The sequence below is a fragment of the Acomys russatus genome, chromosome 3, assembly GCF_903995435.1.
Source record: "Acomys russatus chromosome 3, mAcoRus1.1, whole genome shotgun sequence".
Taxonomy (NCBI): Eukaryota; Metazoa; Chordata; class Mammalia; order Rodentia; family Muridae; genus Acomys; species Acomys russatus.
This window is the reverse complement of record NC_067139.1, coordinates 4,089,617-4,233,795: the sequence shown is the minus strand read 5'-3', so window position 1 is coordinate 4,233,795 and position 144,179 is coordinate 4,089,617. Positions and strand designations below refer to the sequence as shown.

The following is a 144,179-nucleotide window of genomic DNA, read 5'->3' as shown; positions in this document are numbered from 1 at the left end:
AAGGCGTGTGCCATCATACTCAGCCCTGAGGGCCACTTCTATAATGAGACTCTATCTCAAAAATAAAAAAGAGAGGGTTAGAGAGTGAGAAGGAAAAAATAAGGGGAGATGAAGAGGAAAGGGAAGGGAAAGAAAAAGAAGTGAAAAGAGGGGAGAAAAGTTAAAAAAAAAAAAAAGCCCTTCTGTCCTTCTGTGATGGTGTACAGGCTTCATGTCTGTTCTGTTACTACTCAGATGTGGCTATTGGTCACTTGAAATGTGTTTGATGGGGCAGAGCAAATGAATTTTAATTAGATTTAACTTTAATTCCCTGAGTTGAAATAGATGCCATTGCCACTGAATCACATAGTCTCTCCGGCAGGCGAGAGTGGTTGAACATGGAGGAGGCTGCCACACAACATTGATAACCTCACCCACCTAGACCTCTGTACCGCTGGCACTGTACTGCCTAACTGCCTTGACCCTGTTCTGAGGGAAGGAACCCACCCCTCCCACCCCTCTGACCTCCTTCAAAGGCCTGTTCTGACCCAGTAGGGACCTGAGAGGCTGCCACTGGCCACAATCTTTCCTTTCTTCCCTTCTGCAGGAATGTGAGAAAGAAAGGAAGGAAGGAAGGAAGGCAGAAAGGGAAGACAAAAAAAAATCTTCCTCTGGAGGTGAGAGAGTTTGTCCTGGTGTGAAACAGAAAAGTAGGACCCTATGAGAGGGACAAACACTCCTTCCATGAGACCATCGAGCAGAGGGGCGAGCAGAGTTCTGGCCATGCTAGGGTCTGAAGTCCTGCTCACTCTCTCCCTCAGATGTTCTCAGAACTTCCTGGTCTATGTTCCCCTTCGAGAAGAGGGCTTGTTCCATATTCACGTTGATTCCTGGAAGCCCCTCTAAAGGAGCAAAGAACCTTGGGGATAGCATGTCTGAAGGCTAAAGCTGCGAATGGTGCCCTCTCCCTCTGTAGGAAATATGCCGACATTTTTGTGCTTACCTTTCTCATGTATTACTCCTCTGTGGGGTAGAAATGGAGATGGGGTCCTTCCTCCAGAGTAGGTCATATGAGGGTGGAAGTAGTGTCTTAGAAGGAAAAGAAATTCAACAACAAGGTTTAAAGAGAAAGAGGAAGAGGCAGGCAGACAGACAGACGAGACTACTACAAATACTGCAGTGAGGATCAGGGAGGCTAGGCCTTCACAAGATGTTAAGAAACCATATTTATGCCCTGAGCATGAAGGCCAAGATCTAGAGTCTGGTACATGGCGAACGGCCTTGAAAAAAATCAGCTACATGTCTCAAGCCTTAGTCCCCTTTCTGTACATTGGGTCATAATACTTGTAATCCTTTGTTTGTTTGTTTGTTTTAAGACAGGGTTTCTCTGAATAGCTGTGGCTATCTTGGGCTCACCTTGTAGACCACGCTGGCCTCGAACTCACAGCAATCCGCCTGTCTCTGACTCCAGAGTGTTGGGATTAAAGGCCTACGCCACCATGTCTGGCTTATAATCCATTTGAGAGTGGCCATATATACTGTCTTAATTATCATGAGAACATTGTACAGATACGTGAAGCACCAATCACCTTTGAGGCTGCATTTAAAGGAATATTAGAAAAGGCAAGATCAGAGCCCATCCCAGGGAGTCTCCCTCCCTCCCTCCCTCCCTCTCTCTCTCTCTCTCTCTCTCTCTCTCTCTCTCTCTGTCTCTCTCTCTCATTTTTTAATTTTATTTTTTATTTACTTTGTAGACAGGTTGGCCTCGAACTCACAGCGATCTGCCTGCCTCTGCCTCCCAAGTACTAGGATTAATGGTGTGTGTCACCACACCCAGCTCCCCGGGAGCCTCTCACTCCTACCTCCCACACTTCCTTTAACATTTCATCAGAAGGCCGAATTTCAAAATTCAAGAGAAGAAAGCCTTTAGAAAACAGTTAAAACTTACAAATGGATTTAAATATGTAGTATAACTTTATAAAGTTAGCTTTGAGAGCAGTTTGTTAATTTTAGAAGTACTTTAAAACATTCTGTTTTGAATTAATTTATTTGTGTTGAGTCACAATGATCTGTCAGACTATAAAACCAAAGAGCCATTCTTCCCAGGGCTCATCTCCCAGAGAAGATAGCAAAGCTGTCTCTTAAAGTCACATGTGCTCTGATTTGCAAAGTGTCCCTCTGTGCTTTCCTCTTGTCAAGTAATGAGCCTGGCTACCTGCACCTCTAATCCAATAATCCAGTTGAAAGTGGCCTCTCAAACTGTTGGAGTATAAGCCGAAGACCATGAGGGTTGTGTTCTTTTCCTAGATATTGTGATTAGAACAATAAACATGGCAGGGCAAACATCTGCAGAGTGGTGCGGTGACTCTTTGGGGCGTATGTCAAGGAGTGGTATAGTTGGAACATGTGGTAGATTTTTTAGTTTTCTGAGAATTCTCTACATGATTCCCAGAGTTGTTGCATCGGTTTGTTTTCCCAGCAATAGTGATGAGGATTCCCGTGTCCCCATGTCCCGCCAACAGTCGCTGTTTTCTTGTCTTAGCTATTCTGACTGCGGTGAGATGAAGTCCCAAAGTTCTTTTAATTAGGATTTCTGTCATTGCAAAGTATTATTAACAGTTTTTGAGATATTTAGTAACCGTTTTACCTTATTCATTTGAGAACTCTCTGTTCTGTTTCATAGCCTGTACTTTTGAAAAATGAGTCAGATGGTTTTTGTTTGGTTGTTTGGTTGGTTTGGTCTGGGTTTTTAGGGTTTTTGAGACAGAATTTCTCTGTGTAACAGTCCTGGCTATCCTAGACTTGCTTTTGGAGACCAGGCTGGCCTAAAACTCACAGTAATTCTCCTGCCTCTGCCTCCCAAGTGCTGGGCTTATGCATGTGTACCACCACACCTAGCTTGGGTCAGTTGTTTTCTTGACTCTTTGTTATTTTTAGTCACACACACGCACGCACGCACGCACGCACGCACGCACGAATAATCAAATAACTGTCCTGGTAAGAACTGCCTCCTCCCTCTGTAAAACTGCCTCTTCAGGAGCTTCCCTTTCCTCTCTTCTCATGAGAGTTGAGAGTATCCTATTGTGTCAAGTCTTCTCTGATTCATCACCTTTTCTGCCACTTAATTAGACATCACTTTCAAACATGGGTGCTTCCTTCTACAAACTAATTTTACCTTCATTGTTTGGAATTAAAGGCTTGTCCCACTACACGTGGACCTCAGCCTTTCTTTCCCTGATACTTGGTCTATCCCAGGCTGGCTTTGAACTCAGATATGTTTGCCTCAGTCTCCTGGATTAACGGTGTGTTTGTATCCCACCCGGATCACACAGACCTGCATCTTTGGATGTGATCTCTTGCCAGACAGCCACGTTCTGAGTTAACATTCCTCTACACTGAACCATGAGCTAGAAACCATACCTGGAGAGCTAAGAGTGGTACTGAATCTGTGGCTGGTATGCAACAAAAGAAGACAGTAAAGTGAGAGGCTGCCTCCAGCACAGGAGCAAATCTTCACCATCTGTACCTCTGCCAAAGGATCAATATCTAAAACACATAAGTGATTAAATAAAAGAAAATAAACAATCAAATCCAAAAATTAAAGGAGGAAGGTGCTACAGACTCAAACAGAAGAATCTCAAAAGAGGAAGGAAACATGAATGGCTAATAAACACTTTTTAAAGTGCTTATCATGAGGGCTAGAGAGATGCCTCAGATGTTAAGAGCACTGGCTACACTTCCAGAGGACTAAGGTTTGATCCCAGCACACACATGGCAGCTTACATCCATTCATAACTCCACTTCCAGGGCATGTGACACCCTCTTCTGGCCTCCGAGAGCACCATGTGCACATATAGTGCACATGCATACAAGCAAGCAAAGCTCTCATAAATATAAAATGAACAAATCATACTTTAATACATGCTCATCAACATTAGCTGCTAGGAAAATAAAAATTGTAACTACTTCGAGATTCCATCTAACCCATGCCAGAAGGGTTATCATCAATAAATCAAATGACAGCGAATGCTGGTAAAGGTTTCAGACAAAGAATTGTTGATGGTAGTACAAACTTGTGTCTGTGTTGAGATTTCTCAGAAGTCTATGAATAAAACTACCATATAGCCTGCCTACTCCACTCCTGGTCATCTACCCAATGAATGTTATAGCCTACTTCTGAGATAACATGTTCATTCACGTTTGTCTCTGATCTTCACAACAGCTAGGAAATAGAGTCAGCCTCGATGTCTAGCAACCAATGACAGGACAATGAAATGTACATATTGAAATTGTATTCAGATGTAAAGAAAAGTGAAATTATGAGGTCTACAGGTAAATGGATGGAACTGGGGGAAATCATACTAAGTGAAGTACCCCAGGCATAGAAAAACCAAGACCACATGGCTGCTTCCCTGAGCTCAGAAAATTAAAGGCTTTCATTTTACGCCTCTGCATCTGAAGTGAGTTTTTTCAGCTTCCACCCTGAACCCAACAGACTAGCATTAACCTCCTTCTAAATATATGTATTTATAACCACTGTATTGATTTTTTCTTGCTGTAATTAAACACCTTAAAACCCATATGACAAAAATGTAACACCAGGCATGGTGGTACATGAAGTCCCAGCTCCTCTAGAGTCTGAGGCAGGAGCATCACTTGAGCCTAGAAGCTCAATACTAAGCCAGCTGTGGTGGCACACGACTTTTATCCCAGCATTCAGGAGGCAGAGGCAAGCGTATTGCTGTGAATTCGAGGCCAGCCTGATCTACAAAGCGAGTCCAGGACAGCCAAGGCTAACACAGAAAGATCCTGTCACAAACAAAACAAAACAAAGCAAAGCAAATGAAAAAAACAAAAACAAAACAAAACAAAAAAAACAGAAGTTCAATATTAGCCTGAGGAACAACTGAGAACCCAAGTGAAAAACATCCAGCATGGAGCTGTGAGCCAAGTCAGAGGACTCGCGTTAAGTCTCTGAGCCCATACAGTAGAACATATGAACCAATTCTCAAAAGCTGTCCTCCCACTTCTACATGTGTGTGCCCCACTGTAAAGAAATAAACATGAAAAAAGGATTCAGCTTTTAAAATTATAATCTGCTTAAAAGCCTTTTGGAAGGCAAAGACCTGAAAACATTTTTTAAATGCCAAAGAAAACACATAGATGGTAAACTAATCAAAAAATGCTCTGGACATTTGTCATGAGGGAACTTCAGATGAAAATAATAAGATACTACTCCAAGTTGGCTCAAATTACTAGCATTTAAAATTATTAGTGATGATGCGACAGGAACCTCTCTCATTGCTGGTCAGAATAAAAGATGATGCAGCTTATTGGAAGACAGTTTGGAGGATTTCTTTAAGTTACCAAATAGTCTAAATGGTCACAGCAGATGAGCTAGCAATTGTGCTCCTATTTACTCATCTGATTTGAAAATTGTGTGGAAACAGAAACTTATACTCAGATAATTATAGCAATGACTCATAATTGTCCCAAACTGAAAGCAAACAAGATGCCCTTTAACTAGTGAATAGATGGACATTCATAAATGGATCTTATTCAGAGGTGAAAACGAAATGCATTAGATGTGGTAGTGGAGGCCTGTTGTTCCAGCTAACGAAAAGGCTAAGACAGGAAGATTATGAAAAAGAGATATGCCTGAGATCTTGATGAGACCCTGTTTCAAAATAAGAGAAAAACAAAAAGTTTTGGATATAGCTCAGTGGCAGAATGCTTTCCCAGCATCTGTGAGGCCCTGGGTTGAATTCTCAGTAATTTCCCGAATACACACGAGTAGAGGACTTTTAATCCAGCAACATGGCTGCTCGGCAAAAGATCGCATCCCAATACCTTCTAGATTACGTCATACAGACACGCCCTGAATACGCATCTCTGATGCAGCGTGGCGAGAGTGCCTGCGAGCTTCAGAACCGCTTCCACGGAGCAAGTCCTGAGCCTGGCACCGAGACCGGTGTTATAAGAGACTGACTGTGAACTTGAATTCTGATATTTACCATTGTGCAGCAAAGAGCAGCCCTGACTCTCTGGACAGTGCTAGATGCCATTTGCCAGATGTGGCTGCCAGTGGCAAGGACCTGGTGTCTCAGTGAGCAGGACTGTAGCGGTCTGACAGGATTTGATAAAGCAGAAACCACTGGCAAGCATGGCGCAGCACTGGTAATGATCTGGGTGCTTCTGTGACACCCTACCACCTCCTATGAAGCCCAAGCCCCCTTTCCTTAGCATCAGGAAGGAAGCAGTAAGGATGCTATTGCCAGAGCTTGGCCTTTCTAGAATGAAGGAAATCAAAGAAGTAAGGGGTCCCTGATTCTTTGGCGTCACCATTCCTGTGAAGAGTCTCTCTGAAGACCCTCTAAACCTGACAACTGGTATTGTTATTGTGTATAGACTGGGCAAAAACTTCAAGTCCATCAAGCCCATGCAGCTCCTAGGGATGAAAAGACTGATGAAGCCACAGATGCTGTGATGCCCAGGGCAAAGCCAGAGAGTCAAGGAACACCTGTTCCTGTCTCCTTATGCTTCTTCTCCCTAGCTTCTGCCACATGTGTAGAGCATGTAGAAGCTTAAGCAAAGCTGCTGATAGGGGCATGCTATTAGCGTGTTTCTTTAGCGTTTGTAAAATCTATTCTGAATCAACCTCTGGGGAGCAGGTTTTTAGCTCAAACCCAGGGAGGGTGCTCTCATTCAGGAGTGGAGAGGCGATACTTCCAGCTTTTCCTAGTGCTTTGTTACTAAAAACCCCACTTCTGAAGGGGCCAGGGAGGAACCTTGCTGAGGCACAACCAGTGAGGGTGTCTTAGTTTGGGTTTTGTTGCTGTAAGGAGACGCCATGGCCACAGCAACTCTTATAAAGGAAAACAATTAATTAGGAATGGCTTACAGCTCAGAAACTCAGTCCGTTATCATCATGGAAGCAAGCAGGGTAGCATGCAGGCAGACGTGGTGCTGGCGAGGTTGCTGAGAGTTCCACCGCTGGATCTGCACACAGCAGGTCTTGCCATCACTGTAATTCAACCTAGCACAGAACATTGAGCTTCTGAGACCTCAAAGCCCACCCCCTAGTGACACAGTTCCTCCAACAAAGCCACAAGTACTCCAGCAAGGCCAAACCTCCTAATAAATCCACCTCCCACAGACCTATGGAGGACATTTTTTTTCAAAGATTTATTATGTATACAGTGTTCTGCCTGCATGTGTGACTGCATGCCAGAAGAGGGCACCAGATCTCATTGTAGATGGTTGTGAGCCACCATGTGGTTGTTGGGAATAGAACTCAAGACCTTTGGAAGAGGAGCCAGTGCTCTTAAACTTTGAGCCATCTTTCCAGCCCATTCAAACCACCACAGAGGATAGCCACAGGCCATTTAATTTCCAGAGCCTGTCCTGTGCTCAACTCAGGTCACTGGAACTGTAGTCATTCCAGGGGAAGAGGACTGTAACCTGCATAAAGAAAAATAAAAAATAAAAAAAAAAAAAAAAAAAAAAAAGAAAATAAAAAATAAAAAAAAAAGAAAAGAAAAAGAAAGAAATTCCTCTCTTACCCCAAAGGAGCTGGCTCCAGAAGGTGGGGACCAATCCTGAATTAAATTAACATGCCACATTTATTTTTGAATATATATACATATACACATATATGTACATATGTATATATGTGTGTGTATAATATATACTATGTATTTATAACATATATACATTTACTTTGGAATATATGTATATGTGTGTATATTATATACACATATATTATACTATACAAACACCCTTCTGAGATTTCTAGTTGCAGTTGAAATCGTCCCATGTGAAGTCAACAGAAAATAAGCCACTCATACCAAAATTGGATTAAGCTTTTTGGCCTCAAAAGGGACTGAAGTTCCTCAAATCCACTCTCTAGTAATGGGAGTTAAAATGTTTAAGTACATTACATATGTGTATGAAGTTGGCAAAGAATAAAAAGAAAGAAAGAAAGAAAGAAAGAAAGAAAGAATCTTTCCTCTCCTTGTGTTATGGCAGTCAAAAGCCCCCTGATCATTTCTGAGTATGTCTCTCACTGGTCTAATTTAGGAATTGGGTTCCAGGTGTTTGGTCCTACCACATGGACCCAGAACTCAACTTGAAAATATTTTCCATATTAGTATAATAAGGGAGTAATATACAATAAAAAACAAACAGAAGGAAAAGCCAATAATATGCTGAGCAAAAGAAGCTAATACCACACTCTCTAGATTCAGTTCATAAGAAATTCTAAGCCGGGTGTGGTGGTGCACGCCTTTAATCCCAGCTCTTTGGAGGCAGAGGCAGATGGATCTCTGTGAGTTCAAGGCCAGCCTGGTCCTACAGAGCAAGTCTAGGACAGAGAAGCCCTGTCTCAAAAAACCTAAAAAAAAAAGAAAAAAGAAAAAAAAAAAAAAAAAAAAAAGAAAGAAAGAAAGAAAGAAAGAAAGAAAGAAAGAAGAAGAAGAAAGAAAAGAAAAGAAAAGAAAAAAGAAAAGAAAGAAAGAAAGAAAGAAAGAAAGAAAGAAAGAAAGAAAGAAGAAAAAATTCTAAAACATTAAAAATTTCTGTAGCTGCCTTGGGGAGAATCGTAGTGGTTGGGACACTGACTGCAGAGAATAGAAAACCTTATGAATGAAATCACTTTGTCATGATTAAATATGTCATTTGCCACCTATATTATGTGTAAGTTATGTATACTTTTTTTTTTTTAAATGAAGAAGTTCTACAAATCCAGAGTTCTCACTTTGTTGCTTGGGTGTCTTGATGTGCATCTGCTAATTTAATGCCAGTTCAAGGATAGTGTTTTACACATCTATTGCTATATAGCAAATACCACAAAATTGGGGTTTAAGAGCAATAATAAAAAGATGAAGATCATTTTAGGATAACTACTCCCTACGTTTCTAGGTCTGTTTATGTCACTATTCCACAGAAAACTTTTCACTTGCCACTTTTGGAAAAATATCAAATTTTAAAAATTAGTATAAAATGCTGCATCACTCAGAGATGCAGAGGCAGGTGGACTTCTGTGAGTTCGAGGCCAGCCTAGTCTACAGATTGAGTGTAGGACAGCCAAGGCTACACAGAGAAACCCTGTCTCAAAAAATAAAACAAATTAGTATGATAGATACTATGAAATAACTGAAAGTCTTACGGTAATTTGAAATTACATTTGTGTATACTTTACTTCTAGTTAACAATTAAATTATGCTTAGCACATTTATTTGATAGAATAGACAACATAAGTAGGAAGTATATGTGCCTGCTGACCTCTTTTCCTCACAGCCCCTTCTCAGATTAGTATCTTGCATCAGTGTGTTACGCTTGTTAAAACCGATGAGGCAACATTAACACATCATCAATATTAGTCAAAACCCATAAAGTACATTAAGATTTAGTGCTTAGTTACACTGTGCATTCTGTGGGTTTTGACAAATGCATGACACGGAACAATTTTACACCCTTAAACAAACCTTACTCCTAGTCTTCCTCCTCTCTCCCCTCCCCCCGCCCCCACACCCTAGCAGCCACAGATCTTTTATTGTCACCACAGTTTTATGTTATTCAGAATGTCATAGAGCTGGAGCCATACAGTGAAACATATTCAAATAGCTTTATTTCACCTAGCAGTGTGGACTTCCCTTTCCTCCATGGCTTCTTACGGTTCAACTCATTCCTTTAATTCCTGTAATTCTGAATAACTTTCCATTGGATATATTATGATGGGATGTTTTATTATTCATTTATTGAAAGACATCTTAGATGGTTTCAGATTTGGACCCATAAATAAAGTCATTTAGCCATCAATGTTTGGTTTTTATTTTTGTTGGCTAAGGATCTAATCCAGAGCCTTGTTCACACTAGATAAAATATTCCACCACTGAGCTGGGCCCTCTTCCCGCCGTGTGCAAGTTTTTATGTGAGTACTTTCTTCATCTTGCTTCTGCACATTTACGTTGTTGGAATTCTCCATGTTTCTGTGCTTTTTTTTTTTTTTTTTACCCCCAATATGGTTCATTTTTTTCTCTTCCATCTCTTAGAAAAAAAATTTTGATCTTGATTTTTGCCAGCCTGGATTCCTATTACATCATCATAAAGTATTGGTTTCAATAAAGTTTCCTCAAAATTGATAGGTTTTTAAATTTTGTTGTGTGATTTTTAAAATCTCTTAAACTTCTAGGATCAAGGTCATTTACACAGAAAGGTAGAGTACGTGCTCTGACTCTGGAGCATGAAAGAAGTTTTCCATAGCACAACCAAAATTATCTTTAGTTCTTTTTATTTGGTGTTTTAAATGTGCATTTTGCAATCTTTCCCTTTACTCTTAGCTGAACACTTTGTAAAGTAAACCTTCTACCATAAGCATGTCTGACTTTCTGCACAGTCCTTTGAGAACAGAAGAAAAATTATGATTCCTTAGGGGCAACTCTACAAATGTCATAGTCAATCCTTGTCTTTTGTGCCATTCTGGAGGCCCTAAATGTACATGCAGGAACAAAGCAAGCTGCTCTGCATGGGAACACACATCTGCTTTTGTTCTGGACAGCCAGAACGGACAGCTGTACCACGCTGGGTAGCAACTGTGCCTGAGCCCCTCTCTTTGCTGGAGGGAATTCCCCACCACTTTGGTGAGAGTTACCTCTTCCTCCCCACTCTAGAAGCACCAGGGGCCAGTTTCTGGTTCCTTGCAGCTTGTACATTCTGGGTATAGGCACATGACTGTAGGCAGCCAGTGATCACTTTTCTAGAACTTCTCTAGCAAATGGCACAAAGGCAAAGAATTGATTTTTTTTCTTTTTGGTTTTCTGAGATAGGGGTTCTCTGTGTAGGCCTGGTTGTCCTGGAACTTATTTTGTAGAGCAGGCCTCAAACTCAAGAGATCTGCCCGCCTCTACCTCCCAAGTGCTGGGATTAAAGGAGTGCACCACCACCTCCCAGCCAAAGCACTGATTTTCAACTCACAACTGTGGGAAATTGTTTTCAATGGCAGTGAGGTGCAGTCTCCAAAAGGCATTAGCAGTGTCCTTCAGCAATGGTGGCTATGTCTGTCTAGAGCAGCAATTCTCAACCTGTGGGCCTTTTGGGGTCATATATCAGATATCCTGCATTGTGAAATGCCATGTGGGTGCTGAGAACTGAAAGCAGGTCCTCTGAAAAAATAGCAAGAGCTCTTAATCACTGACTCATGTCTCCAGCCAGCCCCCTGATGAAGGAAATTTAAACAGGAATTCTAACAGAACATAAGCAGGAATTTAAGATTTCTCTAAGATTTCTCACAAGTGTATAGTTCCTGCTACTCCATCATAGTTATATATATATATAAAAAATTTTTTTTTAGACAGAGTTTCTCTGGACTTGGCTGTCTTGGACTCACCTAGTAGCCCAGGCTGGCCTTGAATTCACAGAGATCTGCCTGCCTCTGCCTCCCAAGTGCTAAGATTAGAGGTGAGCGCCACTAACCCTCTGGTGACTTTTTAGATTTTAAATAAACCATAAATACTAGTTGTTGAGATTTCTTTATAGAATATTTTTCTTTTGATATAGGGCTTCTCTGTGTAGCACTGGTTGTCCTAGAACCTACTCTGTAGACCAGGCTGGCCTCAAACTCAGAGATCCACCTCCCTCTATCTCCCAAGTGCTGGGATTAAAGGCATGTGTCACCACCACCCAGCTGTAAAATAGATCTTTTGCTGAAAGTAATTTTTCCTTGCCCATGGCTCCCTTTCATGGCAATTCCCCTCCCTTGCTCCCACACAAGTATTTAGACATAAACAGTTATGAGGCTAGAGAGAGTGCTCAGTGTTAAAGGCTTGTATTGCAGCCGGCCCCAGTGGCACACACCTGTAATCCCAGCACTCAGGGAAGCAGAGGCAAGCAGATTTCTGGGTGTTCAAGCCCAGCCTGGTCTACACAGTGAATCCAGGACAGTCAGGGCTATACAGAGAAGCCCTGTCTTGAAAGAAAAAGTGTTACTCTTCCAGAGTATACAAGTTCAGTCCTCAGCACCTATGTTAGGCAGCTTCAAATCAACTCCAGCTCTAGGTAATTCTTGGCTCTCAGGGTAGGGCATCAGCACACACATGGCTTCCACACAGAGACACACATGCAATCATAGAAAATAATAATGATCTCTGAAAAGTTTAGAAGTTTAGCTCGGATTATATGACAGAGCATACACAGCATGTTTGTTTTCTTAAGCCCGAGTTACCCCATTTAATATCATATTTTCTAGTTCCATCCACTTTTGCTGAAATTTTGCATAATTATATTTTTCTGAATATAATTCCATCCCACACATATATCACATTTTGTTATCTATTCCTACATTGGTGGACGTCTAGACTGATTTCATTTCCTTGCTACTATGACTAGAGCAGCAGAAAACATAGATGAGCAAGCATCTCTGTGGTAAGATGTAGAGTCCTTTAGGTCGATGTCTAAGAGTGGTTTAGCTGGTCATATGTTACTACTATTTTTAGCTTTTAGAGAAACCTCCACATTTAGCTCCATAATGGTTTAAACTCTCACAAACAGTGAATAAGTGTTTCTTCTCCATACTGTCATGAACATTTGTTGATAGTTTTCTTTATGACAGCCATTTTTACTTCATTTAGACAAAATCCCAGAGAAGTTTTAATGTGCATTTCTCTGATGGTCAACACTAAAAATATTTATTGAGTGTTTGTATTTTCTCTTTTGACAATTTTCTGTTCAGGTCCTGAAGTAGTTTGAATGAAGTAGTAGGGTTCCCAAAAGTCCACATGCTCCGTCCTCAGTTGGTGGAACTGTTTGGGAAGGATTCGGAGGTGTGGCCTTGTTGGAGGAGGTGTGTCACTGGGGGTGGACTTTGAGGTTTCAAGTGACTGCTGCCCTCTATTTCTTTCTGCTTCTTACTTGTAGATCCAAGTGTAAGATGCCAACAGTTCTTTCTGCCAAGCCTGTGTTCTGCAATCATGGACTCTAACCCTCTGAAACCATAAAACCAAAATTAAATACAATCTTTTATAAATTTCCTTGTCATATGGTGTCTTATCACCACAATACAAAAACAACTGTGACAGTTCCTCCGCCCTTTAAAAATTATATTTTAATTTATCTGAGACAGTGTTTCACTGTTTAGCCCTGGCTATCCTGAAAATATCTTTGTATACCGGGCTGGCCTTGAACTCAGAGAGATCTGCTTTCCTCTGACTCCTGAGTACTGGGACAAATGATGCATGCCCCCACACCCAATACTCATACATCAGTTATTAATCCTTTATTAGATTATAGTTGGCAAAGATCTCCTCCTGTTTTACAGGGCAGCGCTTCTCAACCTGGGGGTTGTGACCTCGTTGGGGGCTGAGCGACTCTTTCACAGGGGCTGCATATCAGGTATCCTGTGTATCAGATATTTACATTGTGATGCATAACATTAGGAAAATTACAGTTATGAAGTAACAATGAAAATAATGTTATGGTTGGGGTCACCACAACATGAGAAACTGTATTAAAGAGTTGCAGCGTTAGGAAGGTTGAGAACCTTTCTCTAGTGTGTCTCTGCTCAATTAACAGTGTGATTTATTTCCAGGTATGAGGTACATTCTTGTCATCTCAGCACCGGACAAAAGACTAGGAGTTGAAGGTGATCCTCGCTACCTAGTGAGTGGAAACCAGCCTGAGTTACAGATTCTCCTTCAAAACAAGAAGTGAGGGACTGAAGAGATGTCTCAGCAATTAACAGCACTGTTGCTCCTGTGGAGGACCCAGGTTCAGTTCCTGGCACCCACTAGGTAGTTCACAGCACTGTAACTCCTCTCCCCAAGGACCCAATGCTTTCTTCTGACCTTTGTGAGTACCAGACATATGTGTAGTACACAATACATGTGGGCAAAACTCATATACATAATCTTTAAAATCTAAAAGTAATAAAAAATTTAAAAATTAAAACTGATCTGCTCCTGATAGTGAAAAAAAATTGACTTAAAAATAAAGAGTTTTTATTTTAGCAAGATAATTATGTTTTATGTTTAGCTACTTAGAAAAGTAAAATTAATTTGAAAATTCCAAACTTTAGATAAATTTGAAATTACTACCTATTCTTCAAGATAGGTATAGGTAACTTTCTTGATGTTCAACTTCCATGCTTATCAGTGAAAAACCAATTCCGATAAAGGGGCTAAAGGTACAGCCAATACTGTGCCCTCTGACTAAGGTCAGTCAAGTGCCAGGAATTATGGGACACCTCTTAAAGGTACCTTACAACTCTTTTGAGTTACTTACCTGTCCTTGATCAGAGAGGCCATGGAGAGCCCAGAAATTAGACTTTAACCAATGGACATTCTACAAAGAGAAGAGTTATTGCTGATGGTAATGTTATCAATGCTTCTAGAGGAAGCTACACCCCATTCTTAAACAAACCCAGAACAGACATATAACAGAAAAGTAAAGAGTTGATAATAGTACCAGGCGAGTTTCTGCCAGCCTCTGTTGGTGCTCTCTTTCTGCCTTGATCATCCAGGGGACCCAGTATCCCTAAAGACTTGTAGAGGTAGCCACCCAGGGAACCAGATTTAGCTAATTTCAAAAGGGCCATGCCATACCTAGTCATAGTAAATACCGAAAACGCTGTCAAACTTGGCTTTCCAGAAAGTGCTCAAGATAAAATACAATGATGGAGAACTTATAATTTCTCTTCAGTCGGACTCCCGAACCCACTGTCAGATAAGAAAGTCATACAACAGCTCCTGATTTCAGAATTACCCAAGTAGAAGATATCACAATCTTGCTTATAGCCACCCTTATCTGTTTCCGAATCAGACAAATCTCTTCTTGACTACTGCAAGGATACTTTTAAGATGGTTTTGTTTTTCTGGCAAAACTGATTTGTTTGGCTCTGAGAAAATAAAAGTCCAATTCTCCTTTGTAATTCACTATAAACCAAATAAACCCTTTCCTCCCCACGTTATTTTGGTCGTGGTGTTTCTATCACAGGAATAGTAACCCTAACTAGGAAAAAGTGTGAGGATGGGGAATCAAGGAAAGAAAAGTGCTCGGGGGTAGATGAAGCAAAACTAAGGTTTTAGTGGCAGGGGGGAGGGAGTATGGAAACCCATCAATTTGTAAACTTTAACTTAAGATGTAGTTTTTCAGGAGTTTTAATGGAGGTTTCACATGGATGGACAGTGATTCTTCCAAAAGACATGGATTACTAAAGGAACATGTCATTGTCAGTCATAGTGTACCTCCCTCCCAAGATTTAGTGGTTCGGAGGCCATAGACGCCAGGAATGGTACTTGTGTTGGCTAATTTTATGTTAACTTAATGCAAACTAGAGTCATCTAAAAGGAAGGAACCTTAATTGAGAAAAAAACGCCTCCATGAGACCCAGCTGTAAGGCATTTTCTTAATTAATGATCAATGGGGGAGGGTCCACGCCATTGTGGGTGGTCCCATCCCTGGGCTGGTGGTCCTGGGTTCTATAAGAAAGCAGCTAGCAAGCCATGCTGAACAAGCCAGTGAGCAGCACCCCTCCACCATTGCTTAGTCGGCTCTCACCTCCTGGTTCCTTCCTTGCTTGGATTTTTGCCCTCACCAGTTTTGATGATGAAATTGTGAGTGAACTAAACCTTTTTAACCCTAACTCGATTTTGGTCATGGTGTTTAATCACAGCAGTGGTAACCGTAACTAAGACATTTCATTGAGCTGGAAGCTCAGAATTCCCACTGGCTACTTTGATGGAGTTTGTTGTGTCTCCCAGCAGGTTATATATATATGTATCGCTTACAGGTCTAGCTAATCCAACAATGGCAGTCTTTCAACAGAAGGTCCAAAAATCCAATAGTTGTTCCATCCTTCAGGCTTGATGTCCCAGTTAGACTCAGGTTCACACCAGAATCCTGAAGAAGAAAGCTATGCCAGTGAAGGATGCTCACTCGGTTTGCTCCTCTACAGAACACTAATATAAATGGCAAGAGGGTGAGTGTTTTAGTTTCCTTTCTGTTGTTGTGACAAACACCATGAACAAACACAACTCATGGGGAAGAAAGAGTTTATTTCAGCTTTCAAGTTATAGCCCATCACTGAGGAACTTGAAACAGAAACCATGTTGGCATGGACACTGCTTGCTGGCTTGCTCAAAGCCTCGTGCTTAGCTAGCTTCCTTACATAGCCTAGGACCACCTACCTTGGGGATGCTGCCTCCTGCATTAGTTACTAATCAAGATGACACCCCGCCCTACTCCAAGACATGCTCACAGGCCAACCTCCCCTTACTCCAAGAGGGAATTCATGCCACGTACTGTACCTCTGTTTAAAACAAAACATAATTACCATGGCTTGGGAGGGACGTCATAGGGCCTAGGGGCGAACCTAACACTGTTGTTCTGCTAAATGACCATGTTGTCAAACTATTTTCTCAACATTGATTAACAGCTATTAACCATGGTCAAAGCATAATGAAGAAAGTCATAACTGGTTAAAGCTGAGCATAAGTGGCTATTGAAAGCTCAGCACTAAATGAAATACCCACAGTCCCTCATGCCATCTAAAACTCAGGGAAAGTTATGGAAGAGGAAGAAAGACATACGAACCACAGTGGACAGAAGAATGCTTCTGGACAGGACATGTTGGCTGTACTCGTGAACTGGAAGTAGCTATGGTTACCTGCATAAGACTTACACAAGATCAAGCTGGTCACCATTCCAGTGTGGGCAAGGGAAGAAATCCCAACTCCCCTCCCCACCCCCAAGCTCAGGAGCTACTCCCGTTGAGTTGGGAGTAGGGTTTGTGATTTCTGGTACACCTCTGTGCTCTAGTGGATGGTCCAATACCCTTGCAAATTTGGGCAGCACTAATTGAAATGCATCAATTATGAGAGAGAGAGAGAGAGAGAGAGAGAGAGAGAGAGAGAGAGAGAGAGAGAGAGAGAGAGAGAGACAGAACATGAAGGTGGGATGGGTTTATATTGGAGAAGACTGGAAGAGATGGAAATTGAATGGATTTGATGAAGGTACATTATACATGTGTGTAGTTGTGAAAGAATAACTTAAAAATACTAAAGAACAAAAGATTTCAGTTTCACATTATTGTTTATGTGGCTATCAACAACTCCATTTCTTTGTGTTTTCTTTTTTTGGCTGTTAAACAGGAGTAGTAACAGTTACCTTGTTCCTTGGGTAATGACTAATAGGCTCACCCCCCAACACCCACAGGCATAGTGTTTTTGAGGCTCATCTATTCTGCATGTAACAAAAATATTTCCTTTTTATTGCTGAACATTCTACTCTGAATATGCCATATCTCATATTTGTCCATGAACTGATGGGCATTTGGGTTGTTTCCACTTTTTGCCCACACTGAATTGTGCTGCTGTAAGCACTTGTGTGCATATTTTATGGACATGTGTGCAGTGGGCTTGTAGCCCTAACAGTGGAATTGCTGAGACATATGTTAGCTCGATGGTTTGTGTTTTTGGAAACTACCAAACTGCTTTCCAAAGTGGCTGCACCATTCTATCTTCCCATTATCAGTGTATAAAGATTCCTATTTCTCTGTCTCTACCACAGAACTTGTGTATTGTCTGTAAGCAACAATATTTGAAATAGTATCTTATTGTTGGTTTGATTAGAATTTTACCAATGGGTAATGTTGCTATTCTTCCCATATGCTTTTTGACCAGTGGTAAATCATTGGAGAAATATCTATTCATACTCTTTAAATGTTTTTGTTCTTGTTGTTGTTTTTTATACTAACATTTGATTCTCTTTTTATTTCTTTGTTTGTTTTGTTTTTTCGAGACAGGATTTCTCTGTGTAGCGTTGGCTGTCCTGGATTTGCTTTGTAGACCAGACTGGCCTCAAACTCACAGCAGACTGCCTGCCTCTGCCTCCCTGAGTGCTGGGATCAAAGGTGTGCACCACCTTACCCTGTTGGCTCTGTTTCTTAACAAGTAGACTTTATTATACAATCCAACAATCCTATACAAGAAGAAAAAAGTAAACCTTCCGGTATCTGTTCCATGGGACGGATCCCCAGGTGTCTCTGGCCTGCATGCTGGTCTGGCTTATAAGCTGGTCTCTCCCCAAATCCACATGCGATCCTGCCCAAAAGATGCAGCCTTCTCCTCTCTCCTCTGCCTGTGTCTCTCTGGCGTGTAATGACCAGTCTGCGTCAGGATCCCTGCGGCCATCGATGTTCAATTAGAAACACAGTAGCCTGGCTGGAGTCCCCCATCCACACCCTGAATATTGGACCCAGGATGGCTCCGGTCAGTCTATCCGCGGTGTCTCCAAGCCCACCAAGATTGCTTTCACCTGGGACAAGGCTTATAATCCTTCCCACACATCCCCCCCCTTTTCTTTAAAAAAATAATTAGGAACTATATACACAAATATACATATATACAGAATCATCAAGTATCAAATACATAACCCAATCTCTTTATATTTGTTAACCTTTGAGAAAGTATTCTACTATCCTATCAAAGAAAGTCCTTTCCTATTGTCTAAAGTTTTTTAAAGTCTCTTTATTAGAAATTGCAATTATCAATCTATAAGGTGTTTTTAATGTTTAAACTAAAGCTTCTAGTAACGCTGTGGCTATCTAGTCTTCAATCCCATCAGAGACCTAAGAAGGAAATTCTATCTAATGGAAAGAAAGTGCTGGCAGGCAACTTCCATGTGTGGATAGGACAGAGAGAGCTGATCGCTTGGACAGTCACCAGATTCTCTCCATCGTTGGGGCAATCAGTCTTCAGCTTTATTGGCCCAAAACATCCAACAAACTGCTTTGTGAATCAGGAGTTCCTATGGTGTAGTCCACCTAGTCTCTGCAAAGCTGGACAGTCAACTTCCCAGCATCATTGTTGATCATAGTGGACAGTCAGCCTGTCATCAGCAGTAGAGATAAGAGCAGTTCCTCAGTCCAGTGACCAATTTGTCTCTTGATGCCCTCATCTTCAATGATGTATGTGGAGATGCAGCCAGGAGCGGATGTCTCTCTCTGTCAGGAAAGCCCTCTATCATTAAATGCCATATTCTGTGGCTCTCTGAAGAGTTTGAAGACCAACTCTCTATCCTTACAGTTATCAATCTATTGCTTTGAAGACATATACAAGAAACTAAACAAACATGTTCTATGACCAATAAATTAATATCTAGTAAGATTTATAGGTAACTAAATACCAACATTTTATCTCTAATCTTCCTGAGCAGGTTATTAATAGTTTTCATAAGACATTAGCTTTTTGAATGAGTGGCACATGAATAATACATTAAATAAATATTGAACAAAATGATCTTAAGTTTCTACTAATGTACAATATATAATAGTTTATCAACATATAGCATGCAATACATAAGGCAAAAAATGAATAACAATATACAATTTAAGTTTTTATCAATGTGAAGCAAGTTGAATAAAATAGTCTTAAATTTCCATCAATAAAAATAGTCTTAATTTTTCATCAATCTACAATACCAATGTAAGATTTTTTTGAAGCTAGTAGATTCAATAATCTACCTTTTATTTTATAAACCTATATCCTCCCTTCCTTTTCTTCTCTTTTTAATATTAGATGGGATAGAAAGATAAGAGAGAAAGATAGAAGAAAGAAATCTTTAAACGAATTTTTATTTATAATTAACTCCCTTAAGCAAAAATGAGCATTGGTAGCCCACCAGAAACACCCACCCCACCTACTGGGAATGGGGGAGTTGTTTTCTTAAAATTACTTTATATTGTTTTGGAAAAACACATTTTTTGGGTACCTTAGAAAAATAATATATTGGCCAAGCATGGGAAAAGCTACTTGTATCTGTTTTTGTCCAGTATTTTTGGGATCAATCCTTTGGCTAGCCCTTTTATTGTTAATATGTATGTAGTTGTTTGAGGAAACAGTAGCGTCAGAGGCAGAGGTTCGGTCTTTATCATTGTCCTGTTTTTTGTTCTGAAAGTAAGCAAACTTTTGGAATAATTAGTATAGGTATGTTAGTACACATATAATTTTAAAGGAAACAACAGTGGAGGCACTTTGCTCGTGGTGTCAAGGCATTCTTTTGGGGTTAAATCACCCAGGCTGTCTGTTTTGTCTTTATTGTCCTGGTTTTTTTTTTTTTTTTTTTTTTTTTTTGTAAATAATACATGGCTCTGCCTGCATGTATACCAACAGGCCAGAAGAGGGCATTAGTTTTCTAAGCTTTATGAAAAAAAACGTCAAGTTGTAAGAACCAGGTAGCTCCTAAGATTCACTTGTTATATGGTCAGATCTAGTCTTTATAAGTTTGGTTGGTAGCCATATTTTTTCATTCCTTGTGGAAACGTACGCATACCCCATGACTCCACCTTAAAACTACTGTAGATTTCCATATTGTACTTGATAAATCTCTGTAGAATATTAGTTGTCCCAGCTCCTCGTTTGTTTGTTTGTTTTTTTAATCATCTAATGTCTCCTTGTAGCTGATGTCCCTTTATCATTAACATTAAGAAAATTTAGAGTCAACAAAGCATTATTTATTTGGTCCCTGGGGGTCTTTACCCTTCCCTTTTGTTTAATAAGCATTTTTTTTAAAGGTACGATTAGCTCTTTCTGCAACTGTTTGTCCCGTGGGGTTGTGAGGTATACCAGTAACATGTTTTATATTATAATACATAAAGAAGTTTTTTTTTATCTTAAGGGAGGCATATGTAGGGGCATTGTTAGTCTTAATTTGTGCAAGTATTTCCACAATTGCCATTATTTCCAGTAAATGAGTAATCACACAGTCAGCCCTTTCAGAACTTAAGGCAGTTGCCCATTGAAAACCTGAATATGTATCGATGGTATGATGCACGTACCTCATCTTTTTAAATTTTGTAAAATGAAACACATCTATCTGTCAAATTCTATTCCTTTTGGTACCTCTAGGGTTAGTTTCAGCAGGTAACGGGATTTGATTATATAAGGAACATGTAGGACACTTATTATTTCTCTGGCTTGTTGTCAAGTGATAAGGAATTTCTTTTTCAACCCCTTACCATTAACATGATGTTTTTTATGAAATTTTGAGGCTTCGAATACATTATCTATCAGTAATTTGTTGATCTCTTTATTTCTTTGTCAATGGACTTGCTAAACCCATATGGGATCAAATATGAGCAATATACAAGAGATAGTTTCTGTTTCTGATGACCTGTTGTAGTTCTATAAATAATGTAGTTAATTTTGAGTTATCAGGAGTAAATTTGGCAGTTTTTATATGTAAAACAATTCTTTCAGCATATTGAGAATCAGTAATTATATTAAGAGATTCAGGAAGCTCTAGCAATACCATATGGATTGTATACAACTTTGATTTTTGAACTTACGTAAATGGGCTTTTAGTACCTTAGTCATTTTATCAGACTTATAACCAGCCATATACAGATACATATTATGTATACAGTGTTTTGCCTACATGTGCATCTGCATGCCAGAAGAGGGCACCAGATCTCATTATAGATAGTTATGAGCAACAATGCAGTTTCTGGGAACTGAACTCAGGACATCGAGAAGAGCAGTCAGCGCTGTTAACTTCTCAGCCATCTCTCCCACCCCCTTTTCACTTCTTTTTGTTTTTTATTTATTTATTTTTTAATTAATTTATTCATATTACATCTAAATTGTTAGCCCTTCCCTTGTATCCTCCTATTCCTCCCTCCCTCCTGCTTCCCCCTTCTCCCCTCCCTATGCCCTTTTCACTTCTTAATGGTGCTCTTTCAAACAAAAAATTATTTTTAATTTTCTCAAAATCACGTATTTATTTTTACAGCTGTTATATATGCTTTTTCTCACTTGAGAAGTTTAGTTTTGTTTTATATTAACTCAAGGTTGCAAAAGATTCCTTTGTTTACTTCTCTAGACTATGGTTTCAGCTCTTAAATTTAGGTCTCTGGTGTGTTTTAAAGTCTGTATAGGGTTGGAATCCAAGTCTATCCTTGGCATGTGTTTGTGCAAGTACCATTTGTTAAAAAGGCAAGTGTTCTGCAGTGAACTGTCTTGACATCCTTCCTGAGAAGCTTCTAATAAAAAATGAGAAATTGAATTAATTTTAAAATGCCAATCCTAATACTTCTTTCTATTGTAATGTTTCATAAGGCAAGATTTATATTGCTTGTTAAAAATTTCAACAGAGATTAATTTTCTGTGACCTATATTACTAGTGCTGTATGTTATGGTGCCAATGATTCTACCTATAAAACATTTTAGTAAAACAAAGGCATATTATTATATTGCTGCTTTAGTTAAATACACCCATTGATATGGTTATTTAAAATATTTTCTGTAGTAGAAATTCCAAACATTCCTAAAAATCTGTCTCCTAATAGAGTTCCTTCTTCTGAAATTAAAGATCAAGAGAATATTTACTTCACTAAAATGTTCTAAAAATTACACACTTCAGTGTATGGATTTATCTCTATAATTAATGCATATCTAGTGCAATGTAATTGTAAAACACAAACAGTAGTTGTTTTTTTTTTTTTTTTAATAGAATATATGTCCTGTTTCTGGCCAACAAATTTGCCAAAATAATTACAAAAATTATTTCAAAAAATCAAAAACTAATAATTTTTAGCAATGTTTTATTATATTTCTTTTTAAAATATACATTATATTATTACACATATATAAAAAACACATACAGCAAGAAGAACCACAAAACAATCAGTAATTATATAAATGTTACACTCATAGTGTTTTGGCTATTTGTATTTCACAACCTTGAAGAAAACAGCTTTCCTATCTTGGTGAGTCTAAAATTCTGAATGTAAATCAATATCTATCATATCTTATTTATGTCAACTTAAAACATCTATCTAGATCTAAAAACATCTTAACCCCTAAACAACTAAGCTTAATTGCAAGATGAAACCATCTGGTCTTCAACCCCATCAGAGACTTGAGAAGGAATAAAACCTGAGTAAATGGAAAGTGAAGGTTACCAGCTTCCAAAATGAAAAATTGAGACAGTTTGCTGCCTGAACAGTCACCCAAAACTCTCTGTAACGGTGGAGCATCGTCCTCAGCCTTCTGGCCCAACATATGACTGACATACACAAAACTAATCTTAAACTCTACCATTAATTAATGATATTCATTCTGGGAGTAGGATGGGGATTAGGAGCTAGGACAAAATATTTAGGAATTTCATTTGGCTTTAACAAAATCAGGGAAAAGTGGTGCTTAAACAAATGAACAGTTTTGTACTTTTTTTATTGTTTGTCTTTTAGAGCAGGGTTGGTCTTATGAATCCACATGATTGAGAATAAGCTATGCTCTTCTGTGTTCTCTTTACCCAAGCATCCCTAGGTTATACTTGCTCCTTTCTAATCATATGATAGTTGGATTTGAGTTTTAGAAAGTCAGGGTGGGGGCTGAAGAGATGGCTCAGAGGTTAAGAGCACTATCTGTTCTCCCAAAGGTCCTGAGTTCAATTCCCAGCAACCACATGGTGGCTCACAACCAACTATAATGAGATCTGGTGCCTCTTCTGGCCTGCAGGTGTACATGGGGGCCATAATAAATAAATAATCTTAATAATAATAAGTATTATAATTATTATAATAATAAATATAATCTTTAAAAAACAAATAAAAAATAAAAAATAAATTCCATTAAAAAAAAAAAAGAAAGTCAGGGTGAAGGGGAAAGTTACGATCAGCTGATTAGTTTCTTTTCCTCTTGCTGTGATAAAATATTTTGACAAAAGCATTGTAAGAGAGAAAGGGCTTATTTCTGGCTCACAGTTCAAGAGGACACAGTCTGTGATGACAGAGAAATCCAAGCTGCAGGAGCTGAGGCAGCTGTTCACATCTCTTCCATTCCAAGCGAGTAGCGACCAGGTGCCTATACGCTACTCACTTTCTCCGATTTCTATAGGCAGGACCCCAGCCAAATGAACCAGTGAATGATCCCACTCAGGTAACCTAATCAAACAGTTCCACATTTGCACTGAGAAATGATCATCTAGGCCTTATCCCTTAAAGCAATTTTACATTTGTTTAGTTTCCCTTTAGCAATGGAACAACTGCTCTTCATCAGTGTCAGCAGCCACTCTAACATGACATAGTAGTTCAGTTTGTTTCTTTGCTCTTCAGCTCTTCTTTTGTATTTCTCAAAGAGTGCAATTATCTTAGAGATACTGAGACTGCTTTGAAATATTTAGTATTTGCTACAATTAATTTTCTTTATAAACACAAGTATTTCCTGTTCCCTTCAATATATGGTTATTTCATTAATTGGTCAACCAAAGCTTTCACACAGAACCTGATGAAAGCATGCCCCTGATCATCTGCTGCCTGCTCTCATCTTTCTGGCTCTCAGACTTCCCCTTCCAACACTTCAACATACATTTACTGTATATACACAAATATCCTAGTCAGTCAGTCTCGGTGGAAGTGCTGGGAAGCATGAGGGTTTTTTGTTTGCTCTACTGAAAACATTAATTTATCCAGGATGACAGTGAGCCAAGTAGCATTAGCAGCTGATCCTGTGGCCCCATCTTCCACAATGCACTTTTTCTTTTCTTCCTTTCTCTATTTATTTATTACTTTTTTTTTATTTGTATCACATCCTGGGATTTGCAATCTTCCTAGTTCTGCTTTGTGAATGCTGATATTAGAGGTCTTTTCCATCACACCCAGCTACAATTCATTGCATTAACTGAATCCAGAATATTCTAGATCTTTGTCACTAGCGGCCTATAGAAATGTTTAAAAAAACAAACAGTGATGCTGTACTTTGTAGTTTATTGTTGTGATATTGGAGGTGCCATGTCTACCTTTTTAAAGATGCATTTGGTGTGGGAGTTCATGAAGTTCTTTAAACTACTGCTATAGGAAATTCTCAGGCATGTTGGCAAATGTGCTATATCTATAAATGTTACTTTTCTTTTTAAAGTATACATAAATATTCCACAAATGCACAATGCTCACTTTTCAAATTTAGTCTATTGTATTTTGTGTTTCTATAAGTATTTCACACTTTGCTTTTCGTAATGTAACCAGTGTAACTTTTTTTTTCTTTTTGGCTTTTCAAGACAAGGTCTCTCTGTGTTAGCCTTGGCTGTCCTGGATTTGTTTTGTAGACCAGGCTAGCCTCGAACTCACAGTGATCTGACTGCCTCTGCCTCCCAAATGCTGGGATTAAAGGTGTGCATCACCACACCCGGCAACCATTTTAACTTGAAAAGTCATTACACTAATTAAATAGTTTAGTGATGCCACGAATTTAATTTCATAATTCTTGAGCTTTTAATTAAGAAAAGCTGTTGTAGGAGCTTAACTTTTCCTTTAGAAAGGTGTCTCAGAGGTCTCTCTCCTAGGTGGCCCTAGATTTTCTTCCCTTTTAAGAAAGATATCCAAACCTTATATTCCACAACTTTCACACTCTCAGGAACCAATAGCTTCCTTCACATGAAAAAAAAAAAAATGCTGGGTGCTGTAGCTTTTACCTAAGCATATTTATATTCTCAACAAAATTCTATATATTGTTTTGGGGGTTCTATTTGATTTGCATTTTGGGGAGGATAGTTTGTCATACAGCCTACTTTGGTTTCCAACATGCCTCCACATCTCAAGTGCTCTCATTACAGGCATATAAGGGTGACTGTGCCTGGCCTAAATCAGGATGTTATTATTTACAATCTCTCATGTGTAAACTATTGGTAATCTTTACAGGAATACTGACATGCTAGTTTATATCCAGGAGGGAAAACTTATGATTGAGAGGGAAGTCTATTAACTTGAACAAGCAATTTAAAGCAGGACCACTCCTGGAAAACCCTAGGACATGGCCATCTTACTTATAAGTGCTGCTGTATTAAATGAGAGAAGACTCAGCATAGAATGTGGAGCATAGTATGTGTTCAGCTAATACCAATAGGCCTTTATTTATTCAAAAGTCCCCTCAGCCTAACTTAAATAGCAATATGCTGATGTCTTTTTTCTGTGATGGAGAATAAGAAGGCTGAGAGTTTAAAGTTTTTTTCAAGACTAAGAAAAACTGTAAGGTGAGCTGGGAGTGGTGGCACATGCCTATAATCTCAGCATTTGGGAGGCAGAGACAGGCAGATCTCTGTGAGTTCTAAGCCAGCCTGGTTTACAGAATGAGCCCTGGACTGCCAAGGCTACATAGAGAAAAACCCTGTCTTTAAAAACTAAAAAACCACCCCCCCAAAAAAAACCCAAAACCCAAAAGACTGTAATCCAACCAGCCTCCGTAAAGGGGAATCAATATTGATACTGTAGAAATTCCCACGTAGAGGGGCATGGAGTGAAGTGTGTAGCCTACTTGTGAACTGTGTACCTACCATTTATAAGCTTGAAGGCAGTGATCAAGTTTTTATATCTGTGATTTTGTGTAGCATTTATACTCTTAAAAATTGGTGAAAACTGCAAAGAACTTTAGAAACAATGTTATCTACTTGTATTTCTTGCTATATTAGAAATGACATTTGAGGGAAAAAAAAAAAAAACAACAAAAACAACAGGCATTTGCCTCTAAATCTAGAACTTATGAGGCAGAAGTGGGAGGATTCTGAGTTTGTGGGCCAGCCTGGACTTGAAATAGATAAATAAAACGAAGGAAAAGAAAAAAAAACCCTCATTTATTTAAAGCAATTCTTTTGCTGGGCATATAACTTTAACCCCTGCACCTGACAGGCAGAAGCAGGTGGATCTCTGTAAGGCCAGCCTGGTCTACTAGGACAGCCAAGACTACATAGAGAACCCTGTCTCACAAAAATAAAAAGTAACTGTTACAAAATAAAAGCATTTAGAGATTTATTTTCTGCAGTGTCGCCCCCACATAAGACAAGGCCTCTTGTGTCTCAGCTGGGCTGGAGTTTGTTATGGAGCCGAGGCTGACGCTGAACTTGTGATCTTCCTGCCTTTATTTTACAAGTGCTGGAACTGGGTTTTCAAACCTCTTTACTGCACATCAGTAGTTGGATTTTGATTCATTGGGAGAGAGCACTGGGTTCCTGGGAGCTGCTGACTGCTGGGCACTACTGCATGGGGTCTGGGGTCTGACCCAGGTCTTCCCAAAGAGAAGCAAATGCTTTCCAACTGCTGAATCATCTCTCCGGTGCCAAATGCCTTTTTATGCAATTTGTTTAATATCTTGTTTGGGCAAAATATGTAAATTAGAGCTATTACTGGAAGGGGGTATTTTAATAGCCTTTCTAGATGAACTGTGGATAATCTTCACCACCACACTACAGTAAAGCTGCACAGCAGTTTCCTGCTTATGCTGCAGGTGCCCACTACCATGTTCTGCAGTAGACGAACTCTCTAATAGCAGAGACCCCACCCTCAGCCCCAAACTATAAACAACAGTTTGTGTCATATAATGACCTGTCAGATAAACAAAGAAAAAAATGTGTACTATCACGAGTCAATAAAGATACACACAAGGATACGAAAATCACACTAACTATAAACTGCAATCTGCTGTTTTAAGTGGCAGCTTAGAATCCTTTTCTATGCAAGTAGCAGGCATTTTATTTTTTATAGAAACTGCTAATTTAACGATCATTTCCATTGTTTTGGATTCTATCAAAAGCATTTCCAAGCAAGCGGGCAAATACCTCTGGGGAACTTCAAATGCTCTATTTACCCTTTTTCCAAAGACAGAATTCTTTTCATTAAGTTTTCTACTTGTAGCCTGGACTATTTACTATAATACATTTGCTATGGATCAAGTTTTCTTTGTAGAGGCAACAGATGATTTGTAAGCGGAGTAGCTTATGCTAGAGGAACTAGTATACAAACGTCATCTTGCCTCCTCTGTTCCATTCCAGACTTGTGTGTGTGTTATTATGTAGACACTGACCATTATCCTTGTCCTGTCTCAGCCTCTTTTGTATTGGGAACAGAGACATCCCACTGCACTTTGGGACCGGTTGATCTTATTTTTCTAAAAAAGCCATCCTCTCAGTAGTCTTTACCGAGCTACAGAAGAAGTGCGAATTAATACTGTCAGTTAGAAATTGCTTTAGGCAACATACTTCTACAATTTTTACAGTTTCCCAGTAATTTTGCTCCCCCTCTGCTGTGTAGAAGGCCCCACTGGGTGATGCACTCAGGCCTGTCATTGTCAGAACAGCTCCATTTGAAACCTATTCCTTTATCTTCTGTAAACTGTGAGTCTGAGCTACCATCAGTTTGCAATACCCTGACGTCAACCTGATTAAATTACTAAGTGTGTAAGAACTATGAACCAGCTGATGATCTTAATTTAAGGAACAACTGCACTGCACGTAACCACTGAGCAGTCTTGTTAGCCTCTTTCAAGTTCTAAAAGCCAATAAGCCATTCAGATTTTAATCTAATTACCTTGAATGCCTAGGCGCTAACTGAAGGGCAACCTTAAGGCAAGAGATGCCGCGTGAGGGCATTAAGTAGCTGACAGCCAGCCACAGAGGTTTAGAAATAAAGACGAAAGTACAAAGAGGGCAGCCCCCATCACTACAAGATGTTTTCAAGGTCCCTGGGATTTTCAGTATTCCTCCTTGACATTTGGTTATTTTTTTCCAGGTTGACTTAAAAGAGAACGTTTAAAAAGGGAACTTCAGTGTCGCGGAACCGCGAAGCCATGATCACCAAATGTATATTTAGGTAACGGTGGGTCCTTGAACTTGGGCGTATGTTGAGTCCAGTCTGGCTAACGTCATCGTCGCCCTCTGCGGGGAGTCTCCTCGCCTCTCCTCTCCCAGCCGTTCCAATGCCGAGGCTGCGCTAAAGTTAGTCTTCAAGGTTCCCCCGGGTCCTGCCCTGACCTTTCACTGGAAGCGAGCAACAAGCTCCAAGACAGGCGCCGCAGGGAGCGCCTCCAGCGACAACACAGTGCGACCCACGCCTCCTCTCTTTTCTTTAACCCCGCTCCTCCTCGGTTCCACCCCTGCCGGAAACGGAGCGGCTCGCCTTACGTCACTTCCGGCGACGGCCAGCGTCCTGGCGGGAGCGAGCACGCCGCTGCGCAGCTCCCACGTCCCCACCTCCCTCGACGGCGCCGCCACTCCCCGTCTGCGTTCCCGAACGTGACGAGCGTGCGCGCCGCCGGGCCAGCGTCGGGCTTCGGGGGGGGAAAAAGGCCCGGGGAGCGCGGCGAGTGGGTGGTGCGGGTGACGGCCCCGCCAGCCAGTCGCGTCGCCCTCCCGCGGGGGAGAACGCGGAGCGAAGGGAGGGGCGAGCGGCGCGCGCGCGCGCGCGGGGGGCCCGCGTGGAGGGGCGGAGGACAAGCGGGCCGCGCCCCCGCTCCGGAAGCTGCGCGCAGTGCCCTCGGGGCGCGAGGCCCAGGCCCGTCCGAGCGCCGCGGGGTGTCGCCGCCGCCGCCGCCGCCAGGACGACGTGGACGCGCAGCGGCGGGCGACGGAGGCGTGCTGCGGTCGCGCCCACTGCCCTCCCGCGAGCTCGCCTCCGACGTCAGGACGATGGAGTGAAGCGCGGCCCGCGGTGGCACTTCCGCGTTGCGCCGCCGGAGCCCGAGGCCGCCGCCGCCACCACCGCCGCCGCCGCCTGGCGCGGCCGGCGTCCCGCCGAGGACAGGATCCTCCCGCGCCAGGCCCGGAGGCCGCTGCGCACACACCGCGACTGGACCCGGGGACGCGCGTCCCGACCCGGATTATCGTGGCGCGGCTCCCGGCCGGCCCTGCTGCTCGCCACCCCTCCGTCGCGGCTGCCGTCCCCCTTCCCGGCGGGGGGACATGGCCAGGGTCTGACCCCGGAGGAGGCCGCACCCGCGCCGCACTCCGCGGCGGGCTCTAGGCGATGCCGAGCAGCTCGGACACGGCGCTGGGGGGAGGCGGGGGCCTGAGCTGGGCCGAGAAGAAGTTGGAGGAGCGCCGCAAACGGAGGCGATTCCTGTCCCCTCAGCAGCCGCCGCTGCTGTTGCCGCTCCTGCAGCCGCAGCTCCTGCAACCGCCGCCGCCCCCGCCGCCTCTGCTCTTCCTGGCTGCCCCCGGCGCGGCCGCCGCCGCAGCCGCCGCCGCCGCGGCCTCCTCCTCTTGCTTCAGCCCGGGACCCCCTCTGGAGGTCAAGCGGCTAGCGAGAGGCAAGAGGCGCCCCGGAGGGCGGCAGAAGCGGCGCCGCGGGCCCCGCGCCGGGCAGGAGGCGGAGAAGCGCCGGGTCTTCTCGCTGCCCCAGCCGCAGCAGGACGGCGGTGGCGGTGCCAGTAGCGGCGGGGGTGTGACCCCGCTGGTGGAGTACGAGGATGTGAGCTCCCAGTCCGAGCAGGGGCTGCTGCTGGGGGGCGCCAGCGCGGCAACGGCGGCGACGGCTGCCGGGGGAACGGGAGGCAACGGCGGGAGTCCGGCCTCCTCCTCCGGCACGCAGCGGCGCGCGGAGGGGTCGGAGCGCAGGCCGCGCCGGGACCGACGCAGCAGCAGCGGCCGCAGCAAGGAGCGCCACCGCGAGCACCGGCGCCGGGACGGGACGCGCAGCGGCAGCGAGGCCTCGAAGGCCCGCAGCCGCCACGGACACAGCGGCGAGGAGCGGACCGAGGCCGCCAAGAGCGGCAGCAGCAGCAGCGGCGGCGGCCGCCGCAAGAGCGCCTCGGCGACGTCCAGCAGCAGCAGCAGCCGCAAGGACCGGGACCTGAAGGCGCACCGCAGCCGGACTAAGTCGTCCAAGGAGCCGCCCTCGGCCTACAAGGAGCCGCCCAAGGCCTACCGGGAGGACAAGAGCGAGCCCAAGGCCTACAGGCGGCGGCAGCGGTCCCTGAGCCCGCTGGGAGGCCGGGACGAAAGCCCGGTGTCCCACAGGGCCTCGCAGAGCCTCCGGAGCCGCAAGTCCCCCAGCCCGGCGGGAGGTGGCAGCAGTCCCTATTCTCGGCGGCTGCCGCGCTCCCCGAGTCCCTACAGCCGGCGCCGCTCGCCCAGCTACAGCCGCCACAGCTCCTACGAGCGGGGCGGCGACGTGTCCCCCAGTCCGTACAGCAGCAGCAGCTGGCGTCGCTCGCGAAGCCCCTACAGCCCAGTGCTCAGGTGAGTCCTGCACCCTTACCACCCCTGGGGGGCAGGGAGGATGGGGTGAGGCGTCTCTGGTCCACTTCCCAGGTCAGAGCCCTGCGCGACAGCAGGGATTTCTAGCTTTGCGCACCTGTGGGGGTCGAAGGGACCAGCTGCAGCAGGGAGGCTTTATGAGTTGAAAGTTTTTAACTTGTTGCCCTAACTGTTAGCAGGTTTCCCTAAACTGCCTTCTTCCAGCATTGCTAGTTTGGATAAACCCTAGCAGCGGCTTGATTTCCCTACTTCTGTTGTCTGTTTATGGAGAAAAGGTTACTTTGTTGGTGATTTATTAATGGACTGCTGCAGTACAGGGACTTAAATTGTAAAGAGCAGTCAGAATTGGGTAGTAAGGTCAGAGTTAGAAAAAGATTGCAGATGTTTCATGTTGTTAATACAGGGATGGGAAAAGTGGCTTTTGGAACGTTTAATACTCGAAATAGTTTAAGTGGACGTTGTTAGTAATAGAGTTTGAAAAGGAGGAAAGAAATTATATTTGAGATACTGTATTGGGTAGCTTTTCATTTGATCTTTCAGAGTCATGGTCTTAAAAAGGAGGAAGAAAATTGACAGTATGTTCAATACTCAGTTGCCAATAATATAAATGGGTACAGTGATACAGTGTAACTGAGTCAGTCAGTGGCCGAGGTCAACCTGAAACTCCTCACGGTAAAGTTAGGTCTTTTAAGTAATAACCATAATCCTAATGAATGTGCGTTCAGAAATTTTTTGCAGAGATAATTAATTTAATCTGGTGAAGTTGGAGTAAAAGATTTTGTATGTCTATGAATAATCTAAAAAATGTGTGCTTATTGATATGTATCTATTATGTAGAATGAATTCAAAGAGACCTCGGAGTAGTTTGTAGGTCTTGTAGTTTCTTATTAGCATGTCTGGCCCTTCTAGGTTTTATGGTGTAGGGTATTGTAAGCCAGCCTTACGATTGATGTTATTTTTCCTGTTTGTCTTAAGTTTTTGATAATGCCAAGTTGTTTGCATCTGTGAAATTTGCCGATCTCTTTTACTGTGAAGTTGTGAGTAGAAAGCCTTTAAACCAAATGATATGTATACATTCCCTTATACAGTGTTCAGTACACATAAAAGGCCGGTTTTAAGAGTTTTGCAACTGACAACTCTTGGAACAAGTTTAACTTACAGTGCTTTTTATATTATGTTACTTTTTACTTGTAATATTTTATCTTTGCTTTCATTTTCTTCAATTGGGTTTGTTGTGCCAACTGACTAGGTTAAGTTTCATAACTGTATAGCAAATTAAATGTGTAATGGCAATTGTAACAATGGGTTTGTGTTTCTAGACATTTTAGTAAGGTTTGTTGCTCCACATTGGTGGTAAGTGTGTGATATATATAAGATTTTGTGAGAGTGTGCGTGCTTAATAGATGTCCAAGAGGACATAATGTGCCAGTGATAGTCTAGGCATTGCAGTGTAGCGGAGAAGACCGACAGTGTTACTGTCCTCCCGGAGCTAGCATTTGGCGCATGGTGTGTGTATTGACCAGCTGTGTTTCCAAAGAGTTGATTTTGGAAGAAGCTTTTCACTAATACTGGCCAGCATATCTGACAGCGGGACATGTGGTTCCTGCCTGGATACATCACTAGGTAGGAACACATACTGTTTGGGCAGTCTTCGTTGGACTTGAGTTCAGACATTTATTTGCCCAGTTTCTTCCTTGTATGATTAAAAAAAAACTTCTTAGCAAAACCATTTTAGACTTAGTTTGCTAAACTATAATACATATTTCTTTTATTATTTCAAGGGATAAATGAAAAATTGTCTTTATAAAGTATACAGTCATAAAGAAATCTAAAATGTTGAATTGTGAATAGTTTGATTTGTCAAATGTCTTCATATGGAAACAGAAATCCACATCCATGTATTTTGTACGTATAATCTTTGGAATAGTATGAAGTAAATTTTTGTACTAGTTCTTTAAAACATGGAAGATAGTTGTCACCTTTCCAAAAGTCTTCTTTTCTGGGCCAAAATTTGTCTTTTTTTTTTTTTTTTAAATATATATAATGAGGTATGGTCTTTATAGTTTTTTTTTCCTTGCTTGCTCTCCTCCCCCCCCCCCCCCCATTGTGTTGCTTGTCAAATGTCCTGCTCAAAATTTGGGGCTCAGAATTGATTGCTAAAATAGTTATTTGTAAAACAAGATTTAGGAAAATAGCAAGTGTACATACAGCTAAGGCACATGCATTCACTTTTCCAGCCTTTAATTCTAGCACTTAGGAGGCCAAGGGGGGCAGATCTCTATGAGTTCGAGGCCAGGGCTCACGTACAGTTATTTCTAGGACAGTCAGGGTTACACAGAGAAACCCTGTCTCGGAAAAAAACAAAAAACAAAAAACAAAACCAAAACAAAAGAATACTTGAGGTTAAAAACAAAATAACTCCTCTTATAAAATGCTTTTGGTTTGATATGTACTTCATAAACAGATTATCAGAAATGTAAGATACTGAGTAAGTGCAGAAACAAGACAGTGGAACTTTGGGTGAACTGTTCAAAGTTTCCAAAAGCGGCCCTTTCTTTCATTCTAAGAAGATGGGTCTGTGTCTTGGTCTTTTCTGAGATCAGTCTTCACTTTACATTTTCATGTGTTTCATCCTCATTAACTTTCTTTCCTCCTAACACTAATATTTATAGTTTTGAATTTTGTTGTTTAGTTCTCCCCTCCCCCACCCTCACCCCCAGACAGTGTTTCTCTTTGTGTATCTCGATTAGTAGAGCAGGCTGGCTTCAAAATCAGAGACCCGCCTGCCATTGCCTCCAGAGTGCTGGGATTAAAGGCATTTTACAGTTTTGCACTCTCGTTTAGGCTGTCGTTATTAATTGGTTAGACTTTGTCTTAGCACCCTCCCTGTATCCCTTTTAAATTTCTTGAAACAGGACCTCACTTAGTAGCTATGTCTGGCCTTGTACCCAGGACCTCACTTAGTAGCTATGTCTGGCCTTGTACCCAGGACCTCACTTAGTAGCTATGTCTGGCCTTGTACCCAGGGCAGTCCTGCCACAGCATCTGGAACATGAGGTGAAAGGAGCCAGCTGCTCTGACCCTGTCTGGTCCATGGCTTACTAGGGAAGTTTTCTTACTATGTAGTTAAGTTAAATAGTGTCTATCTTTTGTAAGATTGGATGTAAACATTTTGATACATTGCCACTTAATGCTTTTAATGATCTGATGCCATTTTTTCAGGACTCTTATATTTCTGTATTTCCCTGCTAACTGCCCTGAGCTTGAAATGGTAGGAGAAACATTGATAGCCTTCCCCCTATTTGCTGTGCAGCTTGCATTCGGAACTCTACCTCAGACCTTAACATGCTGATTGCTCCCTCTTCTGGGTGTTATTTTTTTTTTTTTTTTCTTTCTTCTCTGCTCCTTAGAGCACTTCATTTTATTTTAGCTGTGGAGCTGTTAAAAGTGCTGATATTTTACCCTGGTTAATTGGTTGACTACATTTTCCTACTAGATGGTAAGCTAAAAGGCAAATTTCCAAGATGTATTTGCTGGAAGTTATTAAATTAAATAAGTAAATTCCTTAACTTACCCCCCCCCCCCCTTTTCACAAAGTAAAGCAAACCACTTTGTACAGGTGCCACCTTGAAACTTGCTAGCCATTTTGGTTCACTTATTCTCTAGGATTGTGGAAGGAATTGTAATTTATAGGGAAAGACTTTAATGGGTAAAAATGTTTACTCTACACTGTACAGGGCTTGAATTTGGTTGAAAAGGAACTGATTTTGGAAAATTGTCCTCTGGCCTTTACATGCCATGGTCTGAGTGCTCACACTTAAACACACAAACAATGCCCACAACCTTTTTTTTTTTTTTTTTAAAGACAAGGCTTTAAGAACATCTAGCCAAGTGTGGTGGCATATACCTTTAATCCCAGCTTTGAGAGGCAGAGGCAGGTGGATCTCTTCATTTGAGGCCAGCCAGGGCTGCATAGTGAGATTCTTGCCTTGAAAAGGAAAACCATGGAAAATGCATAGAGTGCTCAATAACTTTAAAGGAAAAACTGAGATCTACAGCTACATTTACTGTGTCTTGTTCTGACCAGGACAAATCATTTATTTATGGTAGGAAGTTTCTGAGGAGACTTTCATATTTTATTTTAAACCTTAAAATACAGTTATTTCTGAAAAATCAATTGAAAGTGAATGTTGCTTAATATTCTTATCTGTATAAGGTAATCCCAACCTCTTTTCCTATTTGGTATGTTTTTCCTCTTTTGGATATCACTTTTTCTTTTTTGGTGGTGGTGATTGTTTTTGTTTTGGGTAGCCTTTAACTCACTTATGGAAATTTATAATCTTTGAAGTGGATTTTGGAAACAAAAGTACCAAGTTGGAATCAGAAATATTACTTCTTTTACAGCAGTGGAATTAAGCCTCTAAATTGTGGGCTGACTCAATAGTCTGGATGTATATTAGAGGACAACATGCTGGTGAAGTAGGGAACTTAAAAGGGCATAGAAAGGAACTGAAAGTTGCAGTTGGGTAGCGCTCCTCCCCATTCTCCTGCTGTGTTTTCATCTACAGGGCACTTTCACTGTGCTGCTTTGACACTTAACGTAGTGTCTAAATGCTTTTACCTCCTTGGGAGTAATTTTCTCTTTGTCTTTTTGGCTTTTCAAGACAGGATTGATTTCTTTCTTTTCTTTTTTTTCTCTTCTTTCTTTCCTTCTTTCTTTCTTTCTTTCTTCTTTTTTTCTGAGAAAAGGTTTCTCTGTGCAGTCTTGGCTGTCCTGGACTCACTTTGTAGATCAGGCTGGTCTCAAACTCATATTGATCCGCTTGCCTCTGCTTCCTAAGTGCTGGGATAAGACAGGGTTTCCTTATAGCATACTTTTCTCTTTCTTTTGATACTGCTCTTTATTTTTTATCCATTTACAAAGACAATAGAAGCTCATAGATTTTTTCAGTTAATATAGAAGAACATATGAGGTCGAAAGTGTTTAAGACTTATTTATTTTTATGTGTATATGTGTCATGCCTGAATGTATAGTATGTGCATCCATGAATACCTGTTACCCAGGGAGCAGAAAAGGGCATTAGATCCCAAGGAACTGGGGTTCTAGATAGTTATGAGCTGCTCCGTGGCTCCTGGGAACCTAACTTCTTACAGAACACCTGGTGCTCTTAACCACTGAGCCATCTCTTCAGCCCTTGTAACTGGTCTTAAATTTGATTACCTTAGGGATAGACACATGACTCCGTACAGTCCTTGCCTACATTTAAAAACATGAATTGTTCACTTTTGACATTTTGATGAATATTTTTTTGTAAATTTATTTTTATTCATTTTCATTGTGTGTATGTGTTTGCATGTGTGTGCATGTATGTGTTCATGTGCCAGTGCATGCTTGCTTGTAGAGTTCAGAGAACAACTTGGATTAGTTGGCTTTTCTAATTCTGCCTAGTGGTTTCAGAGAGTTGGGCTCATGTAATCAGGCTTGTTGGCAAGCACACTTATGTACTGAGCCATTTTACCCCTAGTGGGAGGTGGGTTTTGTTTTTGTTTGTTTGCTTGCTTTTTTTTTTAGACAGAACATTGCTGTATTCACTAGCTGCTTTAGTACTGGCTGTATAGCCTCAGCTAGGCTCCAGCCCATAGCAATTTACCTGCCTTTGCTTTCTGAGTTGTTGGGATTGCAGGGATTATGTACCATTCATTATGCCTGGGTGCATTTTTAATTATTTTTAATCGGTAAGTAGTGATTGTGTATATTTGTGAGATGCAATATTAGCTTTAAGATAATTTAACAATTTATTGCCTCGTGTGTGTGTGTGTGTGTGTGTGTTGAAAACACCCAGTCCTTCATCCTTCCCAGTGCTTTCTCACTTTCTGACCTTTCTGACTCCCTGAGAGTCCATCCAGGTGTATGTCACCATTCCTATAATGAAATATCCTCTTAATAGTTTTGAAATATCTACTCACCATTTTGTGTAATCACTAAACCGTACTTTTCTTAACTAAATGTTGCACACTTAGATCAGTGTTTCTCCTTTTCCTCTAACATCTCTTGAACACCATCCTACTTTGCTTCTATAGATGTTCACTAACATTTGGTAGAGTAATAAAGTCAGGCTTGGCTCTTAGATCACACACTAAAGTCATAGGGCATTGTTTTTCTGTGCACAACACATTTCACTTAATCTTTTCTAGGTTCATCCACTTTATTATACATGACAGCATTTCCTTAGATTTTCCCAAAGATTTTTGTCGGGTCTGTCTGTCTGTCTGTCTGTCTGTCTGTCTGTCTGTCTGTCTGTCTGTCTCTGGACAATGTAGTCTGCTAACCTGTATATTTGGAACTCTCTATTTTGAAAGATATTTCTCTTGATTGTGGAATCCTAAGTCACTAATCTTTCTTTGTCAGTATTTTGACCTGACCATACCTGGTTTCCATGGTTTGACCATTTTTTTGTTTTGCTTTTCTTCAGCCACTTGATTTTATATCCAGTGAGGGTTTTATTTTTTGTTTTTGTTCTTGTTTTTATTAAGTTAATGCTCTTAACAGCTTGCACCGTATGTGACAGTTCTGTGCCCAGCAAGTGATACTGACCTGATTTAGAAAGTGATCAGTGGCAACCACCATTTCCGTAAATAATCTTAGTTAACATGGTCTAACCAGAGAAGCTACTAAAGTAAGCACCTTTATGCAAATTAGACACAGTTCTCTGCCAATGTGGCCGCCTTTTCTTTTTTGCTTTAAAAACATATCTCAGGTCATGGTTCAGTGAAACATGAAGACAGCATTTAATTTAGTCTACTGAGTTTAGGTTTAGTAGACTAGAACTTGTTAAGAGCAGTGTGTAAAATGTAAGTTATGTGTCTCTCTCTCGTTTTTTTAATGTATTTAAGGAACCTTTAAAGGAAAGGAAATACTTTTTAGACTAAGTACAAAATAATTAACTTTGTTATTTTTTTGGTTTTTAAAATAATGTCTTTATTGAGAAGAGATTTACATTCTGTACACTTTAATCATTTATTTATGTTTATTTTCCTTGAACTCTTGAGCTTCAGTTCCCTCCAGCTTTAGCCTTTTTCTGTAGAGGGTGAAGCACAGCTCCTCAGTCTTCACTACATTCTTAGAGTTTTACATCCATCACCATTACATTTTGGGCATTTTAACCACCCCTGAAAGAAACCCCATGATCGTTAGCACTGACATCACTCTATATTTCTACCTCCTCCTGCCTTTACCATCAATATGTTATGCCTATAGATTTACATAATTTGGACATTTCATTTAATTGAAATAATATATTACATTGTCTTTGGGCTGGTTTTCAGGGTTCACTCGTGTTATGCAATATATTAATGCTTTGTTCCATTTTGTTCAGCTAATATTCTGCTATACAGAGAACACTACATTTACTGTTAATTAATGGACAGCTGGGTTATTAACTTACTTACTAAGATTTATGCTTCATGCTGGGTGGTAGTGGTGCATACCTTTAATCCCAGCATTTGGGAGGCAGATGTAGATGGATTTTGAGGCCAGCCTGGTCTACAGAGCCAGTTCCAGAGCAGCCAGGGATACACAGAGAAACCTTGCTTGAAAATCCAGAAAGGAAAAAAAAAATGCTCCTATAAACCTTTATCATATAATGTTTTGAGTGTGTTTTTACTTCTTTCAGGTATATACTTAAGATTTGTTGAGTCATGTAATTTTTTTAACATTTTGAGGAACCACCAAACTATTTTTCATTTTTACCAGCATTGTATAGGGACCTCACTGTTTTCCTACATCAAACTCATGAAGTGTTTGATTATAACCATCTATTACTTGACTGTATCAGTGTGGTTTTGATTTACTTTTTTTTTTTTTTTTTTTTGAGGAATTGTGAAGTTGAGTATAGTTTCAGTATAGTTTGAATTTTTAAAAGAAATGTCTTAAAGCTCTTTTTCTCATTTTAAAGTTTGGAATTTGATTGTAGTTTGTTTTTGAGACTAGATCTCACTGGGTAGCCTAAGCTAGCCTGAGAATCGCCATTCTTCTACCTCAGTCTCCTGAGTTTGGAGTTACAAGCCTGTTCCATGACGCGTGCTTCTCCACTTACTATAGAACCTTTAGTCTTTATATTCACTAGGTACTCTCAGATGTATAACTTAAATAGCTTCTGATTTTTATCACTTCACTTGTTATAATAGTGCCTTTTTGGTTTTGTCTATTTTTTCTTTTTCTTTACGAAAGATCTCACTGTGTAACTCAGACTTGTCTCAAACTTGGCAGTGGTCTTATCTCAGTGCTGGGATTAGAAGAATGATCTGCCACTCCTGGTTTTGATTTTTTTTTTTAAAAAGCACAGTTACAAAATTTAGATGGCCTTTGTTGCTTGTGGTTTTGGCATTATCTTGCGGGACTCATAGTTACAAAGACCTAGTTCTGTATTTTATTCAAAATTTTTTTTTATAGTTTTAGCATTTTAATCCATTTTGATTTAGCTTTTATGTGTGGTGAGTTTTATAAAAGGTCTATTTTTGTTTTACATAAGGCTGCCTGCTTGTTGTAGTACCATTTGTTGAAAAGACTATTTTCCATCGAATTGTCTTGACATTCTTGATGGAAATCAGCTGATCATATATGTGAGAGTTTATTTCATATGTCCATCCATGCTAATACCTCATTCTTACTTAATTAACTTAATTTTGTTTTCTTGATACTTGGCTTATCTTTGCTTCCTCTCCCCATTAACTGGTGTTTGGTGGAGGGAGGGGGAGGAGGGTATCCCTTTAGGGCATTTGTACTTTATATATGTGCAGCTGTGTATGTGAGGGAAAAACGCAGTAAGTGTCCTTCTTTCCGCCCTCTCGTTCTCTCCCTCTCTTTTCACCTCTTCACACACACATTCTCTTCCTTCTGCTTAGACGTCGTTATTTCAATCTAGGTTCTGCATGTGACAGGATAGGAAACATGACTATCTGTAGTTGAGTCTGGTTTCTTTTGCTTGCTGTGGTACTCTGCAGATTTATTCATTTCTACATGCTGGCTTAATTCTTTTGTGTGGCTCTTTGTATGTCCTCCATTTTCCTTACTCGTGTCTGTTCGTGGACGTCTGGGCTGTTTGCATATTTCAGGTCTTTCTGTTAAGAAAAAGCCACTCCATAGTGGGTTCACTAGTTTTTATTCCCACCACTAGTGCAAAAGGGTTCTTCTGCTAGCTCGTCCTCTGTGCTTGCTGTCCTTTGTTGATGATAGCAATGTTGATGGGATGGGATGTGAGATGCAATCTGAAGCTAATTTTAATTTGCTTATATTCACTGGCTAAGGATGTTGAATACTTTAAAATATTTGTCGGAGCCAGGCATGGAGTCGTGTGCCGTTCATCCCAGTGCTGAGGAGGCAGAGGCAGGCAGACCCCTGTTTCAAAAATAGGAGAGGTTGGGGCGGGGCGTGGCAACAAACCAAAATCCCATCTCAAAATTTTTGAATATTTATATTTCTTTTTGTTAGTAAGGATTAAAAAAATTTAAATATACATACATGTTTGCTTAGATCATCTGGAAGAGCAGCAAGTACTCTTTAATCAAGGAGCCATATTTCCAACCCTTGTATTTCTTCTCTTATTGGATTGAATTTTTACAAAGTTTACTTCCATTTATGTGTAAAAGTCACTTTTTTTCTCCTGTTTCAATTGTGTCTTAGAGGCTTATTGTCTCTTTCTGCTAGCTTAGGCCTAGTCCTGGAAGCTTCTAGCCTCCGTGCAATCTAACCTAGACCTAGAATGTTTTCAGCCACCGAGACTTAATTACTTAATAAGCTCACCCTTACTTGTTCTTTCTGAGCTCTGGGCTAGATGGCTCAACTCAGCTGTTCTGGCTCAAACTCCTCTCCCAGCTGACATATTTAATCTGGCCTGGAATTGCTCTGCTTGGCCTCACACTAAGGCAGCAATCTGCTCTAATCTTCTGGCTTCTTCTCATTTTCTCCCTTGTCCCATCTTCACCTAAGCTCTCTCTCTGCATTCCATCTCTATTGCTGTCCTGGTAAAACTGCCTCCTCCCTCTGTAAAACTGCCTCTGAAGTAGCTTCCCTTTCCTCTCTTCTCATGAGAGTTGAGAGTATCCTATTGTGTCAAGTCTTCTCTCATTCGTCACCTTTTCTGCCACTTAATTAGACATCACTTTCAAAAGTGGGTGCTTTCTTCTACAAACAAACTTTACCTTCGTTTAGGATTAAAGGCATGGACCACCATTCCTGGAAGTAAGCTTTTCTTTCCCTGATACTTGCTCTATACCAGGCTGACCTTGAACTCAGATCTGCTTGCCTTTGTCTCCTGGATTAATGGTGTGTTTGTATTCCAGCAGGATCACACAGACCTAGAAGATCTTTGGCTGTGATCTCTTGCCAGAACAGCCAGGTTCTGAGTGAACATTCCTCTACATTTATGTGCATTGGTGGTTTGCCTGCCTCCATGTTTCTGTGAAGGTGTCAGATCTTGGGAGGTAAAGACAGTTGTGAGCTGCCATATGGGTGCTGGGTCCTTTAGAAGAACAATCAGTGCCCTCAATTGCCAAGTCATCTCTCTAGCTCCTGGATTGAATTTTTCCTGTGTAAGTTTTTGAACTTTTTATGAATTCTAGGTAGCAATTCCTTGTGAGGTTTATAGCTGGCAGATTTTCTTGCACCTTCAGGCTGTTTTTTCACTAGAATAATTGTTTTTTTTTTTTTCCTCCTGTGTGAGCCTTTTAATTTCACAAGGTCAGACTTGTCAATTATTGGCGTTGTCTTTCCATCTTCTTTTGTCTTCTTCGATTTCTCTCTTTAGTGTCTTTAAAGTTTTCATTGTAGGATTTTTTTTCCTTCTTTGTTAATTCCCAGACCTTTAATTAGTTTCTATTTGAAGTTACTGTGAATGGGCCATTTTTCCTTATTTATCATAAAGGGATGTTGAACTTTGTCAGAGGCCTTTTTTACTGAGTATATTGAAATGATAAGTGATTTCTGCCTTTGAAAATATTTTTGTGACATCGTATTTATTGAATTATATATGCTGAACTTCTCTTGCATCCTAGGAGTGAGACCAACTTGGTTATTGTATATGATTTTTGCTGTTGTCTTTTGTTTTTGAGACAGGCTTTCTTTGTGTACCTTAGCTGTCCTGGAACTAGCTCTGTAAACCAGGCTGGCTTAGAACTCAACAGAGATTCTTTTTCCTCTGCCTCACCAGTGCTGGGATTCAAGGAGTACACCACCACCACCTGGTGTGTTTGCGATCTTTTAAATGTGTTGTTGAGTTGATTGTGCAGCTATTTTACTGAATATATTTGTGCTTAAGTTTGTCAGCAAAACTAGTTTGTGGTTTTCTTTTGTTGTGTCTAATTTTTTGTTCCCCTCTCGAGACAGGATTTCTCTGTGTAGCCTTGGGTGTTCCAGACCAGGCTGGCCTTCCTGAGTGCTGGGATTACAGATGTGCGCCACCATGATTTCTCTTTTTAATGCTAGTTTCTTATGAACATGGTCTCATATAGTCCAGACTGGCTTTGTACTCACTATATCCCTAAGGATGATCTACCTTCTAAATACTTGGATTAAAGGTGGGCACCCTCCCCTGGCCTTGTTTGTTTCTTTAGTTCTTTATATTATGCTTTAGTCTCCATCTCATTAATTTCTGCCGTGATTTGTATTCATTCTTCTCATCTACTAATTTTAGATTTGGCTTTTTGTTTTTAAAGATTGGAAGATCCATCATTAGGCGATTTGATGTCTATTTTTTTTTTTTTTTAAAGAATGGTCTGGCTGTCCTGGAGTCACTTTGTAGACCAGGCTGGTTTTGAACACACAGAAATCTGCTGCCTCTACCTCCCTAGTATTGGGATTAAAGGTGTGCATCACCTTCCTGGCTAAGGCTGAGTAAGTGTTTGCATTCTTTCTGCCCCTTCATCTGTGATGTTCCCTGAACTTTGGAGGGAGTGATGGAGGTGTTCCACTTATGACTGGGCATTTAATGGTTACTTTTCTATTTGACCATTAGGAGACTGTGTTATCCCTGCTGATCTGAAGTACTTCATTCCATATTTTTAAATTCTACTTACTTTGCTGAAAATTTCATTTTATGACTGAACAAAATTCTACTTGGGGTTGTACCACATTTTTATTATTCCTCTATTGATAGAACCTGAAGTTTTAATTTGCGTTTCTCTGATGGTTAAGACTATTGAGCATTGCCGGGTGTGATGGTACAAGCTGAGCATCTTTTAACATATATGGACAATTTGCATTTTCTTGAATTCTTTACTGTTTATTAGCCTATTTTTTTGATGGTAAGTTTTTTCTCAGATGGCTATTTTCCCCCATTCTGTAGGTGTCTCCTCACTAGATCAGCTGTTTCCTGTAATTTCATGAAGTCTCACTTGTCAGTTGTTGGCCTTAATCCCTTATTAAGTCACCTGAGTCCTATTGAGAAAGTCCCTGCCTGTGACTTTATTTTGAAGTGCTTTCTTTACCTTTCTCACTATAGCAGTTTCAGAGTCGTTTGCTAAGGTCTTTGATTCATTTGGAGTTGATTTTTGTGAAGGGTGAGAGATAAGGACATAGTTTCATTTCCCCCCACATAGATACTCACTTTCCTCAGCACTGTTTGTTGTTGTTGTTTTTTTTTTTGTTTTGTTTAGAAAAGACTGTCTTTTTTTAATGTGCATTTTTGGCTTCTTCTCGATAATTAGGTGGCCATAGATGTGTGGATTTAGATCCACAACCTCAATTCTATTGCGTTTGATCAATGTGTCAGCTTTTGGACCAGTACCATGCTGTTTTTCTTGCTGTAACTCTGTAGGATAACTTAACATTAGGCATGATGATAACACCAGTAGCTTTTGTTTCTTGTTATTCAGGATTATTTTGTCTATTTTGCTTTACATTTGTTTCTTTGTTTTTGGTGTGTGTGTGTGTGTGTCCCTATGTACTATTGAAAATTATTTTCAGTTTCTGAGAAGGATAATATTGGGGTGTGATGTGGCTTGCATTAATGTATAAGCTGCTTTTGAAAGGATGGTCGTTTTTACAGTATTAACTCTACCAGTTCACTTGCACTGGGGAGTCTTTTTTTTTTTTTTTTTTTTTTTTTAAAGACAGGGTTTCTCTGTGTAGCCTTGCCTGTCCAGCACTAACTTTGTAGACCAGGCTGGTCTCGAACTTACAGTGATCCGCCTGTCTCTGCCTCCCGAGTGCTGGGATTAAAGGCGTGCACCACCACCGCCCAGCTTTAATTTAATTTTTAACTTATGTGTGTTTTTACGAGATGCCAGATCTTGGAGTTACAGACAGTTGTGAGCGGCCATGTGGGTGCTGGGAATTGAACCCAGGTCCTTTGGAAGAGCAAGGCGGTGCTCTTAACCAGTGAGCCATCTCTTCAGCTTCGACACTGGGGAATCTTTAAATCTCTTTTTTCCCTCAGTTTCTTTCTTTAATTTCTCAATGTTTTTATTATACGAGTTTTAAATTTCTTTAGTTCTATTTACTTCAAGGTAGTCTTTTTTTCTTTTTACTTTTTTTTGGGGGGGGGTGGAGGTTGGGTCTCTATATTATATACCTACCTGACCTGGAACTTGATGCTTTGTAGACCAGACTGGTCTTCAGCTCTGCTTCCCAAGTGCTGGGATTAGTTTAGTTTAGTTTAGTGTGTGACTGCTAGGATGTTGCCTTTATTATGTTGCAATATGTTCCCTGTGTCCCTATGTTCTTTAGGATTTCTGTCATGAAAAGATGTTGATTTTTGCAGAGGCTTTTTTCCTCCATCTAATGAGATGCTCATGTGATTTCTGACTTATAGTCTACGTAGTGGATCACATTTATTGGTTTATATATGTTCATCCATCTTTGTAACTCTGGGATGAAGCTGTCTAACCTTGATGGAATCTCTGGGATGAAGTGGAGTTGACTGTGATGTTTTATCTTCTGTGTGTTCATGAACTCACAGTGTTTATCAGAAAGATTGTGTATCATTGTAGAGGAATTTTAATTCAGAACATGGCTGTCTGGCAAGGGATCACATCCAAGACCTTGTAGCTCTGTGTGGTCAGGCTGGAATATAAACACACCTTTTAATCCAGAAGACAGAGGCAAACAGATTGAGTTCAAGGTCAGCCTGGTATAGAGGAAGGTTCAGGTAAAGAAAAGCTTAGGTCTAGGTGTGGTGATAGTACAGACCTTTAATCCTAAACGGTGAAGGTGAAGATAGCTTGCAGAAGGAAGCACCAATGTCTAATTGAGTAGCAGAAAAACTTATGACTCAGAAAGATTTGACAGAATAGGATATGCCCAACTCTCGAGACCAGAGAGGCAGTTTTACTGGGACAGTAATAAAGAAACATGCTACAGAGAGAGAGGGAGGGACAGAGAGACAGAGACAGAGAGAGAAAGGCAGAAAGGGAGAGAGAAAGAGAACTCGGGTGAATTGAATAAGCCAGAGGATGAGAAGGAGCCAGGAGATAGAAAAGATGCTGGAGTTAGTTTGAGGTAAGCAGAGCAATTCAGGTGCCAAGAGAGAATCCAGCTTGAATAAGTTAGCTAGGAAGAGACATTTGAGCCAGAACAGCTGAGTTGAACCAGCCAGCTTTGAGCTCAGAAACAACATGAAAGGGTGAGCTTATTAAGCAGTAAGTCTCAGAGGCTGAAAACATTCTAGGCATATGTTAGACTGTGCAGAGGCTAGAACCTTCCAGAGCTAGGTATAGGTTAGCAGACAGGAAATAATCCTTCGAGGCAACAATTGAAATAGGCAAATAAAAGTTCCTGTTACTTATCATTTTCTTTTTTTGTTGGGTCTTTGTCTGGTTTGGTGTCAGGGTAATGCTAGCTTCATAAAATTGATTTGGAACTGTTCCTTCATTTTCTGTTTTGCAGAATAAATTGAGACTGTTGATGTTAGTTCATTGAAGGTCTAGTAGATTTCTGTACTGGATCCCTCAGGTCCTGAGGTGTCTTTTGTTTGTCTTCTTCGTCTTAGTGGTGAGACTATTGCTTCTATCTCACTGGTTGTTAGTGGTCTAAAGCTCAATTCATCTTGATTTACTGTTGGTAGGTCATGGTTATCTTGAAATTTATGTTTCTTTTGGCTTTCTCAGTTTAGTGGAATATAACATTTTATATAATGGCCTTACGATTCTCAGAATTTCCTCAGCATATGCTGAAATGTTTCTCTTTTCATCTCTGCTTTTATTAATTTGTATCCTCTTTCTCTTGGTTAATTTAGCTAAAGAACATCAATCTTGTTAATCTTTTCAAAGAACCAAAGAACTCTTTGAATCTTTGTATCTTATTTTCATTTATTTTATTACTTTTTACCCCTGATTTTTAATTCTCTCTTACCAGCTACTCTTATTTTGTGTTGTTTATTTTTGTTTTACAAGGCCTTCAGGTACAACATTAGTAATTAATATGAAATCTTTCCAGGTTTGTGATATAGACACTTAGTGCTCTAGTATCTCCTCTTAGAGCCATCTTCATTGTGCCCCATGTTTTGGTTTGCATTTTTATCCAATTCCTGATTTCTCCAGTGAAAGAATTTTCATTCAGTGGTGTATTGTTTGTCTTTTCTGTTGTTGGTTATTCAGCTGTATTCCTTTGTCATCATATATAATGTAGCATCTATTTCAATTTTCCTAAATTTGTTTGTGACTGATTTTTGTGTCCTAATATGTGGTCTGATCTGGAGAAGATTCTATGGACTGCTAAGAAGAAGAAAGTATTTTTGTAGTGTTTCAGTGGAATGTTCTATAAATGTCCATTAGCTCCATTTGGTTTATAAGGTCATTTAACTGTAGAACTTTGTTTGGATAACTTTTCTATTTGAGAATGGGGTATTGAAGTCACTCATTGTCACTATGTTGGCGGGGGGGGGGGGGGGGGGTCAATCTGTGATTGATTTTATAGTGCTTTCTTTTATGAAACTGAATGTCCCATGCTTGGTGTATGCATGTTTAGGATTGTAATGGCCTTTTGGTGAAAGTTTCCTTTAATGAGTATCAGATGTCCTTTCCCATCTCTTAACCAGCTTCCGTTTGGAGTCTGTTTTGTCGGATATTAGAGTAGCTGTGCCTACTTGTTGTTTGGTTCCATTTGCTTGGTCACCTTTTCCATCCTCTGCCTTAAGTCCACTGATGGTGAGGCATTTATCTTAGAGACAATAAAAGATCTATCCTGTTTCCTTTTTTTTTTAAGGGTTTAAAAAAATTTTTTTTATTAATTTATTCTTGTTACAATCTCAATGGTTATCCCATCCCTTGTATCCTCCGATTCTTCCCTCCCTCCCATTTTCCCTTTATTCCCCTGCCCTATGACTGTTCCTGAGGGGGATTACCTCCCCCTGTATATGCTCCTAGGGTATCAAGTCTCTTCTTGGTACTGATTTCTTTTTCTTTTTTTTTTTTTTTCATTGATTGAGACATAGCATCTCTTTGTAACAGCCCCGGCTATCTCTGGAAATTGAAACTCTCCCTTTGTAGACCAGGCTAGCCTTAAACTCAAGAGATCTGCCTACTTCTGCCTCCTGACAGCTGGGTTTTGTTTTCTAATCCAGTCTATTTGTCTCTTTTTATTGGGAGATTGAGACCATTAATACTGAGAATTATTATTGAACAATGTTTATTTATTCCTGCAATGTTGTTGTGGTGTTTTCTTCTTACACTTCATTTGGTTCATTGCTATAAGATTATATATTGTGTTCTCTTGGATATAGTTTTTCTTTTCTTTATACCAACATATTCACAGTTCAACTGGCTTGGCTTACATACATTTTTAAAATTTGTTTTTATTATGGGAAGGTTTTCTTACTCCTTTGATTATGAATGGTTATTTTCCCAGGAGTAGTAGTTTGCTTTGGCATATATGGTCTTTTAAAGATTGCAGAAATCAGTTCAGGCCCTTCTGGCTTTCAATCTCTAATTTTTAAAGTTACTCTAATGTACTTGCCTTTATATGTGGCTTGGTTTTTCTCTCTTGCAGCTTTCAATATACATTCTTTGTTTTGTACATTTAATGTGTTGATTATTATGTGACATGGGGGATTTTTTTTTTTTCTGGTCCTATCTATTTGATGATCTGTATGCTTCTTGTACCTTGATGGCATCTCTATCCTTTTTAGGGAGAAAAGTTTCATGTATGATTTTGTTGGAAATATTTTCTTTGCCTCTGAACTGGGTTTCCTTTTTTCTGGTACATGCAATTATGTAGGTTTAATTATTTTGTAGTGTCTCAGATTGTCTGCTGGCTCCAGTCCTGTGTTTTTTTTTTTACATTTAACATTTCCTTTCATGGAGTTACACTCTTCCTCTATTTTGTCTTCAAGATCTGTTCTTCTCTTTTCCACGTGATCCACTACTTAGGTGAGGCTTTCTCTGAGCTTTTTGTTTTACTTGAGCTCTTTTGAGTTTTATTTCATTGAGCTTTTCTTTAGAGAGCCCATCTCTTCATTAGTTTTGGGAAATAGTTGCAAAGTGTATTGTACTCAGAAATGATGTTTGTTCATAGCACCTGGTGCCCTGAATACCAGTCTAACAAAGGAAAAGGACAGCTCAACTCTACCAAAACATTTTACCTCCCGAACATTCCAAATACTTTCAACTGAAAGATGGCAAGAAAGAAATATTAATTTTTGAACTAATTTTATTATTTCATTTAATTGTGTTTTTGCAGTTCTCATTCAGTCAGGAATTTGGACATATCTTCTGAGTTTTTTGAGCATATTTGTAATTACTATTTCTTGGGGAGTATTGTGCTGGTGATGCTAATTTCAGGGGTAATGTTTTTGATGTGGAGGTCTGGTCTCACATTTATTTGCTCAGTGGGTGTTTGAATCTTGGTTTGTTGTTACCCCAACTTGTCAGGTTTGGACCACCTGAATGGTGCTTGTTTTTCATTTTTAGGGCCACTCTGTTGATGTTTATTGAATAGCCTGTCAGGTTTGAATCTTAGCTCAGCTAGGGATAGGGTACCAAGTTCTGAGCCTAAGAGTAAATTACTGTAGATCCTCAGAAGTTTGTGGATGGTACCCTGGATTCTGTAGATAGTCCTTGGGTCCAGGGTCTGTGGTCATAGTGGGAATCAGTGTGACCAGGAAGCAGGACACAGTATGTACATTGTCCTGAGGTAGAGAGGGCCAGTCTGGGAATCTGTATATGAGATTAGGAGCATAGGATGCTATGGTTCCAGGGCATCTTGGTAAATGAGTTTGACTGGTTTGGGAGTCCCTTAAGTGGAATTCTTGGTTCATGTGGTTCCATGTGGTTTCCAGTGGAGTTGTGAGTAGGGTGACTACTACAAGGTTGGGCAGAATGTGTTTGTGGGACTTACATGGATTTCTGAGTTGTACTCCAGGTGGTGTTGTGGTGGGTGGGGTGATTGTTAGGCCATGAACAAGCAGAGTGGAGTTGGACACTTGCCTGTCTGTCTCTTGTGGCTATGCCTTTTTTATGTGTATGGATGCTTTGCCTGCTTATTTGTGCACTGTGTGTGTGTGTGTGTGTGTGTGTGTGCGCGCGCGCGCACGCAGTGCTCTGGGACTAAAGTTATAGACAGTAGGGAGCTGCCATGTGGGTTCTTGGAGTTGAACTCAGGTCCTCTTGACACCTGAGCCATCTCTCCAACCCTTCTACCATGCTTTTTATTTGACATTGAATTGTTCATTTTTAGCATTCATTCAGTTTGGTATTTGTTTAGCACCCTACCCCCCAGACTTATTTATTTTATGTAGATGGATGTTCTTTGTTTAAGTTTAAGCAATCCTATCTCTTTTTAAAAATTGATTTTTTTAATTTTATGTAGTGAATGTTCTACCTGCATGTATACCTGCATGCCGGAAGAAAGCATCAGATCCCAATATAGATGGTTGTAAGCCACCATGAGGTTGTAGGAATTGAACTCAGGACCTCTGGAAGAGCAGACAGTGTCTTAACCACTGAGCTATCTCTGTCTTTAATAAATTCCATTTTTTTAATCCTTCATTGACTCATTTAATTTTTCTATTTTTTTGCTCTTTTTTAAAAAAATTAAAAAAAAATTTTTATGCCAGTTCTTTATTGAACTAAGTTCTCACTTGTATGTTCCTGCCTGGCTTCAAACTGCTTCCTGACTGTGCTTCCATGTTCAGCATATATGCCAACATTTTATATTAGTCTCTTCTTCACATCTTCAGTTCGTTCAACTTTTTTAGCCAGTGTTAGAAAATCCTTTTTACTTTTCCCTGCAAACTTGATGGTACAATCATAGTCCTGAAGCTACCACCATCCACAAAGGAGAATTTTATTTTTAAAAATCAAGAATGGATGGAAAAAGAGCAGTTGTTAAGGATATGGGTGCCTAACAATGGCTAAGAGGGTAGCTAGAAAAGTATGCCTTAGGCCCATGAGAGGGTTCAGCACTCTCCTGCATCACTTTAAGCCACGGCTAACACAGTTATCCATTGGCCTAGCTTCTTGGGAGTAAAGGGACTTTTTGTGCAGAAAAGGAGCAAACTAAAGGGTTTTTTTCCCCCTGGGTTTTTGCAGTATTCTATGTATAATTTCCTTAATTAATAAACTTAGTGACAATTAGCTAACTCATTAAATGGGCAATAAATTCAGCAGTGGCAGGTTCATACTGTTCTGAGTCTAGCCTGTTATTTTCAGCTGCATGTAAAGTGGTGGGATGGGGCTCTGTACCAATCCTTATTAGGGTTTGTCTGGCTTGCACTGGCATGGCCATGTTTTCAAGGTGGGGAGCCTGTTTCACATGCAGTGGAGGCAGTCTGTCATGGTCCTTGAATTGAGACCTAATGTAGATCCTTGTAGGCCAAGGGCACTACTGTAAAGAAGGATCTATATGCATTTGGTCCTTCAACTGAGGCCTTTCAAGCTAGCTACCTGTGCCATGGTCTGTGCTCTTTTTTAATGCATTCAGGAGGTAATGCTGGCCCTCTTTCATTTCTCTGAACACATTAATAATCATTCTTTTGAATTTCTGGTCTGGAACTTGGCTGAATCGCTTTGTTTTGTTTTTTTAAAGACAGGGTTTCTCTGTGTAGCCTTGGTTGTCCTAGACTTGCTTTGTAGACCAGAGTGGCCTTGAACTCACAGAGATCTGACTGCTTCTGTGTCCTTGAGTGTTGGGATTACAGGTGTGCACCACTGTGCCCTGCTGTTTGAGTCTCTTTCATTCTGGGCCTTTACTCTGAGACTGATAACTTTTGGGTGAGATGCGCTGTTGCCTTTTCATGTTACACGTCTTTTTGTCCTGGCTTTATGCATCAGGAGTTAGATCATTCGTTTTCTTCCTTCCTACCTTCTTACCTTCCTACCATTCAGTTAGAAGTATTTATAATTTTCAATAGAACACTCTGCAGTAATTGTCACTATCTCGAATACAACTCCTCTGAAAACAGAGTAATAAGAACACAACAGTCACTTCTTAACTGCTATGGAGCAAAGTGAAATTGACAGTACTTAGCAAACTGATATATTAATTACAGTGCATATTAATAGAAAGAAACAGAAATGAGAGACTAGTAATTATATTGGAATGATAGAGGTAAATTATAAGAGGGCCATGTTTTGCTTTGTTTTTTTTTTTTTTAAGATTTTTTTTATTATGTATACAATGCTCTGTCTACATTAGATCACATTATAGATGGTTGTTAGCCACCATGTGGTTGCTGGGAATTGAACTCAGGACCTCTGGAAGGTGCTCTTAACTGCTGGGCCATCTCTCCAGGCCTGAGGGCCATGTTTATAAGAGGAGCTATAGTAGTAGTAAATGGTAGAGGAATGATACAAGGTTGTCTGAAGAAATACTGAAAAGAGAGGTAACATGCCATTGCTATGTTGAATAGTCGGGTTCTTAGACTGAGCACAGAGACCCTGCACATCAGGCCAGACCATGTTCTTTGGGAGAGGAAAAGGCAGAAGGAAAGTAGTTGGTGGGAGCAATATAGGGCAGCAACAAAGCATGGTCAAGTTCCTGTGCTACAGTGACAGTGGGCATTACATAGAGACAAGATAGGTGTGGAGGAGTAGCGAGGTAGGACACAGGTATGAAAATGTCTGGGATGACTGTTGGGTTATTCTGAATTGAGTTACTAGGGAAATGAAGAACGGACAGGCCACATACAGAACATAGAGAAGCTGGGACCTAGAGGGCTCTGCTTGTTCTGATGGGGTACACTTGTTACTCTTTGTGGGACCTCTTTGTATGGGAGCAGTTTTGGGGTTGCAGTCAGGAGGAATCGGTAGTTGTCAGCGTTCTTAGAACACTCATACTTGCACATAATGACCAGAGGAAGGCTCTGCCATCCCTCTGAGCCTCACTCTGTGGTTAAGGTCTTGCATTCCTTTGGGTTCCAGGCGTTAGGTCCTTGATGTGGCTGTGCCTACCTCAACTGTACAAATCACTTAGGCCTTCACCTACTCTTCACATGCTCACTCTGTGCATTCTAGCTCTCCTCACTTAGCTGGTGGGGCAGTCCTTGTTGGTAGGTGAATCTGTTCTCTCCTGAGTCATTGGGTGACAGGATTGCTGATACTGAGTCTCAGATCTGGTCACACCTCATATAATTCATTACAGAAGTTAGAGTAGTATTCTAGTGAAAAATTATTCTTGGGCTCCTGATGCAAGTGCTGTTAGCCCCCTTCTCCAGCTCTTGCTAATTCTTACTTGCTGCTTTGAGTTTGTTTCAGCTTGTTGAATGCTGTGCAGAACTGATAGAGTTTCTTTTCCAGTCTTGGAGTATTCTGTTAGTCTTGTTTCATAATACTGAAATACTAATCCTGTACCACTCATTCTTGAGTTTTCTGAGAATGTGATTTGCACAGGGTGTAGCTGCCAATCCACCACAGAAGCAGAAGTGTTTCTGAAAGTAAGTTTGGCTTCTCTTCTGTTGACTATCAGTACCACATACCCAGTGCCAAGGGGAGTTGTTCCTGGCTTTTCCTGCTACTGCTGCCACTGCCTTGGACATTACCTTTTGCCACCAACTAACTGTTGCTTTCCTAATAGCTATTTTTCAGCTTTTCCCATAATATTCCTTGGAAACTCTGGCCAACTCTACCTGAGTGTTGTCTGCCATATTGGGTATCTCTCTTAGTAGTGTTTTTTGAATGGTTTTTAAATTCTTATTTTTATGTGTATGTATTACATGTGTGTACCTGTTTGGGTGAACGTGCCTGTGTGTGCATACATGGAAGCAAGAGGAGGGCACCGTGTAGTGTCCTCTTGTCACTGCCTATTCCTTTGAGGCAGATAATCACCCTGAACATGGAGTTTTTGATAGGCTTGTAGCCAGTGAGCCTTAGCTGTTTGCTTGTCCTGACTGCTCATTGCTAATGTTTAGATCCAAAACACCTTTCCCCTTTTTTCTTTTGGTTTGTGTTTGTTTTTGAATACAAGGTTTCTCTATTTGGCCCTGAATGTCCTGGAACTTGCTCTGTAGACCAGGCTGTCCTGACACTCAGAGATCTCTGCTGGGAGATGTGTGCCACCACCACTATTGAGAACTCAAACTTTTTTTTTTAATATATTGAGTGTATGGAAACTCTGTTGACTCTTTTGTTTATTATTTTCTATATTTTTGGTGTATTATAGGATTTTTCTGTAAACAAGATTATATCTGAAAATAGACATAGCTACCTTTCTTGCTTCTGGATTTCTTCTCTAATCACAATGACTATAACCTGAAGTATAATGCTCAGATGGTAAAAAGAGACTTCCTTCTCTTATTTCTAATGGTAGAGGGAAAACATTTATTCTTTCTTCAACAAAGTATTTAATTATAAATTCTGGGTTTTGGTACTTAAAAATATAATTCTGGAGTGCCTTATAGTAGGCGACAAATGTTCTGACTTCAGCAAATGGACAAATGAGAACAAACTTTAGCCTGGTTTCTGAAAGCTAGCTAAGAACTAAGTAAAGAGTTCAGTGTGATAACGGAAAGTGGCACCAGGTGTTGAGTTGGGTGACTGGGCTTGAGTATTGATTCTTCCTTTGACTAAGTTTTTGACATGTGATAAGTTTCTAAGCATTCTGTCCTAGTTTTCCCATCTGCCTTCTCTGTATTTTCATTGCTGAAAGAAGAGCAAGTCAAATGAAATGTGTTTCGTAGGCTGATGTTCATTGTGTTATATTTGACAAAGAATGACTGTCCAAATGGCCTTAGCTATAGAGTGTGGTGTGGTAAAATACAGTGGACTTGGGTTATGCTATATTCTTCAAAGAAGATACAGTCTGATATGGTAATGTGGTAAATGTCTAAGATTAAAAAGTTAAGAATGATGGATCTGGTCACAAGAAGGGTGCTGATAAGGCACTATTGCATCTTTCTTGGAGTTTAGAAAGCTGTATGAAGAAAGGACTCTGAAAATTGGGAAAGATTTAGTATAAGAGATGTAGGATGTTCTCCATAGGCAGTGAAAAAACAGTAGCATTGGTCAAATCTAGTAGTTGTTGGAATATTACTTTTGTTTCGTATGATACAGTACCTTGACAAAAAGCAAGGGGGAAAAGGATTAATTTAGGCTTACAGTTTCAGAGGGTATACAGACACGTCAGCAGCAGGTTCAAGACTGGGCGCTCACATTTTGTTGAAATACAAGAAGCAAAGGAAACAAGAAGTTGGACTAGGCTATGAAGCCTGAGGGCCTGCCACTGGTGACGGGCTTACTTACGCAAGTTTCCACCTCCTAAAGTTTCTATAACCTTCTCAAACAGTGCCCCCCAGGGAGTGAGCAAATGCTCAGACACATGCCATGTACCACAACTCTAGGGGAAACTAGGTTGGGGCCAGACTGATCTGCAGCATCTTGATAACTTGGCTAACAAGGTGAACTTACATCCCATAGGAATATCATCAGTGGTGTTTTTACTTTATAAATGTTTATTGCATATGTGGAATTGGCTAGGTTTGTATTCAAAGTCAAACTTTGAAGATAGCATCTCTCAGTTTAGTTTGGTAAGATAGTTAAATTGTTTTAACTATAATGACATAAGACAAAATGTGGAAGGATCATTGGATAAAGATTATCTCTAGCTCTGTCATATTAGGAGGTGAGTTGTTGTTTGTGTGTGTGTGCGCTCGCGGGTGTAAATCAGTCTCATGTACCCCAGACTGACCTGAAGCTTGCTGGGTAACCTTGAACTTTGATTTGATTTTTGTACCCTCAGCCTTTGAGTGCTGGGATTATGGTTGTGTGTGCTGCTGCCCCGCCCTGTCCACACACACTGTGCTTGGTTTATGTTGTGTGGGGGATTGAATCAGGACTTCCTACATGCTGGATAATTTATCAGTTTAACTATATCCCCAGTTCTGATGAAGGGGAAATTTCAGATAGGTGGTAAACATTGTGCTGAGATGTAAAATATCTTTTGTTTGGCACATAGAGGAGGTGATTAGAGGAATGTAAGAAAAACATTGTAGGCCTAGCATTTGGTTAATTTTGAATGGCTGTCCAAGGATTTTGTATATATGCCATGATTAAAGAGTTTGGGTAGAGGGGTAATTGGAATGTTATTCAGGTGACTGGATGGAGAGCAGTTGTAAAGGGTTGATATAGTAGTGTGGTAAAGAGTAAGTAAGTGGTGGTACGGATTAGCAGTAGAGTCTGGAGACTGTTTGAAACAGAAGAAAGGTAGAGTTGGCAGGAGATGAATTGGACACGAGGGTAAAGAGACCTAGTGGACTGTAGAGTGACTTGAGGTTTCTGTCCCTTTAACAGGTCCCATTGCAAGAGGATAAGGAATAGTTCATACTTAATACACCTGAATGGGTTATCTCTGTTGTACTGAGAGCTGCATGTGATAGTTGGAAAGTGAGGAGGGAAGTGACTTTTTAAGCCAGGGCTTCATATCCATATCAGGCATAGAGGCATACAGAATAGCTAAACAGATCAGACACTTACAATAAATCAGAGATTTACAACATTTCCTTGACATGGATAGTTTTATTAAAGGTATAACCAGAGTTGATACTAAAGAAATGTACTTTGTCGTCTTTACATAAAGAATTAAATGTTAGCTGAATACTTAATACTGTCATATGTAGAGCTCTTCAGTGTTTTTTCAGAGTTGATTTATATTGTTTTTTGATGGTCAATGCCAAGAGTACTGCTTTGCATAAATACATATTACAAAATGGCTGAGGCATGCTTTGGGTCATTCCACAAATTGATGGGACTCCTACATCCTTATTTTCATGACAAAATCCATCTGATGATTATTTAAAAAACAAACAAACAAAAAACCCTCAGCATTTCAAACATCAATTTAAAAAAGCAAACATTCTGACACAGTACAATTCAAAGATACTAACTTGTTATTTACATGTTGAGCAGTGACATCAAGAAACTAAGAAAACATCTTTTTTTTTAATAAAAGCATAAAACTTTGTACAGTAAAATAATGTGGTTTATAACCTACAGTAGTCTCATGTCTGAGCTCTGAGGTGTTTCAGATAACATTCACTGGTATGCTGTAATGTAAAGGCATGCCCAGTGCAAAGTATGCTTGTATGCTCAAAACCAAAGTTGCAGTGAAGCTGTACAGTAACACTGCCAGAAAACTTTTTTATCCAGAACATTTAATATTTGAATTACTTCTGGTTGTTGCACATTCAGGAGCCCTCAGGTGTTGCAATTCACAGTTTAAGAGGCTGGGGCCTAACCTATCATATATGTCTTGACACACTGGTCTATTGCTGTGAAGAGACACTGTGACTAAGGCAATTCTTATCAAAAGCATTTAATTGTTTGCTTACAGTTTCAGAGGTTAGTCAATTATCATGGCGGGAAGCATGGCAGCATGCAGATAGACATGGTGCTGGAGAAGGAGCTGAGAGGTCTACATCCTTATCCATAGGCAGAGAGAGAGAGAGAGAGACAGACAGACAGACAGACACACACACACACACACACACACACACACACACACACACACAGACAGACACACACAGTGACTTGGCCTGACATAGGCTTATGAAACCTCTCTTCCAGTGATACTTCCTCCAACAAGGCCACACTTCTTATTCCTTCTAATCCTTTTAAATAGTGCCACTCTCTGGACACTAGAAACTCACATATATGAGCCCATGGATGCCATTCTTACTCAGATTACCACAATTTGTAAGTATAAATTAAATTCTGTGTAAGAATAAATATAGTACGGAAGAAAACCTTAAGAGGCAGAGGCTGTCTGCATATGTAATTAGGAAAAAAAGTAAGGAAGCAGAAGTGGTAGGAAGTATATTTAAGACTGTACTTAATATTGTTATCATAGGCATTGAATTTTTTTGGTCTAGTTTTGTAAAGTATGTTTATTTTTCTAGTTACTGTCAGTGAGTAGTTTATGAACACAGGAGTTTGAGTGGCAGGAAAGATAAAAATAGCAGGGTACTGACTAGCATTTGCTCTTTTGATTTACATGTCAAAATTAAAAAAAATATTGTCTGTTTGAGTCTATAGGTATGGGTAAGGAGTTAAGAAACAGCATTTTTGACAAGCTTACAAGTTATGCTGTTTGTGGTCAACACTGTGTAAAGTAAGGTTCCAGAGATTGGGGCATCAATAGTTTATCAGAGGCATTAAGTTTATATAGCAATGAGTTTGAATGTAAGGTGGAAGGTAATATAGTTTGTGTGGGAGAAGCCATGCCTGGTGAATCTTGGAACACAGGGTGTGAGCTTGAGGAAAGCTGTGAAGGTTTGCAGTAACTACTAAGAAAAGGCAAGTGAAGGATTTGGCGCATTTAAGTCCTTTAACAGTGAGGATTGGTTTGTTTATGCTGTCTACAGCAATAATGGAGCCGAGAGAATATATCAGTTGGATAGGGTAGATAAGGAGAGAAGATGGTTGGGTGAAAGAGAAAAGTGATTTTGAGGATAAAAGAGGACAGTATGGTAGGCTGTGTAGTGGTCCCCTAAGATATCTCTGCTATTTTCTCTGGAATGTGTATATTAGGTATGTTGTGGCAAAAATTTGATATGATTAAAAAGAAGATGTGATTAAATTAAGGGTTTTGAGAAGGAGAGATTATAAATTACCCAGCTAGTTCCTGTATGATTGAAAGGAGGTTAGAGTCAGCAATGCCATGTGATGATGGAAGCAGAGGCCTCAGTGGTGGAGGTCTTGAGTAGGTGAAGGTGAGGAAGGCAAGAGGGTTGCAGCAGAGATTGATGGTTTACTTTTCCAAAGCTCGCTGGATTTCTGTTTCCAGGGCAGTGAGATAATTTGTGTTGCTCTAAGTCATCATGTTTGAAAAGTTTTGTTACAGTAACAGTAGGAAATGTTCAGAGAGTATTGCTGTAAAAGAATAGAGAGTTAGGATCAATAAGATGAGGCACTTCTGAGATAAGTATGTGTTTCACAGGAAATGAAATGTATAGCCTGGCTAAGTAGATAGAGAGTAGCAAAAGGAAAAATAGAGACTGTTAAAAGGAGCATACATATATCAATTAAGAGGACAAGCCTTAATTTTAGATGGTGCTGGATCTAATGGAATCAGTAGTTTGAGTTGTATGAATATTAGAAAGCTCCTTAGAAGCATAGGATAATCTTTAGTTTTAAAAAGATGTCTTTAAAAAATGTCTGTGTACAAGTATGTGCAAATTAGTCTAATGCCCGTTGAAGACTGGAGGGGACTTGGATCCCCTGGAGCTGTGTGCTTGCCTTGGTGCTGACACTTTGAGAGCTTTATGAGCTGGTAATCCTTGAGCCATCCTTTGAGTTCCTAGTGAGCTCTTTTAACTTACTTTAAACAAGTAATGGATACTTAATATATGTTCATTGTAGATTGAACAGTATAGATTAGAAGAGAACATTGTTTGTGTGTGTGTGTGTGTGTGTGTCTGCATTGAGGTGTGAGGACAGCTGGAGAAAACTGGTTCTTCTACCTTGCGGGCTCTTAGGGTTGGACTTCTGGTATTTAGAATTGGTGGCAAGCACTTTAACTGACTGAGCTATCTTGTCAGTCCAAGAAAAAAAATTTAAAAAGAAAATGTTTATATAAAAATATTTTAGTAAGATTGTTATAGTGTAATTTATTATAGATTTGAAAATGCATTTCTTTCCACTGGCACTACTATATGCCTGAAGCATTAGTAAAATGGTAATGTTTTTAGTAATGTATGGCAAAATCATTGGTAAAAACTGCCCAAACTTGCATTTTCTTTTTTATATTATATTTTAGTTTACCAAACTATGTTAGTTGTAAATGTATCTTTGAAATTTATTAGCAACTTATCAGAGTCTGAGAGTGTATTACATATAACTTTTGCATCTGTCTTAAGTAGATAACCAGAGGCGTGGGGGCCTAGGATAGTACTGTGTAGAAGAACCTTCGCTATTGCCTGTGATGAGGTCAGCCATCTCTGTATGCTTCTCCTGCTGCTCATTAGTGTCTAGTCAGAGGATACAAATGTGACTTACATCTGATTTGTTTGCAGCTCAACCATCTGAAGGGTGAAGAAGGAATTAAAATGTGGCCAAGTTTCCTATTAGAAATTTGCATCCTATATGAAATTTGCATCCTATATAAAATTATGCAGGTTATTTTATAATTATCTTACTTTGCATTTAGTTAAATGTCACTTATTTCAGGGAATAATTGTAGCCTTATACACATTTTAAAAATTGGTATGTACACCTACTTAATGTCTCAGAATATTTTTTACAACTAATGTTATTAATCTGAATCAATTATATACATTTTTATATGTAGACCGTGGGACTTGTATGAAATGGTAGCTCAGTCCTGAAATGAGTTGGGCCTTCCACATTAGTTTTGAAAGAAAGAGGGAGAATCTGGATTTTCATTTTCAGGTTATCTTGTGCCTAGTAATTTATTTGTATTTTAGAATTACAGAATGTTTATAAACATGCCCCTCCACATTGTATTAACACCAGCCAAAAATAGAAGTAGCCTTCCCCCCCCCCCCCCTTTTTACTGTGGGTTCCTGGAATTCCGTGCTTCATTTTCCTGCTTTCTGTAATTTCCATGAAGTTTCTTCAGTAAGGCTGTCTTTTTGGCACTTTACTGTGTTAACCTGTCCTACTTCAGAGTCATCCTTTCTACCACAGTCTAGTAAGAGCTTTCTTTTCCTGTGTTCAGTATTTTAAATTGCCTTAACCTGTCTCTTGCAGAGTGAAAATTGTGAATTTAATGCCTGGTATATAACTGTAACAAGTTAGTTAAGACTCTAGGAAGAAATAGCATCCAATTTATGGTCAAGAGACTTTGCATTCTAAAAAGACTATACATTTCCAATACAGACCCATTTCTTGTCAAAATGTTTAGGGTATGCATGCATAACTGAGAGTGTATGTACTCCACCCAGTGCGCACAGGAGCCTGTGGAGGTCAGCTGAGGGTGTTCCATTCCTTGGAACTGGATGGAGTTAGTGAGCCTCCATATGGGTTCTAGACTTCTAATGAAGGGATTGCAGGGCTAAGATAGAAGGGAGCATAAAAGAAGAGTAACAGGGAATCTGAGGTGTCAAAGACAGGAGGCATGGTGAAGAGACAGAATTTGTGCCAGAAACTATGAGCAAGTGGAGGTCGGAAGGTGGGTGGATGACTTGATCCAGTGCTGTCCTTGGTAGATCCTTACTGCCTATTTCTCCTTTTTGAGTTATTACTGATAGCCTGAATATGCCTTAATTGTTACATTTCTTAGGAGATTTTTTATTTTATTAAAATCCAGCCTTATCTTTGGGCATTCAAAGGCCAGGGAAAAGGAAGAATATTTTAAAGAAAATTGCCGTCTGCTTTTTTACTTAACAACAACAAAGCCTTTCAGAAACACTATATTATCACTTTGAAATTAAGTAGTTTCATTTTTGCAAGTCAAATTAGCACTCTGTAAAGTTTAATTTTGTTCTTGACTAAATGTTATTACTTTTTCACCAGACGGTCTGCCAAGTCTCGAAGCAGAAGCCCATACTCGTCCCGGCACTCAAGATCTCGCAGCAGGCACAGATTGTCTAGATCCAGAAGTCGCCATTCAAGCATTTCTCCGAGCACGCTCACTCTGAAGAGTAGCCTGGCAGCTGAGCTGAACAAGAATAAAAAGGCACGGGCTGCAGAGGCTGCACGGGCTGCTGAGGCAGCTAAAGCTGCTGAGGCAGCTGCCAAAGCTGGGAAAGCCTCCAGTGCGTCTACACCTACAAAGGGGAGCACGGAAGCTGGTGCCGGTGCCTCTCAGACCAACCATGTGAAGGATGTAAAGAAACTGAAAACTGAGCGTGCACCTTCTCCTTCCAGTGCTGGGACCGTCAAAAGTGACAAAGCAAAAACCAAGCCACCACTTCAGGTGACAAAGGTGGACAATAACTTGATTGTAGATAAAGCCACCAAGAAAACAGCTGCTGGGAAGGAGAGTAAAACTGCTGCTACCACAAAGGAAGAGCCAGTATCTACTAAAGAGAAAGCCAAGCCACTCACGCCGAGTGTCGGATCCAAGGAGAAGGAGCAACACGTGGCTTTAGTGACCTCCACACTACCGCCATTACCCTTGCCTCCCATTCTGCCTGAAGAGAAGGATGCTGACAGGTAAGTTCAAACAAATTGAAATTTGTTAGTAACTGTTCAAAGAAAAAATGTTAACTTTAAGTTGAGAAGTGATTTAACTTATCCTTTCCCAAAGTAAGTATAAAAGTCCTTTTATTTTGTTGTGTTTTGGAGAATGGATGGGTAGGGAGGTTGAGACTCACACTATGTAGTCCTTGGCTGGCCTGGAACTTACTGTTCAGAGCAGGCAAACCTCTTAGCTCAGAAGTCTGCTTGTCTCCTGCTCCCGAGTGCTTGGATTAAGGGTGTGCACCTGTAATCCCCGACACCCATCCAGCCTCAGCTTTCCTGATTCACTCTGTCTCTTGCTCTTTGTCTTTCATTGTGTCTTTGCTCTTTGAGTGGATATGAAAATTTCTTACTGTTACTGAGTACTACTACAGACATGGCTATGCCATTATTTTCTTTCTTTCAGTGACTGACTTAAGTACAAAGTTTTAAGTGTATAAAGAGAAGAAACTTTTTTAGTCAAGTTTTAGGTGACTAAATAAAAATTACAGTGAAAAAGAAAATTGGTTAGAATTACTCAGAGGGCAGAAGATATTTTTATAGCCTTCCTGTTTTTGTTAGAAGTACAGTATATTTTGTTACGGGACTACTTTTAGAAGATCTTAGCTGTAGATAGTATTTATCCTGGGGCGGGGGGAGATCATAGAGAAGTTACTTGAATTGAATGACCCGATAGAATTTTTGTGCATCTCAGATAATATGATTATAAATGTTAGTATAAATCAGGACTGTGGGAAAGATTGACTACTTTAGGTTAATGATGCTTTTATTAAATAAAGAAAGTAAAATGGCTAATTATTATTGTGCAGAGTTACAAAATATAATACACCTCATGCTTTGTTTGAAAAAGTCTTGTTTTTTGGTTTTTGTAAGCACAGCACTGCTGTCTTTCCCCTCCTCCTTTCATAAGGGAGGAGCCACTCCATTCCCTCACACCTCTTTTCACCAATTTTAATGAGCATGGTAGTTTAATATTTTAGCAACCTGGTATGGGATGGGTTTTGTTGTGGTTTGTTTGTTGGTTTTTGTGCTAAACAGGTATTAGTTGAAAATTGTCACCTATCTTTTTGACATAGAGAGATCTTTTATGTTCTGATATGCTTTTGGAAACCTGAATATGGAAGACATGTTTATATGTTATTCACTGGAAATTTAAATATCATTTTAAAAAACAGCTATGATCTACATACTCTCAATAGCCATGTCTTAAGGAATGTTTTCCACCTATGCTTTAAGTATGCTTCTACCCACTCCTAGTTAGTCGACACAATTACATCTTTAAATTAATCTATGAAAAGTTAAATGTTTTCATACATATGAAACATTTATGTCTTTTTTGTGACTGATTCTGTAAATATGTACTCTGTTATTTGTTTCATGTATGCAGGCAGTTGAAAAAGTTAAATAATAAAATTAGCATCTATATAACCTTCTAGAGCAGTGGTTCTCAACCTTCCTAATGCTGTGACCTTTTAATACAGTTCTTTATGTTATGGTGACCCCCCCCCATCATAAAATTATTTTCAATGTTACTTCATAACTATAACTTACTAGTGTTATGAGTCGTAATGTAAATATTGGATATACAGGATGTCTTTGTGGCCCACGTGAAAGGGTCGTTCAACACCTACCCAGGGGTCATGACCCACATGGGGAGAAGCACTTCTCTAGAGTCAACAAGTGATAATATTTATTTATGCTCTTAATTTTCCTCTATAGGGAAAGTGTATGTATATATAGGTCTTTTTGAAAATAAGTGGTTGCCATACTTCTCAATTTAATCACAAGTATTGTTAATGTAACCTAAGACAATTACAAGTGTTGCCCCATGATTTGAAGAATCTGGATCTGTAGTCTTCTTGGTTTTTTTGAGACAAGGTTTCTCTGTGTAGCCTTGGCTGTCCTGGACAGGAGTTGTGGACCGTGCCAGCCTTGAACTCACAGAGATCCACCTGCCTCTGCCTCCTGGAGTGCTGGGATTAAAGGCGTGCACCACTGTGCCTGGCTGGATCTGTATTATATATAGTATGTCTTTCATCTGGATTTGTCTGATTATCTCTTTTTGATGACAGTTCATTTGCTCTTCTCTAACACTTCCATTTCCTGTAAACAAGAAATCAGTTGGATCTTGTTTAGGTTGAAAACAAATACAGATTTTGGCCAGAATATGTAGATGATTTTATGTACTTCTTACTATATGAGGAATAGAATTTAAATTGTGATGTGGTAACTTGGTTAAGTGGTCACCAACCATAAAACTTCTATGTGGAAGACATTCTTGTCTCCTTTCCATTTAGTGGTTGTAGGACAACAGTTTGAAGATCTGTTTTCCCTGGAGCTGCCTTCCAATGGTTTAGCACACACTAATGAGATTTGTCTTAATCTGTTACTATAATTGGGGCTGCAAATGATGACTTTTGAATTTGATCATTCCTCTTAATAGCTGTTAGTAAAGCTGATGTAAAAAAGGTGGCTGTAGCACGCCTAGCCTTAGTCGTTTGGAACCTTTTCTGCACTATCATCAGTGAGTCTGGTCTGAGGCTTGGCTGGTAGGCGCTGCTTTAACCTGAACCCTTCCATCTTTTCACTAGCCTGCTGCCTCCTTGAGTCTAAGCCAACTAGTATATGTCAGACTCGCTTTGAGTCCTTCTCAGAACTGCAGTTTAGAGTCTTGTTTTTCTTTGACATTTATTTTTGGATTGTGCTTTCTTTTTTTTTTTTTTTTTTTTTTTTTTTTTTGAGAAATATCTTGCTGGCCTGGAGTTTGCTGTGTAGATCAGAGTGGCCTTAAAATCATAGAGATCCACCTGCCTCTACCTCCTGAGTACTGAGATTAAAGGTGTGTGCCATCAAGACTGATAATTACTTTTGTTTTTACTTGCTATGGATACTTACTATTTTTCCTTTATAATCTAAGCTTGTAAAATTTAACGCAAAAGATTGTCTCGTAGAAATTGGTTTAGGTTGTTATGTGAAGAAGAAAGATGTTATGATTCCGCAACTTATTCCTTGTAACAGTGTTGCTACCAACATTGAATCATTGAGTTTCATTAATTTGAAATGCCATATATAAAAATTATCAGGAATCTCTGTGGTTTTTTGCATATTGTTCTCTGTCAACATTGTTGCTCATTCTAGAAGGGGAGATTAGTGGTAGGAAAGTGTAGAGGGTTATTTCTCTTTTTTGCTTGCTGGATTTGGAGTTTAACTCAGGAGTTGTACATACTGGGCAAACTTTCCTCCACTGAGCTTGAACCTCAGTCCTACAATATAAAAATTGGGGCCCAGCGTTGTACAGATTTTCTTAAAAAAAAAAAAAAAAAGAAAAGAAAAGAAACAAAACCTTTGTCTGAATATTTAATATAAATTCTCTGATTTTTATTATTAAAATCTCTTTTAACATGCCTTGATTGGGTAAAAGATTTTTAGTTTTTGGGAAATTTTAAATTATCAATTCTAAGTTCAAATACAATTTGAGAATTACAAATCTTGGGGTACTTTCAAAAAAGTATAGGGCTATCCAAGCTTATAATTCACTAGTAATTCTCCTAGGGAGGGTTAGAGCTCATGATGGCAGCAGGAGCAGCCAAGAACTAACCCCTGTCTCTGCATGTCCTGGAACCAGGCTGGCCTCAGACTCACGGGGATCCACCTGCCTCTACTTCCCAAGTCCTGGCATTAAAAGCGAATTAATTAGTTTTGCCATGTAAATGGCCAAGAGAATAGTTGTGTACCAATTGTAGTTTGTGATTTGATTTTATTTGCTGAAATGAAGAAGGCAACATTGTCTCCCTACCAGAGTCAAATATTACAAAATTAGTAGGTTTCTTGCAAAGCATAACAAGTTGATTTTCTGTTTTTAATTTACAGTTTTGAAATATATATATATATATATATATATATATATATATATATATATATATTCCAGTTACACTTCGTTAATATGTGTGTATTGTGTGTGGCATGTGTACTCAGTGGTGCTGCTATGGGGTCAGAGGATAACCTTGGGTGCTGGCTCCTGACCTTGTTTTAGGCAAGTTCCCTTTGTTGTTTGGCCAATCCAGTATGAACACCAGGCTAGCTGGCCCAGGAGTTTTCGGGGATTCTCCTGTCTCCACCTCCCCCCCTCTCATTTTAGGAGCGCTGGGATTGTAGACTTGTGCGGCTGTGCCTAGCTTTATGTGTACTTTGGGGATTTGAACCAAGGTTCTTACACTTCCCTGCCTTGCAGTATTACCCAGCTCCCTAGACTTTATTTTTAAAAAGTTTTAGATTTGGAAAGGTAAAAAGATGTTATAGAATCCCTATTTACCTTGCATTTATTACAATTGATCAGTATCAATATGTTACTATTAATTACGATCTGTACTGCAGATTTCCATGGTTTTTACATAGTTCTGTGGCATTTTTTTCCTATTAAACTTTTTACTTAGTTGAAGGATATTATTCTTTTTAGTTGGATTTGAAGTGTGACACATGAAATAAGGAGCCTTTGCATAGTCCTTAAATATTAAAATACGACCGTATATTTATCATATAATCAAATATTTGTGGTTTATTTGACTGTTTCGGTTTTTTTTTTTCCTTTAGCTTAAGAGGCAGTATTTCTGTAAAAGCAGTTAAGAAAGAAGTAGAAAAGAAACTTCGATGTCTGCTTGCTGATTTACCACTGCCCCCTGAGTTGCCAGGAGGAGATGATCTTTCCAAGAGTCCAGAGGAGAAGAAAACAACAACACAGTTACACAGCAAAAGAAGGCCTAAGTATGTGCTTGCTTTCTACCTGAACTTCAGTTGACCAGAAACAACATTTCCTGGATCATTATAAACTTAGAAAACACTAAGATTAAAATGAAAAGTGTGTTTTTGTTTGAACATAAATGTACACATTGGTTAAGACTTCTGAAATAATCATGAGGTGGCATCTATTTGCAGTGATTAATAAAACCAAATGGAATTTTTGTTTTTACAGTTTCTAATTATTAATTTGGGGGTGTTGTGTGTGTCAAAGATATTAATCTATAATTAAGATAGCTAACTAATATAAAAACACTGAAATTGATCGAAGTATAAGACAGTGTTCAGTGTACTCAAAATCAGCAATGGACAGTGTTCTGCTTTTAACTACTCATCTTCCCCATAGTACTGCATGCATACTTAATTTTTCAAGAGATAGCATTTTTCAAAATGGAGCTGATATAGCTTGATGTTACATACTTGATAGAGTTCTTTTTCTTGAAGCTGGTTTTGGGATTTAACTCAATAGTTGTAGGTACTGGGCAAACCTTCTTCCTCTGAGCTCCAACCTCAGCCCTACCATATAAAAATCTGGGCCCAGTGTTGTACAGCTTTTTTTCTTTTTTTTTAAATTAAAAACAAAAACCCTGGTCTGAATATTTATGTAAATTCTGATTTTATCATCAAAAGGTTCTTTTCTAACATGTCTTGAAATTTTAAATATGGGTGCTTTTAAAAAGAATAACTACTTAACAAAGGAAAAGTTTAAAAACTTTGGAGTTATATTTGATTTAGAATTGCTCTTCAGGTAACATCTAATTTAAAAATATGTTTTTCTATTATGAGGAGAAAGCTTTAGTCTATCTTTGAATCCTTTTGCTACAGTTCTTGAATTTCTGTGGTGAGCCTGCTATTTACTACAAAGCAATGTCTTTTTTTTTCCCCCTTCCCACAGACAAGGTTTCTCTGTGTAGCCTTGGCTGTTCTGGGCTCGCTTTGTACACCACACTGGCCTCGAACTCCCAGCGATCCACCTGCCTCTGCCTCTCATGTGCTGGGATTAGAGGCATGCGCCACCACCGCCCAGCTGCAACATCTTTTTAAAGAGTTAGATTTTTGTTACATCTATTATTTTATACTCAAGTATGGAATTCTGAGTCTTGATTTTACATGACTTCACACTTGTACTTTTTTGAGTGAAAAATCTAGTATTTTTATGATGGTTTTTGTCTTCTTATGAGTCTAGATTTATAAGTAATTTTTAGTCATTTTCTTTTGTTACTATATGTTAGGTTTTCCTGTGCCTGTGCGCGCGCACACATACACCCCCTTTTTCTATATGTACGTGTGTACGCACATGCATTTATGGGTAGAGAGAACTGTTGAATGAAAAAGAAAACTTTATGGAGAATCTTGACTGTTTCTAGTAAAATTGGTTTTTACCCACCTACTGAAAAGGTACATTCCAAATCCTTTTAAAGAAGCATTGTGTCTTCTTTTCATCTCTGATGTTCTAATCCACAGAAAAATCAGTATGTAGAAATTAGTTTATTTTTATAACTTATAATATCAGCTAACAGTAACGTGTCTACATGAATTTCACTAGTATACAAGAATAGGGTGAAATAGCAGATTTACAGATGGGTAGGATCGATTTTTGAATTATTAAGCAATTCAGTCAGTTTGCTTGATGGTCTATAAAAACTTCAGAACTATATTCACTAGAATATGTGGGCCTCGCTATGGCGAAATCAAAGGAAAGGATATCGACTGGGGAAAACGCTGCGTGGATAAATTTGACATCCTCGGAATTATTGGAGAAGGTACTTATGGACAAGTGTACAAAGCCAGGGACAAAGACACTGGTAAGAATGTTACGTTTTGGTAGAATGCACTTCCTTTGTTTTTTTCCTCTAATGTATAGCTTTAAGAATTTCCAAACAAGCAAACTTTTTTTTGTGTGTGCTGTTTTTTAGTCTTATTTTTATTCTCTGTGCATTTTCTATATATTCATATCAATACATGTTGGAACAACAAACTTTTAAAAATGTCTCTTTAGTATTTGTCACAATGCTGTCTGGTGAGATTAAGGTGTATGTTTCTTTTGTGGTGAGTAATTATTAAACGTTAATACCTAGGCAAAAGTATTAGTAGTTTGTTATTGTTTCTTTTTGAGGCAGAGTCTTAAGTATGTAGTCCATGCTGCTTCGGACTTTGTGGCCCTCCTGCCTTATCTTCTTGAGGCCTGGGGTCATAGGCATGTGCTGCCAGGCATAACTTTAGGGGTAAATTATTCTATATTAAGAATCACATAAATTTTTCTTTTTGCTAACTTTCTCCCTTCCATAGCAGTTACTCTTAGGAACTGATTCAGAAGATTACATTTTCAGAACTTTAATTTTTCAGAACATTATGAAAAATCTGTGGGAAAGTTTTGAAATACCTCCTCCAAAGAAAGTGGTTGTGCTAGAAGTCACACTGTAGAAGTTAGGCATTTAATTAATAATGCATAGAACTAGTTCCCCTACTATACTTGCACAGAATTTCTCTGTGTAGCTCATAGATCTGCCTGCCTCTGCCTCCTGAGTGCTGGGATTAAGGCGTGCGCCACTATTGCCTGGAAGAACTCGGTTGGTTTTTCTGTTTTGTTTTTTGAAGTCAGGGTTGTTACAGTAAAATGTATTCGTTTGGCCTAAGAGGGCTAAGAAATGACACAGAGTCCGAAGCATACCTTAATGCTGCCAGCACTACGCTGGGCAGAATCTAAACTGATACAAATCTACTCCTAAAACTAAGATAAACAAACTACTCTAAACCTCATATCATCCATATACCCCAAGCACTTGCCACTGTGGTGATCCTCAAGCCATTCCTCTCCCCTTCCTCCTCAGCTGTAAACCCTCTTCCCCTTCTCAACTCTCAATCCTCAGTCCACTACCCTCTCCAGGAAGTCCCGCCTTCCCCGTTCTGTCCTTCTGCCCAGCTTATTAGCTAAACAGTGCTTTATTGACAGTTGTTATGTCCGTTCAAGACATTCCTCCACACAGGGTTTCTCTGTGTAGACTGGGCTGTCCTGGATTCGCTTTGTATACAGACTGGTCTAAAACTTACAGAGATCCACTTTCCTCTGTCTCCCTGGGTGCCTGGATTACAGGTGTGCACTACCCCTGCACCTGGCTCAGACGTAGCATTTTAAAAAATCTTAGTTTGTTTTGAACATAAATTTAGGATTAAAATCAACTGCTATTTGAGGCCATTTAGTATAACATGTTAAGGTTAAAAAACTCATGAAAGTAGTTAGAACATAGAGTAGCCATTGATAATTGTAATACTGTATTATCAGTAAGATTAAATTATAACTTCCAGAAGCTTTAATGAAACAAATTAAACTATATTATAGGAAAACATAAAATGAAAAATAATTAATTTTAGCGTTTAAGAGAATATATTTTTTTCTTAGAAATTTGTAATATCAACCCTTTGTTAATCCTGCCAAAGAAGTGGAATGAATATGCATGACTTTTATTATAGTGTATTTTTTCTTATGTTGATTATTGCCCAGTTTACTAAGTCCATACACATTCCCACAAAACAAAACAAAACAAAACAAAACAAAACAAAGCAAAAAAACTCTCAACCATTTGTGGATCTAGGTTTAACCTGTAATAACTTGGTATTTGTGGTTCTCTGATAATGTTTGGGTGTTTGTGTTCCTCTGTGTGTGTGTGTGTGTGTGTGTGTGTGTGTGTGTGTGTGTGTGTGTGTGTGAGAGAGAGAGAGAGAGAGAGAGAGAGAGAGAGAGAGAGAGAGAGAGAGAGAGCGCGCGCGCCATTGATTACATTGCATGTGAATCAAAACACACCTAACTTATGTGGTAATATAATATAATGGGGAAACATTTTTGAGGCATTGTGAAGCCCATTTTCATGACTGTTTAATTGATTAGTATGGGCAGGAAATGTTGGGTATATTTTGTATTTAGAGAAGAAAGAGAGTGTGAGTAGGGATACATGTTCATGTGAAGGAATATCCTGGATATATTGATCCTTTGCTCCTTCACATAGAAAATATTAATAATAAACTCACTCTTCATGGTTTTCTGTATTAGAGTATAAAACAATAAATACTGACGTCCTTCATCTTAACCATTTGTATAGTATTAAATACATTATAATGGTCTGTAATTTACTTGAGGTTAATTTCTTGAACTAAAATATTATTTGGTATGTTGGAAATTAAAATATAATTGATGAATTATAATTTAAAAAAGTAGAAACAAATTCTAAGAAAACACTTAAATTGAGAAAAATGTCTTTTGGTAGCTAGTAACTTGATTTTATTTAACTGTCTAATAGGAGAAATGGTAGCCTTGAAAAAAGTTCGTCTGGATAATGAAAAAGAGGGCTTCCCAATTACAGCAATTAGAGAAATTAAAATTCTTCGGCAACTCACCCACCAGAGCATCATCAATATGAAGGAGATAGTGACTGATAAAGAAGATGCTTTAGATTTTAAGAAAGACAAAGGTATGTATACAGATTTAGTAACCAAGTGTTTGAAGTCATGATATTTCCAACTTGAAATTTTTATCAGTAGATGATCACTTTGAGTATTGAGTAAATAAAAATGTTCTCTGATGTCAAGCTATTTTAAAAATTGGTACAGTTAAAGAGTTACATTATTTACTTTAGTAGTTCTTGAGGTTTGTGAGTCAGCTAAGTCAAATGTATTTAGCAGTGTTTCAGTCAAGTACTGAATAGTAACACTGTTTTTGAGCCTTTATATTTTTGTACTTTTTACTGATTGAGAAAAGATACTAGAGCAGATTATAATGTGTTTTTACATTATGAATGCTGTGAATACACAGGAAAATTTAAAGATGTATGGAGGAAGTGTATGTGCGGGCGCATGCATGTTATACATGTCTGGGTACATGGGCTGAGGTCAGAGGAGATACCAGGTGTCCTGCTCCATCATCTGATTTACTCCCTTAAGAACAGGCCTTATCAGCGAACATGGTGTTCTGCTGATAGCCAGCAAACCCCTTTTCCATACAGTTGGGCTTATAGATGCACGTGACCATTCCCAGTTTCTGATATGTATTTTGTGGTTTTGAATTAAATCTTCATGGTTCCTCTCTTAACCATCACCACAGCTTCCCACTGGCACCTTTTGGTAGGCATGTACTGTATTTCTTAAAGTATGGCAGCAATGTTCTTGAGATTTTCCCCCCAAGTAACTTGATATATAGTTGCTTTTAGTTAAAAATACTACTAAGAAAAGTTTGACTTTTATAAAAAATAGTTGCCATAGGGCATGCATTAAATCTAATATAAAACAGACTTAGTTGGAATGTGTCTTAGTTTTCTTTTTTATTGCTGTGATAAAATACTCCAGGCAAAAGCAACTTGTAAGTTGAGGGGTTTATTTGGTTTACATTTCCAGGTTATGGTCTATCACTGAGGGAAATCAGGACAGGAACTTAAGCAGGAACTCAGCAGAAACCATGGAGGAATGTTGCTTGCTGGTTCACTTGCTAGATCATGTTTAGCTAGTTATCTCGTATAGCCTAGGATCACATGCCGCGGTACTGCCACAGTGGGCCGGGCTCAACTACATCTATCGGAAATAAAGGCAGCGTTCTACATTCGTTGCTATAGGACATTTTGGTCAAGGCAGTTTCTTAGTTGAAGATTTTCTTTTCCTGTGTGACTATATCTGTTTGGCAATAAAAGTCAATCATCATAGTTTATGATTGAAAATTGTACTTAGTCTCTTTCCTGGCTGTATACATAGTCTTACTCTTCTGGAATGTACAGTTTAAATAATTGATAGATCATATGGTAATTATCTTGTATAAATTACCATGTTTAAAAGTATCCTGTATGCACTGTAGAGCTCAGCATCATCTTACCTGTTACTTCTTAATGATGTTTCTTGTTTGTAAAGCCCATATTTCTTATTAACTTGACATTTGACATGGTTTGTCATCTTAGCCTTACTTTATTGCTTCTGAATGCATAATAGAAAGGAAGGTACTTACTGGCTGTACATTAGTTACGATACCTGGATTTGAGACTTAGTGACTTATGGAGCATTGTGACCTTATTAATAAGTATTTTTATCTCTTCTTAGCCTATTTCTTTCCATTCTTAAAGGAGACCATTATATATCTCTTACCGTTTAGTAACAATTGAACTTTAATCATGAAGTAGAGTACAGATGTGATTTGTTTTGCCTTTATAGCACCTTGCAGACACATTAGTATATTTGCTCTTCCTCTAACATGCCCCGAGCCTCCTGTTTTGATCTGTGCCACCTCCCTGCCTACTTACCTAATCCCAATTTTACTCGTTTTGTTGTGTTTGTTTTGTGTGAGATAGAGTTTCTCTGTGTAGCCCTCACTATAATGGAACTGACTCTGTAGACCAGGCTGGCCTGGAATTCATAGAGATCCCCTGCCTCTGCCTCTCAAGTGCTGAGATTAAAGGTGTGTGCAGTGGCTGCCTGGAGCTAGTTTTTATTATGTACCAAGCTTCAGTTACATTGGTCTTCGGGATCCGAAAATACACTAGTAAACTTTGATGCCTCCAAGTCATTACATATAATGCTTTATGTGTTGGTACTTTTTGTTTGTTTTTATTTTTCATTTTGTTGTTGTTGTGTTGATTTTTTGAGACAGAGTCTCTCTGTGTTAGCCTTGGCTGTGGAATCGCTTTGTAGACCAGGCTGGCCTCGAACTCACAGTGATCTGCCTGTCTCTGCCTCCCAAGTGCTGAGATTAAAGGTCAGCGCCAACACACTTGCCTCCATGTTGGTACTTTCAAAACACACACACACACACACACACACACACACACACACACACACACACACACACACACACACACCCCTCCCTCACAACAACCCCATCTTCCCCCACACCTTCACACCATGTCCTGCAGAATATGGTGTTATGGGATTGAAAATTTAAAGATGGATTTCTTGCTATTGAATATTATTACTATATGAGGCCTCACTATTCCAATATTTCCAGCTTCCACTAGATAGACACACATTTAAAATAACTCCACCACTAAAAAGTACAAAAACTTTCCAATAATTAACTAAAAATAATTTCTTAGCTTGTTATTGTCTTTACACAAGTAGGAGCTATACCTGTTTTGTTGTTATCACACCAAGCACAGTCAGCCAGTACAGAATTTGTTAAAATGATTAATTGCTGAGTGAATAAATGAACTTTACTTTTATAGTACTGTCCAAACTTTCTTTCTTGCTCTCACTCTCTCACTCTTTTTGGTTTTTTGAGACAGAGTTTCTTTGTGTAGTCTTGCCTGTCCTGGACTCTAACTCACAGAGATCTGCCTGCCTCTGCCTTCCTGAGTGCTGGGATTAAAGGAGTACACCACCACGCCCCACCTCTCCAAACTTTTAATACTCCTGAAAAAGGCTACTAGTGCATTTGAAAGAAGAGTTTAATAGTTTTCCTTGTATTCTGCTCTTGGTCATAATTATTTTGCCTTATTAAATTATAAATTCTGTGAAACCTCTGTTGTTTTAATTGAAAAATCTCTCATCATTCTATTTTACCAATAAAGACTCAGGAGGCAAGTCCTGTGGTAAAAAACTTGCTAGCTCAGAGAGGCGGAAAGAGCACCCAGCTGAGCTTCCTAACACAGCTCACAACTCAATGAAGAAGTCTAAAAAGGCTAGCTCAGCTGATAGCCAGGAAGAAAAGGCCAAACAAAAACCCTAGGCTTAAAGCCTAAAGCCTAAAGCCCAAAGCCCCAAAAAGCCGAAGGCCCAGGAGCTAAGAGCTAAGCTAAAATCCCAAGCCAAAGAAGCGCCAAAGACCTCTTCTACTTCTACAAGCTGTCTTAAATACTCAACTCAAAAGTCCCTCCTACTCTTTAATCCCTGTTAGCTGGTTTCTTGCTTGTCTCTTGACCTAAGATTGGCTTTAAGTCCTCTGTACAGATAGCTCTTGGATTAAAGGTGTGTGTAAGGCTGGCTGCCTGACACCTTAATCACCTGTTTACAATAAACAGAAAGGTCTTGGATTAAAGGTGTTAGGACTCAACCACAAGAAACAGGGTTTACAGTCCAGTCTCAGGGATCACAATGGAATCAAAGACAGAAGTTTACAATTCACAATCTCATGAGTCACATTGAGATCAAATATCCTGCAACAAATCTTTCTCTCTCTCTTTTCATTCTTCTACAATGCACTACATTTCAACAAAACATACGTTTCATACATTTTTGATGCCCACTTCAAGATATCTTTTATTATTCATATTAAGAATCATAAAAGTACAGCTGGGCGTGTGTATAGTGAGTTCTAGGATAGCCAGGACTACACAGAGAAACCCTGTCTTTAAAAATCAAAACAAACAAAACAAAACCGTAAAAATATACTTTAAAAAAACAGTGCTTCGGTGCTTGAAATTATTGACATGCATTTCAAGACAGCCAAGTTCTACCTTTCCAGCCATTGTGCATTAATTGAGCTGTAGTGCTGTTGTGTTTAAATACTGAGGAAATATGAATACTCCTTAATTTGTAATTTTTCTTAAAAATTACGGAAAGAAACTGGTGTAATAGGGAATGGCTTTAATTCTAGCGCTTGGGATGCAGAGGCAGGTAGATCTTTTTGAGTATGGACCATTGTGGTTTACATAATGAGTTCCAGGCCAGTCAGGGTGACGTGGTGAGACGTCTTTAAAACATACACACACACACACACACACACACAATTCACTGAACAAAGAGATGACTTATATCTTGATAGAATGGACAGTATAGGATTTCATTATACTACTCAGAAGGAAGTAAAATGTAAAAATGTGCATTGTTTATTTTTTGAGAGTTTTACCTACTAGTTTTAGACTATGACTGGTAAAGAGTTAACTGAAACTGGGGATAAGGAAGTGCTACTGGTGTATATTCTCAAATACAGACCAGTATGCCCAACATCTAGGAAATAGTTTCAACTTACATGTCATCTAGAGAAAGGGTATGTGTTCTTGCTGGTTCTGTTTAACATTATACTTGGTATTAGTCAGACCAATTGCACTAGAAATGAAATAAAATAGCCAGTAAGTGGTGAGGGTGTAGGTAACTTGAAAACCTTGTTAGTATTGTGATAAGTGCTGTGAGGGATTCTGGAAATTAGACATAAAATTGTCATATGGAGGCCTGGTGGCCCTCAGAGGAAGGATAGCAGGCTACCAAGAAGAGACTTGATACCCTATGAGCATATAAAGGGGGAGGAGGTCCCCCTCAGTCACAGTCATAGGGGAGGGGAGTAAGGGGAGAATGGGAGGATACAAGGGATGGGATAACCATTGAGATGTAACAAGAATAAATTAATTTTAAAAAATGTGAAAAAAAAGAGAAATATTAAAGCCATAAACCAGCTTTAAATAAAAAAAAAAAGAAAAATTGTATCTAGAAAAACAAAACAACAACAAAGAATTGAAATTGGTTTTAGAAATATTTTTTTGAAATTTGTTAATTGTGACAGAATTTATAATAGCCCAGAGTAAGAGGCAGTACAAGCCTTTTTTGGATAGGAAAACATTGATAGATAAGGGTGGCATCTAGATACAATGAAGCGTGATTTCTGACTCTGAAATGATTTTTCCAATGACACTGTAACCAGTTATACCGAATGTTATACTGAGGAAGGTAACACTAGTATGTATACTTTGACTAGGAGGTTAAATGTATTATGTCAAAAAGTAGAGTGATGTGTACGGGGCTTAGAAGAGTGGGCGGCTTTTACTGCATGCTAGGCAGTCAGAAAATTTAAATTGTCCAAGATGGGAAGAGTTACAGAGGCGAGCGGTGTTGTTTGTCCCACTGTGTGTGAATGTAATTGTCTCTGAACTGCATGCCTAAAAATCAGTAAGATGGTGAATTTTGTTATTAATGTTTTTAGAATTAAATATAAAAATCTCAGTATTTTCTTCCCTTTGTACTCTGTTTTCTTCTTCTGGAAAAGGAAAACACACCACTTAGGTTTATTATGGTCCAGTAATACCTATGAAGCATTTTGTAAGATATTGACACACAGTAATAGGTACATCTTAGCGGCAGATTAATGATAAGAACAAAATGAGATTCTAATAGAAGCAATTTTTTTTAATTAGGAAGGAAGGACGGAAATTTGAAGAAGTGAATAGTTTTAAGTACGTAGTACAACACATTAGTTATTAAAACTAAGTCAATTTTTAAAAATGTACTTTTGGGGGTTGGGAAATGCCTCAGTGGTTATGAATACTTGCTCTGCAACCATAAGTACTTAAGTTTGACTCTCCAACACCTTTGTAAATCCATGCATGCCGATAACCCCAGCATAAGGCTTTTTATATTGCTGTATTTAGACTTGAGCTCTTTGCTAAGCACTCACACAGATCTGTGAGCTTGTTGGCCAGCCAGCCAACCTATCTTAATGAGGAGCTTCAGTTTTGAAAGCTCTGGTCTCATACACACTTACATATACCATGCACACTCAAAACACAGCCTTTTCTGAATGCTTAGGAGTCTCTAGTCATTAGTACTAAAAGTTGTCAAGAAAAATAAAACAACTGGCAAGATGTCCCAGAGGACAGAAGTTGCTTGCAAGGTGAGAGGAAGTGCAGAGGGGAGTCAGGGAAGACCGGTGACCCAGGCTCAGTCTCGGGGAGCCATGTGGTGGAAGGAGAGAATGGGCAAGTTGTTCTCAGATCTCAACACAAGGGCTACAGAACGAATAATTACATGTCAAGAAATTTTTTTTTACAAAGCATCAATAAAATCTAACTAGCTGATAATAAACAACTAGAAGGAAAAGAGTCAGAGGTTGGGGGGAAAAAAGGTTTAATTACGACATTGGAACACAGCTGGATGTGGTGGTGCATGCCTTTAATCCCAACACTTGGGAGGCAAAGGCAGGTGGTCTCTGAGTTCCAGGACAGTCTGGTCTACAGAGTGAGTTCCGAACATCTAGACTAGCTTGGTCTTAAAAAATAAAAACAATCAAAAAGCTCCACTTCAGAATACAGAAATAAAGGACATAAATGACTATTAAGGGAATATATGCATATGCAGCCAATGCAGATAATTCATTCTCTAGTGAAGAGACAAGAGGCTTCTTCTTTGCTTTGTTTCTAACATTGTATTTAACAAGTATATGTGTTACATACTTACCTTTATGGAATTAAGGACAAAGTATGTTGTCTTCTACAAATAGGTAATGTTTATATGCCTTATAATGTTACTAAGAAAGAGACTGTATTCTTTTTTTTAAAATATATTTTATTAATTCATATTACATCTCAGTTGTTATCCCATCCCTTGTATCCTCCCATTCCTCCCTCCCTCCTGCTTTCCCCTTACTCCCCTATGTCTGTGACTGAGGGGGACCTCCTTCCCTGTATATGCTCATAGGGTATCAAGTCTCTTCTTGGTAGCCTGCTATCCTTCTTCTGAGTGCCACCAGGCCTCCCCATTCCGGGGATGTGATCAAATATGGGGCACCAGAGTTCGTGTGAAAGTCAGTCCCCACTCTCCACTCAACTGTGTAGAATGTCCTGTCATTGGCTAGAGGTTTGAAGTTTACTGCCTATATTGTCCTTGGCTGGTGCCATAGTTTGAGCAGGACCCCTGGGCCCAGATCCGGCTGAAGAGACCTTATTCTATAGTGCTAAGAATTCAATGTATTGTATTAGTTTTTTACATAGCTGCATTTAGACTGTTGAGTGGTTTACTAAAAATCATTCAGTATTTGGGACTTTCACAGAATACTTTTGTATTCTGTCATACAAGTAGAATTGCTTAGTTAAATGATAATAGCTAGTTCTTTCCATACTCATGATTACTTTTGCAAGAAAACTCATTCCAATTTTTAAGTCTCATAATAATATGTTGAGTACTCTGTTTACTGAAATGCATTGTAGTGCTGGTTTTTTTTTTTTTTTTTTTTTTTTTTTTGTCCATCTACTAAGAAAAATTATGCTTTTGCCCCTTTTATAAGATTTTTTTCATGTCTTGTATATGTGATAAGCATGGATGTATGTTGTTTATGTGTGTTTTGTGTGTGTCTACCATGTTTGCTGATACAAGTAGAGTCCAGAGGTTGCTGTGGGGTGTCTCCTTGATGGCTGCTCACCTTATGTGTTGAGGTGTGATCTCTCACCTGAGCCTGGAGTCACCCATTTGTCTTGTCTAGTTTGCAGCTTGCTCTGGGAATTGTCCTTTTTAAACACCAAGTGCTAGGAATTTTTTTTTTTTTTTTTTTTTTAAATGAGTGAGCACAGTATTAATGGCCATGCTGGGGATCTACACCTCAGTTCTCATGCCTGTGCAGTCAGTGCTTCACCTGCTGAGTGATCTAACCAGCCCCTTTACAGTTCTTCAGGTTGCCAGATCATTTTACTTTTTCATTGGGATTGTGCTGGTTAGTTTTTGTCAGCGTGATACAATCTAGGATTGCCTGTAATGAGGGAACCTTACATTTTCTCTACAGAGAGAATGCCTCCATCAGATGACCTGTAGGCTTGTGTAAGGGGCACTTTATTGATATGGGAGGGCCCAGAACACTGGGGACAATGCTGGGCAGCACTATCCTGAGGTGTGTCAGAAAGCAGGCTGAGCTGGAGAGTTGTCGTGGCACAACCCTTTAAGCACAGCACTAGGGAGGCAGAAGCAGGTGTGTCTCTGAGTTAGAGGTCAGACTGCTAAGGCTACACAGAGGAACTGTGTCTTTGAAAACTAAAGAGGAACAGCAAAGCCGGCTGAGCCAGCCTCTACCAACGGGCTAGTAAGCATTACTCGTCTGTGGTTTTTGCTCCGTTCCTGCCTTGGCTTCTCATGGTGATGGACTGTAGCCTGTAGCCAAATGAACCCCTTTCTCCCCAAGTTTCTTTAGGCCATATTCTTTATCAAGTAACAGAAAGCAAACAAAGGATTAGAGAAATCATTTTGTGTGTGTGTCATTGTTCTTTTTTCCCATTTGTTTTTTAATCTGATTATTCTTAACTTCCATTTCCTATGCCTTGTGGGATTTCCCTCCTTACTTTTTTTTTTTTTTTTTTTTTTTTCTGTGTGGAGATTGGTGGCAAAGGCACCCCATCTTTTGAACATCCAGAAGATCTCCTCCTAACTTACTGTATTGCTGGGAAGGACAAGCTTGGCCTTCTGATGGTCCTGCTTCCATCACTAGAGTGTTTGTTAGGATTGCACCCGGGCATCTGTTACCACACTTCGTTTTTTGATGGGCTGGAGGTCAGGCCAGCTTGGTAGGCAACATTCTACCACTCAGTGACACCCCTAGCTTGTCATGTATGTAGGCTTTTTTGTGTATCGTTTGTTTGCTTACTTTATTTTTTTCTAATTTGAATTATAAAGAAACATGCTGGTACTTAAACTGTTTTGACATGCTTGCTCTGTATGAAGCCCCTGAATTTTCTGGGCTCTTCTTTTTTACTGGCCCTTTTCTGTTGCATTTCCTGGTACCATCCTTGTTAATTGCTGTATCCTTGTATTTTAACTTCTGCAGAGTTAGTTCTTTTTCTTTTTTTCTTTAAAACATTGTAGTTATTTTCATATATTCATGGATATGAATTCTCAAACTTCCCAGTGGAAATTTGAATGGAATTACAATACTATGAGGGGCAAGGATCTATGAAAAGGTGTGTATAGGGGAGCCTCTAGCAAGGCTATCCCCAACTGAGGAGCTGCTCATGGCTGCTGAGGTGGAGTGAGTCAAGTTTCTTTGGTGTGTCCTAGGGTAGGTGGTCATGCTTCCACGCATGGTCATGCACCCTACTCATAGGGATAGGGTTGATTGGATGCAGTTGTTTAAAAATAAAGGATGTGAGTAGGATCTGGAGAGAGATTTGAGAATGAATATCATCTAAGTACCGAAGAACAAATAAAATACTGAAGGTGTGGATCATTGACAGGAATACTAATATAATGCTATAAAGTAAAAAAAAAAAAAAAATACCATAACTTTTTTTCATTATTTTTAATCCATCTACTGAATGCCATAAGATCCAGCTAAATTTGTAAAGCAAACAAAGTATTACTTTTACAGAAACATCAGAGAGTTATTAGCATCTTGCTTAATTTCAGTGCTCATATCATGGTAACAACTGTTCCTCTTCTGCCTGTCACATATTTTATTTTATTTTTTTCTGCTTCTCTAGTTTTATTATTATTATTATTACTATTATTATTATTTTATTAATTTATTCTTGTTACATCTCAATGGTTATCCCATTCCTTGTATCCTCCCATTCTTCCCTCCCTTCCATTTTCCCTTTATTTCCCTCCCCTATGACTGTTCCTAACTTTTAAAGAACTTTTAAGAACATGGTATGACTCCTTGAACATAATAAATATGTGATAGAATGGTTTTAAGTAAATAGTGCTTTTTAACTTACAGTTCTAATTTGGACTTTTCATGGTTACAAGATTGTTCTTTAAAATATTGCTTATAATAAACATTGTAGGCAAATTACAGATCTAAGGAATTATGAACTTTACCATGGCACATTACCACTGGGAAATGCTATAGAGCCATTAAAAACATGCCAAAGCTAAGATGAGAAAAATTGTTAAAACAATAGGCAAAGTTTAATAATAATATTTTTGGTAATATATTCTAGGACTACAAGGAAAGTTTTTTGGGGGGATGAGTATTATCTTCAGTGTAGCCAGTCTTAGTGGTGTGTGTGTGTGCATGTATGTGTGAAAACCACTTAATTTATCACCTCTAAACACATGGCATTTATTACTATCAGTGAACATATAGAATCAGGTAAAAATATTTTCTGTTAAAAATATAAATTTAAGTAAAAGTATTGAGAGCATTACTTTTAAAACTAATTGAATTACATAGATTTAGTTTGCGGAATTGAGTAATGTCATTATTGGGGTGTGGCCACCGGGCTGGAGTTCTGACAGTAACTGACTTTTGGGGTCCATAGGCCAGCTGCCACTAGAGTCCTCCTTCCCTTTTTTATATACTTTAATCTTTTTTTTTTTCTTTTTGACATTATAATTATGTAATTTCTCTCTTTAATTCCTGGCTTTTCATTAATAATTATTATATATATATTAACAATTACTACATATATATTCCTGAATACATGCTCAGTCTGTATGTTACTTGTTTGTGCATGTTTTTAGAGCTGACCATTTGGTACTGGGTAACCAGCTGGTGTGCTTTTCTGTGTACAGATTATTTCTCCAGCTCCTGGGATGCAGGCATGTTAGTGCAGCTTTATGGACATAGCCTTTGGCATTCCTAGGAGACAGAATCTCACAGCTGACTCTGTGTTCCTGTGACTCTTCCACAGGGGTCTCTGATGCTTAGGGAGTAAGTTGTAAATGTGTCCTTGGTACTGGGCACCACAGCTTTGCCTTTTGTTTGTAGTTTTCTGTGATAGTCTATATCTGTGGCAAAAAGAAGTTTCCTTGATATGGGGTAAAGACCACACCTATCGATGGGTATGAGAACCAGTATTTAGAATGTAGTTAGGCATTATGTTCATTTAGGAAAATGACAGTTGTGGGTTCTCCTCCAAGATTCATGACTTCATAGCTCCAGGTGGCTGACTGTGTTTCCACTAAACAGGCATTATATTTCTTATTTTTATTTTGTTTTGTTTTTAGTTTTTTGAGACAGGGTCTCTCTGTGTAGCCTTGGCTGTCCTGGACTTGCTTTGTAGACCAGGCTGGCCTCAAACTCACAGCAATCCACCTGCCTCTGCCTCCCGAGTGCTGGGATTAAAGGCGTGTGCCACCACCGCATGGCTCATTTGAGTTGGTCTTAGGTCTGATTGGAGACCTGTTGGTTACCAGCAAGATTTTGTGTGCCACCATTGCACCCTTAGAGTTATATTGCCATGCTGGTCTATGTTGTGGTTCAGACATTATACTTGGTTGCTTCTATCTTTTGTAAGCGTTCATGGTGTCTTCAGGTACCCTGAGGAACTCAGGGAGAAGGTTTTCAGGTCGTTTTTTCAGCTCAGGGCCTCTGGATCCTGCTTCTAAAGAGGTTAGTTTTCACCCATACACACTTACCTTTCACCTCTAGGGGGCAATAGCAACAGCCTGTAATGTTTTGGGAATATCTTGGACAACTCTGACCAACAACTCAGAGGGGGGCTTCACATGCCCTGTGTTGGGGGATTTTCTTAGGGGTCTGTGGCTCTTGCCTGCCTACATGGGGAGATTTGATTTAAATATATATGCTTTTACTTGCCAGTTTCTGTTTTTGTTTTTATTTTTATTTTTTGAGACAGGGTCTCACTATGTAGCTCTGGCTATCTTAGAACTCAAAGAGAGCCACCCTCTTCTGCCTCCAAAATGTCTGGGTTAAAGGCATACACCACTGCTTATGTTGTCATTCTATCTGAGTCTTATATTAACCAGTTCAACTTCAGAGTAATTTTATTGATACCTAGAAAGTAATCTGGTGGGACTTGTTATCAAGATAGTGTTAAATCTATACACCAAGCAAGGAAGAACTGATACTGATTGAGCCTACTATTTATGATAATGGATCATGTTTTTATTCATTTGAATTTGTAATTTATTCCATTAGATTTTGTAGTTTTCCCTGTGTGTGTGTTTGTGCTTGCCTGCCTGCCTGCCTGCCTACCTACCTACCTGTGGTTCTTCAGAGACAGGGTTTCTCTGTGTAGCCCTTACTGACCTACAACTCTGGATCAGATTAGCCTCAAACTCATAGATCTGCCTGCCTCTGCTTCCTGGGTGCTAGGATTAAAGGGATGGGCCAACCATGCCTAGCTCATGTTTTTAGTTTCAAATTCTGTTTGTTTATTATGTGCATATAGGAAAAAGTCTGTAGTTTTCTGTAATTGTGAGTATGTGTGAGGGATGTGTGGGTGTGTGTGGTGGGGGAGGCTTCTCGTACATAATATTTCTTCTCTTTTCCCTCTTTTCCTTTTTTAAAGCTTGAAAGAATGTTAACATATTGTGATTATTTTATGTTCTTGGATATTCTGCCTTTTTTGTTTCCCAAGACCAGGGTTTCTCTGTGTAGCCTTGGCTGTCCTGCACTCCTTTTGTAGACTAGGCTGGCTTTGAACTCACAGAGATCTACCTGCCTCCGCCTTCCTGAGTGCTGAGATTACAGGCCTGTACTACCATGCCTGCTTCTCATTTTTTTTTTTTTAATCCCAACCATCACCCTGCAATTCACTTTTGAATATTCATTCCTATTTACATATTTTTGTACTCAGTGATTCATTCTTTCCTTAGATGTGTTTGATATATTTGATGAACCTGTAGAAGATATATTCTTTCTTTCTTCTTAAAGCAGAATTGTTTTGTTTTTTTTCTTTGTTTTACAGGTGCTTTTTTAGAACAAAATATTTAGCATAGACAACCAAGAAGAGGAATAGAGCTTTTTACTTGATTGCCAAGATTAATAAAATTATTAATATATGTAAATATAAGCTTCAAACTATAGCACCTCTTTCTGTGTGTAATATGACATAATAATAGGACAACTATAAACCTTCCCTCCTTTGTTAAGCCCTTCGATGACTTACAAAGTATTCTCATGTGCTGACTTGATCCTGCATAAAAGGTGAGCAGAAAAGTCATCATTGTCCATATCACATAGCAAGCAGTGAATGTAAGTTGAAGTGGTTTTAGATCAATATGGGAAACTGAAAAGACATTCCTTATTTCTGTTACAAAACTGATTTAATTCTTAGACCATGTACACTTGTTTCAGCTACGTTCTTAGCATATTCATCATAGCTCATAAAAGTTCTAGATGAGATAATTCTAATACATTTGTTATTTTTACTTTTGATGTGTATGCTTATTGTGTTTTTCAGACTATGGTTTAATATACCTTGTGAATTTTCTTTGAAATCATAATTAATTAATGATAGAAGAATTACTGAAGTACAAAGGTATTTAGTGTAAGCTGTTAAGCCCACCTGGTTAGCTGTTTGGGCTATTTTTGATGTTTGCTATACTTGCTAGTATTTGAGGCTGAATTTTCCTCTCTTGTTTATGGCTTCTCTTGCTAGTTAGTTGTTTTTCTGTTTTTTTGCAGTGTGGTTTTTTTTTTTATGAAATAAATAGGGCCTGAATGTGCTTTTTTGATGCACTCTCTGGTCTTTCATCTATGAGCACTTTTAATGGTATGGAATGGGGGTAGAGTAACTATTTCTTTAGTCGTTAGCAAGCTTGTGTTCCAAGGTAGTGTGTTCATGAATCATGGCTGGTTTCTCTCTCCTTTAATTGAGATAGAGCAGCTAATGTGTGCTAGAGTTGAGGCATGCTTTGGTTAGTTAGTTGAAGGGCAAGTGGGCTCCCTGGGGTGGATAATCTCTGGGAAGAACTCTGAAGGACAAGCCTTGCTAAAAACAGGAAGCTTTGGGCCAGTGGTTCTTAACCTTCCTAATGCCGTGACCCTTTAGTATTTCCTAATGCTGTGACTCCAGCCACAAAGTTATTTTTGTTGCTAATTCATAACTATAATTTTGGCACTGTTACGAATTATAATGTGAAAATCTGTGTTTTCTGATGATCTTAGGTAACCCTTGTAAAAAGGTCATTCAGCTTCCAAAGGGGTTGAGACCTGTAGGGTCAGAAGCACTGCTCTAGCCATATTGTTATTACAACTCTTTCTCATTTTACTGGAGGCACAATGTGAAACAATTTTCCCCATGATCATTTTGATGTAGGGCTTCTAGTGATAAAAGTTTATCTGCCTGTTGCTCTAATTTAGAAAAGGTAGTCATGGTTATTTTCCTTTTATTATTTTGTGCTAGTGGCTGCTGATTAGGAGTGTTTTTCCTCATTCTCAGCATAAGGAATTCTTTTCAACAATTTGTTGTGAGTTTGTATGTGAGTGTATGTGTGCATACATATGTTTGCATATGGATGCCCCTGGAAGCCATACGAGGATGTAGCCCCTGGAACTGTAATTGCAGAAAGTTATGAGCCACTTGATATGGGTGTGTGGATTGAACTCAGGTCTTCTGCAAGAGAAACAAGGATGCTTAACCACTGATATACCCATTATCCATTATTATTATTTATTAGTAGTAGTAATATATTTTTCATCTTGCTATTTAATAAGTAGTTTGACCTTGCATTTGAGATTCTTCTGTCAGTGCTGAATTCTTCTATACCTAGTACATAACTCAGTGTAGCATATTGCTGAGATATTTATATTTATCTTATAATATTAGAAATATGATGCGGTTTTATACTTAAAAGCAATTTTAGACTAAGCCACAAGTGTTCAGTGGGCTATGTAATTTGAAATGAAACATATAAGTATTTATAGTCCCCCTCCAAAAACTTTGTTAGTATTACATACTCTAAAATTGTTTTGTTAAAGTGGCACATTGTTTTGATCTATACATTTGGAGTTGTAATGAGATTAAGCATCTTTAATGTTATTTTGGACATAGACATTCTTTTTAATATTGGAGGCTCCACTTGAACCTGATAAAGAACTGGCAATGACTTTGAACTTCTTATTGTGATTTTTGAAGAACTCCAAAGTGCTAGGATTACAGACATAAAACCATTGTGCCATCTGATGCCCGTTTGGTTTCTCATCCTGTGCTGTGGGTTGAGTTTCTTTTGTACTTGTTTATAAGGTCTTCTTTTATATCACAGACAGCATTTCCCAGTTGTCTTTCCCTCACTGGCTCTATACTGTCTTCCAGTGGCATTCTTAAGTCATTTAGTGGATTCTGTTAGTTACATTGTCATTACATTTTCTGTGATGTAACTCCTTTTCTCCCTGTGGATTATAATTTTATCTAAATGAGTTTTCTCAGTTACTTTTTCTTACTTATTTATAATTGAAATAACCATTTCCATAATTATTGGGTGAAGATTTGTAATTTGTTTTCTGGTGTGTATTTTGTCCCACACTCTTTCTTTAAGCATGACAGGGCATATTAATTTCTTGTAGGGCAAAGTGTGTATTTTCAATAGTGTTTGGACGATGATGTGATACAGTTTCTTCAAGGTGAATTTTATTTTGTCAAGTTAAGAGCCCACCTCTTCTCACTCAGTCAAAAGAATAAAATTGTATTAGGGAGTTTTCTATTTTTATCTTTAATTCTTGTTACTGTTTAGTTCTAGTCGTTTGTATTTTTTTGTTATTGTGGTATCATTAAAAACTTGTGAAAATATGTGTAGTGTGTACATGTGTTTGCGTATGTATGTGATGCAGGGACCCATGTGCCTGTGTGTTCATGTGGAGGCTGAGGTAGCATAAAGGCTGTCCTGCTATACTTACGTAATTATTCCCTGGAGATAGGTTCTCTTACTGAGTCTGAAGCTGGCCATCTCAGGTATGCTAGCTAGCTAGTGAGTATCCAGATCTTCCTGCCTTTGCCTCCAACACAGATTATAAATGATGACCACCATGCACAGCTTCTGCATGGAGATTTGAACTCTGGTTTTCATGCTTGTGTAGCTAACACCCTTAGCCACTATGCCATCTCCCCAACCTTTAAAACCTCCTTTTGATAAATTGTAGTTGTGTGTATAGTCTTGTTTTTTGTGTGCAGGAAAAGAATCAAGGCTTTTCTCTAATCCAACGATTTCTCTCTGTATTCTTTTAGATTTTTAGGAAGATAGTCGTCTCATCTACCATTAACTAATTATAGTTTCCTTCTGAGTATAACTTTCATCATTAAGTTTTGCATGTTAACATCTGCACAGAATTAATGACCATGAAGATTTTCGTCTTCTCCAATGCCTAGCACTTTGCTATTAAATATGCCACTGGTTATTGTCCTCACAGACACACTATAATAAGCCTTTAGACATTATCCTTGTATTGCATCATTGGTGAAAGTTAGGAGCTGATTGTGAGCTGTGTTGGGCGTCATCGTTGGCTCGGTACTGGCTTTTCTCTGTTTTCTTGCTTCAGTTTTCTAAGACAGAGTTTCTCTATGTAGCTGTTGCTTTCCTGGAACCCACTTTGTAAAGCTTTACTTGATTGTGATATTTCTTTATTTAGATTCAGTTTTATATGTTTTCTTTAAGAGTTTTAAATACTGAACACTACTTGTATATAGTAAAGTTGTAATTTTTATGCTTTCAAATATAGACTTACATAAACAAATATTTGGTGAAATCTTAATAGAAACCAAAAATGACTTTGGTCTGTTCGGGCTCACATTCTTATATTAAAAGTAATACTTTCAACAACTTTTAAACTTACTTTGAGCAATACAAATTTTATTCAATCTCTACTGAAAACAAGTTGTCCGATATAGGGAAGAATTATCAGATCAAAAACTGTAAAATGTAGAAATTAACAGAGTTGCTTGTTGTATGCCATAATGGCTTTCTCTAGACTTCATTTTCTTGAGTTTTGTTTTTTTTTTTTTTGATACGAATGTTCTGAGAGAATAAAGGAGTCTTACAGGTAAGCGACAAAGTACCTACTAGTTTCAAGGGCTGTCTCCATCATACTGTGTTTTATTTAAAAATATTCTGACCCTCTAGATAGATTGTAGGATTAAAAGTCTTTAATATATTACTTGTTCTCATTCTCAGGTGCATTTTACCTGGTGTTTGAATATATGGACCATGATCTGATGGGGCTACTGGAATCAGGCTTGGTTCATTTTAATGAAAACCATATAAAATCTTTTATGAGACAGCTCATGGAAGGCCTGGATTATTGCCATAAGAAGAACTTTTTGCATAGAGATATTAAATGTTCAAATATCCTTCTAAATAATAGGTATGGATATGAGATTTGTGTTTAAAATGTTAATGTAATATATAATGTCTTATAAATTCAGCTTATTCCTTCAAATTCCATGGGTAACAAACAACAGTCAGCTAGTGTTGCCTCTCAGTTGTCCTTCAGGAGCTCAGGAAAGGGTTGTAATGTACTGTGTGCTTTTGTTTGATACTTTTCCAGGTATTGTGTAGTGAGTCTAATAACGACTAATAAGATTTTAACTTCTTACTTTTTGTTTGTAAGCAGTCTTCAAATTAAAAAAGAAATTCATGTTTTTATTTATGTGTACTGGTGTTCTGCTTGCATGTGTGTCTGTGCACAGCACAAGTACAGTGTCTCTGCAAGAGGGAGTTGGGTGCTTTGGAATTGGAGTTACAGATGTTTGTTAGTTACCATGTGGGTGCTGTGAACTGAACCCCAGTTTTCTGAAAGAGCAGACAGTATTCTTAGCTTCTGAGTCATTTCTTTATCCTTATCCCCACCTCCAAGCATTAATTTTTTTCACATGTACTTCTAAGTTTGTTTATAAGGCTTATGGTTAATATTTTCAGAACAGCATAGTTCTAGTATTTTGCTTTTACTTAGAACTCTTTTTAAAGTTTGAATGAAACATGTATTACTTGGTTTTAAAGCCTTTTTAAGAGCTAGACAATTAAACATAAAGTCCAGACACTGTGACTTAGTTCTTGAGCACTCCCTGCTTGCACCCATACCCAGGTGTCACTGGGGTACTTTGCCACGTGGGAACTGAAGCCGCACCTGAGACACTGCTACGCCAGCACCGCTAAAATAATAACAGTGCGCTCTTTCTAGACTGCCGCACTGCTGCATCCTTTTAATAGAGCCTAGGGATCTAAGGCCCTTCATAAAATAAGGTATTATTTGTCTAGATTATTTAAGATGTCTATGGTTTATAAATAGTTGGTACACTACTGTGTATGAAATTAACACACATATCTGTACATCTTCAGGACAATATAGTCCCTCCAATAGTTTGGATATATAGCTGTCTGAATCTGAAAATTAAGAACTTACAGATATGGATAATTGAATGGATTCATAATGACAACAACAAGAAGAAACTACCCAAAACAAAATGCTAATTGTTACATTTTATAATTAACAACGACTAACCTTGCCTGTAGTATTAGCATTACTGTGAAAAAATTGATGTGTGGTTTTGTTTTTAATGTGTTTTCATTAAGCCCTAGGAATAGAACGTAAGTATACCATCAGATTCATGGTAGAGTAATGCTTTTTTAAATTTTGTCTTATTTCTACCAGAGGACAGATAAAACTTGCAGATTTTGGACTTGCTCGTTTATATAGCTCAGAAGAAAGGTAAGAGTACTTTGAAACAAATTACTGTAAGCACTGTATTCAGTTTTAGAAGTTATATTAAGAATATTGGTTTATTTTTATAATTTTATTTTATGTGTATGAGTCTTTGGGCACCTGTATGTGTTTGCACTACATGTATGTCTTGTATCCGTGGAGTTAGAAGAGGGCCTTTGGATCCCTGAAACTGCAGAGGGTTGTGAACTGCCATGTAGGTGCTGGGAACTGAGCTTAGGTTGTCTGGAAAAGCCACAACACAGACATTTACATTTCTTCAATAATAAAGAAAAAAAATCTCTGTTGGCTGTTTTAGTGTTATAATTTTGTATTCAGTTTCAAAATAAATTTTATTTTTAAATGGTGGATAAGTTACAGTTTTTATTAAAATGTATCACTTTACATATGACTTCAATGAGCTTAACTACTACTTAAAATTTTAGTGTAGATCTAGACAGTAAAGTTCTTAGTTGTGCATTTAATAATAAAGTTGGATATGTGCTTTATGAATACTACATTTAAACTCTAAAACTTTGATTTATTATTTTAGACTTTACCCTTTTTGTTTTTGTTTCTTTTATTATTAATTTATTCAAATTACATCTCAGTTGTTAGCCCATCCCTTGTATCCTCCCATTCCTCCTTCCCTCCCGCTTTCCCCCCTATTCCCCTCCCCTATGTCTGTGACTGAGGGGGACCTCCTCCCCCTGTATATGCTCATAAGGTATCGAGTCTCTTCTTGGTGACCTATTATCCTTCCTCTGAGTGCCACCAGGTGTCCCCATCCAAGGGTCAAATATGGGGCACCAGAGTTTGTGTGAAAGTCAGCTCTCCTTCTCCACTTAACAGTGGAGAATGTCCTGTCCGTCGGCTAGTCTGGGTAGGGGTTCGAAGTTTACTGCCTATATTTTCTTTGGCTGGTGCCATAATTTGAGGAGGACCCCAGGGCCCAGACCTGCCTGTAGTTTTCCAGGACCCTCTGGATCCTTCTATTTCCTCATTCTCCCAGGCTTCTCACACCTAAAGTCTCGATAGGATGTCCTCCCCTCTGACCCACTTTCCTGGTAGGTAAAGTTTTCCATGGGGACGTACCCCTTGGACTAGTGTCTCGATATAAGTGAGTATATACCATTTAACTCTTTTTGCTTCTGGGTGAACTCACTCATTATGATAATTTCTAGTTCAATCCATTTGTCCACAGATTTCGGAAATTCCTTGTTTTTAATAGCTGAGTAGTATTCCATAGTGTAAATGTACCACAGTTTCTTTATCCATTCTTCTACTGAGGGACATGTAGGCTGTTTCCATGTTCTGGCTATTATGAATAAGGCAGCTACTTATATCTACAGTAGTCTCTTTTTCCCAACTCCCTGGAACTATTTAAACAAGCAATGGTGAGGAAATTCAGTGTTTAAGATAGAGACAGATGAGCTTCTCTGGCTAAAGTTGGGGTGTGTATCTGACTGGCTCCCTCTGTGTCTGGTGGTAAAGAAATAGGACTCTTATAGAATTAATACAGATTTCAAAATAAGATTTTTTGTCCAAATAATGATTTTATGTAAATAAGCTATGCATTGATTGGGTTTAATAAATGTAGTCAGTATAGCCCATTTCTTTCCTTCTTTTATTTATATATTTGTTTATTTAAAAATTCAATGTGAATTAACTGATGTTATCCTTTTTTAAAGTTATTTTGTAATTGGTGATTAAAATTATATTGTATATAATACGTTGTTTTGAACTATGTACAACTGTAAAATGGCAAAAGCAGGCTAATTAATATCTTGTGTCAGATTTTTTTTTTTAAAATTGGTCGTAGGAACACTTAAAATCTCTTAATTTCAAGAAGATACTGGATTATTAGGTTCATCAAGTTGTTTGATAAACATTTTGAACTTACTCCTCTCATCTAACTGCAAATTTTGTACCAGTTCCCAGTCTTCAACACAAAACTGTTGGCAACTACCACTTTTGCTTGGCCCTTTTTAGCTTATGTACAGAAATGAGATCCTGTGGTCTGTCTTGTGTTCTGAGCCCTTATAACGTAATGTCCTTTAGGTTTATCATGTTGGTGCAGTATGGAACAACACAGTATGTATTAGATTTTTTTTCATATACTCTTTTTGGTCATAGTCCTTCTACTCCCCCAAACTCCCAGATCCTGTCACCTCCCTGTCCACCCAATTCATGGTGTGCTAATGTGCACAGGCCTTACTTTCTTCAGCAGTTCTTCAGTTGTTGGACACATTCAGGTGTGTCTTTGTTGTTGTGAAGGACTGAATGGCAGAATCAAGGTGTTACAGAGGTCAGGTTTTCAACCCTTTTATTTTTGTTTTAAGACAGAGTTTTGCTATGTAACCAAGGCTGGTCTTGAACTCAGTAACTCAAGTACTTCTGCTTCTAAAGTGTTGAAATTAAAGATGTGTGCCTCTATGCCTGCCTTTAATTTTTAAAATATTTCATAGTAATATATCTTTTGGTAGAATTTGCCAAGATAATGGCAAATGTTACATAATCTAAACTGTCACTTGAATAATAATTTTTAAAATTTCTAAATAATCTGCTTTTTTGTAAGGGGGGCACATTTTGGTTAATTAGGAATTCTATTTTCTTAAACCCATGATATTTCACTGCAGTTACATTGTCCTTGGCACAACTGATCTGCCATACTTGAATGTGAATCCCTTTTTTGGTTATGCTTATTTATATTGGGCTATACCTAATTAATTAACCTTTTTTCCTCATTGTACTCTTTGTTTTGATTATGTAAAAGGGATTTTCAGGCGGTGTCCTAGAGTCCCATTTCCCACCACCTCCCTGGGAATCTCACCTGTGCTGTCGCTCACTACAGATCTAAGTTTCCAAGGCTGACATATGCTGCATGTATATGACATGTGCTGTTTGTCTTTGAAACTATACACACACGCGTGCGCACAAACACACACACACACACGCGCCACTCACATGTGTGCTGTTTGTCTTTGAAACTATACACACACGCGTGCGCACACACACACGCACGCACGCCACTCACATGTGTGCTGTTTGTCTTTGAAACTATACACACACGGGTGCGCACACACACACACACGCACGCCACTCACATGTGTGCTGTTTGTCTTTGAAAACTATACACACACGCGTGCGCACACACACACACACGCACGCCACTCACATGTGTGCTGTTTGTCTTTGAAACTATACACACACGGGTGCGCACACACACACACACACGCATGCCACTCACATGTGTGCTGTTTGTCTTTGAAACTATACACACACGCGTGCGCACACACACACACACGCCACTCACATGTGTGCTGTTTGTCTTTGAAACTATACACACACGCGTGCGCACACACACACACACGCACGCCACTCACATGTGTGCTGTTTGTCTTTGAAACTATACACACACGCGTGCGCACACACACACACACGCACGCCACTCACATGTGTGCTGTTTATCTTTGAAACTATACACACGCGCGTGCGCACACACACACACACGCCACTCACATGTGTGCTGTTTGTCTTTGAAACTATACACACACGCGTGCGCACACGCACGCACGCACGCCACTCACATATGTGCTGTTTATCTTGAAACTGTGTATGTGTGCATACGCATGCACACACGTGTGTGTATGGGTTTGGTTTCTAGCAATCACTTGACACCTCTGTACCATCTGTAACTCCAGTTCCAGGGTATCCTAATGCCATCATCTGGTTCAGGGGGCACTAGCCACACAAATGGAACATATATGATATAGAAAATGTAGGCAAGGACTCATACACTCAAAATAATAAAGAAAATATTTTTTTTGAGCCCAAATCCTGGGCTCAAAGTTTTGGTTAGTGGTAGAGCACCTCTCTAGCATGTTTGAGGCTGTGGGTCCAACCCACAGAACTACCAAGACCAAAATGCTGCAAAGTTGTGACTTACAAAGTACTCAAATAAATGAACACACACACACACACACACACACACACACACACACACATCTATTATGCTTGTTGCCAGTAGTATCAAAATAAAACTACCTTAAATAGTAATCAAAATCTGCTGTATTTCTCTGTGATCCTATCATAGAGGGAAGGGGGAAAAGTTGTTTTATTTTTATTTACTCAATTTACATCCTGATGGCAGACCCCTCTCCTCCCAATCCCCCTCTTGTACACCTCTCTGACCATCCTCCTCTCTCCTCAGAGAACGAGGAGGTCCCCCATAGGTACCAGCCCACACTGGCACATAAAGTCACTGCAGAATGAGGCACTTCCTCTCACCCTGAGGCCAGACAAGGCAGCCTGGTTAAGGGAGTGGAATCCAAAGGCAGGCATTATAGTCAGAGAGGGCCCCACCTCCAGTTGCTGGGGGATCCCCATGAAGCTCAAACTGCACATCTGTATATATGTACAAGCTGCCTAGGACCAGTCCATTCATCCTCTTTGGTTGGTTCAGTCTCTGTGAGCCTTCATAAGCCCAGGTTAGTTGACTCTGTTGGTCTTCCTGTAGAATCCTTGACTCGTTTGCCTCCCACAATTGTTCGCACAACTCTTCCATGTGACTTCTCAAAGCTCTGTTAATGTTTGGCTGTGCGTCTCTTCATTTGTTTCCATCAGCTGCTGGGTGAAGTCTCTCGGGAGAGTTATGCTAGGCCCCTGTCTACAAGCATAGCAGGATAACATTCAGAGTGTCAGGGATTGGTTCTCCAGTCGGTTGTGTCTCAGGTAGGGCCAGTCTTTAGAAAAGGATTTTAAGTTTCACTAACAGATGCTTCCCAGGCAGAGCATATTAAAAAGCAACATTGCCATCTAGTGGCTATTTCTGTCTTGCCATTTGTTCAGGGACTTGGAGAAATCATTCAGCATTATGGCTCATTGTCCTTAAATCTAGAATTATTGTCATTTTAGAGATGGAAACAATATTTTTTTATAAGATGTCAAATTTACTTTGGGAGATGGGGATCCTGACCTGCAAAATTGTCCTAGTGTGCTTCACAGAACTTTGGGGTTCCCTGGTAATGCTGAGGATCTTCTGGGAGGCTGGCAACAAGACTAATTATGACAGTAAGACAACAAAATACTGTGTAACAGTAAATAATTTATTTCAACGGTCTTCACAAATGAATATTATTCAGGTTGATGACTTAATTTTAAAATCACAATGAAATTGCAACTCTTTTTTCCTCATCATACTCTCTGTTTTGATTGGAAATGGAAAAGGCATCTAAATTTTCAGGCAGTGTCCTGCTGTCCCATTTCCCACCACCTCCCTTGGAATCTCACCCATGTTGTCACTTACTACAAATCTAAATTTCCAGTGTTGATATTTTTTCATGTTATCAAGCATGCGTGTTTGTTGAATATCTCCAGGAACGTGATCTGCATGTCTTAAATTAAGCCATGTTACTTTGCCTTGTTTACCATGCTTTAAAAAAAAAAAAAAAAATACTATGTTTTTTTAATTATCTGTTTTCACAGATACATATCAACCATACATATCCTTCTAAAGAATCTTCCCTCCTTTTAGGCACTTTGTTTTCATGTTGTTCTTTACTCCCATCTCTAGCCACTCTATTATAGCCATGCCTCCGGAGTAGCATTGTTGAACCAATTTCCTAAACACACGATGTTCTGAAAAACCTGTGAATTTACATAAATTGCTTTTCTTTCACGTGCATTTATATTTCCCATATTTTCATTTTGAAAAATGTAGTATTTCAAGTGCTCAATGCAGGTATAAACATCTTATGAAATCTGCCAGAAAACCCACAGGTATCACTGTTTGAATCTTCTTTCATGGGCTTTTTATAGTCACATTATTGTTTTGTGAGTATAGTGCTTTGGCACATTATTATAATTTATAACTGTTATTTCTGGACACTACAGAACTACAACCATGGTTATTTGTTTGGTCTAAGCATCAGTTAATGCTTAGCACAGGACCTAATTTACTTTGAATTGTTTAAATAACATGGGGGGGGGGGTTAAAGGAAGAAGCTAAAAAGATCTTTATATGTTGAATTATTTTTAGGTAGCCAGCCTCATGACAATTATTGGAAGAGAAGGTCCTCTAAGATGGGTGGAATAGGTATCTTTATTTTCGACAAGTTAAAATACAAGGGCTTTTGTTTGTTCACACTGCCAGTCTCCAATAGAACTAGGAAGTAAATCTGGGGTTTGGGCCAGGAATACTGTTTTCTGTCGTGCTTCCTGGTTAAGCCCTTGGATCATACCTTGATCTTGTGAGAGTATCTTCCAGGTAGAGAGCAGGAGGGCCCTTACAAGGCTTCGTTAAAGGGTACCATTAGAATAACAATTTTTTTGTACTTACTTTTATAGTAAAGGGTTTGCTGAATTTATTTTGCTTATATGAGTGTGTGTTTGCAGTTTTGCACGTGTACTATGTGCAGTACCCAGAGAGGTTAGAAGACAGTGTTGGGAACCCTAGAATTGTAGTTAAAGATGGCTGTGTGCTGCCATGTGGATGCTGGGAATTGGACCTTGGTTCTCTGAAGAGCAGCCAGTGCTCTTCACCAGTGGGTCATCTCCAGCACCACATTTTCCAGTTTGGGGCTTCGTCCTCCCAATTCTCCAGTCATACGTGTTTTAACTTTAGTTTTCTAGAAGTGAATTGACAAATTACTGAATTTTTCTTTATTTCCGTAGTCATGTTCAGTTCTATCGTATTTAGATAGTGTCAGAGCTCCCTTAAATACCAAACTTGGAAGATAAAACTGAAAAAAACTATTTTTGGTAATTACATTAAGGTAAAGGCTTTTAAAGGGGTATTTTGTTGTTGTTGCTTTGTTACTCACCTTCTAGATACTGGTTCCCTTATTGATAAAATGATAGTGTCATCTGCCTTTTCAAAAACTGATAACAGAGGCCAGAGAATAGTTTGGTATAAAGTACTTACCCAGAGTGGTCACGGTACTGGGGTCAATTTCTAGTACCATAAAACAAACCCAAAGCCATCAGTGATTTCCAGATGAAGATACTTAATAGAAAGCAACATTCAGAGTCACTGACTTTAGCTCCTTATTTCTAAAGTATGTATAAAATTTAGTTCTGCCACCTGAAAATAAGCACTTATTGGAATTAACTGCTCTAAATTAATGACAGAAGGAGTTTGTATGTGTGTCTGTCTTTAACTAGATTATGCAGTTTGTTGCTTAGACTTTAATTATGGAAATAGATGGAGATAGTTCATTTTATATTATCAGATTTTCCTTTTTAATAAGTGTATAAATGCATACAACTAAAACCCTATTTTTTTCAGTGCTGTATCTTCAATAAAGTGCTAATCTAATTTTTGTAAAAAGACAGGATTGTCTCTTTTCAGAAGTAGGATTTTTCTTTTTATCCATGAAGAAAAATATATGTGTTGTCTTTACTTTTCTAATTCTTCCTATGGTGGAAACAAGATCTGTTATCTTTAGGGTAGTGACAACAGGTAACCAAACTGAAAAATTGAAAGGCTAATTTTTTGAAGATTCTGATTTTCCAGTTTTGTTTTGTTTTGTTTTGTTTTGTTTGCATTTGAATTATCTCTTCAAATTGAAACAACACTTTGAGGTTTTTTTTTTAATTTCAGTTCTTTTTATTTATAAACATAATTTCAATATCATTTATTTTTATCTTTACCTTTGTAAATATAACAACCTAATCATAACATGGAACGTTTCCTTAATAATACTATATAGACTGTTATTGAGTGATATTATGGTTTGTGAAATTGGCTTCAGTGCCCTCCTAGCTTTCCTTATGTTGGAATTTGTATTATGATTAAAGTCCTTCTGTCATCATACATTCTCAGTGTTTGCTTTTTTTCTCATTAAATAGTAAAATGAAAAATGTGGGGTATGGTAGCCTTTTTCAGAGGAGCAGAGACAGGAGCAGACCAGAACACCAGCTAACTTTTTTTTTTTTTTAAGTTGGTTGTTAGGGTGTATATAGTGCAGGCTAGCCTTGAACTGAACGTATTCCTGTGTCTCAGCATACTGAGTGCTAGGATTTCAGGAATGTTTCAGCAATATATTTTGTTAAAAGAGTTTATTTAAAATATTAAAGTGCCATTAACTTCTTCAAAGGTTTCTTGCTGTCTTCACCCCACTTGGTTTCTGTCTCCCTGCTCTAGAAAATATACAGTTGCCAGCCATTTCAGGGAGCTAAAGATTCAGTGTGGTTGGTAATAATGCCTTTTATGGGCCTTGTGTGAATGGTGACTAGAAGCAGTGTGCCTTGATACGATGTTTTAAAACTCATTTGACTGCTTTGAAAGGTGAAGTAAGCCTTGAAAATATGGAAGAAAGAACAGTTGACTAGGAGTTGTCACACTAAATTTGGATTAAAAATTATTGTGTCAAAGAACTATGTATTAGAGATGAATTATGTCATTACATATTTCTACTGTAGAAAAGTTAGAAACTATTGCTTGTTGTGAAAAATCTGTCTCCATCCTGCCTACGAGGTTTCTGCCTAAGTAGCTGGATATATTTGTGATTAGGAGAGGCAAAACTGTTATATTTAGTAATGGCTTAAAGTATTATGATTTCTCACTTACAATATTAAGTGATTGTTGCTTACTTAGTGCAACGTTAATATTTAACTGCAGCATCAGTTCAAATGATGGCTGTTTTATATCGTCATCCAGAAAACTTGGGAGATTTGCTATCATGTACACATGCCTTCCAAGGCTTTTGCCAAAAACATGAAGGGAAGGGTGGTATTAAGAGGCGTGTGCCTAGACACGGCTCAGCACATGTATTCCTATCCCAGTGGCAAGCACTGGTCACATGGCCATGCCTCAGTGCAGTGAGGATGAGAAGTGTCATGTAGGTAGCAGGGCAGCTGCTGTAGAAGAAAAGAGCAAGGCCTGGAGGACAGCTGTTCCACCACAAGTAGTGCTCTTTGCTGAGACAGGAAACAGGAAGAGTAAAGCAATTTTCAGCAGAAGGTAACAAATTTATTTTTGAATGCTATGATGTAGGTTCTAATGAGTACTTAAAAACTTGCACGATTAGCTGGATGTGGTGGTTGGTGCATGCCTGAAATCCAAGCACTTGGGGAGGCAGAGGTAGGCGGATTTCTGAGTTCAAGGCCAGCCTGGTCTACAAAGCGAGTCTAGGATAGCCAAAAGCTACAAAGAAAAATCCTGTCTCATAAAACAACTTGCACATATAAGAGTAGACAAGTGGTCTTAGTAAGATGACAGCATCTATTGGGAAATGAGTTTTATTCTTCAATATATAGCATTATGTTGCAGAAATTAAAAAACTATATTCTTTACAAGGTGAAAGGGAGTGTGAAAGTGTGAAGGCAAAAGAAAAGAAAGGCCATTAGAAAAATGTTTGCACTTAGTGTTAAGTAGTTGTAGCATGCTAGTCAGTTAAAAGTATACACATGCTCTTACTCTGACATATGTATCCAATGGCAGACCAAATCCCCATCTGATTCACTTAGTGGGTGGAAGTTGTGCTACAACGTAAATAAAATAATGACTATAGAACTCGGGCATTAGTCACAGTGGCTGGAGGAGTTTTCGATAGGATGGTTAGAATAGTAGTCTTTGTGAAGAAGAAAATTGGAATCAGATCTGAGGGTGAGGAAAGAAAATTTAATGAAGACCCAGGCAAAGAATATTCCAATAGAAGGATTTAAGTTAATAGAGAAGAAATACGTTAGATACTGAAATTTATCCAGAAATTTGGGCCCAACAAGACAGGAAAGATGTTTACTTCAAGTTTGACAAATACAAATAGCCAAACCACTCTGAATGTAACATTTATAGAACTCATGATTGTCTGTGGTTCTCCCTGCTGTATGTAGTTTGTTTTATGCATGTGTAATAAAATAAATGTATGAGAGAGGGGGACAAGGGGGAGAGAAGAGGAAGAAGTTCAGCTGCTGCTTAAGCACCCTGGATTTAAGAGTTTGAAATTCTACAGTAGGGTCACAGGAATAAGACCCCTTGGTATACAGGCTTATTACAAGGCCAAAGTAAGTTTTATTTATTTGCAGTGGCATATGCCCTGGTTTTCTTTTTAAAACAAAATGTTTTTAAAAAGTTGGGAGGTAAAAGCACTATAGAGGAAACTAATAACTATACTGTTGAAGTAGTACCAGTAAACAGATTTGGGTTGTAACTGTTAAATTGTAAAAATATGTTGGATTTAAGATGAGCTTGTTGGTAACTCTTGGTTAGGTGTGATGGCATGCTTCCTGTCATCTTAGCACTTAGGACGCTGAGACAGGAAGATTTTAAGTTTGAGGCCTACCTGTGGGCTATATGAAGAGACAATGCCTATTCCCCACTCTCAGGAGCAAAAAAGCCTCCTGGGTTGTCTTCCTGCAGGAGCTAAGTAGGTATTAGAGTGGTTACCGTAAAAGCTTTCTTTCTTGTCTCAAACATACTACACATTATAGTATGAAAGAAATCACTGAAGATTTTATTATGTATTGTTGGAGAAAGTATTTTAAATCTTGCTTAGGTATATCCCTTTACGTGAATTGTTTAAAATTTCATAGAATGGTCTTATCAAAACTAAGATTGGGAATACCATAACCAAATCTACACCCCTGAACACATCTTCCCCAAGCTTTGGCATTCTTAGGACTGTTTAGAAGAAAAGCATTGAAATATGTCACCAAACAAGCAAAAAGGATCTGACAACAGCTAACACTTTAGAAATACTTAGAATACAATTAACTGGTATAGTAAATACTTTGTGCTAGACTTTGTGTTTAATCTCTTTGCGAGTTGACTATTCTAAATTTGATGAAGGTGGTTAACCAAACTTAAAGCTAAAAATGACTAACACATTACATAGAGTTTGATATATGACATATAAATTAATCCCACCCTCACCAGACAGGGTTCCTCTGTGTAGTCCTGGCTGTCCTTGAACTTGCTCTGTAGACCAGACTGGCCTGGAGCTTACAGAGATCCACCTGTCTCTGCCTCCTCAGTATTGAGGTTAAAGGCGTGAGCCACCATACCTTTCATAAACTACCCTTTTGTTTATTCATTTCTTTTAAATAAAAATTTAACCACCAGAATATTTATAGTTTCTATATACTTTCATTATTCTTTAAATTAAAAGAATAGAGATTTATATTAATTTAAATATTTCCTTGAGAGTAGTTAATCTATTTTCAGGCTTAACAGCATAGGCTTCAATTTCCCATTAGACCTTTTCAACAGTTTAAAAACTAGTTTTCATGTTTCCAAGATTCCCCTCCCCCCCACCCAGCTGATTCACATATCACCTTACGTCACATTTAAGTCCTCTTTTGTACCCCATGTTTTCCTGGACTTGTTTGGGTTCATGGTAAAGAATGAGAGTTTAGACTTTTGAGTGAAGATAGAAAGTATAGAGAATTTAAGACAATGGAACTATGTCAAGATGAATTATTGAGAGTAGACTTTATGCTGGCAGATCTTTTGTATATATCAAAAATATTATATACGTAAGAAAAATTGGGAGGAATTTCAAATTTAAAAAGAATTATGCTCAAATAAGAGTGTGAATAAGTCCAGTTTTATTAGAGCAGCTAGGGATTTAAATCTTTTATTTTATATTATCTGAAGATATATTATATGAAGGTAAGTGATGCCAAGAAATAAAGTTTCTAAGGAAAGTATACTCAATTTTCATTGCTTCATAGGCATTGTAGCCAGGTGTGGTGATGTGTGTCTGGTTCCCAGCTTTTGCGGTCAAAGGTAGGAAAGTCACTGAAAAATTAAGGGTACTTTGGTTTTAAAGCAAGGCCCAGGCCCGCCAGGGCTGCTTCGTAGTGAGACTTTGTTTGACAATCAAGCTAAACCAAACCAAAAATTTTAGATTATTGTTAATTTTCAGTTTGATCAGTGTCAGTAGAAGGTTTTATGGCTTTGGGTATATTGGTCTTTAAATTATTTAGAGAACTTTGACCAAGTTTAGTTCAGCAGAGGAGTTCAGATGTCTTTGGAAACTCAGACCTACGGCTGCTAAGAGAAAGTTGCTGTGCTAAATTATGCACTTATTTTCTTCTCCCCAAATGAATCTGATCCAACCAGTCTCAAATGAATGAATGGGCTTGGAATACAGCCTTTCTGGAGAATTTTCTTTTTGCCCTGTGAGTCCTTGTTACTTGGAAGACATCTTAAAGAATGAGGTATAAACATTCCGTTATAAAAGTCATCTAAAGATGTAATCACTCCGAAGTCTATAGCCATAGGTCCCAGTGTTTTAGGATCATCCTCATTCACATAAAGCCTGTAGAATGTTTCTGGTGTTTACACATACTTTACTGAAGCCAGGTAGGGATGACATGTCTTTAAGCATTAGGGAGTCAGACAGAGGTGGGTAGATCTTTGAGTTCAAGGCCAGCCTGGTTTACAGAGCGGGTTCCAGGACACCCAGGGCTCCAAAGAAAAACTTGCTTGCTGAATTTGTGCTGTGAGGATGGTCAGACTTATAACTTGGCTAGAGTTAAGTAGTGTCATTTCACATATATTTTCTTATTAGTTTTCTGATAAAACACCATACACAAGACCACAACTACTTTTGTAGTTAATATCTACTTAATTTTCACAAAACAGAGTGCATCCAAATGTGTTAAATATTTTCAGAGATATCCCTAATTAACAATTTTATTAGGAGAGAACTGTGGTGGTGCCCACCTTGAATCCTAGGACACAGAAGAGGCGAGAGAATCCCTGTGAGCTAAAGGCCAGCCTGATCTGTACAGTGAGACCCTGCCTTACAACAAGCAGCAAACAGCCTGATCTGTACAGTGAGACCCTGCCTTACAGCAAACAGCCTGATCTGTACAGTGAGACCCTGCCTTACAACAAGCAGCAAACAGCCTGATCTGTACAGTGAGACCCTGCCTTACAGCAAACAGCCTGATCTGTACAGTGAGACCCTGCCTTACAACAAGCAGCAAAAGCCTGATCTGTACAGTGAGACCCTGCCTTACAGCAAGCAGCAAACAGCCTGATCTGTACAGTGAGACCCTGCCTTACAACAAACAGCAGACTTTTGTTAGTGCCTTAGGTATGGTACTGGCCTAGCACAGGAGAGATCTTGGATTGAATCCTCATACACAAATGAAAACAGTCATTTTGTTAGCTAATCTCAATTTGAACTATATCTTGTTATCTGTTAGTCCTTTGCCAGGTCTGTTAAAACAACCTATTCTGTTATAAATTGATCATTTTTAAAGTTTTTATGGGAAGGGAAAACATTACTCAGCATTTGAGTTGATGAATGACTTCTCTTTGACCAAATAACAGTTAATAGCTAACTGCTTATTTTTATATTCACATGTTGAGAAAATTTCTGCTGCTTGCCCGTGCATTTAATGATTGTGTATTAAATACCTTAGTTTAATTAGGATTGTAGGTTTGCTTTTATTATCCAGAATAGTATTCCCGAGAGAATCTCTTACTTACTTACAAATGCTACATTAAAAAGAGTGCTGTCTATATGTTTTTTGTTTGTTTGTTTTTAGTCGCCCATATACTAACAAGGTCATTACTCTGTGGTATCGTCCACCTGAGCTGCTCTTGGGAGAAGAACGATACACACCAGCTATTGATGTATGGAGCTGTGGGTAAGACGGGCTCATTGCTCACGGGACTGACATGTTTTGTTAGAGAATTAAAATGAGGACATTTAGATGATGATGGCTCTACTTTTCTTTATTAGATGTATCCTTGGTGAACTCTTCACTAAAAAGCCTATATTTCAAGCAAACCAAGAGCTTGCACAGCTGGAGCTAATAAGGTAAGCTGCTAGTGCATGCACAGTGGGGATGTCCACTGTCCTGCTCCCAGGGCATTGAGCTCATTGCAAGCTTGTCTCTTCAGGGGGGGCAGCATGGTTCTCTTGAACTCGTGACTACTGAATGGAGGACAAACGAGAGTGTGGCCCTCTGCTTCTCATTCCAGTCAAATTAAGGATCTTAAAGGTGTTTTTGTTTTTTCCTTTGTTTATTTTGGTGTTTTTAAAAAAATATTTAATTTATGTGTGCTGGTGTCAGATCTTGGAGTTACATACAGTTGTGAGCTGCCATGTGGGTGCTAAGAATTGAACCTGGGTCCTTTGGAAGGGTAGGCGGTGCTCTTAACCACTGAACCATCTCTCCAGCCCCTATTTTGGTGTTTTTGTGACATGGATTAAAGAACTTGTTCCCTCATAGGACTGAGAAGGAAGAGTATTATGAGATAAAAGAGAATGTATGATGAAATACTTCATTTTGTGTACACATGATGAGCTTACCTGTAAACTGTGTGTATGTGTGTGTGTGTGTGTGTGTACCAGAATGTATGTGCATACTTAACAGCACATGTCATTTTCTTATGCTCTCAGGATATTGCTCACAAGCAGTTAAGTCATACACAATATATGCATCATATACAACTTTCTTTTTGTATTGCATTTTAAAAGTCCTATTCTTTTTTGTTTTTGTTTTTGTTTTGCTTTGTTTTCCCCTTTTGTTCTTTTCTTCTTTCTTTTCCTTTGCCTGTCAAGATGGGATTTTACATTAGCACAATCTGGCTGTGAGCTTACTCTGCGGCCCAGATTGGCTTTGCGCTCTCATAACCTCTCCTGCCTTCGCCTCCCCAGTGCTGAGATTCCAGGTGTAAGGCATCTCACCAAGCTGTAAATTCTTTTAACAGTATAAGTTTACCACTTAGAAGATTTACATGAAAGTTTCAAAATGAGAATAAGATGTTTTGTTGACAGTTTGGAAGGAGACACAAATTTACAGCATTTCTCTTAACTGAACAAAATAACTATAAAGTAACAGATAGTAACCAGAGAAGAATGTCCAACTACATCATAAAAATTGAAACATATCCAGAAAGAGAGTACTTTGAGCAGACAGTCTACTTTGGGGAAGTTCATTTCAGTATTAGAGTTTGGCTCCCATCCCCTACTCCCTAGAAAAGGCCCCCAAATTTTAATATTTTTTTTCTAGTGGTTAGATCAGATGGTTATTTTTTAATTTTGCCATAGAGCACAGCAAATAAATAAACAAAAAGCGTGTTAGAGCCTCTTTTCTCTGGGGATCTTGTGTCTACAATCAGAAGTACCCCAGATTACATTAACACTGTTTGACCTCGAGGGCAGCCAGTGCCTTACAACATGGACGCACTTGTCCTGGTCTTGACCCACGGGTGTCCACACGTGGACTTTTTAATGAAATTGCAAAGAGCGTCTCAGTCTATTCCTTTTCGTTGCTTCCCACATAATGCAGGCTAGATAGTATATACAGACTAAAGGTTGTTCAGCTCATGCTTCTCAAGTCTGGCAGGTGAAGTGTGAGAAGCTGTGGATGGCAAGGCCCTTTTTGTTAATAGCAAACTCTGTACAGTTTTAAGGTGACACAGGGAGCAACAGACAAAAGTTAACCAAAGAGGCTAGCTTTTATAATATCTGAGTCCTCCTAACCTTCCCACCTCCTAGCATTTATACCTATCAAATTTGAGTAACATGACTCTGTGGTTATTTAAGGAACATGTAAAACCACAGCAGGCTTAGGTTTACCGGGAATGTGGCAGGCTTTTATCTTTCCTTTTTGATACGATGGGCAAGTGCACTAGAATCAAGAGGAACTGATATTCCTCCAAATAATAAGTATACTTTTCAGTGCTAATTTGAACACTTAGAACGTTTAGTTACATATGCTAAGACACCAAAACTTAGAATTCCCAAATAATGAAATAGCAGAATATAGTCTCCAAATAAAGTAGAATAAAGTTAGAATGCAGAAATGAAGTCTGCATTTTAAAAAGAACAATGCGCATGGTGAGATGGTTCACTGGGTAAAGATCCTTGCTTCAGAGCCTAATGACACGAGTTTGAACCAGAGGACCTATGTGCTCGAAGGAGAGAACACATCTATGAAAGTTATTGTCCACATGAGCCTGCCATAACAAACGGGCATGCCTGTGGAGACGCACACAAACAAGTCAGACGCAGTAGATCAAACATAAATGTCAAATCTCTGTGATGGAGAAAGTTTCAGCTTTCAGTCCAGTCTTGTGCTATATACTGACATTTTGGTCAACCACAAACTGTGGATCCAGTGAAGCTGAAAATTGCCATCAACTAATGCTGCCATCGTTACTTTAACATGGCAGCTCATGGGCAGCTTACAATATGAGATGCTTGCTCTACTGTGTTAGTCATTGGCAAGCTTAGCACATACAATCATTAAGTACACAATACACATTAATGGTAATAAGCTTCTATGGTACTGGCCAACAACAACAACAACAAAAACCGAAGTCATCATTCTAGTGACAAACTGAAGCAGCAAAATAAAAACCACTTAATGAGCCACAATACAGAAAAATGGGTAACTTTATGTATAAAGCCAAGATTTCATTTTGGGATGATTTACATATATATATATTTAAGATTTATTTATTTATTTATTATTTTATACAGTTCTCTGTCTACATGTACACCTGCAGGCCAGAAGAGGCATCAGATCACACAATAGAAGGTTATGTGGTTGCTGGGAATTGAACTCAGAACCTCTGGAAGAGCAGTTAGTGCTCTTAACCTCTGAGCCATCTCTTAAGCCCTGATTTACATACTAAATTAATCTTGTAACGTAACAGTGAGAAAAGAAATGAGATGAAATGAAGACTTTGATTAAAAAAATAACCTCAGATAACAAAATAAAAACTGAGATCATTTAATTCACTAAAAATAACCCTAAATCACATTAGAAAGCACCAAATTTATAAAATAGTCTATCAAAGCATCACTCAGAAGGCCCTGCATATTAGTGAGTAAATTCTTGGCAAGCATTTCTGAAATCCCTATATAACAGTTTCCCAACCTTCGGTGAATAGTGTCTGGACAGCATGGCGGGAACTCTGTAGTAAGGTTACATATGTACCCTAGTCATGTGAGGAGGGTGAGGATAAAGAGGTGGGTGGATAGTGAGGTTTTTTTTAAAGTTTATTTACATAGTTTAAACATAGAATCAGTGCTTTTCAGAAATCTTAAAACACTGCTCACGAATTAGGGGTGAGCAAGTAATTTCATAAGTGAAACAAAAATTAAAAAAAGCATTATCTTAAGTATATTGAAAATGCTTTTAATATCTGTATTAAAAGAAATGCAAAAAACTGAAGAGACCCAAACTAAATGTCAGTGACGTGGTGTGTGTATGACGTGCGCAGGACAGTAATGCGACACCGTTCAGTGACACCTCTTCAAAGAGAAAGCCTTGGCAGGTTAGAGAGCAGCGCTTACCTTACCTATCTGTGTATTTTCTTCTAATACGCTTCTGTCTAAGCCTGTTTTTTGTTTAATTGTTGGTCCTGGTTTTGTTGGGTACTGGGGCTAAGCTAACATATTACAGCTAGGCGTCATGCATTGCTCTAGTAGTTTTACCAGAATTATTTCAGTTAGACTTCCTATAACACAGTGTTTTCTGTTTACAATGTAAGAAGCTGAACCTTATAGAAGTAAATTTATCTAGGGTCTTTCAAGTAATAAGTGGAAAAATTGAGCTTTGAATTAGCCGTTCTGTAATGCAAGAAACAAAACTTCTGGAACTTTTTATATAGCATGCACAAACAGTAAGATTTGACCAAAACAGTATGAAAATTTTCTATACTGAGATTTCTAAGGGAGATATTAGCAAACAATATTCAAAATTTCATTAGGAATTTTACCATGATAAAATATATTGTATGTATATAAGAACCTTTTCAGAGAACTACTAGAAAAATGTTAAATAAGTTTATAGCATTAATTAGCATAAATAAGGTTCATCCCAAGAATAGAAGGAAGCTTTAAGAGACATATTTTTTTTTTAACTTTAATTTATCATTTTAATAATGGAAGAATCAGTTTATTTGGTAGATATGAGTAGACATTTGCTGGGGATGTAAGCTTTTTAAGGGAGTGTGAAACACAGTAAAAATATGTGAAATATTAGAGAAAAATTGCCTTCTAGGATTGTTATTTACTTGTGTTTTAGACATACCAAGTCAGTCAGTTAGTAGTGTTAGCACAGTGATCTAGTATGAGATGATGTTTTTGGAAATAATTTGTATATAACACTGCATATGTATACGTGTACATAGAATATGGTGAACGTGTCAGAAAATCACCTAGAATGCATGGGAACAAAAGGGTTGATTAAATGATAAGATTAAAAGACTCATGGTATGTCAAGATATATTTGTCATGTACTAATTTGTAAAGAAAACTACCAGTAGGGTAGGAGGCCAGGCCTCTGGTGAAGTCACTAGCATGTGTGTCTCTGGAACACTGACTTTAGAGACTGCGGCAGAATGTTTGCTGTTCTTGCAGAGGACCTGAATCTGGTTCCCAGCAAAAATGTCAGACAGAGCAATTGCCTGCAGTTACAGCTCCAGGGGACACCCTCTTCTGACCTCCACTAACATACACACAGGTCCATACAGTGCATGTAATTAAAAATAAAATAGTAAAAAAAAAAAAAAAACAAAAAAAACAAAAACTGTGGGAGAGGCAGGTTTTATTTTTGATTGCTAGACTTTAAAGGGCTTTTGAAAATGGCAGTTTATACTACCTTAAATGTTGCTTGCTTTTATGTTTTTTTCTAGCATGTGGGTTTCTGCATATGAGCACTTGAGTTAAACAGGTGATTGTGAGCCAACAGTTTTGGGGTCCCCTACAAGAGCAGCATATGCTCCTATCCACTGAGCCATCTCTTCAGCCCCATGTAGTCTTCTTTATAAAAATAATTACCAATTGCAAGTAGTGGCATGTGTCTTGCACTCGAGAGGCAGAAGCAGAGAAATCTCTGGGTGCGAGGCCAGTCAGATCTAGGCAGTGAGTTTGAGGACAGCCAGAGTTACATGATCGGACCCTGGCTTTAAAGAAAACTAAAACTTTTAAAAATTTCATATGGATGAGTGGGGTTTTTGTTTGTTTTGTTTTGTGACAGGTTTCTCTGTTTAACAGTCCTTGCTGTCCTAGAACTCGGTTTGTAGACACGACTGGCCTCAAACTCAGAAATCCCTCTGTCTCTGCCTCTGGAGTGCTAGGATTAAGGGTATGCACCACCATGGTGGCGAGATGATTGTTTTACATGCCCACGTGTCTATACCACACGTATGCTGTGCTAAGGAGTCCAGAAGAGGGTGTTGGAATACCTAGACTTCTGCATGAGCAGCACATGTGCTTACTGCTGAGCCATCTCTCCAGTCCCATTGCCTTTCCTTACATTCATAACCAGAATTTCCAAACATGGGTTTTCACAATGAATGCATTTTGTTTGTTTAGTTTTTCCTTCTATCTTTGGAGGAATAAATGTGAAAATAACTAGGAAAGGAATTGGGAAGGGGGTCACAATAAGAAAATAACTAGATAGAATTTTTTTTTTTTAAAGGAGAACTTAACATAGCTTGTTAAAACCAGATTACAGTAACCAGACAGTATATGTGGGTTAATCAGTGTAATTTCATGAAAAATCTGAAAAGCAAAGACCTTAATGTGAACAATAGACTGTCCTAAAGGACAGCAAATCAGTACTTTGGCTTGAAGTTTGTGAGACAGGTTTTCACTGTTTCATTCCAGCTAGCCTTAAAGTTACTTTGTAGAGCAGGTTGGCCTGAAACGTGTGACAATCTTGTGGCCTCCCAGTTGCTTGGATTATGGACACATGCTACTGTGGCCAGCCAGCAGGAACAATGTTTGCTGATGGCATGTTTGTGTGGCAGGCAGTACTACATACTGAGAATGCCTTGGGGTCCGGGGGAAAGAATGTCCATTTCTATTTCTGGTTCTGAGTGGGCACCGACAAAAGTAACTGCTGAAATACAAGGGTGTAGGAAACGATACGAGGAGATTCTATGTGTGTCTGTGCACGTGCACTTGGTTATTTCTTCAGTCAGAAGCTGAGGGATATGCTGAAGTGTTGGTGTCCAGATTAAAAGGGAAAGCAGATCAAGTAGAAATGCTAATAAAAATCAGCTTTAAACTCTGACACTGCAATGACTTATTTATCATTTGTTTTGTTCAAGAAAGTTCAGCTGGGGATGTAGCTCAGTGGTAGAACACTTGTCCAACATGTACTGCACTCTGGTTTCAATCTGCAGTAGCAATAAACTTAAAATAAATACAACATAATACACAAATATTTTCTCTACACACACTCATGCGCGCACACACACACACGCATATATATGGCAGATGGCTAGGATCTGCATTACAGATGGAATGGATTAAGAAGTGATTTTTTTAAAAAAGGAAAATACTGTTGGCAACAAAATGGGGCAAATCGGGACAGAAATTGTTTCTGTGTGCACTCAGGCAAAGGGTCACACTTTGTTGTTTATTTTGGTGTTTGGAGACAGTGTTACAGTGTAGCCCTGGGTGTCTGGGAACTCTGCACTATAGGACATCTTTGCCTTGAAGATTTGCCTGCCTTTGCCTCTCAAGTGCTAGGATTAAAGGCCTGTGTTACCATGCCCAGCTAAAGTTTAAAGGTATATACTTTTAAAACCTCAGGTCTAGATTGTTTTATGGGTACAGAATTTAGACTATATCACTCAGAGATAATGAAAACATCTGATTCTAGGAGTAGTGGTGCACAGCTTTAATCTTAACTATTGGGCTGTCTTTCCGTCTCCTGGACTTCACTTTTGAGAACAGGTGTTATTTAAATCCCATATAAATACTGATGCAAAATGTCATATAAGTACTTCTGAGAACTGTTGTATGTACATACTCATGTAAAACAAGTAGAAAGTGTTATAAACTGATTACAGTGTAATAGTCCCTTTATTAAGCTTGAGTGATAATCTTTGACTATGAGGATGAATACATATTAGAAAAAAATTTTGGGGGGTTTTCCTTGATGTCCTTTATTTTAATTACTATTTAAATATTTTTAAATTTTTATTTATTTATTAATTCATATTACATCTCAATTGTTATCGCATCCCTTCTATCCTCCCCTATGACTGTGACTGAGGGGGACCTCCTCCCCCTGTATATGCTCATAGGGTATCAGGTCTCTTCTTGGTAGCCTGCTATCCTTCCTCTGAGTGCCACTGGACCTCCCCATCCAGGGGACATGGTCAAATATGGGGCAACAGAGTTCATGTGAAAGTCAGTCTCCACTCTTCACTTATCTGTGGAGGATGTCCTGGCTAGATCTGGGTAGGGGCTCGAAGTTTACTGCCCGTATTGTCCTTGGTTGGTGCCATAGTTTGAGCAGAACCCCTGGGCCTAGAACTGCCCGTCATAATGTTCTATTTGTAGGTTTCTAGGACTCTCTGGATCCTTCTATTTCCCCATTCTCCCTTACTTCTCTCACCTAGAGTCCCAAAAGGATACCCAGAGGATGCTGCAGCACACAACAAGGACATATGATGAACCATGTTCATAGCGGCCTTATTCATAATAGCCAGAACATGGAAACAGCCTAAGTGTCCCTCAGTAGAAGAATGGATAAAGAAACTGTGGTACATTTACACTATGGAATACTACTCAGCTATTAAAAACAAGGAATTCCCGAAATTTGTGGACAAATGGATTGAACTAGAAATGATCATAATGAGTGAGTTAACCCAAAAGCAGAAAGAGTCAAATGGTATACACTCACTTAAACTAGACACTAGCCCAAGAGACATGTCCCGTGAAAGTCTTCACTTACCAGGAAAGTGGGATAGATGTGAGGACATCCTTTGGGACCCTAGGTGAGAGAAAAATCTTTTAATGTAATTTATGGCATTAGAATTCTAGGGAAAGAAATACAGGTGATGAGAGAGCTTCTAAAATTCAAACTGACAAGCTAAAACTTAAAGGCCACAAAAATTAATACCTTAAAGAGAAGTAAATGAACACACACAGAACATGTGCATACAGTTTGGTGGTCGGGCGTGGAGGAGTGGGGTGTTAACTCTGCATTAGGCTGCCCCTGGCTCTTGAGTCAGACAGATCTTGCGTGTTCCTTGGTAACTTTAATACTTTATTCAATACTTATTTTCCAACAGTGCATGTAGTAAAACAATTTAAACTCTTTAGCTTATGTTCATTGTGGCTGTTATAGGCAGGTGCTAATTCATTTCGTGGCTTTGAAGTAAAATTGGTTACTGTTACACAAAAGAACAGATTCTTAAGTTGTATATTTAGGCTCATACCAAAGACAGGATTCAAACCTAAAGGTATGCATTCTTCAAATGCATTATGCACTTGTAAAAGGCAGGTCAAAGTCCACCGTATAACCCTGAGTCTCTTCTTCCAGCTCACCCACCTTGAAGTTAATAAATTCTAATTATAGTGATTTATGTACTCTTCCTTTTACATGTCTATTCTTTGCTATTTGTATGACTTTGCCTGTTTTGTCTCTGCCTGTTATATATTCATGTATTCTCTTTCCTACCTGGCTGTGCTTTATCCTTGGAACTGTGACCAAAAATCTTCTTTTCTCTCACTTAAATTTTCTTTTATATCCACAGCTCAAAGTGTCTTTCATCTCTCTATTCTAGTATATTCTATATTACTAATGTCTGTCATTGTGCCTGGGACCAAGAGAAAGAGCTAGCTAGGTGTACATTCAGAATACAGAGGATGAAACAACTTTTAAAGAAAGAGAAAAGCATGTGAAAGACTGTCCGGGAAGAAGAGACCTTGTTGGGTAGATGGTGAGGAGGACATGGTTGTGATAGTATCCTTTTGGGATCCTATCAGAGTCTGTTGTCTGGGAATTAACATTTCCTGAGAGGTTTGCAAAATTTAATTTTAAAAATTTTAAAAGAGCAGAATATATAGAAAATAAGGCATTAATAGTTGCAGTAATGGAACTATATTTTCTCTTAACATATTAAGCCTTACTGACAGTTTTTTTAAAATGATATTCACATACTCCTGTGATTTTATATGCTAAAACCTATTTCCCCAATCTGATTGCCTGTATTTTTATACCAAACTATTGAGGTATAGTCAAAGAGTAGAACAATTAAAATGTATAAATACCCGTGACCAGTGGCACTGCTGAAACTGCAGACCGTGTACCTTCAGAGTGCTCCTGTTTGCTTCTGAAGGTAGTGGTGACATTTGCTTAGGAAGTTTGGCTCTGTTGTCACCATCAGTCTGCCTTAAGTTTATGAGAGAAAGCCATGCTAGCACCCCAACCAGAGTGAGACCACATAGGCCACATAACCTAAACATCACCTGTGTTTTAAGATTTTATTTAATAGGGAGATCTGTTAGCAGATTGAATGTATCTTTGGAAAATTTGGGGATTTTCAAATTAAATTGTGAAGACTTAAAATATGTAAATTTCTAACACGTATCAAGGCTTTTATGTCGTTAACAACTAGTTGATTTAACAATTGTATTTATTAGTTTTTGTATGTAGTTTGCAATGATAAAATTTCTTTTTTGTGTGTGTGTTTTTAGCCGTATATGTGGGAGTCCATGTCCTGCAGTGTGGCCTGATGTAATCAAACTGCCGTATTTCAACACCATGAAACCAAAGAAGCAATATCGGCGGAAGTTAAGAGAAGAATTTGTTTTGTAAGAAAGGGATGCTTAAATATCCACAGTGCATTGAATATTTATTTTGGAGTTGTTTGAGGTTTAAGTTTGTTTGTCTTTTGTTTTTTCATTATAATCCAAGGCAGAGTTTCACAGGCTGGCCTTGAACGTCTGTCTGGTCTGCACTGCTTAACAACTGCTGGGATCATAAGTGTGCCCACACCACTCAGAAGGTCATTTCTTAATAATTCTAAATGTCTTTCTCACCTGAGATGGACACATTGCAGCTCGTGTAGGGCGTTGTGTTGAACATTTCCTTTTACCTCTTACACCACCAGGGTGGGGGTGGCAGCACACGCCTTTAATCTCAGCACTTGGGAGGCAGAGGCAGGTGGATCTCTGTGAGTTGGAGGCCAGTCTGTTGTACAGAGTGATTGCAGGATAGCCAGGGCTACACAGAGAGAAACCCTGTCTTGAAAAATGAAAGAAAGAAAGAAAGGAAGGAAGAAAGGAAGGGAGGGAAAGGAAAGGAAAGGAAAGGAAGGAAGGAAGGAAGAAAAAAATGGTCCTGTAAACTTTATTGAAACAGCTTTCATATGACTTGAGCTTAGGTTTTTATTTTATTTTAGGAGGCTATTGAGTTTTTAATTTATAACAGTGAATTGCTCATAGAGTAATAAAAGAAATTGTCTGCTAAATAGTTCAGAATTGTAGAAAAGTAACAATAGTTCTTGAAAAGAATATTGATACTTGTATAGAACACTTCAGTTATTTAACCAGTATTTCATTAATACTTAAATTGATTTCTAAATTAGTTTTTAAATATTCATCACCTGCAGGAACCTATTGTTCATAGTGTTCTGTAACAAGAATTTATTAGTTAATAAAATAATGAGGGTTTTAAAGATAATCAGGGTAAAGCAGTTGATATTTAAAATACAATTTTAAATTAATTTTCAAATTTGATGCCAAATATTTGTTTTTAAAATAAGTGCTCAGAGAAGCACAGGGCTCATGTGAAGATCGTGCTTGACTTGTGTATCCTCTGGTGCTAGTATTCCTGCAGCTGCACTCGACTTATTTGATTACATGCTTGCCTTGGACCCCAGTAAGCGCTGCACTGCTGAGCAAGCTCTTCAGTGTGAGTTTCTCCGAGATGTGGAACCCTCCAAAATGCCTCCACCAGAGTAAGTGACTTTCTTTATTTTAGATGTCATTATTTATAGAATCTGGACTGCTTTGGAAATGTTTTAAATTAATTGTGTTGAGCAGAAGATAGTCCATGCTTAATAAGTTGAGTTAGTTAAAATACCAGAAACTTAGATGACTTGCACATCAAGAATGCTTGTCTATTGTTAAGCCTACCATAGAAGGGGGGTGGGGAGGGTGGGGTAGGGAATGACACATGACCAAAAAAAAACCAAAACAAAAAAAAAAAAACAAAAAAACTCCAGCCTCTACCATTTCTTCAGCTAATGAAGGGTAGTGAAATATTTCACCTCTAAGAGTCAGAACCTCAGTATGGTGGAATATATCCTATATCCTTCAGGCCTAAGCTTCTAGTAGTTGCTGCTTTAGCCAGAGCTTTGACTTCTATTCTAAGTTTAATCTTTACAACCCTCTACGGTAGGTATTATTATTATTAGTAGTACCACTGCTTAACAGACGAGGAAGCAGGCTCAAAGAGGTTAAAAAACTTGCCCAAGAATACAAATATGGTAAAGGGTGGTGCCAGCTCTCAAATTGTTCTCAGATTAATAGGAAACAAGTTCTGAAAATACTCTGTGATATACCTTGCACAATAGAATATTCTTATTGTTATTTAAAAGAATGTTAGTATCAAAAGCATGTTTACAACGATTCTTATCATGGGGGGAAATACAGTTTGGGGAATTAAAATAGATAGTTTCTTGAATCTTCTTATAGCTTCTATAATTTGTCTAGGATTGGTTGGGAAGAAGACAGCTCATCTGCCTCTCCATGATAGGGCCAAAACTTTTGTAGATATTTCCTTGGTAATTGTTAATCTGATCAGCAGTATTAAAAAGCAAGCTTATCTCCAATAAAATACTTTGGTGTAATAAAATTCACTTTATTTTAAATGAATAAACATGGCCTTTAGAGTTCAAATCCTGGCTCTTCCACTTACCAGTTATATGGAGTTTATTTCCACAGGCCTTGTTATGATAAACTCCACTAAGAACTTACTGAATTATATATAAATGGCCCATTCTCTAGGTTTTCTGTTTCAGTAGTTGTTTTTTCTTTGTCGTTGTTGGTTTGTTTTTGTTTTTTGGGGGGAGGCAGTAGGACTCAATTTGGTTGTGTGGTGTAGGCTGGCCTTTTCCCTCAAAGTCTTCCTCTCTGTGCCTCTTGAGTGCTAGATTACAGGTGTGTACCACACAATCTAGATAAGACACTGTTGCACTAAGCGTTTAGTATTTATTGTTCTTGGTAGTGTTTAAGTGGCTTGATTCTAGTAGCCTATCGAAGGCTTTTTTTTTTTTTTTTTTTTCCCATTTTTCTTTCTTTCTTTCTTTCTTTCTTTCTTTTTTTTACTTTAACTTTTGAGTTTTCTACAGAAAAGTAGAATAGGAAAATGAGCATTTATATGTTCTTCACCTAGGTTCAATAATTACTGGTTTTGTGGACACGTTTGTTTTGTTTGTTTTTTTTTGTTTGTTTGTTTTGTTTTGTTTTGTTTTTTGTTTTTTGAGACAAGGTTTCTCTGTGTAGCCCTGGCTGTCCTGGCTTTGTAGACCAGGCTGGCTTTGAACTCACAGAGATCTGCCTGCTTTTGCCTCCTGAGTGCTGGGATTAAAGGTGTGCACCATCACCCTGGTGTAACATATTTGTTTTGTTACTTTGTAAGCTTTGTCTGAGGTAGTTGTTGCATGGATTTGTAAAAACTGGAACTTTGCTACACAGACCTATGCTACTATTATAAAGCATGAGACATCATAATAACTAATAGTGCTTATTCAAGTCTCTCCAGGAGCCCAATAGTTTTTTTTTCCTCAAGGTTTCTGCAGAGTCAGGATTAAACTATTTGTTCAGAACTGACATACTGTGTTTACTTAGAGTATATCTTCACTCTTTGCTCATGCTTAGAGAAGGTTTTGATGACACTAACTTCTCTTTTTGGTACTGGGCATCAAATTGAGGGCCTCACCCATTCTAGGCAACTGCTGCCACTAAACTACATCTCTAGTTCCAACAAAGGCATTTTTTGAGAGCCCAATGTAGCTGTTTAGTAGAGCATCCCCCGATTTGGATTTGATCAAGATTAGACTAATATTTTTCAGTTGAAGAATATATCCACAAGTTAACATTTGTTTACTGATTGATTCTATCAACTAGAAAATACTATTATTTTGTCCCATTATTGGTAGTGCTAATTCTAATCGCTTAATGCACATGAAAGGATTGTAGTAAAACTGTATCAAGCTCATCTTCAGTTGATTAACTTGTGAAACCAAGCTTACAAGTTGCAAAAGATATAGCAGTGAACTTTTAATTATCATTTTTAAGTATAATAATTACATTACTCTTGTAAATGTGCCCTTTGGAATCTAAATGGTCTTTTAATTTGTATGGTCACTTAGAAAATGTTTAACATTTGGGCATTTTTCTGTTTGCATCTTGAATTTCCATTATTTCTTATATTTTTTTATTCTAATGTAACTAATATTACATTAATTGCAGTATTGTATTTCATTAAAATGGACTTTTAAAAAATTTCTTACAATGATAATGTATCACATATGAATATTAATGTGATATCTGGCGCTGTATTAGTAGCACGCATTTCAGTGTTTGTAAAACAATGAGTCTTGCTAGAAATGCATTCTACTAGAAGAGATTGTTTAGTAACTTACATTTCTCTGAGTCTGTCCTACTTACTGTAAATGAGACATGATTCCATGATGATTACAATTTTTTTTTTTAAATTTTCATGAGTGCCCTTCCAGATAAGCACTCACTGAAGGAGATGTGCACAGCTACATCGCTGTCTCCAAACTCTTTCTGCACTAAGTATCTAATGTATTATTTAATTTAAAAAAATGAGATTAGGGTGGGAACAGTTGCTCAGTAGTTATGATGATTGGGTTTAGTTTCCAGCACCCAAATGGTGGTTCAACACCATCTAAAACTCCAATTCTCGGGAATTCAATACCCTCTCTGACTTCTGTGGGCACCACCAAGCACACATATATTGTTCACACATATTTGTAGGCAAAACATACACATTTAAAGAACAAAACATGAGGTCATTTGAAAAGCCTTTCTCCTGCAGGTCTCTTGAGAGTAACGAAGTCAATGGACCTGAAAGCTTATTTAGATATTAATAATTAATGTTTTATTAGTTCTACCAGTTTTTGCTCTATGTCTTAAAATACTTGTGAGGTTTTTTTTCCCTTATAAACTCTGTAATTCCTGTCAAACATGGCCCTATAACTCAGACTTAATTTTTATCAGAATATATTTTACTGTACTTTTCTATTTAAAAGTAAGGAATGATAGCAGTACACTTTAGGGGATATTCTATGAAACTAATATGAATGTATGTTTTCAGATACATCACTAAAACTGGACAAGACTTTAATGACATTGATTTAGTATTTAAAATGAAAAGTAAACAACATATAACACCCTCTACTTAATATATAAGAGAAAGTATGAAGTAGGGGTGGTGTTCCTTTGAGAAATAAGTGTATGTTATTATTCTTTCAGTGATAAGCTAATTGTTAAAGTTATTTTTCAACAAATAAATGAGTAAAAGTATTAAATCAGAAATAATTGCACTAATTTATAGTAGATGCACTGTTAGCTTTTCTAGTGTCATTGTAACTTTAAAAAGATAGCTGCTAGACCACTCCTTATTAGCAATATAAAAAGCAATAAACACTTGCACAGTAATATGACTATAATTAGAAGAAATCTTTCATGATATAACTTGATAAGCACACTTTAGACACCTGAATGATGGTCAATGATATCAAACACAAATATAGTGTACAGTTTGTGAGTGGCTTTGTCCAAGGATGTCCTGATACACATTTATATATTACTTATGTCCCCAGGAAATAGGTCATATTGTTAATCTCATTTTTAAATAGAAACTGAAATACAGAGGTCCCATTGCTTGCCTGATAAGGTACCAAATAAGTGGCTGAGCCAGCATTTGAACCTTCAAGGAAGCACATACTTTGGTTATCTGGGGAACATGCCTGATCTGTTTAGAGAATCAGCATTATTAATCTGTGCCTTTTTAGATCACTGTAAGATTATGTTTATATTTCATAGAAATGAGTGTTAAGGTAATTCCTGGGAGTGGACAAACAAATCCTTTATCTGGATTTCTTTGATTTTCCACAAAAGCATTGTATTTCTTGCCTGTTAGCATGGAGGAGGTATAACGACTTTATGTACCCTAATCTGTAGTACTATTTACTTTATTTGAAACCAGCATTCCAACAGAGGCTAAAGCCCACATCATAAAACACACACACACAGTCCCAGAAAAGAAAGTCTTTTGGAGGGTTTTTGATGCCTTAAAGCTTCCCAGTATCTATATTTCAAATTATCCCTTTGTTTGTTACTCCAGGAGGTTTTTACACGCTGAGGCAATGCACCATAGTAAGATGGCTGAGAGGTATGCCTTTGTTTTGTTTTCGGACCTCAGGTGCATAGACTTGATTTAATCATAATCCTTGTGTCACTCATCATTGGTCCATGCATGGCTCTCTTTTATTTATTTTAGTTACTTTAATTAGTTATTTTAAATGTTAATAAGCAGCCATGAGCCTACCAAGCAAAAGCTAGAACCTTGAAAATAACCAACTTTAATCATATCATAACCCTGCCTTCTACCCACGTGTTCCCTTGCCCTCTCCCCCCGAGGTGACCATCATTCCCGTTTCCCTATCTTGTATATACTTTCTGTTGCCATCTGTATGTATTCATAAAAAATTACATTTAAAAAATGTAGTTGTTCTTCATTTTATACAAAGGTGTCATGCTGTTTTGTAATCCTGTGGAAATGACATTTTTTATTAATATTATATTGCTAAGATTCAACCATTCAGTTGCATATGCCTTTATTTTATGAGAAAGTAATTGTGGAAGAATTATTTACTTGAGTGTTCAGGGCATTCTTCTAGTTCAGCCTTTGAAAAGGGTCCATATGGAAATGAAGTCCCTAATCAACTGTAGTACACATTTGGAAAGTCCTTGTGTACCTCTGCAGATACGCATGCACGTTGAGGACAGCAGCTACATACCACTGATGGCATTGCTTGACAGAGTCTAGATATTCTGGGCAAGTTTATTAACCTTTCCAGGCCTCAATTTCCTCACCTTTAAGCTAGAAAAGTAATAGTAAGTTCCCATGGGCTTCATTAAACTGGGATTTAAAAAAATTGTAAATCAAGTATTTTTGTCTTTCTTTAAGAAAAAGTTATTTTCTAGTATTCAGTGTTATGTAACTATATTAAGATGAAAACTTATTATAGAATCAGGTGATTTTGGTAGTTACTAATCACACAGTACTCTGTTGATGAGTAATGAGCCCTCTCTGTGCCTGATTACCTATTCTTGAGACTCATTTATAAAATCAGTTTATTTCCAAAGCAATTGGTAATAGTAGCAAATATGTGACTAAGAAGGGAAAAGATTTTACTAAAAAGTTTTGTACAAATCTTATGTTCTAGCCTTTACTCTCCCTTTTCTGTCTGGCTTCTACAAATAGTGTTTCTGCATTTTTTCAAAAATCCTGTTCAGTGTTCAGTGTGCTCTAAGGACTGGTTCTAAAGGTTATACCAAGGATGATAGCCAGCTGTTATTAATATACATTCTTTATAATTTTGATGAACAATTGATTATTGATTATTTGGAAGACAAGAGTAGTTCATCTCTCCAGCAGGTTATTTGTACATATGAATGCACAGCAACTATGCCTGAAGGCACAAGGCCCATTTGTGATCAAGCCAGACAAAATCCCAGCACGGAAGGCAGGAGCTGGTCATGAAGGCCCACTCCCAGCTTAGAATATATTGACAATTAATGGCTGCTAGAAAGGGAGAGTCGCCTTTTTTCTTGAGGGATGTAGCCGCTCTAGAGTTCACCCATGTTCCAGTAGGTAGCCCTTTACCCATGCACCTCCTGGGAGCACTAAGTGGACTTAGTGAATTTTGAGAGAGAGAGAGCACATGAAATTGGGAGAGAACAGAGGTTTAGGAGAGAGAGGAAAGGAATTTGAGGGAGGCGAATTTGGGATGTACTTGATCAAACACATTATATGAGTGAATAAAATTTTTAAACAAAAAATTAGGACAATTAAAAAAAGAAAGAGAATTAGTCCTTCACTAAAGTTAAAACCCTGAAGTATAATGGAATATTACTAGATGTGTGTATGAAGTTCTCTAGAATGGTTTGTTGGAGGGAAATGGCTTTAGTGGGACATTGTAACACTAATATTTCTTGTTATGGCATTTGTGATTTAGTATTCATCTATCTTTTTCAGCCTTCCTTTGTGGCAAGATTGTCATGAATTATGGAGTAAAAAGAGAAGACGACAGAAACAGATGGGTATGACTGATGATCTTTCCACAATCAAAGCCCCCAGAAAGGACCTGTCTCTGGGCTTAGATGACAGCAGAACTAACACACCTCAGGGTGTGCTGCCACCTGCACAGCTGAAATCTCAAAGCAACTCAAATGTAGCACCTGGTCAGTAATGCTTCTGTGGCTTGTTTTGTTCACATTGCGCTATGGTTTGTATTGAATGTGTTTGTTCTACTGTTGACACATACTATGGCAAAAGATAAACTGTAAGGCTTATTGGGTAAACTTGACATTACTTTATTATTTGTGCCAGCACAAAAGTTTCATGGCCACTCACATTACAACAGTGTTAAGCAGTCTCCAAATACGGATATGTGATGATTGGTCAGATTTCTTTTTCTGTTTCCCTAGGTTAGGAGTATGCCTTTCATTAACACTAGTCAATGGTGTTTAATATTTAATTACTATGGTTGTTTAAGGCATAGAAAACACAGGAAGACAGCTAAAACTGCATTAAAAGTTCTTTATCCCATTGATGGATGTCTTTACATCATTCTTACTAAGGCACTGTATTCTAAAAGATTGGAATCTTCCATGTAGAAGGATATGTTATACAGTTATTTCTTTTATTCATTCATTCATTCATTCATTCATTCATATCATCCATCTATCCACCCATCTATCAGATCTCATTATGTAGCCTTGGCTATCCTGGATCTCTTTGTCACCAAGTTGACCTCAGACTCACAAAGATCCACTCATCTCTGCCTCCCAGGGGCTGGGATTAAAATGTGTGCATGGCTGGTTAACAGCTTTCAAAAAATGAAATATCCGTTTCCCTCAAGAACCCAGGAACCTGCCAGTTCTAGACTGAATATTGGACAAAGAAAATTAACTAGATGTGTCTTACTGGTAGAGTTAATATGCAATAATGCATGTTTGTGTATGTTTTTCTAACCCAAAATGGCTTAACTTTAAAAAAAAATAATTTGAATAAAAATAGATATTTTTATCATACTCTGTAAAATACTAGTTTTAATTTCCAAAAAGTTCTCTGCACAGTTGACTTCATTATTGAAGTGGAATAGCATAATAAAGAATTCACAGACTGCATTCAGAATTAAATTTCAGAACCCAGGACCTTGGGCAAATTATCCACTCTTTTTAGGATAATAATAGAAATTGTCTTAAAAAGTGGTTGTGAGGGATAAAGACTGCAAAATGCTTAGATAGTACCTGATGCTGTAGCAGTCTTCATTTCTAACCAACACAGTGATAGTTCCTGGTTAAATCTGTTTATGGTGCCTGTCTAGTATTAGACTTCATTTCTCTTTTGAAAAATATACTCCTACAGATGAATTTTCCGAAACATATTATAGTTTGAATTCTTATCTCGATTTATGGTGTAGTTAAGATTTTGATTGAACAGACTGAAGTGCTCTTTTCACATTGTTTCTGAAACACTCTTCCTCAAACATAATTTTAATACCATGTAATGAAGACATTGTGGGGGTTGGGAAAACTATGGATTGTGACAGTTCTAATTAATACATTTTGTCTTTAGTAATAACAGGCCCTGGACAGCCGTTAAACCACAATGAATTGGCAATTCTCCTAAACCTACTACAGTCTAAATCAAGTGTTAATATGGCTGACTTTGTCCAAGTGTTGAACATTAAGGTAAACTCTGAGACGCAGCAGCAGCTAAATAAAATAAACCTTCCTGCTGGAATTTTGGCAACAGGTGAGAAACAGACAGATCCATCAACACCACAGCAGGAGTCTTCAAAGCCACTGGGAGGAGCTCAGCCTTCACAGACCATCCAGCCTAAAGTGGAAACTGATGCTGCCCAGGCTGCTGTGCAGAGTGCATTTGCAGTTCTTTTGACTCAGTTAATAAAGGCTCAGCAGTCAAAACAGAAAGATGCCATGTTGGAGGAGAGAGAAAACGGGTCTGGACATGAGGCTCCCTTACAGCTCAGGCCACCTCCGGAACCTAGCACTCCGGGACCTGGTGAGTGATTGACTAAGAGCTGTTGCTATCTATTGCATTCGCTGTCAGGTGACATTTGTAAAGACATTCTTAGTTTCCTACTCCATTTACTTCTGGAGTTGGTAGCAGATTGTCCACGTATGATTCTCATTGTCAATACCATAGGTTTCTTTCTAAGATAAATTTACAATAACCCTATGTTCTGAATACAAACGGACAAATGTTGTGTATGTAGTAGAAACTTAACTCCTCAAGCATTAGAGCTTGTGGAGTTGCTTTGAAAAGCTGAGTACTGTATTGCTTTAGTGATGTGTGTTTAAGTGCTAGTAGTGGGCAACATGAACACTTTGAAGTCTCTGTTGGCGTTTTGTCAGAGATGGAATGTCTGGTCATTTTGAATATTTCATTTTCCATGGTAGCGTTGACTTGGTTTTGGTTTTATGTTATTTAGGGCAAGATGACCTCATCCAGCACCAAGACAGGAGGATACTAGAGCTGACACCAGAACCAGACCGGCCTCGGATTCTGCCTCCTGATCAACGACCACCTGAACCTCCTGAGCCACCACCAGTTACTGAGGAGGACCTGGATTATCGGACAGAAAACCAGCACGTACCTACCACGAGTTCTTCACTGAGCGACCCACACGCTGGAGTGAAGGCAGCCCTCTTACAGCTGCTGGCTCAGCATCAGCCCCAGGACGATCCCAAAAGAGAAGGTGGTAGTGATTATCCCACAGGAGATACGTATGTGCCCACTTCAGACTATAAGGACAACTTTGGATCTTCTTTCTCTGCCGCTCCTTATGCTAGCAGCGATGGTCTAGGAAGTAGTTCTGCGGCTGCACCGTTGGAACCACGTGGTTTCATTGGAAACTCAGATATTCAGTCTTTGGATAACTACAGTACTGCTTCATCTCACACTGGTGGTCCACCTCAAACTTCTGCCTTTTCCGAGTCATTTCCCAGTTCAGTGGCTGGATACGGAGACATTTACCTCAATGCTGGTCCCATGTTGTTTAGTGGAGACAAGGACCATAGATTTGAATATAGCCATGGTCCTATCGCTGTCCTCACAAACAGCAGTGACCCTTCTACAGGGCCAGAGAGTACTCACCCCTTGCCAGCAAAGATGCACAGCTATAACTATGGTGGTAACTTACAGGAGAACCCAGGGGGCCCGAGCCTCATGCATGGACAGACCTGGACTTCTCCTGCCCAAGGACCCGGGTTCTCACAAGGGTACAGGGGGCATATTAGCACACCAGCTGGCAGAGGTCGAGGCAGAGGGTTACCATACTGAGTATCTGTTTTTCCTCAGGCACATCATTTTTATCTGGAAAGACTTTTCTAGCTGCAATTTCAGGCAGCAATCCAAGAGACTTGAATAATATTAATTCAACAACAGCTTTATTTTTATGTGGAAAAGGGTCTTGCATACAATAGTGAAAAAACAAACAAACAAAAAAAAAAAAAGAAAAAACTTTGCTTAAATTCATGCTGTTCTTAAAACTAGCTCTATTGATTGTACATCGTCACAGATTTTAGTTAACAATTTTATTTTGTATTCTTGCAGTTTAAAGTGGATGCTAACATTAGGGACATAATGCTTTTATGGCCCTGTTGCAGATCTTCTGAACTATGCACACTTGTGCTTTTTTTTTTGTAAGTTTGGACCAACTTTTATGTAACAACCAACCCCTTCCCTCACCCCTCCAGTTTTACAACAATCAGAAAGGGCACTGATTTATTTGGTATTTTCTTTTTACAAAGCTACCTTTAGTCAAAGGTCACTGTCAGTCTTTGCACCTGCTTTCAGTGTTATTGTGAAAGGTGTACTTTGTGCTCATTTCAGAAAATAAAACACAACCTTTCTCTTGATGCAAGTTTTATATAAAAAAAAATGGTCAACATTATTTTTGTTTTGTTTTTCAGCTTACTATAACCCAGCAAAATTCATTCAAATGAAATAGTGGTTTTTATATGAAAACTATGGGTGGGGTGGGGAGGGATTGAGTAAGTGCCTTAACAGGTAAGCTTAAGGACCGAGGATGAAGTTAGTCTATACACCACTTTCTTTGAAAGGGAGTCTGCATTGTGTTGAAGAGGCAGGAAGCTCTCAGTTTCTAGGAGTTGCCTGGTCAGTTCTGTTAGGTCTATTCCCTCTGCCTGTCACACTGTCCTTTTCTGCCTGTCTTCTGGCTGTGTTAACTTTCACTGTTACCTTCTCTTGGTAGGGGTGTAAGAAGAAAGAAAGGGAGAACTCAGTACCTTTTGTTACTTCTGGGAAGTACTTAAAAAAAATTTTTTTTTTTTTAAATCATTTAAGCGGTTGAAAATAATAGCTGAATCAGAATTTTGGAATGCTCTTTTTCTTTTTGGCTGCCATACTGACCCAGTGTCTATTTGGAGGACAGGATTTTTGAAGCAAGTGTGTAACGATTCACATAATTAAATGTATTAAAGTTCACAGGAGGACGGTAGCAAACACGGTATTTTAAGTTATGTAATTATTTTAAGAAAAAGTCAACTTAAGTAGAAACATGTCCTAGATTTAATTTAGTAGAACAAAAAGAAAACTCAGAGAGAGAAAACATCCCCTCTTCCTTTCAATTCTGTGAAATTTATTGTATCTTTTTCCAGATTAGAGCAGTACTAGGTCATTTTACTATTTTTCTCCTATTAAAATCAACCAAGAAAGAATAACTGTAACGTTGTCAAGTCTCAGTATGTTTTATGTTCACACACAAAAACAAAATTATATTTCTGGAAAGGAACCAAAGGTAAACAATCAGCATTTCCTTCGTCACTAGTAAATAAGAGACTCTGGGAAATGGACAATTGACAATGTCAACTGCTCTAGTACATTTCTAATTGGAATCTTAAATAGGAAGAGTTGTTAAAAGCCAGTTTAACCCTGTTCCCATTATCTAATTTGTGACACTGTATTTAAAAACATAACTCAAGAAACATTACTATTCGGTAACAGTAAGACTATTTTAAAGCTCATCTTCCACTTTACACCTACTAAATGAGTTTTCAGTTGACCATTTTATTTTTTGATGGTATTTTTGTTGGTGAAAGAAAAATAATTAATGAAAAAAAATTTTTTGGTTTTATTTGAATATTGAGTACTAATAACTTAAAACATTAGAGGAAGTAATGTTTTGAAATTTAGCAAAATAGTATTCAAGTCTCTGAAATTTTAACATGGTGAGTCTTAGCTCTTCAGACTTTGCTATAAGTGACAGTATCTAAATTATTCTCATTCGTCACAACTGATACTTCTGCTGGCCATAAGCAGCTAACCTAAAATTGAAACTATTTATGTGACATGAATAGCCTGTGTTTTAAAAATTAAATATTTTATATAAAATTGACCTGTGTTTGGATAGTTTTTCTAATAAAACATTTCAGATACATATCCATGTTGGGAGAGTGGCTGGGAAGACAGGGAAATTATTGGCTTTGTAATAGAAAAGTGGAACTCTTCCTTCTAATAACCCGTGTTTTCTAAGACAGTGTAAGAGTATCTTCTGTATGTAGAAAAGGGGATGCCAGATAAAACACAGTGCAGTGCTGAGAAACCAGTGATTGCAGGGTAATCCCAGACTCTGGGTGGTGGTACAGGAAAAGATGTGTCTTACAGGGTAAATACATCAATGCAGGCTTACTGCAACGCTGAGATAGTATTTCACTAAAAAGAGTTTGGATTAAGAACAGAGCTGAAAAATCACTAGTTATTTAGGTTATAATCTGTTTTGGGTAAAATCTAAAGTACATAAAATACTAAGTTAGGGTACAGAAACAGGTCCTATTGCAGATAAGAAAATGAACATAAAAAGATTGATTTATGGAAAATCATAATCTTCCTGTGAAGTTTGTATGTCTCACATGAATTTGTTTTCTGCATGGAAACTTCAGTATTTCCAAAGACTTCAATTGTTACCTGTTGGAAAATTCAAAATTTAAAGGAATAAATCTAGAGAGCTGATTAAACTGGTTTGTGGAATGTGAAACAATGTGATAGCTGCTTCTACTCTGTTAGCAAATACATATTCATTAGCTATCACCTGCCAGTTGCTAGTCTAGGTTTTAGGATACAGTCACAATCATGGAGGATATTTAGCCACATATCAATTAGGCTGGCAGAGTTTCTTAATGTCTAGAGAAGCTGGGTGTTTGAATAAATTATGCTTAAGTGAATAAAGAAATTTGAATGGAGCAATAAGGATCCACAAGGAAGCAAAGCCACAAATTCACAGAAGGAAACAAACTTATTTTGAGTCTAGGTAGTTCATAAGAGGTACTGAGATTAGAGGAAAACGCATATGGTGTGGGTTACGTGCTTCTAAACTGATTTTTCAACTGGTTGGCACTTGAGTGTGAAGGTTTTGGTGAATTTGCTGGAATGAGCCTATTCCAGCTTTGACAGTTTTCACACTAGGCTTGTTGGAGTAGAAGTTCAGGTTTTGAAAACATAACTGGCATGCTGGGTTTGTTATTTTAAGTCTGAACTAGAGCTACCTTAGCCCAAAAGGGATGATTAGTCTCCACAAAACAGCTGAAGGAAAGGGTTAGAAAGGATTACCCTGGTTTAGTTTTGATGGTTGGATGGCCAGTGTGGTTCCTTCTATGCTACATCTAATTCTACAGCAAACATGTTTTTATTTTACTTTGTTTTCTTTGCAGTCTTCGTGTAACTTAGGCTGGCCTTGAACTCACTATGCAGTTAGTTAAGGCAGCTTTGAGCTCCTTATCCACCTCCACCTCCCAACTGAATTAATAAGTTAGACTAGTAACATTTTAAGAGCTATGGCTACAACTCAGTGAATGCTTGCCGAGCATGCACAATGCCCAGCACACACAAAAACCCCTAAAAACTTGGAACTGCTAGGCACAGTGGCACATGTCTGCATTCCTAACACTTGGGAGCCAGAGGCAAGCAGTTTGAGGCTAGACTTGTCTACCTGTTGAAGTGGAGGCCAGCCAGAGCTGCAGTGACACCTGTCTGAAAAAAACAAAAACAGGAAAAACCTATTTTCTTTGACTGTAGGAAAAAAACCAGAAGGTAAGTAACAGGTGCCTTTCAGGTTTGCAGTTTTTACAGGCCACATGCAGTAATTTTGAGACCAGGTCATTAAAATGTTATTTCCTGTTTGCACAGGAGGATTAGTTAGTATCAGGCTTACAATTTGCACGTAAGTCTTGTGATGGCTCCGTCATTTCAAATCATTTTACAAGTTTGCTGTTTATCAAAGGGCTTCTTGTGCTTTTCTTAAATTATTAGTAGATGTTACTAATAATAAGCTATTGCATGGTCAGCTGAAGATGGAAGAAACAAGATTTTGATCACAGTGGTAAGGGCATACTGTAAGACTTGACTCATCAAGATCTCCTAGTTCTGATTCTATTAAAAATGGGGGTGTGCGGTGATGAAGGGTCCTTGTCATCCTTCAGCCCCCTGCCAAGTCAGGTTTATAACATTCCATAGCTAAGTCTAATGCATAGGCATTTGTGTGTAAGAGAAAAAGAAAGGTGGTATTATTTGATAGTCTCTAACCTTAAGAATTACAGACCATTTTTGAAAGATTTTACCTTTTTTTTCTTTTTGTATATTCTAAACGAACTCTTTAGAAAAGAGCACTCATGACTGCGTGTGTGTGTGTGTGTGTGTGTGTGTGTGTGTGTGTGAGAGAGAGAGAGAGTGAGAGAGAGAGAGAGCGCTTTCTGCTTTCATACAGTTGTCTTCAGAACAAGAACATTGAAGAGGGTTTTGTTTGTTTTTCGTTTTATGTTTGTCAGGTGACAATCTTTTAAATTTGGGTTTCTTTCATTACTGGTGAACTTTATTCTGTAGTCTGGCCTGTCTAAAGTTTTATTTCTGTTGCTTTGAAGGTAGCCTTTGGTGACCTAAGTATATCTGTCTTTGGCATATCTTCTTATACATAAATTTAAATGTTTTCTGTAGTTAACTCTGCTAATCTCCTGTGGTTTGTCGCTAGCGCCCCTTTGCCACTCCAAGACTTCACATAGACATAGAAGTTGAGTGTTCTTTTCTGGTGATTCTAATCAGAACTAATTTTGTTAGGAATAGTGAGGCAAGGATTCAGCTTCATGCCTGTTTCTGGAACCTGTGCTTAGTTATAACAACAGCATCTGTTGAGCAGTTCCAGTCCAAGGTTTCTGTGGTGTTCCGTCCTGATCTTTATGCTGTGTACATGTACATTTGTGTGTGTCTTTTAAGGGGGTTGAATTCAGAGCTCTGTACATAAGGAGAGTGCTTTACCACATAGCTATATTGTTTGTGGTTTTTAATACTTTATTTCTACTACTTAGCAAAATCCACAGCCTATATGAGTAGTTTGTTACAGCACAGAGCTTCAGAACCTCACTAGCCTGGGAATGTAGCTCATTTGATAGAGTGTTTGCCTGGCATGTCCAAAGCCTCAGCTTTCTTCCTTAGCACTGGCAAAATAATACATGTGGCACCGCATTAACTGTAATCTTAGCATTTGTGAGGTGGAGGCAGGAGGATTAGAAATTCAAGGTCATCCAGCAACACACGTATGTTCCTGTGGCCATCCTGGGCTATATGAAGACACTGCATTTAAACAAAGCAAAAACAAGCAACTTAATTTTAAATTTCTCTTTTTCTATTTTCTGTTCCCATCTCTGTGTATCAAAAATGAGTAGTTGAAAATACATTCAGTCAAACTCCATTATGGGGAGCTTGGCATTTAGAAGGTATTTTGTTATGTTTCCCTTGTAAGTTGTAAATTTGTTGTTTGATAGTAGTACTAGGTCTTTGCAGCTATTCTGTTGCTTTTAGAAACAGACTCGTTGAGTATTATGAGTGTTATGGGCATTTGCACATGAGTGCAGCTGCCCATGGAGGCCACTGTTGAGCGGCCTGGTGTGAGGGTTGGGAATAGAATTTGGGTTCCCTGCAAGTGCAGTCCTTACTCATAATCACTGACCACCTCTCTATCCACAGGATTGTAATAGTTTGAAAGTTACCATTTAAAAATAAAAACCTAGCCATGTTGCCTAGCTATCATTTTTAGTAGTTTCTGATTGTATGAATGTCTAACTTTTAAGAGTTTTGGACTTCATGCATAAACACTTTTCGCATGAGATACTTAATGTGTGACTGTTTCTATTCTTGAAGCATACTTAACAGGATCATATTAAATTTCTTAACAATGATGTTGATATGGGCTTTCTCCTTTAAGAAAGCACCCTGCCCTAACAGACATCAATTAATAGGATCAAGTCATTAAATTTTAAATATTGAAAATTTAATATTGCTGGGTGGTATTGACTAAGTGTTTAGGAATCTGGCTGTGTTTATTTACTAAGGTAGGCATTACCAAACAGTTGCTCATTGGCAGAGTATTCGAGAATGCTGTTCTAAAACGTCATGTTCTCAGAATCAACTGTTGAGTTCTATTTCTAACTTGATAATCCTGGCCCTATCCTTGAGAATAATTATTTTAGTTTTTCTATTCATGTTCTTCATCTGGCCAAGTTTCTAATCTTTGGGAAATGTTCATTTTCTGAAAATTTACATATTCTGTAGTATGTTTGAATGAACAGCATGCAGATAGACATGATATCTGTTTTTAAGCATATTATTAATATCCTTTGGGTTTTGGGGGTGGGTAGGAGATCTTTTCTTGTTCTTTAAGTTGTGTTACTCAAGCTGGTCTTGAACTTGTGAAGTGTAGTAACTGTCATTCAGCCTCTAGGTGAGTGGCAACTCCTTGCCTGTGCTTTTACCCAGCATTTTGTTTTGCTTGACTATTTTTCCTTTTTCTTATATTCTTATTTTTCTTAATCTACTTCTATTTTCTATGCGTGTATAGTTTATTACTATTTGGTTTTGGTACTTACTCAATTTCATTTTTTCCTGCTTTGTTAGTTGAGTAATAATTCTCTTCAAAATTTGAAAGGGGGCATTTTAATGTTTACAATTTGATTAATTCATGAACTCGACTGGTTTTTTGTTTGTTTGAGATTTATTTTAGCTTACAAGTGCCATATCTGCATGTACACCTGCAGGCCAGAAAAGGACATTAGATCACATAATAGATGGTTATGAGCCACCATGTGGTTGTGGGGAATTGAACTCAGGACCTCAGGAAGAGCAGACAGTGCTCTTAACCACTGAGCTATGTATGTCTCCAGCTGACTTGACTTGATCATTTTTAAAGTTAGTGTTTTCATTTGTTATTTTCGAAAACACTGGCGAGAAGCCCTGCATTCTTGTTTTTCATTTCATATGTGCTATATTATTTAGCACATAAATGTTAATCGTATTTATTTACATTCTTAACATGAAATCTACTAGAATCTGTTTTAGTATGCCCCATTACTGGTCTGGTGTCCAGTTTGTGCTGCCTGTAAAGTTCTTTTGAGACTAGGTCTATATGGGTCTTGGAGTCGGGAGTCTTCCTGTGCGGCCTCCCGGTGCTGGGTGGGGCCTTGGAGTCGGGGGTCTTCCTGTGCGGCCTCCCGGTGCTGGTTACTTGTGCCTTCATGCTTTATGGCTCCACCTTTTTGTTAGTAATTATGATTGTTGCTTTAAAATGTATTTTATTTTTGAATTCTGGGGTTGGGGGGGGGGGAACGGGTATGTGCATGCAAGTGCCACAGTGTTTAGAAGAGGAGGACATCAGATCCCTGGTGCTGGAATCACAGGGTGCTGGGAACAAAACTTGGATCCTCTGTGATGGTGGTATGTGCTCAGAATTTCTGAGCTGTCTTTTATCATCTTTTTTGTGTGTTTTGTTTTAATCTTGAGATTTTTTATTATTATATTTGGGTGCCTTCTGATTTAAATTTTTTAGTTCTTTTAACCACATACTTTCCTTTTTGAAGTGTATTTTTTGTTGGTGCAGAGAACTGAACCTGGCCTCATGAATGCTAATGGAGTGCTCTGTCATTGAGAGAAGCTCTCGGCCTACATCTGTCTCTTAAGTGAATGACAGGAGAGATCAAGTTGCCTGAGCCCAGAGAGAGGTCATGGCACACACGTTTAATCCCAGGACTGGGGAGACAGAAGACAGGGATCTCTGAGTTCAAGGCCAGCCTAGTCTACAGAATGAATTCGGGGACAGCCGTGGCTACATAAAGAAACGTGTCTCAATAACCTGAAGACAGACAATAAGATTGCCTAAGATGGCCTTATATAAAAAATAAAATGTATCCACTTTCATTATTTCATTAGTCACCTACTTGATCCCTATTTATTTTAAAGTAAAATTCACGATTTTTAGAAACAACTTTAAAAAGATGTTTCTGTTCTTATATAGCTTTACCCATTTCCAGAACAATTCCACAGCTATATTTGGGGTGAGGTGTTTAATAATATCCTTTTAAGATCAAGAATCATTTCTATTCACATGACCAACATTTTGTAGCAAGTCTGTTACACAGAAGAAGGTATCAAGGAGGAGGAAAAATGTTTAATGCCAGACATGACTGTAAGTTATAGAGGTCAGAGAATCAACAAGTTACCCAGAAACGTGCAAAAGAACGTGGAACCATCAACGGCAGAGATTGACTAGCAGTTGGCTTTACCAGGGTTGGCAAGGGGCTCACAGTGTAAAAGAACTTGTCCGGGTGCCTGGTAGTTTGAGTTCTCCAGAACCCCAGAGAGGAAGGAGGGAGGATGCCAAGTCCCACATGTCCTCTGATGCCCACACATGGACTCTGGTGTGTGTGCCCACACACATGTACACAAATTAATTTTAAATAGCTTGACCAACCAGGCTTTTAGCTCATAGGATAGTTTACTGTTCACAACAGGGAAAGCCTGAAATAATTTTAGTAGGGTAAAAAATTAAGATAGGAAGGAAAAAAAATGCATTTTGACCCAGCGATTCTGTATGTATTGATATATGTATCATTCGTTTATAAAATGAAAAATGCAAATGTGCCTTAGTTACAATTCCCTTCACTGTGTTAAAGCAATCTGGCAAAAGCAACTCCAGGAAAGATTTATTTGGGCTTATAGTTTAAGGCAGGCACAGTCATGGCAGGGAACTCAAGGCAGCAGGACGCAAACCTGGTCACCTTTCATCATGGCAAGATGACAGCAGTGGATGCCTATATGCAGAGCCCTTCTCCCATTTTACTCTGCAGAGGATGCCTCCAAATTGTGCCACAAAAGGGGGTAAGTCTCTCCTCCTCAATGAACCCAGTCACGACAATGTCCCACAGCCATGCCCAGAGGCCCCTTCCCCAAGTGATGTACATCTCATCAGATTGACAGGTGAGAATAACCATCACATATCAGATGCTCATCTATGGGAGAAAGATAGTGAATACAAAGCAGCGTAACCCACTTAATTACTTATTATACTGAATGCCTTGGATCTTTGGGGGCCAGGGCAGTCTTGCACAGTGCATAAGAGGTTTGAAAACTCAAAAGTTACTTATGGTATAATTAGTAATTAAATATTGGCTTTACCAATTAGGCAGTTTATTGAAACTTTATTTCTTAAAATTTTCAGAAGGAAAATAGCTATAATACCTTTATTTTATTCTGGAGATTAAATAAGTTAGAGTGTTTGGTGTAAAGTGATATTTTTGTTGCCACTGAGAAAGGAACTGTATATGACAGTGATGAAGGAATCTTGTTTCTTCCTTGTTGATAATTTTTAAATTTTAATTAAGACATTTTTAGGTTAGAAGGTATAGAGATCTCTATATTTGTTATTGAGGCTTTTTAGAGCATACATTTTTTGAAATGCTTTCCAAGCTCTTATTCGGAAAAGATGAGTGGAGAAGGCTAAAGGGAATGTAGCCCATATATTGCTGTTTAAACTCTAGTTCTTATCTTCAATTTTCCACATTTCTCCCCTTGCTCCCCTGTAGGAGAGCTAGTTAGCCAGGCCTGTATTTGCTGGGAGGAGCATATAAATTCTACCGGAAATGAGCACCAGACACAGTTCGTTTTATTTCTATGTAGTTAGGAATTTTAACATATTTACCATCAGAAGGTCTTGTCCTTTCCCAGTCAATTCCCCTAGAAGGAGCATCACTGCTAACTTCTCATGCCTTAGGTTGGTGTGCATTGTTGATTAGAGTTAGATTAGTAGAGCCAGAGTGTGTTTTCTTAGGACTTCTCATAAGATGAATTAAAAATAGACACAGGTAAAAACTGTCCCATATCTGTTAAAATGTCAGAGTATGAAACTAATCTTTCCAGTGCAGTTTGAGAGGGCTGTCTATAAATTCTAATAGTTTTATATTCTTAAGAGATTAGAGAAAGAAGTCTTCCACCTTGTGTTCCTATAAATCTGACACAAAAGTCTGGCACAGAGTTTGCAAAACTTTGCAAGCTGTTGTCTCATATGTACATTGGAAATAAATCACAGAATCCAAAGTTAAACAAACAAACACAGCCCTCCAAGTGAACTGACTGTTGGAAGGACAGAATCTGAATGCCATTGAGCTTTTCTGCGTGGCCATCTAAAGAGGGTAATAGTATAATACAGTTCTGCAGGTTTCCTTTTCGTTACCTATTAGTTCCTCTTACCTTTCTCTAATAAGATCTGGCCTTGATGTGATGGGAAACACCAGCTTTGGCTAAGAACAAATTATTGATAACCCTGATAACCCTTTAATTTTGAGAGAAGCTTGAATGTTAACTTTACTCCACAGTGGTATCACCTATGTCTTTCACTTTGAGGACAGTTCCAGCTGTTCTTGTTTTGTTTTAAAGCATTCTCCTGACCATGACTTCACGATGTAGTTAAGGACAGCTTTGAACTTCAATCTCCTGCCTCTACTTCCTGAGTACAGGGAGTGGATTCAGACCAAGGTTTTCTTTTTGTTTCTAAAGATTTTTTTGGGGGGGGGGGCTCGAGACAGGGTTTCTCTGTGTAGCCTTGGCTGTACTGGACTCGCTTTGCAGGCCAAGCTGGTCTCAAATTCACAGCCATCCACCTGCCTCTGCCTCCCGAGCGCTGGGATTAAAGGTGTGCGCCACTACTTATTTTATGAGTGCTCTGCCTGCATGTCCACCTGCATGTCAGAAGAGGGCGTCAGATCACATCATATATGGTTGTGAGGCACCATGTGGTTGCTGGAAATTGAACTTAGGGCCCCTGGAAGAACAGTCAGTGCTCTTAACCACCGAGCCATCTCTCCAGCTCCAGGCCAAGGATTTTTTGTGTACTAGTCAAGCATTTTCACCAACTGAGTGATGCTGTTCTCCCAAACTGGGTAATCCCAACTTTGTAAAAATTGAAAATTTCCAATGGAGTGTAGGTACAGGCAGAGAAGACTTCCGCTTCTACCCAGGCCATTTCAACTGGATTCAGTTTTCTTGTGGACTTCAAGAAATAGCCAATATATTCCAACATTTAGATTTCTTTTTCTTCACTTTCTTAAGTACTGGCCTTCTATAGGAACAGGGCTAGTAGCTTAATGTATAAGGTAGCAATGTGGCCAAATGCAAGGACCACTGGGATGGTGGGAATTACATGCAGCTCTCCACCTTCATTCTGCTAACTACATATACTTGAGAGTGCTACCACACTTTAACCAAATTCTGTATCACGTCAGCATGTTTGGGCTTCCAAACTGCAAAAATTTAGCTAAAAGTTATACAGGAGAGACATGTTTCCTATTCCTAGAGGGTCAGGCTTGGGCCCACCCGGTCCCTGCTTTGTGGTAATTTTGCTTCAGTGCTTTTGGAATGCTCCATCCTACCACAGTAGCAACCTCATCAGATGAACAAAGTTCTCCAGGGCAAGAGTTACCCAGAAAGATGCTATTTGCACATTGCTAAAACAACTGATGAAAGCAGGAATGTTATTTCCATAACTTGTGTTGAAGGAATATTGAAAAGGTACTGGTAATAGTCATTAAAGCTATCACTAAAGAAAAAAAGGGGGGAGGGGGAGGGGGGGTGCTGGAGAGATGGCTCAAAGGTTAAGAACACTGGCTGTTCTTACAAAGGACCTGAGTTGAATTCCCAGCAACCACATGGTGGGGTCATAACCATCTGTAATGAAATCTGGCACCCTGTTCTGGAATGCAGGTACACAGACGGGCAAAATACTGGGTAAATAGTAAAGAAATCTTTTTTTAAAAGGACTTGAAAAAGTAAGAGCTATGGGACATTAAAGACACTTGCAAACAAAAACATGGACAGGTTAAAAACCAGTCATCACCTGAAGAGGAAGCAGGCCACTGACTGAACATCAGGCTAAGAGGTGCTCTTCTCTTCAGCTCACTGCAAACAGCAAGCTGGAGTAAAGAACAAATGGAGAATCAGCAGGTGGGAAACAGATCACTGTACCCTTCTCTATAGAACAAGCTACTAGAAGACGATATACAGACCGGAGGCAAATGTTTGTAGAAAAACTCTGTGTGAAATCAGCCTTCTAATTAACATGTTTGCAGAATGCCAAACATACATACATACATGACAAAAGGTATGTAATTACAAAGCATTATAACTCCAGAGTTATAAAGTATTTTTAAAAAGATGTATGAATATTTTTCTGCGTGCATGTTAATGCACCATGTGTGTATGGTGCCCAATGAGGCCAGAAGAGAGCACTGGATCTCCTGGGACTGAAGTGCACAGGTGGTTGTGGGCGCTGGGAATCAAACCTGACTCCTTCAGAAGATAGCCAGTGCTCTTAACTGCTGAGCCATCTCCAACCCCAACATTTCACACATATTTTAAAGGTAATTTTAAAAATGAATGATTGCTTACAAAAATATCAGGCTTCTGCAAAATCTAATAAAATTATTATCTTAGTGTGTTCAAGTGTTGTTTGGGGTTGAAGAATCAACTGTCCTTTTGTAAAAGTGTTCCCTTGGTTTGCTCTGGCCAACTTCTCCCTGAGGATAACAACTGCCTTTAGCCTTTTCAAGTGAGGGCAATTTCCCAGCCCTTATAAACCTGGGGCCTTTAGTCTGGCTAGGTGTTCTGAATTATCACCTTCTAGATCACTCTTCTGTGACTCATCAAACTCCAGAAACTCACTCCCTGCTGTAGTCACTCTCTGACTACATACATCCTTTTACCCTCCCCAACCCACTCAGAGGCTCGCCATCACTTCTCCTCTTTTGCCATCATCCAGTCACCTTTTATCTAGTATTTTAAAAAATGTATTAAGAGAGGGAAGTCTAGAGATGGTTCTGCAGTTAGGAGCACTAACTGATCTTACAGAGGAGTCAGGTTTGATCCCACCCACATAGTGGCTCAACCATCTGAAACTCTGGTTCCAGGGGATCTGACGAATTCTGCCCTCCAAGAGCACCAGGCACAAACATGATATACAGACATACATGCAGGATAAACACCCACACACATAAAAATTATTTTTTAAGATGCACATAAAATAAAAATTATCTTTTTGATTTATGTTGTGTTTTTTGCTTTTATGGTTTTGTTTTATTTTATTGAAAATAGATTCTGGTTAGTTTCGCCTCCCTCTACTTTACCCAGTTCCTCCCATCTGGATCTACTCCCTTTCTCTCATTAAAAAAGAACAGGCTTCTAAGAGATAATAAAGCATAACAAAATAAGATATAAGAACTATCACATCAAAGTTGGACAAAACAGGCCAACAAAAGGGAAAGAACCTAAGGGAAAGCACAGTAATCCAAGGTCCACTCATTTGCACCCTCAGGAATCCAATAAGAACACTAAGCTGGAAGCCGTACTGTAGATACAGAGGACCTGCTGCAAACCTGTGCAGCCCTGTGTAACCACCAAGATCTTTCGAACTTTAGTTTTACTTTGAGGAGCCTGAATGCATGCCTTCTGGTGTACATCTTATTCGGCATTTGTAGACACAGGAGACTCTCAGATCTTTCAAGCCCACCATTCCAGGCCTTACATCAACATTAATCTCAATTTCAATGTGTTACTTTCTAGGTTTGCAGCACAAATCCCTTTAATACTCTTGAAATAGGCACTAGAAGCTGTGTTTTGTGCGCATGTGTTTTCCTTGAACAGCACTGACTCTCACTCTTGGGCTCACCAGGGCTAACAACAGGACAGAGGGTCTCCCTAACAGACACTCTGGGGCAAAGGTCGTCGTGTCCAGAGGACATCTTGTGCCTTCAAGCAGAAAGGACTTCGTTCCTGCTTGCACACACGGGAGCCAGACTGATCAGGGAGACCACATCTCAGCAAGGACTGCTGTGATTATGTGTTTCTTGCTCTCTGCCCCAGTTCCTCCTCTGTTTAACCCAAAAGCTCATGTCAGTACTGGAAGACAGAGCACAGGAGCGTTAGACCTTGACTTCTTTGTCTCTCCTGTGTTGCCGTCTCACACCCTTTTCACTGGCAGGTGCAGCCTCAGCTGCTGGGGGTTTCTGGAGCTGAGGCTTCACCCTGCAGAGTCTGGAAACAGACTGCACTTTCTAAGCACTTCCAGCTGTTTTGTTACAGCTTGCTTCCCTGTAAATTCCAGACAAAGTGAAAACTCTGCTTAGTTTAAGAATCTCCAAATACCGTTTTTTTTTTTTTTTTTCTTTTTTTCTGCTGGAGACACGCTGGAGAACGCCAACCAATTTCTCCTCACAATCACTAACCTCCTGTGCCCTGAAGTTGCCTGTAGCTGGTCCTTACTACGCTGTGGCTCTTCTTTTATCCACCTATAATTCCCCTGGCTTCAGGAGGATAACAATGAGGATGGACACACACACCCTTTAATCCCTGTCTATCTGAGCCCCACCATTTATTTATTTACCCTCTGAAGAGTTCCCAGAATGCCACATGTCATGCAATCGCAGAAACTCTGCAGCTGGCAAAGACACATCTCCTAGTGCACAAGGCATATCACAGTCAGCTGTTGGGAAGCTGCCCCATGTCCCCACACCTGGGATTAAAATAAAAACATTCTTATAATACTTCTGTTTTTCAAAGAAACCAAAATTCCAGGATTCTCGCTACAGTTGCCCAATGGCAGCACTACAATATTTCATAAATTCTAAAACATGCACATTTTCTGTATTTGTTCCTAAGTAGAAACACCACAATTTGAATAGTTTAACAGTAGATTATTTTCTCATAGTTCAGGGAGTCCAAGACTAAGTCAGTAAGCTTGGTTTCTTCTGAGTCCTGTCTCATAGAGAGGGGACTATCTGTGTGTGTGTGTGTATGCCTGCCTTCTACTGATGTCATCTCTATTTTACATAGAGAGAAATTAATAAAATCTTACATTTGGAGACTGTCGCTATTTTACTAACTTCTTCCCTATTGCCATGGATAAATCGCTCCTACAAAAATCCCAGCTTGTCTGAAAAGTTCCCTCTAACTCAATTCTCTCTCTTGTAGCATTAATTTCTACAAGGGTGAGGATTTTTATGTTGTGTCTACCATCAAGAACTGCACCTGGAGCCAGGTGTGGTGGGTGGTTCACATCTTTAATCCTCAGGAGGCAGAGGCAGGTTGATCTCTGAGTTTGAGGTCAGCCTGGGTTACAACACAGAGACCCAATCTCAAGGGGGGAAAAGAGGACTGTACGTGGCACACCCGCTTTACTATTTAATGAGCAAACAGCAATCCAACCTGTGCATGCAGGTTAAAAGGGGAAGCACAAGATGTGGAAGCAGTCCCTGGATACTGAACTACCGTAAAACCAGAATAAAAACGCACAAACTCATCATAGAAGCCCAGTCTAGTTTATAAGAACAAGATGTAGATTGCCAAGGATACAGTCACCTAGAAGAAGAGCAGTAATAAAAATCCCATATAACCCACCTTAGATTTAGCCATTGAACAAACACATGGACAAAGGGAGTTCTCTCTGACAGAGCGAGACTAGCTCATCGGAAGTTCCCTTTCCCACCAGGAAATCCTTTGGATTTGGGTAAGCAGTTTGGAACAGTGAAAACCGTGTGTTTTGATTTTTCTCCTACTATCCCAATAAAAGTTTTTTTTTTTTCCCCCTTTCAAATTTAATGATTCTTTTCTATGGCTGTATACTGATGTTGGTGGAATTGGTTACATATATGTTAATAATAGTGGGCCATGGAGAGCTGTACATTTAGACCTGAAAAAAAAAAAAAAATCAAACGGGTTTTTGGACTTCAGTTTCAATGTGTGTGCCTAAAATATCTTACTAAGTATCTTTAAAGATTGTGGGTATTCAGTGTTATGTGCAAGTTTAGACTGGATCATGGGACAGAAAGAATTATAAATCTCATTATTTGTGTGGGGGGCAGCAGGAGACAAATAGAGGTGAAAGTGAGATGAGAGAAGAGTGGTCGCAGCGCAAACGTCACGGTCAGAAGACCTTGTAGAGTTTGTAGGGTTGGTTCCTCCTTTTGACCTTTGCTGATTCTAAGATCAAACTCAGGTTGTGAGGCTTATGCATAAGCATACTTAACCAGTGAACCATCAATAAATCTAATAGTCTATAGTTTAATGTGTATAGTACCCTAGGTTTTGACAACTAGCTCTGTACTATCTTTGCCACTCTTCTGCAAATGTTACAAAGTACAGGGTACGTATAAAAAGATGCCTTTGAAATGGCTTTTCATCTGCAGCACTAATTTTCCTCAGCTTTCCACTGGGAAAACTACATGGTTTACTCCACCAATGTCTCTGATGCCTTCACTTCTGCACTGTAGAGGACAGAGGACCTAGGTTTGACCCACTGAGCAGCATCGCATTTCGCCAGTTACAGATTAGAGAATGCACATGACAAAGAGCCAGCAGGATGCAATTCCAAGACCCTTGCAAAACTTCTAAGGAACGTAGATCTCTCCATTAGGTTGATGAGGGAAGAGTCTATTGGAAATCAAGAGCAAAGCAGGAAAGCATAGACCCTTCAGAGAATCAAAGAGCTGATGGCATCGCTGGCCCTGGACTTAATGTGGATACTTGGTATTTAAGGAAAACTAAAGTGGATCTTCTGCATCTTACAACCTGAAGGAATTCAGAATACCGCACAAATTTCTACTGTAAAAATATGCATATAAAATCTTTAGAATGATCTACTCTGCATCGGATTGGGGTTACAAGAGCTATTGGCATGACTGCATCTCTTACATCTCCCACTTCTGTAGTGTTTGTACGTGAGTGCCCACACACTTGCCACGGTGCACCTGTAGACTTTAGAGGACAACTTGTCAGAGTCAACTCTCTCCTTCTACCATATGGGCTCCAGGGGTGGAACTCAGGTCAGCAGGTTGGTGGCAAGTGCTCATCCACTGAGCCATCTTGGTGACCCACATTTCTGAACTGTTTATTAGGAACATAATTTTTATAATAAAAAACAGCAAACATGTGGCTGAAGAGATGGCTCAGAAGTTAAGAACACTAGGTGCTCTTCCAGGGGACAATTCCCAGCACCAACATAGTGGCTCACAACTGTAGTTCCAGGGGATGCAGTGCCCTCTTCTGTCATCAGCTGGCACTACACCACCACAACTGGCCAGCATTTGCCATCTTGAGTTTCTTTTTGACACTGTAGTAGGTAGGTATACTGTTGTTCTGAACGTGTTTCCTCCTCGTCCATGGCTTGACTTCTCATTTTCTTTTTTTATTTCGGAAGGGTTGAGACAGCTTCTATGCAGCCCTGGTTGTCCCACAACTCGGTTTGTAGACTAGACTGGCTTCAGATTCCCAGGGTCCTCCTCCTGCCTGTTTTCTAACTACTGGGGATTAGAGGCATGTGCCACTATTCTCCACTGTCTTAACTTTCTTATGCATCTTTCCTGGAGCAGAATACTTCTGTGAGGTTCAACTTCCAATCCTTTCTTTTACAAATCAGGCTGTTGGTCTTTTGTCTAAAAGTCAACACCAATCCAAAGGTCAACCAAATTTTCTTTCCTTTTCCTCCTCTTTTTGGTAAACAGTATTAGAGTGAAGAGAAAAAAAAAAATGCTTATTTTTGACAATCTCATACAAGAATAAAGTGGGTGTACTGTGGTTATATCCCTCTCCTACCAGCTCCCTTCAGCTCTCCCATACCCTCCTCTCACCTCCATGTCTTTCAAAAAGGTTCTTTTTCTTTTAATTCACTAAGTCCAGTTATGCATACTTGTGTGACGTCTTCCCCCAAGGCATGGGCAACCTATCAAACGTTGCCCATCAAAGAAAAGTGAATTTTCAGTTTGTTACTTTTAATATTCTATGGGTTTGGATATATGGCTATAAAATTGACATGTATCCTCCAGTATCGTCATCTATAATTTCACTGCCTTACTTTTTCACTCCTTCAGCAATCAACTACCATTAGCTCTAAGTGTGAAGCATCCAGAGCCCCTCCTGCTCCAAATTTAGAAAAATATAAATAATATGAGTTGTAGTTGTAAGTCTATCCCATAATCCCTACATGTAGATTTGCTTGGGTCTACAGTACTGAGCACCTTCAAGTTTTATATAAAGCAATGTTCTTTAGAGTGATTTAACAGCTTACATTCTCATAAGCATTTATATAAGGTTTTAAAAATTGTATTAATATAATGTTATGATAGGTCATTGTAGCCTTTTGTATTTCATACGCTTTTTACAAGTATTTCATGTATATGCGTGTTTTGCCTGAATGCCTAAGGAGGCCAGAAGAGGGCCTGTGATAAATTAGAATCTGAGTTACTCCTGATTGTGAGCAGCTAAATTGTGCTTGGGAACTAAAGCTGAGTCCCTTGCAAGAGCTGCAAGTACTCTTAACCAGTGAGACAGCTCTCCAGCCCCTGAGTTTTATTTTTTCTTTTTAAATGCAGGGTCTTGCTAGTAGCCTTGGTTGACCTTGAACTAATCTTCATATCCCCACCTCTGGGAATATAGGCTTGTATTACATTAATCCTTATTAGGATTTTTTTATTGTGGATATAAATAATTTTTTAGTTAAGTACACTATAAATGTATTACCTTTAACATTTCAGTACCATTTTTGTACAAAACTTTTAAAATTTTAAGACAATTTTATCAATCTTTTGTTCTAGAAATCTGGTATAAGAAATATTTTCCTATTATGTTTATTACACAAATCTTGCTAAATTTTAAACATTTAAGTTCTTCCCCTTTTCATTTGTCTTATTCTACATGAAACTGACCTTGGCTTTCTATGAAATAGAGCTCTTTTGCTTTTCATATGCATGGAAAAGATGGCCTACTGCCACTGTCTGCTCACGTCCACTGACTGGCGGGCTGTGTAGACCGTTTTACATGTGTGCTCTTCTGTGAGGTGTCTAGTCCTATTTTATTCATTTGTTCATTTTTTAAGTTCCTTTAAATAGTAGACTCAGTTACACTTCCTTCATGTACATTTTTTGTTTGTTTTTATCTCTTTAACAGACTTCTGGTACATTTTTATAATTAACCTTGGTCATTCTTTCTTTCATACAAAATATACAATCCTCTTGTAAAATCTAAAAATTATTTCGAGATTGTGACTGAAATAGAATGTATAAAAATGAATTTGCAGTTATTTACATTCCCATTTAAATAATTTAAAATGTCTTGTAAATATGCTTTATACTTTTCCTCCACTCCTCAGAGAATGAAACATTTTTATCTGCCACATTTTCTCCAACTGGTATAAAGGAGTGCACAACTGTTCTTGGACAGAGAGTGATAGTGTAAGTTTTCATCAGCCCAGTGTCATCTTTTTCTTTAGACTCTCCAGATTTTATCTCTTCTTTCTCACTTCTCTAAGACTGTGTATGTAGTTTTAAGAATATTTTTATTGGGCTGCAGAGATGGCTCAGAGGTTAAGAGCACTGTCTGTTCTTCCAAAAGTCCTGAGTTCAATTCCCAGCAACCACATGGTGGCTCACAACCATCTACAATGAGATCTGGTGCCTTCTCTTGGCCTGCTGGCTCACATGCAGGATAAATATGTATAAATAATAATTAATTAAATCTTTTTAAAAAAGAATATTTTTATTTCAATTTATTTACCTATCAATACAGATCTTTTTCTTTCCAAGACAGGTTTTTCTCTGAGTTTTCTTGGCTGTCCTGGAACTCACTGTGTAGACCAGGCTGGCCTTGAACTGAGATCTGCCTGCCTCTGCCGCCTGAGTGCAGGATTAAAGGCATGTGCCACTACCACTCAGCTCCAGATTCAGTTCTTTAGTAAGTATTGGGTAATAAGGTCTATTATACGAAAATACTCTGAAAGGTTGAGCCATCACGACAATCCATAAGGTTAATTGAAGTATGTTAACTTCTTATTTAGACTGAAACTTAATCCCAGGCTACTGTTCACGCTGTTCAAGGCACTCTTCCTGTTTCACTGGCTCAAGTACTAATGTGACAGGTAATAACAGTAGCTGGCTTTAGCAAATTTTGTTTAGGACTTTTGGTAACAATGCGTATTAATGAAATGATCTACAATTTCTATTTATTTCTTGGAAAATCTGAGATAAGTTAATTAAGATATATTGAAATTCAGGACCTTTATTTACATTAGTTTGTATGCGTTTTCTACAGGCTGTCTTATATCACTGACTTGCATTTCTTGGGGAAGGAGACTTATTTTGTTGAGAAAGTATAATCCACGTTATCAGCTAACTCTGAAATTTATACTGATTTTAAATTTATAAAAAATGAATTACATAGTTTATGCTTGAAAAGGTATGAATATACTTTGTGTGCTTTCCATTTTGTGAAATGTTTTTTATGCTCTGAGAAATTCTTTATCTAGATAGAGCTGTTTTTGTGGAAGGTGTGCTAAAAACCAGTGCTGTGAAGTTCAATTTTCATTTACTTTGGCTTAAGAAACAGTTTCTCATGAAAT

The 144,179-nt window shown here is 38.8% G+C and overlaps 1 protein-coding gene across 4 annotated transcripts; it reads left to right on the top strand.

Moving 5' to 3' along the window:
- The first annotated feature begins 29,498 nt into the window (after positions 1–29,498).
- On the top strand, positions 29,499–124,896 carry Cdk13 (cyclin dependent kinase 13). Of its 4 annotated transcripts, none has more exons than XM_051168075.1 (15): positions 29,499–30,972; positions 60,886–61,527; positions 66,145–66,315; positions 68,014–68,153; positions 70,644–70,814; positions 87,862–88,051; positions 89,339–89,395; positions 102,893–102,994; positions 103,090–103,167; positions 112,810–112,926; positions 113,943–114,074; positions 118,496–118,543; positions 120,413–120,618; positions 122,198–122,467; positions 122,898–124,896. In XM_051168075.1, exons 1-15 carry the CDS (start codon positions 29,759–29,761, stop codon positions 123,746–123,748), a joined length of 4,389 nt encoding a protein of 1,462 aa, XP_051024032.1. In that variant the 5' UTR covers positions 29,499–29,758; the 3' UTR covers positions 123,749–124,896. The 4 variants fall into 4 exon arrangements, with proteins under 4 accessions (XP_051024032.1, XP_051024019.1, XP_051024040.1 ...); XM_051168062.1 differs by having other exon boundaries at positions 122,018–122,467; XM_051168083.1 differs by lacking the exon at positions 118,496–118,543 and having other exon boundaries at positions 29,500–30,972.
- The last annotated feature ends 19,283 nt before the right edge of the window (positions 124,897–144,179 follow it).

Coding starts and splice junctions, on each gene's coding strand:
- Cdk13 (XM_051168062.1), top strand. CDS start 29,759: ATGCCGAGCAGCTCGGACACGGCGCTGGGGGGAGGCGGGGGCCTGAGC. Junction 102,995..103,089: donor ATTGATGTATGGAGCTGTGG/GTAAGACGGGCT, acceptor TTTCTTTATTAG/ATGTATCCTTGGTGAACTCT. Junction 112,927..113,942: donor TTAAGAGAAGAATTTGTTTT/GTAAGAAAGGGA, acceptor CTCTGGTGCTAG/TATTCCTGCAGCTGCACTCG.